At 34.1% G+C, this 121,896-nt stretch overlaps 10 protein-coding genes across 15 annotated transcripts in view; 4 read left to right on the forward strand and 6 right to left on the reverse strand.

Annotated features, from left to right (window-relative positions):
- Positions 1-3,092, forward strand: part of LOC108206597 (uncharacterized) — a 7,332-nt gene extending 4,240 nt beyond the window's left edge. Inside the window, exons 4-5 of the mRNA XM_017376950.2 lie at positions 2,494-2,607; positions 2,685-3,092. Coding sequence (XP_017232439.1) covers positions 2,494-2,607; positions 2,685-2,812 — 242 coding nt within the window. The 3' untranslated portion in view covers positions 2,813-3,092. The remainder of the gene's footprint in view (positions 1-2,493; positions 2,608-2,684) is intronic.
- Positions 3,093-3,893: 801 nt separating this feature from the next.
- LOC108210068 (uncharacterized) lies at positions 3,894-14,417 on the reverse strand. The gene is made up of 10 exons (XM_017381320.2): positions 14,168-14,417; positions 13,435-13,582; positions 13,128-13,311; positions 12,380-12,450; positions 11,916-12,053; positions 11,732-11,823; positions 8,732-9,003; positions 6,624-6,709; positions 4,573-4,674; positions 3,894-4,349 (listed from the first exon to the last, which is right to left on the reverse strand). Exons 1-10 carry the CDS (start codon positions 14,278-14,280, stop codon positions 4,188-4,190), a joined length of 1,368 nt encoding a protein of 455 aa, XP_017236809.1. The 5' UTR covers positions 14,281-14,417; the 3' UTR covers positions 3,894-4,187.
- Positions 14,418-20,897: 6,480 nt separating this feature from the next.
- Positions 20,898-25,323, forward strand: LOC108209651 (uncharacterized). Of its 3 annotated transcripts, none has more exons than XM_017380671.2 (8): positions 20,898-21,041; positions 21,921-22,009; positions 23,059-23,102; positions 23,195-23,274; positions 23,401-23,509; positions 23,839-23,852; positions 24,655-24,756; positions 25,050-25,323. In XM_017380671.2, the coding sequence occupies exons 1-8, from the start codon at positions 20,985-20,987 to the stop codon at positions 25,176-25,178; spliced, it is 624 nt and encodes a 207-aa protein (XP_017236160.1). In that variant the 5' UTR covers positions 20,898-20,984; the 3' UTR covers positions 25,179-25,323. The 3 variants fall into 3 exon arrangements, with proteins under 3 accessions (XP_017236160.1, XP_017236159.1, XP_017236161.1); XM_017380670.2 differs by having other exon boundaries at positions 20,901-21,041; positions 21,903-22,009; XM_017380672.2 differs by having other exon boundaries at positions 20,901-21,041; positions 21,903-22,009; positions 23,243-23,274.
- A 1,223-nt stretch (positions 25,324-26,546) lies between these two features.
- Positions 26,547-29,278, reverse strand: LOC108209650 (acyl-coenzyme A thioesterase 2, chloroplastic). Its single transcript, XM_017380668.2, has 5 exons — positions 28,653-29,278; positions 28,105-28,282; positions 27,484-27,950; positions 27,130-27,258; positions 26,547-26,799 (listed from the first exon to the last, which is right to left on the reverse strand). Exons 1-5 carry the CDS (start codon positions 29,187-29,189, stop codon positions 26,665-26,667), a joined length of 1,446 nt encoding a protein of 481 aa, XP_017236157.1. The 5' UTR covers positions 29,190-29,278; the 3' UTR covers positions 26,547-26,664.
- Positions 29,279-39,565: 10,287 nt separating this feature from the next.
- On the forward strand, positions 39,566-49,507 carry LOC108206298 (telomerase reverse transcriptase). Of its 4 annotated transcripts, none has more exons than XM_064087093.1 (13): positions 39,568-39,902; positions 39,985-40,068; positions 40,347-40,412; positions 40,513-40,654; positions 40,757-41,271; positions 41,751-41,865; positions 42,219-42,363; positions 43,210-43,348; positions 45,548-46,765; positions 47,106-47,226; positions 47,335-47,662; positions 48,477-48,749; positions 48,988-49,507. In XM_064087093.1, the coding sequence occupies exons 1-13, from the start codon at positions 39,666-39,668 to the stop codon at positions 49,256-49,258; spliced, it is 3,654 nt and encodes a 1,217-aa protein (XP_063943163.1). In that variant the 5' UTR covers positions 39,568-39,665; the 3' UTR covers positions 49,259-49,507. The 4 variants fall into 4 exon arrangements, with proteins under 4 accessions (XP_063943165.1, XP_063943163.1, XP_063943164.1 ...); XM_064087094.1 differs by having other exon boundaries at positions 47,338-47,662; XM_017376545.2 differs by having other exon boundaries at positions 39,569-39,902; positions 47,106-47,662.
- A 2,783-nt stretch (positions 49,508-52,290) lies between these two features.
- LOC108209151 (uncharacterized) lies at positions 52,291-58,791 on the forward strand. Its single transcript, XM_017379914.2, has 5 exons — positions 52,291-52,526; positions 56,111-56,212; positions 57,557-57,698; positions 57,800-57,843; positions 58,398-58,791. Exons 1-5 carry the CDS (start codon positions 52,440-52,442, stop codon positions 58,617-58,619), a joined length of 597 nt encoding a protein of 198 aa, XP_017235403.1. The 5' UTR covers positions 52,291-52,439; the 3' UTR covers positions 58,620-58,791.
- Positions 58,792-60,605: 1,814 nt separating this feature from the next.
- On the reverse strand, positions 60,606-76,501 carry LOC108205946 (uncharacterized). Its single transcript, XM_017376080.2, has 8 exons — positions 76,173-76,501; positions 73,935-74,004; positions 73,668-73,827; positions 71,602-71,683; positions 67,968-68,184; positions 63,982-64,046; positions 61,709-61,974; positions 60,606-60,929 (listed from the first exon to the last, which is right to left on the reverse strand). Exons 1-7 carry the CDS (start codon positions 76,269-76,271, stop codon positions 61,720-61,722), a joined length of 948 nt encoding a protein of 315 aa, XP_017231569.1. The 5' UTR covers positions 76,272-76,501; the 3' UTR covers positions 60,606-60,929; positions 61,709-61,719.
- An 8,834-nt stretch (positions 76,502-85,335) lies between these two features.
- LOC108207307 (protein FAR1-RELATED SEQUENCE 5-like) lies at positions 85,336-87,171 on the reverse strand. Its single transcript, XM_017377765.2, has one exon. It carries the CDS (start codon positions 87,169-87,171, stop codon positions 85,336-85,338), a length of 1,836 nt encoding a protein of 611 aa, XP_017233254.2.
- A 2,341-nt stretch (positions 87,172-89,512) lies between these two features.
- On the reverse strand, positions 89,513-90,366 carry LOC108206838 (uncharacterized). The gene is made up of 2 exons (XM_017377253.2): positions 90,067-90,366; positions 89,513-89,868 (listed from the first exon to the last, which is right to left on the reverse strand). Exons 1-2 carry the CDS (start codon positions 90,231-90,233, stop codon positions 89,628-89,630), a joined length of 408 nt encoding a protein of 135 aa, XP_017232742.1. The 5' UTR covers positions 90,234-90,366; the 3' UTR covers positions 89,513-89,627.
- An 823-nt stretch (positions 90,367-91,189) lies between these two features.
- Positions 91,190-119,648, reverse strand: LOC108209020 (probable phosphoinositide phosphatase SAC9). Its single transcript, XM_017379700.2, has 14 exons — positions 119,492-119,648; positions 119,177-119,239; positions 118,288-118,886; positions 116,745-116,877; positions 113,230-114,443; positions 112,278-112,385; positions 111,962-112,132; positions 106,558-106,797; positions 104,486-104,914; positions 99,355-100,164; positions 95,752-95,949; positions 94,664-95,113; positions 93,224-93,451; positions 91,190-91,649 (listed from the first exon to the last, which is right to left on the reverse strand). Exons 2-14 carry the CDS (start codon positions 119,187-119,189, stop codon positions 91,368-91,370), a joined length of 4,875 nt encoding a protein of 1,624 aa, XP_017235189.1. The 5' UTR covers positions 119,190-119,239; positions 119,492-119,648; the 3' UTR covers positions 91,190-91,367.
- Positions 119,649-121,896: the final 2,248 nt, after the last annotated feature.

Genomic DNA, 121,896 nt, shown 5'->3' on the forward strand with positions numbered 1-121,896 from the left:
TGAGAATGACTTTGTTGATGTGCATGCACTTTGAACATCCTGTTTGCACTCATCTGGGCTTCTATAATAAGTCCTCTATCGGGATGATAAATACCATTTAACACAAGCCTCACATTACCTCGAGCTGTGACATTCATTTTGCAATTATTCCCCAGCTTTACAGTATGTTGGAATCCTTCGAACATAGTGAAGAAAGTTTTATCTCCGCACATATGATTTGAACAACCAGAATCCAAGTACCATGCATCTTCTCGTTCTCTCTCGGTCTTGTCAACATAGGCCATTAACAATATATCATCTTCTTCCTCAACCGTTGCATAGTTGGTTTCGTTGTTCCAAGCTGGACACTCATACTGATAATGGCCTAGTTTATGACACTTGAAACATTCTATAGTCGCCTTTGAAATAACATGTCTTCCTCTGCCCCTGCCTCGTCCTCTTGTGACACTTCCCCGTGCAAACACTCTCCCGCGTCCCCTTACATTATGTCCAGTATCATAAGACACTTTTAAAACTTGTTCCTCTTCAATGTCCTTCTCTTTGCTAAACTTTTGCTCATGTACCAGAAGTGAGCTTTGAAGAGCATCAACAGAAAGGGTATCAATATCCTTTGACTCCTCAATAGAACATGTAATTCCATTTTTTAGTAAGAGTCCTTAAGATCTTCTCTACTATTTTCTGATCTGCCATGTCCTCCCCATAGTTTCGCATATCATTTGCCGTGACCATCACTCGACCAAAATATTCAGTAATTGATTCTCCATTCTTCATAGCCAAAATTTCAAAACTCCTGCGAAGTCGGTTCAATTGAGCTCGTTGAACACGGGCGTTGCCTTGATATTTTAACTTCATTGAATCCCAGAGTTGTTTCGCAGTCTCTTTCTTAGTGATTGTTTTCAAAATCGACTTGTCAATGGAAGAAAACAAGTAGTTTTTGGCCTTCAGATCCTTTAGTCTTGCCTCATCTAGGATCTTTTTCTCTGCAGCCGGCAATGCTTCTTCTTTTTCAGGTACTGTATAACCTGATTCCACGACACTCCAGAACTCCTTTGAGCGCAGAAGATTTTCCATGACCAGACTCCAATGGTCATAGTCCCCGTCAAACCTCGGAATGCTAGGTTGAACGTATCCGCTATTTGTTTCTGCACTCATCTTCCTTTTTTTTTCTCTAACCTGGCTCTGATACCAAATATTAAGTATAAGATCACAATCAAAACTCTAATATATCTGGAATAAACTGAGCTAATTTTATTGGCAGAACTTGTGGCTATATATAGCCTTACAAAGCTGAAACGATAAATCCTAATAACTGGAGTTTATCTTCAGTGAAGATAAAGACTCATCAAACTACTTTATTCCTAATGACTTATCTGAAACAAAATAGAGTCCTGGAGCTACAACTAGAGTCCTGTAATACTAAAATGAGAACAAAACAATTCTTTCACAACGTGCCAGTATACCAGTGAATGTTCATTCCTTTGGGTAAAACATCTCCAAGAATAAGATGCTTAGCTTGCTTTTCCGTTATCCATTCTATTTTATTACAATCAACTAAAGGGAGCATTTGACAAAAGACTATTCCTAAGGGCAAGTCCAATGGAGGTGCTAAGAGGGATGCTATATCTATAATATAGCACACATTAAAAAATACACACTCCAATGGGATGCTAAATTTCCAATTAGCAAAATGCTATACCTAGTCCTAAAATATAGAACCAAGTGTGGATGTTTCAATAATTGTCACATAGACATGCAAGTGGGGAAATGGAAGGAAATAACAAGTTTGTTAATTTTTTGTCATTTCATTTAACAGGTGGTTGAGAAGTTAGCTACATATAGGTTATTTGGTGTTATTTTAAATCTACCCATTGGAGTAGAAGTTTTATTTTAACATCACAAGTCACTTTTGATGCTAAAATATAACAATAGCTATATGTATTTTAGTACCACCATTGGCCATGCTCTTAGATTTTTTGATGTGGACAATAGAAGTTTGTTTTGAAAATGGAGTTACGGGTTGCTATATGCTTGTTGCTGTATTTCGATATGATAGTACGACAAGTTTTGTCAAAACGGTAGCAACCTACTATCCAGTATGTACTGTAATCTATCAAAGCTTATTCTAATTCTGTAATTTGACTATCCACTAAACAGAAATTGGCAAAAACTTTCTGTGCTGTTCCAGGAGGTTTATAACTAACAAAAGGTTTGGTTTACAAATTTAAGATACTCGGTTACTCGGCCCTAGTTGGCGCTACAAAACTTTATTGTGCACACCCAAAACAAAGGATAATATTATAAAACATGATATTAAAACTGAACACTTTCTGGCCGCTTTCATAAAGTTTGATAGACATAATAAATGCTATTGTAAATATAATTTCATAGAATGTTCATTTGCTTCTGGCATGGCTGTGAGTCTGGTTTATAATCTTTCTGTTGCATTTTGCAAGGCCCTAATTACATATTTATGTTCTGTCAAAAAATATGCAGTGCTCGGTTCAGATGTGATTTATAGTGAGGAAGCAGTGATAGATTTGATTGAAACATTAGTAGAACTTTGTGGACCCCAAACAACGATCATACTGGCTGGAGAACTTCGAAATGGTAGGAATGTCAGATTTAGTACTCAATATCGTAGGGATATATCTATGCCAGGTAGTAAAAGACTTGTATGTTTGCAGATGCCAACCTAGAATACTTCTTAGAAGCAGCGATGAAGGTGTTTGTCGTAGGTCGGATTGGTCAATCACAGTGGCATCCAGACTATTGCAGCTCCCGTGTAGTCATGTATGTTCTGGTAAAAAAGTAACTGTAGGGGCAGGATTAAGATTAGCAATGACAGACATAAATCTTAGCTAAGCCATGCAAGATCGTTATTCTTGATAAAGTTTTTGACAATCTGCCTGGTCTATTCTCGAACTGTCTAAGAGTTAATCATCCCAGCAAGATTCACATGGTTGAGAGAAATTATCAATTTTTTCTTTTACATGCCAATTTGTTGCTGGATATGTAGTTGCCATTTTTATTTTTATTTTTAACATTTATGTATTTTTTGCACAAGACTTTACTTGAATTTAGCCACCCCTGCAGTTCCAGGATTGCTTCTCCATACAAGCACATAGTTACCAGTTGGTTCTCTACTTCTCTCATTGCTGCTACTTCTATAATCTCGATCTAGAGATTGCCTGATGTGATTGTTTTAATCTGACAATTAGCTGTATGTCTCTTACTCATGTTAACCAAAAAAAAAAAAACCTAGCATGTGAATTCAAATTTGTGGTTTGTAGTTTGTGCACAAGTCCCGGTCGCCTGAAAGGAACATAGAAAGGGTTCAGCATACTATAATGTTGTAGACTTGACAATTTGGTTCATGATAACATAATACCTACACGAAATTAGATGATGAATTTCATGTCAAATATGATTTTTTGTATGTCGATATATAAAAATGATAGATATAGATAATATTTAGAAAATAATATTAAATATTATCATATAAATATTATCTATAACTTGATTCAATTGGATTAATTGATATGATTTTTACAATCAAGTTTCAGCAAACAATATTTATAGTCATGATTACGTATTTATAAAGTGTCTTATATATATATACATTTTACACCTCTTTGTAATACCCATTTGTTAGTGGATTATGCAGCACTCCGTTCACTGTTAGTCATCCCACCTTTACAAACAATAGCACCCAGAAATTATCATTCTCCATAAAATTAAAACAAAAAGTTGCTTATTGTCAAAAAAAAAAAAAGTTGTTTTGACAATAATTCCCTTTTTATCTTATTTAATTATTATTATAGGAGATTCAAGTTGTCTTGAAAAGCTTATGAGCTGCCACATAATTTCTAAAAAAAGGGAAGTTTAAAACTTGATTCGATTAAAAAATAATATAAATTAGACTCCAGTCAAAAACAACGAGAGGTTTGTTTCCAACACAGGTTACATTTTCTTTCTCCTGAGGTGTAATAATACAAAACTAAATTATATTACAAAGATACAAGCACTTTTACAAATTCAAATCATAGCTTGGTTTTGTTAAAGAAACCAAGGTAAGAAAACCAAGGAGACAAAGAGAAACCTACATAGAAAGGGTATCCGCTAAATAGTGAGAAAAACAATAGAAACCTAACAATCAGGGGGGTTTTTGATGATAAGCAAGAAATGATTTAGCTAGCCAAGTGGTTGGGACAGCTCTCGAACATGGAGTGCCACATATATGCTCTCGAAAGTACCACCTCAAGCTCCATATAAGTCCAGTTTTGGGTTGGGAGGTGTTGAAGGAACATTACCATCTCTTGGAAATCAAGCTGGAGGAGCTTATCCGACCACTGGAAGTTGAGAGACAAAAACATAAATATAAACATAAGACCCAAAACTGTTCACAAAATTGTGATGGGCTATATCTTAATAGTACAGAATTGTTGCTAACTCTTATTAAACAGAAGTCACAGTTCTATTCACGCGTCCACAACATCACTAGAGATGTCTATAAAACACTTCCATATAAGTTATTTAATCTTAGACTAGTCGAGCAATTAATAATTTACTTACCGTTAACAAAAAACTGGCGAATATATATACTAGGAAATCTGGCAATGCATCTCCTTCAGCAAGATATGTGTCCCACAAGCGGTTAATAAGATGGAAAGGAATCTAGGAAAAGAAAGTAACATGTTTGTTAGTCATTTCATTATACTACAAATCCACAGAGCATTAAAAGATGTATTCATCTAGTCTTTAAACTATCATATTTGTATTCAACATACTATGCTTAACATGTTACTTCTCTTTTCTGCTAAATCCTTAACATATCACTTCGTTGCACCTATCACTTCAAAGCCATAACTTTGTAATCTAATGACTTTCCTGAGATTACCCCAGGAATTTAGGATACTCATCTGAGGGAAGTAGGCAACGGATTTGAACGAAAACGTACATGTTCTTATTATACGGTATTATGTTGTCTAATTTGTTTCCATCTTTGCTACCTTTTAAACATCACAATATACATGCATTTTACTACACAGTCGTTTCATTTGATTACCCCCCAGGAACATTATTTTATATACATATACGTACACACACTAGCTTATAGCCCATGCGACGCACAAGTGACTTGTAGTATTTGTTTTTTAATGTATATGTTTTAATATTTAATTTGGTTTCGAAGACATATTTATGTTAGAGAAATATACGTATTTTAATCAAAATAGGTTTTCAAATAGATGATTTGAGTTTATATATTTTTATTTGACATGCTAAATGAGTTTTTAATAACTAAGCTCGCCAAAAAATATACAAATAAAAAGGCCCAAGAGATATCTTTTAACGTGATGTTCTGGTGTGTTTTAGTTGTAATAAAAAAGACCAATTAAAACATGTCATAAAATAGAAAGGCCCATAAACCAACTGACCGACCAAAACTTTCAATATTTCGGTTTTAACAGAACAGTATAGTATAGTGTGTGTGTGTGTGTGTTTATATGTATATATATTCTGCATTTGTTACCTGATCTTTTAGTTAATAAGAAGGCTTATTTTAAAAATATACGAATTAAAAGGTTTTATGTACAACAAAATAGTATTTCATGGTTTTACACACAACAAAGTAATATGCCGAGAATATATCATCAGACATACAAAATTTTAAATTTAAAACATAATTAGAAGAAATAATCTCTTAAGCCAAAAAAATATTGAATCCATTCAGGCTGTTAGATTATACTTGTGCCATCCGATCCGAAGCACAACAAGTAGTAATGCAAACTCTAAGAAAAACTGCATAGTGAAGACTGACTACCATATTAGTACTCTTCAAGTTCAGAATTTTTCCTAAATTTTTTCTATACAAAATTATCATAAATTGGTAACCATCATCTTTAATTTCAATTGGTCGGCACAAAGACTATTATGTATCGAATCATTTGGCCGAGAAGTGGACACTTGCCAATTAGAAGACCATATATGAGTTTAACTTAAGATGACAAACTAAAAAAGAAGAAAAAAAGTCACCTCATTTGCAAAGTAATTTACAAAATCATTAAGAGTATAGTATAATTGTTAAATATTGCTACGAATTTTCATCCTATATACTTTTTTGAATACGGTGCGTAAATATCAGATATCACAAGTCACGCACTCAGACATGTCTCAGTGTTTAACACTGTACACCCAAGTTGGTGACATAGTTGATGGTGCTATGTTCAGAATATGTAAAACTTTAATACCTTATGATGCTTACAAGGATCTATCCAACGACAATCCACTATATGCTTTGATCTCGTCCTACATTTTTGCCAATAAAATAATCCCATGAACTAGAATTGATTTAATGTATCTCCTGGAGGATTATCATTATACTACAGAGAGGGTGTGGTTAAAACAATACCCTAAATTGAGATAAAAAGTGATAATGAAAAAAATGGCTTGCATGATTAATTTACAGGATCAAGTATGGGAAAATGAGAAGCATATAGAAGTCCTCAATTTCTAATCCTTATAAGCCAACTTAGCCTGTGTTATATTTATCATAAGGAAGGAGTAACAAAAAAAATATCAAGAAGTAATACATAATTTGGGAAATTGGGAAAAAGGAGACGAACCTCACGTATCAGAAGACAATTGAACCAGCGGAAAGCAAATTGAAGAAATTCAAGACCTTGCTCCTCCATGTGTCTTGAAACAGGCTCTGTCAAAAAATTATAAGCAATTCATTCATCATCAATAAGCTAGTTCTAAATATGATGGGAGATCGTGAATTAAAAGAAATCTATATATATGAATTCTAAGAACATAAAAACTATCAACATGCAGAATCAAGAACAGATCAAAGGAAAAAGACTTGAAAAAATATAATATATAATATCAATTTTCTATACCATGTAAACTGGCAAAAGTAAGCAGACTACGCATAATCATTCGGCACATGCAAATTAGAGTCTGCAATGTATGGATCCTCTTACCACTTCAGTTACGTACTAAAGGGGCTTGCTACAACAGAGAGATTCCTCACTAGCATACAGAAACTATCCTTTAATGTAAACACACCATGCCAAATTGATCAGAAATTCACCAAAAAGAACCCCCCCCCCCCCCCCCCCCAAGGTCAATCCAATACCAATTTAAACAGTTCAGTGATGGATCCATTAATTTAATGGTGTCTAATTTCGGATAGGGCTTATTTTGGTTAATTACTAGAAAATTTCTCACTTTCCCCTCTAGAATCCCATTGTTCCTTCTTCATCTACAATTAGTAGCTTAACTTATTCCTTTAATCTTTGCAACTTTAAATACTCTTTCATGTAATTTTATTTATAAATGCATACACATTTTCATATACATGGCAATAATGCTGAGCTATAATATAGACACATACACGTTTTATATACATGGCATAAATGTAGAGCTATTATATAGACACTTCGAAATCTCAAACATCTACCAAAAACCTTGATATACATGTTGATGTATATTTCAAGAATTTCACCAAGAACATCAGATTCTGCAGAAAACTCTTTGACAGTAGACGTCCAAATACAAAATCTGTTTGACTGGCATGTGTAACAACAGAATAGGCGCAAAAGCCTAATGCTTTCATATTTGTCTTAGGTTAAAAAGTTCAGTGTCCAATAGTTACATACTTACAAATAATTTGGCTGAGAACATCATATCCGATTCGGGTCAAGTTTCTACTTGCAGGCTTTAGAGTTGGTTAGAACTACATATTTTGAAATCTCTTCTGTTTTCACTAGAGCCCTTCTTTTTATTAGGTTCATTTTGTGCTTACACACTTGGCTACCCTCTTCCGAAAGCTCAGCTCAAGCTACCACTAGTCTTTGGCCCGCACCACCCAGGATACGAGCCACCCGAGAAGAAAGCTATTACAGCGAGCGGCTGCAGCAGTACCAGACCCAAATCAAAGTGATAACAGATTATTGGAATTTCATTCCAACCAAATTCTTGAGGGCTTCCGAATTAATTTTTTTCCCAATTTTAGTATCCTGTCATTTTCTTTCGTTGAATGCAAACATCATGAATTAGGATTGGGGGGGGTCACTTTGTATGCAGAGTGTTCTTTCTTTTCTGTCTCTCCTCTTTTACAACTCTGTAACTACTTCTAAGTCCAAGATATTGCACCTTAAATTTCCATCTTCTAAATTGCCAATCCTTTTTTCTGTTTTGTTAATGGATGAGCCTTACAAAATCACCTCTCTCTTGATAAAAGTGAGCCTGTCCATTACTCCCTCCGTCCCAGCCATTTGTATACAAATGGTTGGGACACGGAGACCAAGAATTGTGTATAAAATGAGTAAAGTTAGATGAAAAGTGGGTATAGTGGTGGGACCCATTTATATTTAATAATAGATTTGAGATAGTGGAGGAAAGTAGTGGGTGTAATAGTGTTTATATTATTATAGAATGGAGATAGTGGAAGAAAGTAGTTGGTGTAATGATATTTTATATTATAAAAGTTTACTACTTTTGGAATGTATACAATTGGTGGGACGTCCCAAAAGGGAAACTGTATACAATTCATTGGGACGGAGGGAGTATTATAATAAATAACCTCTTTAAAAAACCAAAAATGTGAAAATACTGTTTTGCAACAACAATTTAATAATGTATATAGTTAATATATGTTAAGGTACTGAATCAGGCAAGTTATAGTTAAAATAATTACAAAGGGGAGGGGCAAGAAAAAAACACATACCATCAATGCGTCTAACCAACTCCTTTAGCTTAAAAACTAGTCTCTGAATTCCCGGTTGAGCAAAAGTGTAATGATCTTGCATGCCCTCAAGCAACTTTGATAGGCACCAATAGCAATCAGCTTCAATATTAGATATATCTTCTACAGATAGATTGAGCATTGACCACTTATCCAAACTCTCTTCTAAGTGCTCCGACAAGAAAACAACTAGAAAAGGGGTAAGAAGATCATTTATTCCCTGAACATATCCGCTTGCAGGATGCCGAATTGCCCTGTGTAGGAAAGAAACCACATAAACAATTAATTTAAGAAACAGAAAAAGGATGTTTCGGACATGACAACATTGTTCTGAGAGTACATATTACACATCTTTCTTTCAAGAGAGTAAGAATCATGTTTGTAGTGTATGTATAATACACTATTTATGACTATCGTGTCCTTGTTAAGCATCACACTATGCAGGACAACAATGGAAAAGAATGGAAAAACAAAAGTAAGAAAGATTTGGTGGATTTACAGTAGAAAACCCACAAATCCTAAGGTAATCCGTGATTCAACCTCATAAGAACTATTACACCTAGGGTCTCTAAGCGCAATACTAGGATATCTAAACCGTAGAAGGGATGAATTGGAATCCGTAACAAGAGAGCAATCGCAGTTCAATATCTTCCAAAATAAAAGATCACATCTGTTATATAGAAGTGAAACCCCCAAACTTAACCCCACAAAAAAAATGTAAAAATAATTATAGTAAAGCAAACGAATCTTTTACTGACAGGGTATATATTTATATACATGTACATACATATATATATATATATATAGGCTCATGATCAAATAGAAACCACTTTTAAAATAAAAACTAGAAACCAATACAAGTTAGTGATATTCTCAGTACAATTTAGTGATATTCTCTTTACGATTTAGTGATATGTGTTGCACGAATTAGTGAAAACTTGCAGAAACTGCCCAGAATTTCTGAATCTGTTCTAGTTGCCGATTCAGGTGGTGGTTGCGGTGGTGGAGATAATGGAGGTGAAGGTGGAGATGGAGGTGGTGGACATGGAAGGAGCCTTTAGCTTTGTCCGGCAGATTTTTGGCAAAGATCTGGAATTTAAATCGGCATTAAGCTAGATATACGGTACTGTAGGTGAGGAAGACCGAGGTGGAGGTGATGACGAAGGTGCAGGTGCTGGTGGAGGTGGGGGTGGAATGGAAGGGGCGGTGGAGGCCGGAGGGGGGTTGGATTTGGTGGTGATATAAATAATGGAGGCCGACATGGAGGTGGTGGCTATGGAGGGTCGGGCAGCATGGAGGTGGAGAGAGTAGCAAAGACTTGGCGGGGGTGGTAGGGTGAAGCTGCCGGAAGTGGGGTGGAGGGTTGGTGGGTTGGAGAAGAAGAAGGAGAAAGTGGGGTTGTTTAAGAATTTAGTGATATTCTCTTAAAAATTTAGTGATAGTTTCTAGTTTCTAGAATAAGGAGGTTTCTATTGGAGTAAAACTCTATATATATATATATATATATATATAATTTTATTCTCATATTTATAATACTTTGTATTAATCAGATTATTTAATTAGAGTTTAATGTTTATAGCCACTGATATGCAAATCTGAAGTTTGGAAGAAATTGAGCAATTGGGGCTTAATTTCGACTTTTTTTGACAAACAAATGATTTTATTAAGACGAAACGCTTAACAAGACAGATATTGAAACCCTGCTGGGACAAATCCCCGAACTGTCAACTACAATCTGATTGTGAAACAAAGAACGAACTGAACAAATAATCGTTCTGTTTTCAGATCACTTAACACCTAGAATATTCATATTCTCTGATCTAAAAAGTATTACAATGATATCTCGAGCAATCCAACCTACATCAGTTATGAAACTAGTAGCTTCGCAATTGACCTTCACATAAGCATCATCTATAGCTCAATGTTCAGAACTATCAGTCAAATCAACTGATCCTGGAGCACCAAATGTCCCCAAAACATGAACAATTTTTTGTTGTGAAAGGTAAGCTCTTGCGGTATCCACCATCGTCTCAAAATCGATGCGAGTCTTACAGATTTCCCAAAATACCGTATAGATCCTTTTCAGAATGATAACCGAAAGACATACCAAGACACATAAGAATAACAAAATAGAACAGATTGACATCACAAGAAGATGGGCACACACCGACATCCCAAAAATATGGGCACAACTAACAACCTTGATAACAAGGTACTCAACAAGATCTAATCCAAACAGATTAGATCTGGGTTTTATTGAAAAACTGGTAAAATAATAGAGGGGATAAGAGAGCGAAGAGGTTAATTGGTGAGGGAGATGAAGATCTCGAAGGCGGAGAAGTGACGGCCGAAACCATGATAAGGGAGTCGACTCTCAAAACAAGGGAGGATAGAATTGTGCAAATTTAAAAGATAAGATGACTTAATTTCGACTTAATTAAGAGGAACTTCGGATTTACTGGACAGCTCATGATCTAGCATCATTGTTTGGGCCATAGTTGGAGCTCTAAATCTATCATAATTAAGCAATTTTACAGCCCACTCTAAGATAATGGAATTATCTTCAATTCTAAGGTGGTCCAACATAAAAAATCCAACCGGAGCAGCCCTAGGTTTTTTAAATGTAATAATACTTGTTGACTAGTAGCCAACTAAAGCGCCGTGATAACCATGCCATAAAGTTTCATCAAATTTTTGACTAGCTTCAACATACCGACTATTGCCATTTTATTAAAGTACATCGGTCCATCTTGGGTCCATAGTTCCACAATTACAGTATTGGGTATATGAGATTCAAAACAATCAACCTATATAGTTAAAGTTCAATATAGTTGTTTTGTTGAACCTTATTTATTCTCAATAGAGTCCCAAACATGTATATTCACGAGTTCTACACAATAAAATAAGTTATTAATTTGGATGTACGCAACAACGAACTCAACTAAAAATATAGCAAAATATATAGAAAGATTATTTTCTAACCATGTGTAAAGTATCCTCTCCAACGATTTTTGAACTTCTGCTTGTTGAAAAAAAGCAACATCGGGTACAGTTCTAGGGCAATCAACAGAAATCTAAGAAAGAAGTTAAAAGATGATAATTTTTAAATGAGGCTCAGAAAGATATAGGCAGAAAATGTAAGTATACCAGTCCACATCTATATTACCTGACGGAGCATGTTAATTTCTTCATCGGTACGTTCATTATCTGAAACATCATAATATCGTGCAACACAATCAAGATATTCGAGCCGCTTTCTTCTCAAAACACCCTCCCTTCTATCTGAATTAGGGGGTGCATATCCCTGTTGTCAGTTCTTATTTAATTAAAAAGTCGCATCAGGATTATGCTTATAAGTGTACATCTACAAAAAATAAGCTGCCTATTGAAGAAGAATTTATTTTTCAGCTCACACTACTTCAAATTTTAATTTCAAACTTTCAAGTATACCATTCTTCTAAGTAGTTGTCATCTTTCACATTTTCATGGCAAACCAAGACTACAGGGGTTGAAGTCCCCTGACATGCAAAAGAATCAGAAAGATCGACAAAACAAGATGTGAAAGCAACACATTGCTACTGTTTGGAATATATTTGATAATTAAGATTAGAGGTGAAATAGGAAATTTACCAAAAGAAGCCTCCATACAGAGGGACGTAGATATGGTGGGACACCACTCCACGCCAACTCCCGCAACTTATCTGTACAAGAAACATGAGCAGGAAGGAGAAATATAATTAATCCCCATTAAGAAATGGCAAAATGACACTTTATTAAGCAGCTGGCCCAAAGCATAAACTCAATACAAGAGAGACATGGACATGCCGAGGACATAGGGAACTGTCTCTGCAGTTTAGGTGCTACTCTACAGTCTGTAATCTATCACTGTGCAACCCACAAATGGATAACGTATGGCATTCAATCCAAGTAACAAACTGTCTGCAAATAAAAACTCATAAAGATTTTGAGCTCTTCCATGGGTTAAAGGTTAAAACTTACAATAGACAATTATTTCATTCAGACTAGCAAAATAACTCATAAACTATCACCAAACACAACTCTGCAAAGCTTTACGACATCATCACATCACATAAGTCACTTGTACATATATAATTTTTACATGTATGCTATGTTACCCCGACTCTTCATTTTGTCTGAAGTACCCGTGTCGAACACTTGACACTCGGACATGGGTATGAACACTCCGACACTTATTTTAGGCCAAAAACATGTAAAATTTTCAGAATATTGCCGAGTCCGACACTCGGACACGTATCCATGTTGGACACTTTTAGCCGAGTCCAGGTAACATAGCATGTATACATAACTTACTATACAAACTCATAGAGCTTATTACGATAGTGTGAGCAATAAATACCCAAGATGACTGCTGGTGCAGATAACTCTTTATTAAACTTCATTATCCTGGCTGAATCAGTAGCTCTGGCACCCATTGTGGACTTCTGCACCTCTTTGGTTGTACCCTCATTAGTTGAAGTTGAAGTTTTTAATTTGCTATTATCTGAATCGGTGTTTGTCTTGCTTCCAGAACGAGCTTCTCTCTACATTTTACAGTTATGGAGAAGTAAAACAAAAATGATAAGACATAGATCTTAAAAACACAAACAATCATATATAAATCTGTATCAGCTTCTATATAACAGAAGAATCATTATCAACATTACCTCGACGAAATCATCCATGTTATAACTTGGTCCACTATTAGTATCTGAAGGACTCCTAATGCCTGGGGACGGCAAAGTTGGGTAATCAATTGGATCTGTTCTCCTTGTTATTAAAACTTTTCCGGGAAAGCTGCGGCCTTTAAGCAACCTATACCAACATTAAAATGTAAAGAAATACAAAATTTATATAAGGTCAGCGGACGGACATGATTGATTCAACCTGATTATAAGGCATTCGTGACAATCTAAGTTCCACTTAACTAATGTGTAATGGAAAACTAAACAACCACAAGTTGAATAGTCCTATGCTTTATAGTACTTGATAAGTAGGTAGGTTCAAGTTTTACAATCACTGGTATACGATTGCAATGTGATACTCCCTTCCCCCTCAATTTTCAATGAAGTAATTAACAGATAACTGCGAAGCAAATGTAGTATGTAATCCGCAAGTCCAACAAAAGTGAAAAAAGACTCTAACGATCATTTTCAGAGATCATAATAGCACACCAATTAAGAACATATAATTGCATAGCATAATTTAAAAAAAGGCATAAACACATACATAGTAGCAGAAAAACATAATCAAGTAGACAATTAATCAAACAGTCAGTGTGCAAGCAGCTGAAAGATCCACAATCAGATCAAAAAATAAAACCCTAGAAATCAAAGATCAGCAAGTTTTACCCAAATGGGTAGTCAAATCTAATCTAATAAAGCTTATCAAACAAATTACCCTTGAACATTTCGAAGAGTTTGGTTGAATCTTGAATCGATACTCGAAAGTGGAGAAGTTGGAATTGCGGAATGATTAAGATTAAGATCTTCTTCTTCTGCTTTTTTGTTCATGATGCCGCTGTGATTTTCATGGTGTTATGTTCGTTTCTCCTTCATTTGTACACGCCGTGTCTACTATCACCCCCACTACAATTCTTACTTTCGGAGAATTTTACAATTTTTTCCCCTTCATGATCTTTTTAACTTTTTGTAAGAATAAGTTTATTCTAAAAAAAATTATAAACATACAGTATTATGGGTCGTTCGGTCATGCTTAAAATAAGTGAATTTTTGCTTAAAATAAAAAAGTTGCTTAGAAATGAGAAGTTGGTTTTTTAAATGTTTGGATAACTTATACGTTGGTATAGTTTCGTAAAATATGATAATTTGTTTCCTATAATAAATAGATTATGATAATATAAGACCTTTTATTATTAATACATGAAATATTTTACAAATACAAATTTTTAAACTCTGCATTAAAAGAAAAAATTGATAACTGTAGATAATACAAGTAAAAAGGTACATCATTTATTTAATACTAGCTGCAATTTCATCACGTTTTGCATCCAAATTTCATCGTTATTGCCTTCTCTGTCGGATTCTCCACAGTAAATATTGGTGCTTGAAGTTGAATTTTTCGCCATACAAGCTTCTTTTTCAACAGTTTGAAAAGCGTTATCTCCAACTAGGGCTGTCAAAAAAATCCGAATCTGTCCGAAAAATCCGCCACCGTATCCGAGAAAAAGCGAATATTTTTCGTATCCGAGAAAAAACGGATATTATTTGTATCCGAATCCGTGATATTCGAATCCGAAACTAAATACATATTTGATATTTAAATTATATAATATATAATTATACGTAATTAAAATTTTATGCTATTAGCTTGTAGTGTGTGTATATGCATTAAATAATACATTTATACAAACTTTATATAATTATACAAATACTAAAATACTTTATACATATATAAAATAATCATTTGAGCTTAGTTATAAAAAAAATTGTTCGAAAATCATCGTCGATACGGTATGACCATCAAAAATATCCGACACCCGTCCGAAATATCCGCACCCGTATCCGGGAAAAAGCGGATATTATCCGTATCCGAATTATCCGTTTGACAGCCCTATCTCCAACATTTGATTTCTTAATATAACTATGAACCGTCGTTGTAGCCAAAACGATATTTGTTTGCGTAGTTATTGTATACATTGCCATATTTGCTAAAATAGCAATTAATCTAGCTTTCCACACTCTAAATGTCCGCTCGATAACCATTCTACACGATTAATGTAAATGATTATATCTTTTGTTTGCATTTTGCGGTTCACGTGTGGTACCCTTAGCTCAACGAAAATCTTGTAAATGATATCTTATTTTTTGAACCCTTTTATAGAGTCATATATCCTTCTTTACGTGCATAACCTGCATCAACAAGATAATATTCATTTCCGATTGGATGTGGAAAATTAAGTTCAGGATTAATTCTAGCCTCGTTCAAAATACGACTATCATGTGCTCTGTCTTCCCAACGCGCTCATGCAGTAAAACACAAGTTAAATTCGCATACGGCAAGAATATTTTGAGTGACATATCTTTTGCGACTAAAATATAATGTGCGTTCTGATTCCGGTACGCAAGACATTTAATATGTGTTCCATCAATAGCTCTGATGGCATCTTGTACTTAGTACAAATATATTAAAAATAACATAAATTAATGGGTTCATTTTCAACTAAATTAAAATATCACTATAATTATTACTATGAAATGTGGATAATATTTACTTTGTTGAGGTTTATGAAACTTCGATCTATCGTTATAGTTTGAAGTCGGTGTTATGTAATCCCTTGCCATTCGACGCAGTGCTTCCAAAACAATATGAAAATGGCGGCTAATTGTCCCTCCAGAATGGTTGAACGTCTCTTGCATTACAGCATTACACGATTACTTGTCCCGTGAGTAATGGTCATTAGGAACATATTGACTGCCTCGTATTGTGACATCCCACGAAACAAATAAAACACTATTCATTCGAAAATCTCAATAACACCGGTTATCATTTCCCTCCATAATTTCCTAAATTAATATTGATCTGGTGCGAATTGAAGTATGACATGGCTCTTTCTTTAAGAACGTGTCATAGTAATACACCAAAGTATAGACAGCGGTTGTACTTACAGTTTTCCATTCACGTAGATTTTGTTCACTTTCTTCATCTTCTTCGTCTTCTTCTTCATCTTCTTCTTCATCAGCCATGTGTTGGTTGTTTGTGTTGGGGTACTGGCCTTCAAAAAGATTAGAAGACTGACAAAATTGGTTGTTTGCGTTGGGGTACTGACCTTCAAAAGGATTGGAAGACTGACCAAATTGGTTGTTTGTGTTGGGGTACTTACCTTATAAAGGATTGGAAGACTGACCAAAAGGATTGAAGCTACCAGAAGAATGATTTGCTTCATTAGAATACCGATCAAATTGATAATTTGGGTGCATTGAAAGGATTATGGCAACTAGAGAATTACCCAAACTGATTATTTGGATTGAAATGATCCATTTGTTTGAAATAAAAGCACAGATGCATTTGTAATATGTATACACGGATGCAATGTTAATGTTGTTAACATGTGAAGGAATCTAACTGTTGACATGTGAATAAAAGAAAATAATTCATAACAAGTTAGAAATCCACAGTACAAAGGAAACAGTACAAAGGCAAATAATTCCTCACTAGAAGTTCAATGACAAATCTTATCCTGACAATTCTTGTCTAGGCAAATCTCTAAATTACAAATTTAAAGATACACCGGAACACAAGCACCTATCCATGGACCACTAAATTTTTTAAACGCAAACAGAATCTATTCATACCGGACTTGGTTGTTCGGTGCTTTCAAGAGAAAAACCTCGATTGTTCTTGTTAGCCAGAAATTTTTGCCCTGCAAAATTATATAACTCACTGCCAGGAACAACTTGTTCCATACTATTCAGTATGTCAAATACTGCATTCGAGGCGGTATCTTCATTAGCTGCCTTCATTTGTGCAACAATTGTTTGTGTGCTCCTCGATGACATAGTAGAAAAGATTCAAAATTGAATAAGACCAATCTGAATCACATCTCAATCCAATATTCCAATCACAAAACACTAACCATATCAGGAACACAAATAAAAAGAAATGAAATATAATTGAATTCTAATCAGCAAATTCACATAAATTAAAAGGTACAAAACTTGACTTGTCACAATTAAATGGCAATCTGCATGTCACAAACACATTTGTAGAAGGAACCTAGGAGTAAATGCAAATATAGACCATCATACAGGCACTTACAACAGATTGCTAGTATATAGAGATCGAATCAATAAACATATCTAGAATTGAAGTTATTTACATATATATGTCAGAAATTCATTACCCTTGACGGATGAGAAGGAGAGATGCAGGTTTAAAATCGATTACCACAAGTGATTTGTTAATTAAAGAGTAGCTACGAGAAGTAGAGAGGTGGGAGAATAGCGCCGCTGAAAGAGAGATCCGCGAGTTCGTTTTCTGTTAGAAAGAAGCTGAAGCTGAGTCCCAAAAAAAAGCTAGGTTTCGTAGCTTTTTTTTCTGGGCTTCTTTTGGTTTAATTAAGCGCTTCAGAACATTTGCCAAACGGACGTATAAAAAAAAGAGGAAGTGGGCTTCTACACAGTTAAGCCCAGAAGTTATATTCCCAAACACCCACTATTATTTGATAACTTTTTTCCAAATTTACAATGCCGCAATCAAAATCAAAAACTAACATAATCGATAACAAATTCAATTTTTTTTCGAAAAAATTACGCTTGACTGTATTTGGTTGCAAATCGTATAAACAATTGTGTTCAGTTATTTTTAAATACATGCAACATTTTATCAAATATTTTTAAAATATAGTATGATAAGAAAAAAAATTAAAAAATAAAACTATCAAATTTTTTGTAAATTCCATCATTATTTAATATATTTACTCAACGTGTTGGATCTATTAGAATGTTTGATGGTTCTTTCTATGAAAGATGAAATCATGTGCAATGAATTTGTATTGGCTACCTTTAATGATAGTCGACAATTCATAGAATATATATTGGATTCATCGGATGAGTCTATTGAGCATGGGATTTACGAAACTCCATTGCACAATCGGTGACCTATTTAGGTGCCAAGATGATTTCACTTGCAAGTACATTAACTCAAGGAGGCTCATTGAGTGTGAGGGAAACACCAACGGAATTTGTTACTTATAACCCTACATCTAAACCAAGAAATTCGAGTGAATTGAGTGCACACCTACAGAATCCACCTTATAACCAAAACCCCTACACCTGAATTAGTTTCAATTATATCACTTGCTAAATTTGATGCTATGCAATTCAAAGTATCACATCTTCAACAGAAAATGTAGCACTGAAAGTAGAGGTTTCTGAACTCATGGAGAATGGAAGATCTTTGGAGTTAAGGTTGATCATCCTAGAAGCTAAATATATTGCTCAAATGTCTTCTCAATCAACTTCTCAACATTGTCAGTAAGGTTACTCAACTAAGGAAGAGAAAGAGAGATAAGAAAAGGCTCTAGTGATTGATAAAAGGAAGGGTAAGCTGGTAGAAGAAGATACGTTCACAACTGGTGGAGCTGAATATGATTATGCTACTCATGAAGAGTATATACAATCTTTTGTCGAACCTGGTGAGGTGATCAAGAGTGATCAGGACAAATGCCACATGTTAATAAGATCTGTGGGGATGAATTTGTCTTTCACGATGACTGTCTGTCAATGGATGAAAGAGTGATTGATGATCTAGTGGAAGCAATTGATTTTAAAGCTAAATTTGCTGAAACTATAAAATTAAAGAAGTATTTGACGAGAAAGGGGAGAAGATGCGACGAATAAACTGGGAGACGAACGAGACAAAGCAAGGGACTTGTTCAAATTATCGGAAATGGAGGATGTAAACAATGATGCAAGGGTGAACGATATCTTTGAAATATTTAGGATGACTCACGAGAATATAGATCACCATGAAGTGTTAAATGATATCGTAACATTTGTTAGCATTGGAGTGCTTAAAAGACACAATTGGTTGGTAAATATGACATTTGAAATAAAAGGTCAAAGCCACAGATTTAGACATGACACATGCAAGCTACTTAAAATTTGTTTCCCACTGAACTCTTTGTATTAAAGAACAAGATAAATTCTGCTAGAAAGAAATTCAATGAAGTATTCAGATATATGGTAGAGAAATGGGTCGACGATATCGGTATTAAAGTACATAACAGTCCTCACGTGATCAAATACTTCAAGGATGGGATAATTCAGAACATTAGCATGAAAGATGAAAGTCTATCTAGCTGTAGTCCAAACATGACATTTAGAAGGACAACATAGAATGAAATGCTCAAACTCAAAGTAAGGAAGAAATGCAATTAATTTTTATTATGCATGTAAGTCAAACTAAGCGAGAAATCAAAATCTCAACAATATCAATCGACAACAACCTTATCCATCGCCTCCGTTTGATCCATCCAAACCACAAGTAACTGAAGCTCCTGTTGTTTCATTTAAATTCAATAAAAGTCACTTCAAGAAAGAAGAGAAGTTTGTACTCTAACCTTTAACCTTTCATCTAAAGATATACTCAAAAGATGAAAAGAATCACAAGAGTAAAACTCTCGCACATAAAAGAAGACAAACATATACTTCGATTTTTACCGGCACTTCTCAAGTTAAAAGAAGACTATTAAAATTATCCATAATACTTCAAAAATTCATAGTCATTTATCTAGGGTATTCAGAACAATTGAAGATATGACTTAAAGTTGTCTTTCGAGAAATTGCGAAAAATGAGGCATATTCCCTCGCTGGTGAAGTTAAAGCAAAGTTTGAAAAACATACTTCCGAAAATATCTTAAATGAAATACCCAAGAATTGAAACATATTTTCTTGGACTAATTTTTAATTAACATTCTTACGTTTTAAACTATTAAACACTTAGAAAGCATCTTAAATAAAATGTCCCATAAAATATATTACTTTAAAACATATTTATTAAATATTTAAAATTTAATTTAGTTCAAAAGTATATATATTATACATTTAATAAAATTTTATCTTCATAATAAATATATTATAAATCGCGAATATCATAACTCATCCGTTATGTTAAACAATATAAACTAGGGTATATTATATGATAAGGTAATGTTTGGTGTTATGTTGCAGATACCAACAACTGTTTTTTTTTGCTGAAAATAAGTTGAAAAACTGTTTGGTAAATTTAAAAACAGTGTTTTAGAACAATATTTTTTAGCTAAACTATCTTTAGAAAAAGCAGGTCATCCCATGCTTTTGAGCTTTTGCGGGAGCTGTTTACAGATTTCACTATCAAATCTCATTAAAAATATTATTTTTATATATCATAACTCAAATAAATAAATATAAAAAAATACCAAACAATTATTTGATTTATACAACAATACTTATTTTTGAGAAATTTACTTTATTTACATTTTTTTCATAAAACAATAATTTTTAACATCACTCTGAAACAGAGCGATGTAAATCCCAGGTAATATATTAATGCATTGATGATTTATAGCAGCTAATATTTGGTATTTCAATCACAATTTTATAGTAGTATATTTAGAAATTAGTTTATTAATTTAAAGGCAGCGAGGCTAAAAATGACTTAGTACACGAGCAGGATAAACCCTTCAAGCCTTCTCCCTCCAAGTGGGTGTACGAAGATGATGGGAACAGCTGCAGTTGCTACTGCACTCTTTTCGCCGTTGATATCTGATAAGGTACACCACCATTAATGAATTAATCAGATTTTAGTTTTGTTTTCTTGCTAATTTTCTGTACCACCCATTTTTTTAATTTAATTTTGAATTTGCCCCTCTATTATGTTCAAGTAATTTTTGAGCTTCAAGTTGTTCCAGATATATAACATTAGGCCCTTCTCCCACTGTTGGGTGTAATATATAATGCAATAGTATCCTTTTCAGGAATTGTTTTTGCTTGGGTGGAAGAGAACAAACAATGGGTTGTGTATTTTCAATGATAAAAACAATAATCCCACCAAAAAATTGTAATATCACCTTTTTTGATGAAAAATACTATAATCAGCTTTTACCCAGCTTGTATAAGAATTGTGAAGCAAATCGTATTGGATGGTATATATTATTGGATGAATGAAATTGGAATAAACATATGAAAACATTCGAATGGTTTGGTGAGGGAATAGATTGGAGGCATGATCTCGAGTAAAAGTGTTAATAGTATGATCATCTTGGTAAAAAAAAGTATTTCTCGCGAGTTTGACTGTCTACCACCCCCAACAATTCTCAGAATTTATTATGGGTATGAAAGTCTACCCATATTCTGTGTTGCCGTATCCGAGTCCGTGCTTCCTAGTTCTTAAACCTCCACGTAAATCAAGTGAACTTGCATGGATTTTAAGAAGTCTGTTTGTTGTTCTTGTTGAGGTTGAAAGCTAATTCGGGCACTACACTTATTATTATACAACTTTTGCTCAGAGTATCTTTAGTTCTTTACCATATTATTTTTTCCCTACCAATTACACATTAAGGTTCTATAATTTTTTGATTGTATTATAAAGCTCTTTCTGATGAGTTTATACAACTTAATTGTTTTTCTAACAGATTTTTATCCTCAAGCAGAGTAAGAATATCGTAATTCCTCGTATGTATCGTAGGAGATCATGCATTCCTCTTCAGATGATTGATAGAGCCCCAACATTTCAAGAAAGGTACTACTATTATGAACAAAGCATGTTGGTGAGCTTTGCATTTCTATTAGGAAAAAAAACTTACAAAACAGTGTTTCCTTCCTACTTTACAGTAGCAGTATTTAATGCAGTTGCACCTACGGAAGTAAACAGTAAACAAAATAGATAACTATGATTTTACCTTTACCTTTAAATTATTATTTGAACAAACTTTTGTGGTATTTGGGAACGTAAAGAAGCACTTTATTGGAGAAGTTGCTTTATCTGCGAGAAAAAGCATTTGCATCTGATCAGCAGTTCTTGACTTTTGGTAAGATAGGAATTAGTTCCTTTTTAGAAATCTTCTACATATGAGTAAATTACATAGGTATGTGTAAGCTTCAGTATCTAACATACTGTCAAAGTGTTTTCCCTTCAGGCCTTCACCTACATTACAACAGTAGCACACTTACTAAATTTACTTCCCACTATATTACGAGCTCAGTTTGCAAGTCAGGTCTTAAAGGTATAATAAAATACTTTTGTCTTCAATATTGCAAATGCTCGTGATATCTAAAAGTGGTCTTGAGAATTGAGACCCAAATGAGATACAAAGTCATATTGTTGACTTTTTTTAGCCTAATGTTGGATTAGTGTGTAAGAAATATGATCATCGGAAGAATTCTATGTTCAGTGTAGATCTAGTTTACTAATTACTATATTCTCTATTCTTTCAGTAACTCTTTGTAGAAATTAAATTGAGAAGTAAGGAATCGCTCCAAAACAAGCTGGGGAACTAATTTTTTATTGAAGCAACATTATACATAGTAATGAGAGTGCCTAATTTAGGCAACCAAGTTAAGATATGTTCCTGTCACAAACTTAATTTTTTTCTGCGGGTTTTGATATTCCTACTGTCTGCTGCCTTTTTCCCTAGTAGCCAGTTGCCTTTAAAAAATTTAAATTCTGTTTATGTATTCTTATAAAGATGACGAACATACAGTGATATATTACAAGTTTGGGATTAGATTGGGTGTTGAATTGTTGATAGATTTATAGTTTTGGACATGGGATTTCTCTTCCGTATGCAGGATGAGTGCTAAACAAATAATCTCTGTCCAAGCTGTCTCATCAGGTACAAGTTTCTTTTGCTGTATTTGGTAGTTACTGCCTTAAAACTTTTCAGCTTCTGTTATTTGATAAGTGTATTCTGCGTTCTCTTTTAAGTGAACTTAAATATTGAAGTTCCTTCTTCTGAATATGAGGAGTTCTCAGTTAGAAGTGAAAAGGAGGGTAACAAACTAAAGGTAATAACTCTAGTCATAAAGTGTGACTTGTGTATAATAGTGAATGAATGCTTCAGACTTTGGAGATTTATTTGGTAATCGCCTTTGTTGGCCGTGAAATAAAATTCATTGCCACTTTTTGAACAGCTCAGTGTAGAGGTATGTGGTGCTAAAACGCAAGAAATATTTAATGAGGTGTTCACTAAAATGGTTGCTGCAGCTCAGCCAATTCCAGGATTTAGAAGAGTTAAGGGAGGTAATATATCCCATGACAAGCTTTTTTCCATCCGCCTTGCAGTTGTTTATTAGTCACATAAATTAAATTGGAACTTAACAAGGGAGGTAATTTATCCCCTGACTTTATATTTCATTTTTTAATTACTTCCCTTTGAAAACTGAGACCCAAACTAGACATAAAGTCAGCCACATTACTTCATTTGTGATGCAAAATCCGTTTTGATAGTTGTTGATCAGGACTGTAAATTGTTGCCCTTCATTAATTTGATTATGTTACCCCCATAGTAATTAATATATTCTGCCTTTTCTGTATTTGTTATGCTGCTTCTTCAATGACTTGGAACTCAGGCAAAACACCCGATGTAAGTTTCGTATCCCCATTGTTTAACTGTCATCATTATATTGTCCAAAGCAGCACTTTTAGTTATGAAGTAAAGGGGAATTCAATAAGCATTATGCATTCTGATTCTCTAGGGGGCGTTTGGTTCATGGTTAATGTGACCGGTAAACAAGAATCGGAACCTCATACCTATATGTATTTGTGTTTGGATCAGCAATTTTATTGTGTGGAATGGGAACTTTATTCCCTCTTGGCGGGTAAATCATTACTTCCACACCCCTTGGGATACCCATTCCCATACCCCCAATTCCTATACTCCTCATTCCCATTCCCGATTACCATTCCCACACACTATCCAAACGCCCCCTGTTAACAGAACTAGCATTTTAACACCAGCATAATGCATTCTGTGAGTTAAGAGAACTAGCATTATGACACCAGCAACATGGTTACATCTTTGTTTGTAGTTTACAGTAGTTACATACTATTCAAGTTTACTTTTTTCATTTCTTTATTGAGTCGTCTTTGAAATCTTTACTGTCATTGCTCATACAATAATTCCTGTCCAGCATCAAACTGCCTCATGTTTAATCTTGCAAAAAAAAGGAAAAAAGTTACTGTGAGGAATCATTGTTTTACCTTGTCATCATGACATACAAACATGAAACACCTACGTTTTAGCTTTTCTGATATATCTTGATTATAAGTTTATAACACTGACACGCATGCTAACATGTGCATACTTAATATTAAATCTGGTTTTTTCCTCTCTCTTTTTATATGCAAGTAGTGTTTTAGCTTTTTGCTCATTCATTTTCTGGCAGATACCAAGGGACATCCTCTTAGAAGTTCTTGGACCTTCCAAGGTGTACAAAGAAGTAATTAAGAAAGTTATCAACTCGGCAATATCTGAATATGTTAAAAAGGTCGGTGTAGATTAAAAACTATATTTTGTATGAACCCCCTTGTTCCTTGTCCAACTCATTTTGACAAAATTTGGCTAATGCCACGAGCATTCCACACAAGTGCAGTTAACTTAATGGCACAATTTATTTGAAATCACTGCCAGGTCTTCATCAATATTATATAATGCAGTTAATACCATTTCTTGTTTTCTCTGAGTATTAAAAGTATATAACTATTTGGTTTCGAAGTTTTAAAGATCTTGAAGCCACCTTTCTATGATCCTCATATAATCTTACTTTATCTATATGTGCAGGAGAGATTGATAGTTGGTAAGAATGTGCGTGTTGAACAAAGTTTTGATGATCTTGAAGCCATATTTGAACCTGGTGACAGCTTCCAATTTGACGCGGTGGTTCAGTGTCAACAATCAAATGAAAGTTGATTCCTTTTTTTATTTCTTCTTTCTTCTTTCCAATTAAATATAAACAGAAATAGAATAATTATCTGATATTTTTTGTAAACTTGTAGTTCGTAGCTACACATTACGTCTAACATGAGAAAAATATGAGAAAATGTGATATACTGAATTCTAATGTGTATAAACTACAGACCTACAAATTAGTAATCTATAATAGATATTCATAAGAAAATTGGAGAGTGTTTGAGATTCCAACGAGCTCTATTATTGGGAATAAGTCTTGTATTACATTCTTCCCTTTCAAGCTCACATTAGTCTTTGCTCCTCTTCATCATCGCTAGCATCCTCCACTATTCCCTGTACATATTGATCATCTTCCTTCCGAAGATGCTTCTACAACAAAGACTTGGGGCTCATCAATCTACAGAGGGAGGTCCCTCGATAAGAATCATACAACTTGGGGTAACCACCTTTCTCCAGGTGATGCCCACTCCAATTATGACGCTCTCATTTAAAAATTCAAGCAGGTCTTCATCTGGGTCAATATTTACCTTCAATTTTGAGCTGACTTCATATTTCTATTAGAGCAGTCCCTTAAATCATATTGGCATCCCTTGATATATTATGCGTTCCTGGGGCTTGGTAATTTCATAGATAGATGATAAAGTGAAGTAACAACCCTTATCTCCTTCAAGATAGGCGTCCCAATCATAGAACTATAGTATATTGGTGCATCAATGATCATAAACTCAGTTATCTGTGTGGATGACACCGAGTCTTTAATTTTATCATACCCTTCACCTTTACCGAGTCGCCTGTGAAGCCATGCGAATCATCTCCTTATCTAGAAATCTAATCTTCTAAAAGTCTTGTAGCAAGGAATTTCACAGACCTCCCATATCCTTGATCAATATTCACATTCGAAACCAGCACATTGTTGTGACGGTGATGCACCCACACCAGCAAGATTATCTGTGTATCCTCCCCGCGAACAACTTAGGAGGCCTCTCAGACTTCTGATTAACTGATTGGTGACTGCCTAGCCTCCCTTGCATATTTCTCAGACTTGAACATAATCCTTCTTTGCCTCTGCCTCCAGAATAATGAACTCAGACTTGCGAAGAACAAAAGATACGTTTAGCTCTTTTATAGAGCTCAAGTCATCTCAATTTGTTTGCAACTAAACAGAAGTCAGTACTTGAAATTTTGCCTATTGTCATACCAAACCTATGCACCAAATCTAGCCTATTTAGCTTGACTGATGAAATTTAGGATATTAGCTGACAAATTCTTCAATTCATTTCCTGAACATATTAATATGAATCTGAAGTCATTCTTCATGTTGTTTCAGATACATATCATGAACCACCTCAGTAATTAGGACACGTGAAATACGAAAGATAAATATAGTTAACAGAAAAATGAATCAAAAATATAATATATAGGATAAGTGAATAACCACACTTGAAATACTGTTCTATTTAAGCAAAAAGAAAACAGATTCCTCAAGTCATCTTTCAGTCTCTGCATCCATGCGCTCAATCACTCTACGTGCTTCCTCCTCAGTAGCTGGTACCACATTGCGTATTTGTTGACCAAGGGACTCTGTACTTACAGTGAATGTGAAGTAGAACTTGTTGGATACCTGTGAGGCAGAAAGCAAAAACAGATTCACAATTTTATCAGAAACTTGGCTGCAACCCATATTATGGTTAAATAAAAACAACGAAAACTGCAATATTTAGTAATTTTAATTTTACACAGAAGTCTTTGGTTGAGCTGAGTTAAAACTACAACTATTACATTTGTAGTTCAGCTGTAAGAAAACTAGATGGCAATTAACTTCTGCGATTTCATGCCTTTTGCAAGTATCGAGTACAACAGGCCAATAGATGGTTCAGTTGAAAATCTAAACAACCGACTGATTACTGTGATGCACAATAGGCATGTTTAACAGGGACGTAAACAAGCTCACCTCACTGACCCTCTTTTCAGGCCGTGTTACATGGGCCACAACTTCGACGTTTATAAGAGGTTTCTCAGGGTTTTCAAGTTCCGTATACAAAACACAAGACTTGAATCGAAGAAAATTTCCAACATCCACCTGCATTAGTAGATCATATATCAAAACGAATAAGAAAGCATTTTTCAAAACGCTTCCGCTAACAGCTTAGAGTTCTTCTAGACACCAACGTGAAAAGAATATAGAAATAAACTCTATTACTACTACTCAACCTTTTATCAAGATAATTTTAACATGAGAATGCTAGAAGGGTAAAGCATAGAAAAACTGCAACTGATTAAAAGTGAATTATCTGCGACTACTCACAGGCTTTAAAAAATCAACATGGTCAACTTCAACAAAGCGTGGTGCACTGCCTGCAAATGAATAAGCTGTTGCAAAACCCAGTTCGAAAGCCCTTCGCATCAAAAAACCTCCAAAAATCCGGCCATGAATGTTCCTTTGCTGTGGTTGGCAAATCAAAGAATTGTGATGGCAAGTATCCGAAATGAGAATGCTGTTTCTATCAGCCAAAGCTGGCATGTCACTAAATATTCGCCCTTCAGACAACAATGCATTGAGCCTGTCTACCTCTCCAGCGCCTATCTTCTCCTGTTCTCTTCTCTTCTCCTTCCTCCTTTTGTTCCTTTCTTCTGCTTCTTCCCAGAGCAATCTTTCATTTTCAGTTTCGGGCTTCACCTGATTAATTTGTGCTGACTTTCCCGTAACAGGATGACGAGCAACAAAAGTAAAATTTGCCGTAAGAACTACTGAGTCCGTCTCATCCGATCCTTCTGCAAACCAATGAATCTTATCAAAGAAAACAAATAATCTAGTAATTAGTTATAATCTGGTACATATATCCAGATGCGAATCCAACCGAAGAATTTCTAAGCAGATGAATATTTCAAAAGTAAAGAAAAAGGCATAACATGGTAGTAATACTACCTTTTGCGACCTGAGTGACGAGCAATTGAATTTCCATAGACGAACGTCCAACCCAAGTGACAGAACCAACAATTGTGACATCCCTTTCAACTAGAATTGGTTTCTTAAGAGCAATCCTGTCGACAGATGCCGTGACTAATATTAGGGGGCTTGTTAAGGTGTCATCACTGGAACAATGCTGGTAATGAGAAAAAAAAACATTAATACACGATTAATGTTTAAAAGAAATCGGATACCAAACAGTCCAATGAATGAATAATTAATCCACATTGAAGCTGAGAAAATGATTAATTATGAAAATGTTGTTAATTGACGACAAAGCAATGAAATGTAATTAGATGGTAAAAATTAAAATGAAGGAGAATGAAAGTAGTGTAGTTACTACTTCCTCCGTCCAAGCAGGAAGTATACATCGGGGACGAGGACTCGACACGCATTTTAACACTCCATTAAACTATAAATACGGAAGTAGACTTTATATTCATCATAAAATACGTGTCAAACATCGAAGAAAAACGATATACAATTGGATGGGACAGAGGGTATACCTTAAAAGAAATGGTTCCGGCAAGGGCGTCGAGATCTTCAACCAATTTGCCCATCCTCATCCTATTCCAAGGATTCCGATATTGTTCTCTAAGCATGTAATCCGTGGAGAATTTATAAACAACGCTGGTCCTGCTTTTCGAGGGGGATTTCGCAAGTACTTGTGTATTATTATTAGTATTGTTATTACCATGAGCTGGAATTTTGGGTTCATAAATATTTGATCTAGCTTCCCACAAAGCATTGGTTACAGGAGAATGGTACATTCCGGGCCACAAGCTAATCGGCTTTCGTATCGAAGAACCCGCATCAATGGGCTCATCGGAATCACCGTTTGGTTTAGCAGAATCTGGGTGTGGTGGGGTGGTGGTTGTGGATGATGAATACAGCTTGTTGTTGCTGTTTTTCCAGAATATGGGGTGTGAATATTGAACATGCTTGTGGGTGATTGGGGGTTGTTTTGGTTTTGGGATGGAGGAGGAGGATTTGTAGGAATTTGCAGCAAAAAGAATGTTGAAAAATGGTTTCTTTGTTTTCATTTTTCCAACCTCCTGCTCACACCATCTGTTTCTTGTTTTTATTCCACTGTCAATTCCTTCTAATTTTCCCTAATTTGGTGGCGCCCCTCTTTCTTCCATTGTCGTACAACATAATATTATAAGAGGCCGTTTGGTTAGGGGTAACTGACAAAGGGAAAGGAAAACAACCCGTCTCATTCCCTTTGTTGTTGTTTGTTTTATGAAATCTGCCATTCCCTTTGCTTTGTTTTGGTTTTAGGTTTACCCCAGATCCCTCCTGATCCATTCCCCACCCCCGACCAGGTATTTCTTTTCCCTTTCCTCATTCTTATTTTATTTTCACTTATAATTTATTTCAAAAATCATTAACACTATAAAATAATATGTAAAAATATTTTTGAAGATCAAAAATAAATTTTAATTTAGTTTTTACATATTAAAAATAATTTTAATATAATTTATAAGTCAAGATATTTTTAAAGTTAATGAAATTTTTAAATGATAAAATATATCAAATTATAAACGTGAATATATTTGACTCTTTTGATATTATTTAATATTTAAAAATTAAATATAGGAATAATCATATAAATTTTCATTCCGTTTCCAGATCAAAACCAAACAGGTAATACAATTCAGCATCATTCCTTTCCTTTCTCTTCGTTTCCCTTTCTGAATTTCATTCCGTTTCCTTAACTCGAACCAAACGGCCCCTTAGGGTATTAGAAACACGATCATTTTCTCGAGTTGGGCTCTATAAGGACAATTATATTTAGAGTCATTAGAGACCTATGTCTCTACCGTTGGATGGAAGACTAAGACTAATCTAAAGGCCAGGATTAAAGATTTATAAATTAATTAAAATCTTTACAAACAAAACAGCAAGCGGAAAAAAAATATCGTATACGAGATTGGCGGGCTTATCTACAGCAATTACGTTTTTCAATTTATCCTCTACAAGATGATCGTGATTCTTGCTGATTTTCATATTCACATATCTTCCTGATTCTGAGAGACAATGCAGGACAATAGCGGAGTTAGGCAGAGAGCAAGTGCAAGCATGAGTCAAGGTACGGATCTCTCACTTTTCTTTAATCAGTTGAATGCTGATATTTGTTGTGTGTTTGGTATTTGTCATGTGCAAGACAACTTTATACGATAAGGCATACATAGGTTGATGTTATGATATGATTTGTCTAGCTTTATGTAGGATCACCCACCATTTGTTTGACAAAATTCCGCTAAGAAACATTTTATCTTGTTCTAGTTCTTCTAGTTTGATTTTGTACTACTGACCGATTACATGTTGATTATCCTTGACATCCTCTGTAAAGGATGTCTTGTTCAACGGAACTTGGTATAGCTATAGCATGATAAATAAAAAATCGGCAGATTTCGAGTTCACTCCTAGGGATTTTATAGCCTTGAATAATAAGGAATGCAATTTGTATTTTCCGGTCTATGTTTTAAAGTGCCAGACCCGTATATTGAGGAAAAAAACAAATGTTAGTCACTACATTTTGTCAAAACTATGATGTCTAGTTTAGTTTGAGATCAGTTTTTCATGACTCATTGGACATAGTTTGAGATATTATGACTTCTAAAGTTTAACGGTTACGTTGCAAAAATTAGTATATATGGTCCTCAAAAGACCTCCCAATTTACAAACTGCTTTTTTGTCAAAATTATAACAAATAGCCTTGGTATTCTGAGGCCCGTGTATATGTTACTCTGTTGCCAAAAGTGTCATAGTTTTTTTCTAGTATGTTAACAATGTAGAGATTGATTTCTAATTGTGGATTATAATGTGACACGAACGTCCTAACACAGCTATACTGATATCCGAGATAATTTTAGAATATACATGACAATTTTTATCCATCAAAATAATAAATGGTGATTGTATTTAAGAAAATAATTTGTATATACAAGTAAACTGTCAGAAAGTTTTTGATACTAAAAAGCTACTGTATCTACAATTTAGAAGTATATTTTTTATATATATTTTGATGTATGCGTAAACTATTTGCAACGAAAAGACGAAGAAGCAGTAGGCTCAATTGTTCACCGTGGTTGAACAAAGGGACTAAGAGGCCTCCTGTATACGTGGACTTAGATACGGAAGAGAGGCGTTCTGTTGTGAATAAAAAAGCAAGGCATCTAAAAGATTCTAGTGTAGAAGAACTCGAAATTACTTTTAGAAGGAACATAAACTGGGGTAGTGGCTTAGGGAGTTCGAGGAAGCCGGAGAGTAAGGATTCTAAATCCAGACATTCTATAGTAATCAGTCAGGATGTTCGTCAAGCAGTGTCCAAAGTGAATGTTGGAGATGGTAGTGATGACGATGACTTTGTTACAACTCTGGAGAAATTTGGGAGCAGCAGTTTGGTTAACGAAAGAGGAACGACTAATTCAAGGAGGAAGACAAGGGGAAACTCGAATAAGAAAGCAATTTTTGCCCTTGTCAGTGGCTTGCCGGAAGGGAACACAACATCACAACAGAGGATAACAAGGAGTATGAAAAAGAATGCAAAAAGGAATGATCGGAAAAATACAAAGAATGCCTTTGGGACTAAGAATCAATATGCAGCAAAGGTATTTCAACTTTATGTTGTTTGAATTTTGTGGACACTAATGGTCACACAAAAGTAGTCTAAAAGTGCAAGACAAGCTGAATTAATCTAAAACTGCATAGCTTTTATCTTGTATTTTGCAAACTAGTTTATTAAAGTGCAAGACAAGATGAATTAATCTTTTGTCCTGCATTTAATATTATTTTACAATGCAATTTATAGACTTTGTCGTCTTATCTTCTTATCTTTTTTATCTTTAAAAAGTTGTTGAAAACAAACTTATTAGGTCGTGTCTTTCTAATAGGGTGCCATAATTGTTCCTCTTGTGCATGTTTTAGTAATATGTGAAGTAGACTTGCTCCAATACTGAAGAATTTTCCATATCTCTACTTGAAAAGCAAATTATCATACATTGTCCTACAAATAGTAGTCGTTTGTCCTGCATATAATTTGTAAGGGTTTCTTCGGTTATCAAAGTGCATTGCAGAACCATGTTATTTTTTTTTGCTAAATCGTAATCATGTATCATGTGATGCTTTCCTTATTCTTTATAATGCAAGACAATTGAGACAGGCTGTGTACTTGTATCTTGTGGTCATACCGTGGTGGTTATATGCAGGAAAAACTTTCGTAAGGATTGTCTAGCAATTTAATATTCTTCGGGATATATGCATAACTTTGTTTTTTAAATACAGGGTGAGGCTGTTGGCTACAAAGAAGTTGTAATTAATGAAAAACCACCAAAAAAAAAGTACGCAGCTATGACAACTACATTCAAAAGAAGTTCTCGCCAGCTATAATGCGAGACATTCTAATCAGTCTATCAGAGGAACAAGTTGGCTGGGTAAAACGCACTGGGTTTGGCGGAATCTTGGATATGAGGATGGAAAAATACCCACATAGACTGGGATATAATGTGGTATCTGCATTTAACGTGGAAGAATGCATGTTGAGCTTGAAGGCAGGCAATATAAAGATAACTAAAGACATTGTTCACAATATAATTGGGCTGCCAAGAGGTAAGGAGAGAGTAATAATTTCCAAAGATAAAGTAGCATATGATTTTTAAGGCCTTCAATTTCCTGGAACGCTAACATGTAAGGTGTAACATAACATGGTGAAGAAAAAGATTCTAGATTCACGGGTGGCAGCAAAACATTCAAGTTAAATTTTTTGGTGTTGATGCACAACTTCTTTATAGAAGGACATCAGAATCGACATTTGATGAGGGATATAGTGTCTTTTTCCGATGATATTGATAACTGTGCAAATTACAACTGGTGTGGCTTACTTATCGAGAAGCTGAAACGTAAACATGCTTTCTGGAATGAGGAAAGGAGTAGAGACTTCACCGGCTCACTCCCTTTTTTGATTGTAAGTGAACCTACTATGTAAAGCATTAAAATTAAGTTTGTCCTCTACTATATGCTAATTGTATCTTTAAATTTGTAGTATTTGTACGTAAATCAAGTCAACAATGGGAAGACTAGCACAGTTTCTTTGCAGACACCGGCATATAAGGTCCGGTCAAATATGTTACTGTTGGAGAGGCAGAAATTTGAGTGCAAAAACGACTCTTTCGGGGTGGGACACATAGGCGGAAAGGAGACAACGACTGTGGTAATGCATGATGCATTTTGTTTTGTTTTTTCAAAGGCAATAACATAATTTAGTTTAGTGGAAGACAAATTTATTTTGTGCAGAATGAGATGAACCAGAGAGTGGCACAACAAGACAAGGAATTGCAAGAGCCTCAACAGGTCGGGGATAAAGAGGTAGCTATTTTATCCCGCTGTTTAACCATATCCTGCATCACATAGTACATGTATCAAAAATAAAGTCTAGTAATTTGAGATTGCTGAGTCCTTGGTCTGAGAATAATTACTCAACAATGTTACAAAATACATAATACAAACTACTTCATCTGAATGATAGTTGTTATTTTGGTGTGGAACTAGATTTTCATCAAGTAGTTTGTGACTTTCCAATATTAAAACAGATGTTTTATACTACCTAGGTTGTATTTATATATCAAGATCAACTAGTAATTATTGCTCCTGGTTTTGTGGCAGGATGACATTGTGGCCAATAGTGTGAGTGGAAGTCTTGTCCAGCAGGATGACATCAACACGGTCATAGATGATGTCTGCAGGACAAACAATGTGAGTAGCCACATTCGTGGTACACTAAATAATATGTCTAGAAAGGTATTTGATAGTTTTTTGTTAATGAATTACACAGGTTCAAGAAACCGTAGATGAAGGTGATCGATTCACTAAGTCAGCAACTGAATACATGGTATTTTCCATTTACAAAGAAACATGATCAATAACTTGTTGAATAGCACTTATGTCCTCTTTTTATCACCTTTATTAAGAAAAATTAAATCCGGAGGGTATGAGAAGCACATTGCATGACGAAGTTCTAGTGACACGGAACCTTGATAAAGAAACTAGATAATGTATACTATCAAACTTATTTCCAATCATTCGTTCCACAAACCATTTCAGTAAAACTGACCATTTAAATTTGCATTTTAACTTTTTTCAGGGAGAGATTCTGGTAGAAAGCGGGACGCAGGCTAGATTTGGAGCAGAGATTGAAAAACACTTTGAGGAAAAGGTTTGTTTTTTTTGTTAAAATGTAATACACACTCTCTTTGTATGTAATAATTTTAAGCTACTCCTGTTACAAGCATGTATTGAGAGATTTGTCAACAGCCTTACTGAGCTGCACAAGGCGTACAAGAAATGCATTGCATATTGTGTCTCTACATTTGCCTTATTTCCTGAAAGTGAGAGTCTTGCAAAACTAAAGGCTGAGTACCCCATGTTCTTTAACCTGTTTGCCGAAACAAGCCCAATGACGAAGAATATGTGTTTGCGTAGCATTGGTGTGGGAAGAAACGTGGAAGTTATGGATGACGATGATAGTTTTGTGCCAAACTACTCACTTGGAATATCTCAAATCAGCCCAAAAAATCTAGAAAAAAATATTGAAGGTTTGTCATGTATCAAAGAAAAGGCAAATGCAAGTGCTGTTGAAAAAGCAACTCTTTTTCCGAACAACTCAATTGGACAATCTGATATCAGCTCAAAGGATCTTAAAACAAGTGCGAATGCAGGATGCTCTGACAAAGAATATATCGAAAAGAATAGAGAACATTTGCGACGAATGGGAAAGGTGGTTTTTGATAAAGATGGTTATGTAAGGCAAATGAGGGGATTAGCTCCATCACGGATTTGCAGATCTCCATTCGGTACTAGAGTAACAGATGTTAATGCACATAGGATAACTATCGAGGAGCGAGACCTTTGGGACTAGCTCATGCAAGACGAACGAGACAGTGGGTAAGTTGGCTTTCTTTTGTCTTTTAATTAAAGTTATATTGTGTTTTAGATTATGCCCAGTCTGATACAGCTATAACATGCAGCGATATACTATTCCAGTGGAATGATCCCAAGTGTACTAAGGCTCACTTTCAATCACTGGGGGAAAATAAGATGGTGGAGACGACTGTGATAGATACTTGGAGTTACATACTTAACATCAATGAGAACTTGCGTTCTGACAGTTCACCGTTAAGATTCTCCCTCACAACTGAAACAACGGTTCTAAATTACCAACAGTGTGGCACACAAAGGAGAACCAACAGTGTTTCAGTTGTGAGGAACAATCTTAACGGTGAACTATCAGAACACAAGTTCTCATTGATGTTAAGTATGTAACTCCAAGTATCTATCACTGTCGTCTCCACCATCTTATTTTCCCTCAGTGATTGGAAGTGAGCCTTAGTACACTTGCGATCATTCCACTAGAATAGTATATCGCTGCATGTTATAGCTGTATCAGACTGGGCATAATCTAAAACACAAATAACTTTAATTAAAAGACAAGAGAAAGCCAACTTACCCACTGTCTTGTTCGTCCTGCATGAGCCAGTCGCAAAAGTCTCGCTCCTCGACAGTTATTCTATGTGCATTAACATCCGTTACTCTAGTAACGAATGGAGACCTGCAAATTCGTGATGGAGCTAATCCCCTCCTTTGCCTTACATAACCATCTTTATCAAAAACCACCTTTCCCATTCGTCGCGAATGTTCTCTATTCTTTTCGATATATTTTTTGTCAGAGCATCCTGCATTCGCACCTGTTTGAAGATCCTTTAAGCTGATATCAGATTGTCCAATTGAGTTGTTCAGAAAAAGAGTTGCTTTTTCAACAGCACTTGCATTTGCCCTTTTCTTTGATACATGACAAACCTTCAATATTTTTTTCTAGATTTTTTGGGCTGATTTGAGATATTCCAAGTGAGTAGTTTGGCACAAAACTATCATCGTCATCCATAACTTCCACGTTTCTTCCCACACAAATGCTACGCAAACACATATTCTTCGCCATTGGGCTTGTTTCGGCAAACAGGTTAAAGAACATGGGGTACTCAGCCTTTAGTTTTGCGAGACTCTCACTTTCAGGAAATAAGACAAATATAGAGACACAATCTGCAATGCATTTCTTGTACGCCTTGTGCAGCTCAGTAAGGCTGTTGACAAATCTCTCAATACATGCCTGTAACAGGAGTAGCTTAAAATTATTACATGCAAAGAGAGTGTGTATTACATTTTAACAAAAAAAAAAAACAAACCTTTTCCTCGAAGTGTTTGTCAATCTCTGCTCCAAATCTAGCATGCGTCCCGCTTTCTACCAGAATCTCTCCCTGAAAAAAGTTAGAATGCAAATTTAAATGGTCAGTTTTACTGAAATGGTTTGTGGAACGAATGATTGGAAATAAGTTTGATATCATACATTATCTAGTTTCTTTATCAAGGTTCCGTGTCATTAGATCTTCGTCATGCAATGTGCTTCTCATACCCTCCGGATTTGATTTTCCTAATAAAAGTGATAAAAAGAGGACATAAGTGTTATTCAACAAGTTATTGATGTTTCTTTGTAAATGGCAAATAATATGTATTCAGTTGCCGACTTAGTGACTCGATCACCCTCATCTACGGTTTCTTGAACCTGTGTTTCATTAACAAAAAACTATTAAATACCTTTCTAAAAAACTGATCTCAAACTAAACTAGACATCATAGTTTTGACAAAATGTAGTGACTAACATTTGTTTTTTTCCTCAATATATGGGTCTGGCACTTTAAAACTTGGATCGGAAAATACAAATTGCATTCCTTATTATTCAAGGCTATAAAATCCCTAGGAGTGAACTCGAAATCTGGAGATTTTTTATTTATCATGTTATAGCTATACCAAGTTCCGTTGAACAAGACATCCTTTACAGAGGATGTGAAGGATAATCAACATGTAATCGGTCAGTAGTACAAAATCAAACTAGAAGAACAACAAGATAAAATGTTTATTTGTGGAATTTTGTCAAACAAATGGTGGGTAATCCTACATAAAGCTAGACAAATCATATCATAACATCAACCTATGTACGCCTTATCGTATAAAGTTGTCTTGCACATGGCAAATACCAAACACACAACAAATATCAGCATTCAACTAATTAAAGAAAAGTGAAAGATCCGTACCTTGACCCATGCTTGCACTTGCTCTCTGCCTAGCCCCGCTATTGTCCTGCATTGTCTCTCAGAATCGGGAAGATATGTGAATATAAAAATCAGCAAGAATCACGATTATCTTGCAGAGGATAATTTGAAAAACGTAACTGCTGTAGATAGGCCCGCCAATCTCGTATACGATATTTTTCTCCGCCTGCTGTTTTGTTTGTAAAGATTTTAATTAATTTATAAATTTTCGATCCTGGCCTTTAGATTAGTCTTTCATCCAACGGTAGAGACATTGGTCTTTAATGCCTCTAAATATAATTGTCCCCACAGAGCTCAACTCTACTTTTATAAGTCACAGTATACTATGTTCTGTAATATACTCCCTCTGTCCCATTGAATTGTATACAGTTTCCTTTTTAGGACGTCCCATCAATTGTATACATACCAAAAATAGTAAGTTTTTATGATATAAAATATAACTAGAGTGTGTTTTCATGGGTACATGCTAAGCACGGAAACTCATAAATTTGGTGTGTTTTCATTGGTGTGGTTGGTGTGAATACAGGGGGGCCATCATTATTAAAGGAGTGTAAGTCAATCAAAATACAGAAAAACTATCAAATTTTGTGCTTATTGTGTGCCCATGGGCACACACTAGAAAATCCGATATAACTACACCCACTACTTGCTTCTACTACACCTACTTTATACCTTAAATATTAGTAGGTCCCACCACTTTACTCACACTACACTCATTTTACACATTAAATATTAATCGGTCCCACCACTTCACCCACTTTTCTTACTTTTCATCACTAAATGACACTTTTTTCAACCTCCGTGCCACTCCCCATATGTATACTACTCACCGGGATGGAGGGAGTAACTAATAAGTAAACAGTAATCTTAATATTGACCAATAAAATCAAGAGATGTTAATGATTTATTGATATTGGTGTTTAGAACTTGGAAATGACAAACTATACATGTATTTTGATAATCAATAATAATATTTATGATCAAATTTAAAATTATCCTGTACAACCTTACTTAATTAATTAACTGAAGAGGTAATTTTATATTGTTCCCCATTACTTTCATTCAAAAGTGATTTTATATATTTTGAATAATTCAAATTGCACCCCATTACTTCAGGGAATTTTTATAAAAATACCAACCTTTTACAAATTATTTATAAAATATTGTCAAGTTGATTTTTTTTTAAAACTATTTTCTTTACAAATTATTTACAAAAATGCGATTTGCAACTTCTGCGAACTGATTTTCAACAGCAGTTTGTAACTATTGCAAATGGGGTTGCAGAAGTTGCAAGTCATATTTTTGTAAATAATTTATTAAAAATGGTATTTCAAAAATTTGAAACTTGGCAACAATATTTTTGTAAATAATTTTAGAAGTTAGGCAATTACGAAAAAAGCCCCTAATTCAGCCAATTAAATCAGTTTGCACCCCTTCCGTCAATTTTGCTTTAATTCGTGCCATTAACGTTAAAAATCGAGGACCCGCATAACAGTAAAGCAAAACTAATGGCCGCTTAGGGTTTCACTTTCACACATACAAAGGCCCCAAAAATTTAAACCGCTTTTTTTTTTGTCAGGGTCTACATATACGTAGATGAATTGTATCGAATACAATAGTTGCATCAAGGGAATTTTTTTATTCAAGAAAGTTTATTTTCTAACTGAAGGTCATGCAAGATGTCCCCAGAAATTTAGAAAATAAGACTTTAATGATCGATGAGATGAACCCCACCTTCTAGAAACATCCTTTCCTTTGCTCCGATCAGAAACAAAAATAACAAGAAATAAATCAATACAAGAAAATCATATATGTATATAAGTATTTAGAAATTATTTAAAAAATGTTGAAAATTTACATTCTAAAATTTTCAAAAAGATGATAAATTATTTAATTATTCTCATAAATGATACCTCAATTTTCTTACATTAATTAAATATATTAAACAAGTTGAAATTGTGTAAAAAGAATTAAAATTAATGTAACTTCAAAGTTTAAACTATAAACTTGAAGATTTCGGAAACAAAACATATAGTATATCAATTATCTTGATAAGCACATTTCGTGATTAATGTCATTTATTTTTTTAAAAATAAATCTAGTTTATAATATATATAATAATAAAAAATATCGCTTATTTTGTTTTATCATTGTGTTGATCCTCGATTTCTAAGGTTAATGAAACGGATTTATACAAAAAAATTTTAATGAACCGAAACAACGGAATAAGATTGAAATTATTCAAAATTATGAGATAAAATCGTTTTTGCACTTCCCTCTTTAAAAAGGACTCCAAACGGATCCTGGCCTGGCGTGGTTTGAAATTTGGAAAGCGGAGAGAAGAAAGGGAGTAGAATGGGGAAGAAGAAAAGGGTCCCTGAGGTGTTGTGGAGGAAATACGGCAGCAAAGCTTCCACTCTCCGCCGTACTATCTCAAGACTCGTAAGCCCCAACCACCACCCTCTGCCTCTGCTCGCCGCTGATGATCCCCCTGACTATCGCTACCTTCTGAACCACTGCTTCGTCGTCATCTCCGACAATGCCTCTCCTTCTCCTCCTCCTCCCTACATCTCTCGCTGGTCTCAATCTCAGGCAACATTCTTCAATTAGCTATTCTTTTATTTCTCTCTCAGTTTAGTGCTAGTATTGTTATTCAACTTGATTCTTGTTTCAGATTGTGCGGATGAGTGTTGAAACCATGTTATCTCAACATCGACTTGATCGTCAGCAAAATGTTTTATGCTATGACTACGACAAGGCACGCCACGCCACATTGTCTATCTTATTATTCTTCGTCAAATAGTTTAATTTAAGGATTTTCTAGTGTGTATTAACTACTTTTTAGTTAGGTGGGAGATTTTGATTGGTGGAGTTTTTTGTGCGTGTAGGAGGCATCATTATTAATGGGATGAGAGCCAATAAGAATCTACCACCTAATTAAAAAGTGGTTGTTTATTGGGCACATACTAGAAAATCCGTTAATTTAACCTCTTTTCTCACATTGTCTGTCTGTCTCTCACCAAAATTCACTCACAGTATACACATTCAAGTCCAGTCATAAGCTTATTAACATCTCCCACTTGGACTCTTCTTTCCCAAAGGGTTAGTTAGCAACTTACTTACTTATGACTGCTCTTCTTTCTTTAATTTTAAAACACTGTCGTCATCATCATCATATGATATATAATAATATATGCTGCAGCTTGGAGATGCTATCATGTTTTATTTACTCAAATCGACTTGTATCTTTCTGCCTCTTGGACGTAATAAATACCATCAAGTTACTGGCTTTCCCATGACTCAGTCAGTCTTTAAGTGTCCCAAGCGTACCCATGACCCGCCAGGTATGGCTATCCTGCTTCTATTTTACTCATTTTTTCAGTAATAGTTAACTATGCTTTTTTATACACCTTATGAAATAACAATTACTCTGAGCTTTTCCTCAGTTTCCTCAAAAAAGAGGAAAAGGATTGATGTTGATTCAACATTGATGACATCCAATGCTGATTCTTTGGATGCTCATGCTTTCTCAAGTTGTTTTGGATGTGCTCGTCCAACTTATTCTACTCCCTCCAGCCCTCCTCACGCTGAATGTCGCAGTGAGACAAGTGTACATGGAACTCAAACTACAGCCGGTGCAGCTTACACATATAATGGAGGGTTGTCGATTGGTGAATGTCCAGCAACAGCAACCACCAGCATGCCAAATAAGAAGAAGCATTCAAAGGCATCTAAGTGGCAGCGGGAAAAAAGACGTAAGTTGTTGGCTTCGGATGAGGCCTGTGATGTATGCCCAGAAGTCAAGTCCTTTAGCAACAAAGATAATAATGGGAAGCGATCAAGGCAATACAGGTGGCAGCGCCACCAAAAACGTAGATTAGAGTCCTCTCAAGAGGCATCGAATCTGTCTCAATGCCCCAAACAGAACACAAACGGTGATCTGCTCACAGATCCTAGAAAGGTATTTCTATTAAAGAATCTACAAGGATGTAGTGCATTTGTCTCATCTTTATGTTTAGGTGTCACACTTATTTTAAGTATTTTATATGCCAAGCCGAAATCATATTACATTATTTTAGTGCTTTGAATTCATAAGATATTTTTTATTTCTTGATAAAGAGAGAGTTTTACCTTGTGTATATTAAATTTGGAAATCCAACCGCATGGATCCGGTGCAAGTTAGAGAGAAAATGAATATATAAAATTTGGAATTTACTGTCACTAGTAACACACGTTTTCATCACTGCAAATGCTTGATCTCGACCTCCATGATTATGTTGTTAGTTTAGCATATAGAATAGCGACGTTCTTAGAGTGATCTTTACCCAAGGTTGGTTATGAATACTCCATGTCACTGTTTCCTATCGATATTGGGATTTGGGGAAGGGGAGTTGGGAACACACCTGCATATATTCACATGGTTTATATCACCAAATGCAGGTTACGTGCTCTTGTTGTTCCGTCTTCCAATGCATGCATAAAGTCCGTAGATCTCAGATTGACAGGCAATCAATTTTCTATAAGTTGGAAAATGCATCAGGTTTTCCGAGCAAATGTATCCTTCTTTACTGATTTTTTTTTTTGTTTCGTCAGTTCATATCAGATGTAGCTTTTGACGTTACGTAGTAAACATAAAATTTGATCGATTGTATCATTCCTATTAGTTTCTGATTATAATTTTGCAAAATGATACGAAAATCCTGATCTGATATTAATAAAGTACAATGCAAAATGTGTCCACCCATGTTGTGATTTGGAGGTAAGTAGACCTTTAAAACATGTATTTTATCCCCCATCCCCACACACAAAAAAAGTGCTAACTTTAGATGTCATGATTCATTTTATACGGGCTTCTTTCTACACAAAAAACAGAAGTATATCTACCCTTAAGTCCTTAACTATCTGTAGACATGTTGAATTCTTTGAAACCCAATCTATATGATGCAAATATTCTATTCAAGAATATATTTGGGGTATCCGATGCCAATATCAATTCTCAAGCAACGTGCTGCTTCCACAGCAATCATAGTTGTATCACTGGATCCAAATGTTTGTAAGTGCAACAACTTACTAGCATACACTTCACTATAAAAGCCTGTACTTGTTTCTGTCAAACCTATAGATTCTGTAAACTTTTTCTAATAAAAGCTTTCTTTTGGAGTGATGTATCATGGTTTGACATCTGATGACATCTTGATTGATATGGATCATTTATTATTCAAAGTCCCCCCGCATTATTGACCAAATTAATGAAATGGGGGTGGTAAGAATCGAACTCGAGACCGAGCTCTAATACCATGTTAAGTAACCAACTCATCTAAAACCTTGAGGTGTGTTAGAGGGCGTCCTTAAATGCATCATATAATATTGATCAACTCCCTAAAATATCCATAATTGGTGCATATTAATTAACTAATGCTATTGTATATATTCCTTTAAGAGGTCTTCTAGTAAAGAATTTAATTTACCTATGATATTAGACATAGAAGCAGGGCTTTCACTATTCGTATCATCTATATTTATTATTCTCCTTGTCGATACGTTTTACAAAACATTCAAATATTCTCTTTAATTTTATAAGTGTTTGATCTGAAAATTAGGAACATTATTTGCAAAGGTTGAAAGAAAAGAAGACTACAATAATATTATATGATATCATAAAAGTGTGTGTTCTATGTTAATAGCTTAATATATAGTAACTAAGTGTAATAACATGCATTTGCCTTTGCTCTTTATCAATACTTTAGTACCTGACTACGATCTAAAAGGTCAATTTTACTCATCTTTTGTGATATAAATGCTTATAGAAGGAATAGTATATATGAGGCAGAATGCACTGGATCTGTATCAATCTTTTTATTATTAACACTTTTGTTTGATTGAATGTTTGGTCAACCAGGTATCACTCACTTCTTAAGCATCTTAAAGAACTTATACGCAAGGCTCACTTGTGCCAACATGGAAGCTTTTTGGAAAAGCATTGCACCATACCATCTTTTGATCAATATCCTTGCGAATACACCAGCTCCAAAGTTGTGGTCAGTATTCTTTAAATAATCAACTTTAACATAATGTTTTGGAGGCATAACAGATCTCTATAGTTGTAACATTTAAGAGAGTCCTGTCACTGTTCTAGGTTTTCTGTCCACTTGTAGATTAATATTTCTGTTAAGTTATGCGATCCTTGTTACATGAGATCAAATGAAATATAGTTTACCAGTATACATTATGATTATTGTCCACAAATTTTTGGCCATTAAACAGTATACTGTCATAAATGTTACAGTGCCCAGTTTCTTACAATTTTCACTAATCGCTTGAATGCCTTGGAGATGAGTTGCCCTGATTTTTTGAGTTTACACTCTTACTACTACTTTTATAGGGAGCAATTCAATTATTTCCTTTACTTACTACTAATACATATTAAAAAAAACACTTTATATAAATAACCTAAGATTGTGTTTGGGAATATAGAATTTCACCAAATGACATGAATTGATTTGTCATTTTAAATTCTCAAATTTATGCTTGAATTTAAAAAAATGAATGTAAAATTTGATCAAATCAAAATCCAAAGTTCTCTTGATTATCCAATCATGTCATTTGTCCAAATTCAGAATTCAAAATGAACTCCAAGTTCCCAAACAAATCATATGTTACAAAAATGTATAATTAGTTCAAATACAAAGTAGCACATAATTTGCATGATATCTTAAAAAACATGAGGAGGGTGATCAACATTTCCTAACAAAACATAAAACTACTGGACATTGGCTTTTCAAAGATTCTCTACACATAGGACTGTCATTCAGACTAAGCGACGAATACAGATAAGATAAGTTACATAAAAGATGTATCATTACTTCTAATTCACAAAGTAACACATAATCTGCATGGTACCTGAAATAACATGTAAGTGTGATCAAGATTTTCAAAAAAAAAACAAACAACGTCCTGGAATCTACAGTTCCATCATAAGCAGCTATAGATACCACTGGAAGTTGGCATTTTGAAGATGCTCTACATGTAGGACTGTCATTCAGACTAAGCGACTAAATGAGGCACCAAAACCAGCATAACCCATAGTTTTGCATCATATATGTTCGTGATTTCTAGGTGGCAGAGCTTTACCATGGCTTTATTTTCTCTTGGACAGGAGCATCCCCACCCCCCAAAAAAATAAAAATAAATTAAGGGCCTTTAATCTTAATATTAAGAATTTTCTTGTTTATAGTTATACATAATAATGTTGATGATTAACAAAAAAAATTCGATTCTTATCAATCCTTAACTTCTACAAACTTTAAATGTAATTTTCTCTCTTCTATTTTATTTTTAATTCATTCTTATTGATTCTCCCACAATTTGATTGCAACTACAATTTTTGCGTAGGTATGTTTGTTTTAGTTAATCTGTAGAGTTGCCTTACCCTTAAACCAATAAGAAAATTTAACACATGCAATTTTTTTTGCCAAGGAATCGATTAAAACCCATATATGCCAACAAGATGAGACCTCAGACTTTATATGAATTCAAATCATATACTCCCTCCGTCACATCCAATTGTTTACGTTTGGAACGGAGGGTTGGCACGCATTTTAAGGCTCATATAAGGTAAAATTCCTTAACTTATTTTTTAAATTTTCTTTTTCTGAATAAAAGTTTAATGTTTAAATTTTATTCAGAATTTTTTTTTTAAAATTAAATTATGGAACTATACTTTATATGAGCCTTAAAATGCGTGTCATGCCCTCCATCCCAAACATAAACAATTGGATGGGACAGAGGGAGTAGCAGAAATTGGCGGCACAGATGATGTTTTGCGCCACCAACAATTAAAAATCTAGAAACATATTTCTAGTATCTCTAGCTGTGAAGGATATGGTGCCTGGCATGACCTGCAAATCTTGCACAGCAACTTCCACTTAAATTTGAAATGAGAATGGAAAAAGAGCCAAGGACAGTGAATCAAAAGAAGAAAAAAGGCCCTGTACATTGTTGTTGCTCTTCTTCTCTTCTCTTCCATCATAGTCAGTGCTATGTTTCTTTATATAGAGGAAACAACTTGATTAGATCATTATTGTCTTCTCTTATATATAGTATAAATTTTACTTTTTCACTGAATCGTTACAAACTAAGATAAATTTTGTAAAGGGCCGGCTGTTCATGAATTTTCTTTAGGCATCTACTTTTAGATTTAAGGTTTAAGATCTAATGTATGCTGCCTTGGTTTTCAGGGTCATCTATCTATGAAAAATGATTATGCCGAGGTAAAAGCTGGTGTGAAGTTTGTCAAGGATTGGTCGGCTAGAGAATCTGGTTGTGTTGATGCTAATTCAGCTGAGAAAGATTTTGGAGGGACTGCTGTTCATTTTTCTTCAAGCAAGTCGTATTGCACGAAAGAGCAGGTGACTTCGTTTATATGGGCTGTTTGCCGAAGTATTGTTCCTATAAATTTGCTTGGAACTCCCAAGGCCCAGAGAAGTATATGTAGGAATATTTCCAAGCTTATTAAGCTACGAAGATTCGAGAAATTTTCTCTTAAACAAGGTATGCTGAAGTTAAAAGTATCGAATTTTCCAGTACTGTCAAATCCACATGCCTTGTGCTACTTCAGTGGACACGTGGAAGAGCAGAAGGTAAAGACCAAGGGATGCAATACCGCCGATGATGCTGCTTATATTATGAAGCAAAGAATATTGCAGAGCTGGGTCCTTTGGTTCTTTTCTAGTTTAGTATTACCATTAGTGCAAGCCAACTTCTATGTCACTGAAAGCCAGCATGGGAAACAAGATATATTTTACTATAAGCATTCAGTTTGGAAAAAGATAGTGAACGTAAACATAGCATGTCTGGAAGGCCAGAGATATGAACTATTAAATAATGCTTCAGTTCTCAAAATTATATGGAATCGATCATTTGGATTTTCAAAAGTCAGATTTCTTCCGAAATCTACTGGCGTAAGGCCATTGGCAAATCTAAAAGCTTCATCAAAATTTAGTAGATCTTTACCTCTGAAGAAATCTGCGTGTAAGATTTTTTCTTCTGTAAATAGTGTTCTTCATGATGTGCATGCCGTCTTGAAAGCTATACATCTGAAGAGACCAGAAAGGTTAGGATACTCGGTTTTTGATTATAATGATGTCCACAGAAAGCTAATCTCCTTCTTGTCAGTTCTGAAGCGTGGCTCAGGCATCATGCCTAGGTTATTTATAGTTGTCGCTGATGTATCGAAAGCTTATGAATCAGTAAATCAAGATAAGTTGCTTAGTGTGATGGAAGATTTCTTCTCAAGTGATAAATATCTTTTGGAAAAGTTTCATCGAGTAGTGTGTACAAAAAAATCTTTGCGGGTTAGTGAGCACATTATTTCTGGCCTTCAAGATACGAGTGCTGGACTTAGAAAATCCATGTCTGATGTTGCTGGTCCTTCAAACTGTGTCATTGTTGATAAGGTACATGTGTAGTAAATTATTTAGAGTTGCCTTTATCAGTATAGGTTGTTCTTTTTGTAATAATGTTGTTGCCATTTACTTCTCTTATTATTAACATAAGCATTGAATAAATTATATGCAATCAAAACTCTCTAAATTTCTACATTTCACATTTATTGTTCTGCCCTGTGTTGTTAATATTATCTGTTTTTGAAATTGTAAATGATCCTTGATAATAAACAATATGCTGTGAAATACTATTTTGTTTCTTCAAGCTGGCCAGTTGATAATTGCAGGATATAAATCTAATGCATAAAAGAAATTTTGAAGTGTTATTACTAAATTAATTTTTATATTCCAGGAGTGGAGAAAATATATAAAAAAGGAGGAGCTTTTTTCAACTTTATATGAGCATGTAAAGCAGAATGTACTGCAAATAGACAAAAGGTTCTACTTGCAATCTGTTGGGATTCCTCAAGGAAGTATGTTGTCCCCTCTGCTCTGCTCAATATATTATGGAGACATGGAAAACAATAAACTCCATCCATATATTAGGAAGATTTGTGAATCTGAAAGAGAGTTTTTTTCAGCAGAGCATGATTCTTCTAATGTTGTAATCTGGGAGGATGCCTCATCAGGATGCCCTAGATATATGGTACTCAGATACATTGATGACTTTTTCTTTGTATCAACTTCAAAAAAGCTGGCTTTAGGATTTTTCTCGAGGTTACAACGAGGATTTCCTGCATACAATTGTACTATGAACGAGGGAAAATTTGGATTGAGCTTTGATGTTGGAAATATGTTGAAAATTCAACAAAGCAGGTTTCATGTACTTGACGATGGCGCTTCATATGTCTGTTGGAGTGGTTTGTTAATTAATTGCTGCACTTTAGAAGTTCAAGCAGACTACACAAGGTAGATGTGCAGTTATATAATTAATTGCTGGTGGTTTATATTAGTAATATGGTTATTATATAATTTTTCAACTAAATGTGAGACCGTGATTTTGATAGTGGACAGCTTAGGTTCCAAGTTTTCTTGGTTCCTACATATGTTACAGTGATCTCCGAATACAAAACTTTAAATAGTCTATATCACGAAAGTGAACTAGGATCAGTATGTTACTCGGCCTCGGCTAAAAGTGTCAAACATAGATACGTTTTTAGTGTTAGACTTGGCAATAATTTGAAATTTTACATGTTTTGGCCTAAAATGTCAGAGTGTCCATACCCATGTCCAAGTGTTGAGTGTCCGACATGGGTACTTGAGGCAAAATGAAGAGTCCGGGGAACATAGATCACATCTTTAATTCTTTATCATAATTCTAAGGGACAAGCAGTATGATTTTTGGGCTACATTTTACTAACTTCATTCCTATGACACTCCTGAGTCATTTTTGTAACTTATAAGTCACTCACTTTGCAAACCAACCTTGTTCATTATTTCTCCTTGGCCACTAATGTCTTCCAGATATATTCAGACTCATTATGGTCAACATTCATTCGTCAACAGTACCTTATACACAAACAAGAAAAGGTCAATAATTTGCCCAAAGCATAATTGTCTCTTTTTTGGTTCTACTTTAAGCAATTATGTGGTGTGTTAGAGAAATTAAATTCTTATTATGAAATATCAACATTTTGCTACTTCTAGAAAATCCTATGCACTTTACCTGATTGTCTCTATTTGTTATTTCTTCCTACATGTTACTCATGCTATCAGTGAATAGGTATCTAAACTCCCATTTGAGTTCAACGCTTACTGTACGCTGGGACGATAAGCCAGGTCATAGTTTGGAAACAAAGCTGTTTGATTATCTGCGACCAAAATTGCATCCCATATTTTACGACTCCAATATCAATTCAGCAGCTATTGTCAGATTGAACATATATCAAGCTTTTGTAATTTGTGCAATGAAGTTCCACTGCTATGTGGCCAACATATCTGTCATCTGTAGTTTGGAACCAAGATCATCCATAAAGACCATATACAGTGCTTTAAGGTATGCTATAGGTCCTTGCCATTTGATTAATGTGTGTGCTGTTATTTACTACATAGGTCAAATGTTCATGATTCATAGAACATTTTAATGAAATTTTCATTGTTTCTTCTCTCTGAACGACACAACTCCAGTGCTCCATTTAGTTTCTGCAATTGCATATGTTTTACTTGGGAAGTTCCGGAAAATCCTCTTTCTTTTGGATTACTCATCTGATACCCTATTATTTGATGATTCATAGATATATGACCAATCTCATCAAAAAAAGAATGAATGCTGTGCATCTTGATTCCAACTTGCATCCAGTTCTGGAACTCAAGAACAGTGAAGTTGAATGGCTTGGATTGACTGCATTTATCAAAGTTCTTAAGCGGAAGGAACAGCGGCATAAAGTGTTATTATCTTTGTTGAAAAAACAACTGCAGAGATCTGACCGGCCAGAAGTATCGTCTGCAATGAAGTACGCAGTTGATGATTCACATTCTTCACTAATTTGGAAAATCAGGTATTAGGTGTTTACAGTTAATCCAGCCTGTAGCAATTTCTTCGAAAAGGATTTACAATGCATCAGCAGTCAGTTTAAGTCTAAAGTAATTTTTCATTATTAAATTGCCTGTGCAAACAACTTATTTTCTAGAGTACATTTATGTAACTACATATTTTCTGTATTCTGCTGATTGCAGTTTCTTTGGTAGTTCATGCTTATAATCTGGAAAAAATCTTTTTATTAGTAATATCTGGTTTGATCTTTTGTTATTATTTATTTTCGACTCGATATCGTAGAGTTGAGATGCGCGTGGCTTATCTCTGCTGAACTTGGTCACTGGCGAGGCCCAAAAAACTCATTTGAACAAGGCTCCAGAATCAGCACACTCTCTGTCTATGCAATTTTTTTTTTGCACTGCATTTTTAAATATATTGCTCCTGGTAATTTAAACTCACATTTATAATCACTCTATTTGATAGTAGCTTGAATCTTTACTCATGTATGGAAGAGTTCGGTCACAAAATTAAAAACTAAGTGATTTATTTGAGCGACATCCAGCGTGTCACAATCTAAAATCATGCTTTCCACTGAGACATTATTGACCTGGTTGGAGTGCTAAACCATACCCTCTTTTTTATTTTTTGCCAAGTTAAAACCATACTTTTTATTTTAAAAAAGATTACAACTTTCAAAATACACATTTATTTTTTGAATACAAACTTACAAACTTTTTTTTATTTTTAATTTGAGTTCAACAGTTTTTAACATATTTTGTTGAACATCGGTTAAAATTGTGTTGGAAAAATACATAAACTAATTTTCAATATAAGAACTAAATTAAATATATTATATGACTAATATTTATGTTTCTAGACCAGTGTTATGAAAAGCGCAAATCGGTTCTAAGCGGCAGGAGGACCTTCTAGCGGTAAAGCGGACGTTTAAGCGGAATTTTAAGCGGGTCAATAAGCGGATTAATTAAATATATTTAAATATTTAATTATAATATTAATATATTTAAAAATAATATTATGTTGTGGTAAGAATATGCATTTTTAATATTTTTAATAAAATATATTTTTTTAATTTTATAATATAATTATAGTTATATTATTAAAAATTTAATATTTTAAAATTATTTTTTTTAAAAAAAATTAGCAAGTCAACACCATTTTGACCGCTTAATTATCGCTTAATCCGCTTAACAACCGCTTAATTGTCCGCTTAGTTTTCAAAAACGATTAATCTCCCGCTTAGTACAAAATCAAAGCGCTTTAGGGCCGATTCCGCTTAGAGCAACTCCAGCAGCTTCCTTATTTGGAGTCTTAAACCAAAATATGAGGAATATGAGAAAATAATCCACTCCAATAGTATCTTAGTGATTCCCTAAATCACTAAGATCTACTAGCCATGCCTTATCTTTAGGTAACCTCTCTCCTCTCCTAAATCTTATATTATAATAAACTAGTTGAGAATCCGCGCGTTGCGGCGGCCTATAAAAATTATATTAATGATCCAATATTAATATTTATAGAATAAAATAATTTTATGACTGTATAAAAAGTATATTAATGTTTCAAGTTAATATTTGTACGATTAAATAAATTTATATTATAAAAATCTTGATGTAATACAAATACTAATATATAAAATTGTAAAATTGGACTATAATTTATGGTGAAAAAATGACAATAAATTTATACACGTAAATAACAATTTAAAGCGTGACGAATCTTAAAATTTTATTTTTTTTGGGAAAGTAATCATGTTCTTACATTGTCACCTTCCTCTAATTTTTTTAGATTGATTGTGCACAAAAACATTTAACTTAAATATAACTACCCTCTTAAAAGTTGCTTGAACGGAGCAAACATATAATGCATGAATAATTTTTTCATGTATACAAAGTAAATAATATAAAAATTAACAACAACAAACGTCCGATGAACAAAACAAATATTATAAAAGAATAACCAACAAACATACATCATTAATAGTTAATTTATTGACATCAACCATCGATATCCTGTCAAGACTATATTCTTTTCCCGTGTTTGGATTTGTCGACTCCAATATAACGGTCTATAACTACATTTGCTTGCAACAACTGTAACAACCTTCACTTATCGTTGGAGAATAACGACACCTCCGAGTTAAAAATCGAGCAAGAGAAAGGTATTTCTAATTTTTGATATTTTTCATCCAAAAATTTCAGAAAATTAAAAAATAAAACAGAGCGATGTGAGAGGCACCACCTACACGCCCCTCGCTTCTCCTTTAAAAATCGAGCAAGAGAACTATCGGATAGATTTGTGGTATTGAGAGAGGAGGTTGTGTTTTGATGATCCAAAATACTACGATCTATACGGGTATTTATAGGTGGAGAGAGACTTGTTTGCTACTCTTTCCCATAATTAAATAATCTGAACAAAATCAGATTAAAATTTTCAAGCTACTATATTCCATAAATAATCTGTCTTTCCCATAATTGAATAATCTGAAACAAAATCAGATTAAAACTTTCAAGATACTATATTCCATAAATAATCTGAAACAAAATTGAAACAAAATCAGATTCTGAAACTTGCTTCTAATATACCCGAAACTAAAAAAGGTAGTTCTAATTTTTAATATTTTTCATCCAAAAATTCCAGAAAATTAGAAAAATAAAACGGAGCGATGTGAGAGGCGCCACCTACACGCCCCTCGTTTCTGTTTTACCGTCGATGTTAAACTTTAGTTACAAATGTTGAATACACGATTTATTTATGCGTTATTTTAAAAATTATGATATTTTTTTTTAATAATTTTCAACTTGGATACTTTCTTATAACTAAGGAGTAACCGTTGGGATAATAAAAAAATTCAAAGAAAAGTTTGGAAGTTTGTAATTTATGAACTTCTTATTTGATCCTATTATTTCTGAATAATAATAATAATAATAATAATAATAATAATAATAATAATAATAATAATAATAATAATAATAATAATAATAATAATAATAATAATAATAATAATGATAGTAATAGGAAGAAAGAAAGATAAGCGGAGTAGAATAGTAGCAGAGGCAGCATTGTGCAAGAGAAGGAGCAATCTATCTGTGTCTGTGGTCTCCTACTTTATTTGGGCGCAGAACATAATAAAATCAAACTCCTCATCCATCGCTATTCTTATACACAAATCATTAATCAATCGGAGAGGCGATGGGGAAGAATCAAGCGTACAAGGCTATGCAGCGATCAAGGCTGGGTTCCAGTTCTGCCGGCCCGGATGAAGTCGAGGACGGCATGGTTTGTACCTTTTCATACCCTTTCCACTTATAAGTTCCTTTTGATTTAAGTCAATTGCTCCTTTTCATGATAATCAATGGTGTTATTTATGTGTTTGCAGATCCTATATGTCTATTATTTTATTAGGACCTAGTTTTCTACATTCACTTAGGTATAACAAGCTGTTCTTGTCAAGGCTTAACCTTTTTCTTGTATTTGTGAATTTCTCCTAATTTATTATTATATCTATATTTTTTATAATTATTTGGAATTATATTGTTCATATGAGTTGAAGATTTGCTAGAATATGTCTTTCTAGTAATTTGGTTTCCCAAACAAAAAATCTTACACCGTACTATGGGAAATGAATATAATTTCTTTTATTTTCATTGATTTGATATATTTACTTGCACAATATTTTGCGTTGACTAATAACCTAGCATACAGTCAGTGAAAAATTAGAGGAAGATTTTATGCCAAACAAATGGGGGCTAAGAGCATGCAACTTCTCTTTCTATGTTTATTATTTAGGTATCTTGAGTTGGACTTGATTTTAAATATGTGATTTGTCTGGGGTTATTGCTGGTCTACTGTTCCGTGATGAGTTTTGATTGACCTTTAGGAATTAGTTAATATTTTAGACCATTAAACCAGAACTACTGATCCGGTTCATTTGGAGGAATAGACAAAGTTGATAAGAAATGCTCCATTCAGCTAGGAGGAGTGATTGAGATTAAAATGGAATGCACTTTATGAAGAAGGAAGGAGATGGAAAAGCTAATTGAAATGAAACTGTGCAAACTCCAAACTATATGTGACAAAGTTTGTTGAGAGAATTACAAACCACTCTCTAAACTGCAGTAGACACACTACTGCTGCCCAAGATCAGACTTAAGGAACTAGGCAGAAAAAATCAGAACAAACTCACCGAACACTGCTGTTTTTTATTAGAGAGTAATGCTGATTTTTATCCTGAAATCTGTCTTAATACAAATCGGCACAATACATTTTATAGTAGTAATAGAATGTTCTAGATAATTCTAGATGCATGAGGCTAGTCAAATTTTACATTAAATGCAGAACCTACAAGAACTTTCTAATACATGAACTTCTGAATTTGTAGTTGACTTATTAACAATTCTGGAACCTTCATGAAGTTTGCACAAAATTTTAACACTCCCCCTTTGTGCGAACTTCAGAAACCAAGCCGAGTTGTTCTCTAATAAACTCAAATTTCTCCTTAGGCAGTGCCTTCGTAAATATATCAGCAAGTTGTTCATTTGTATCAGCTTTTATAAGATCAATCTCCTCTTGCAACACCTTCTCCCGTATGAAATGATAGTGCACTTCTGGAACCTTCATGAAGTTTGCACAAAATTTCAACAAGGTTTGCGTAGAATTTGTGTAGGAAGGAGAACAGAGCATTTATTCTGAAATTGGTAGGTTTGATTTTGAATCTTGGTTGAAATTGGCAGGAATGGAGGGAGGGAATGAAAATAATGAATGTCATTCCACAAGACAGTACAAATTTATTCCATGCCCAATTTGGTTATGCCCAACTAACTGGAACCTATTACATTGAATGAAAACTAACCCTGAGATTATAGTTCACTAAACTAACATAATTAGAAACCTGACATGCTTCCCTGGAGAATCCTTCTGATAATGCTTGCTTGGTTTTGATTTGATTTGTCTATAGTGTGTATAAGCATAGGTGACCTGGAATCTATTGCAAGTGCCACTTTAGGCAGCAAATTGCAATCACTAGTATTGCATTCTTGTATTAATAGGATACAAAAATTTATGTTCCTTATAATGACTGTAAATATAATATTTAGATGTTCACTCCAATACTATTTGTCACAACTCACCTTGCAGTTTAAAGTCACTGTTTCTAAAATTCTGATTGCTTAGATTGGTAATTAAATCACGGTTCTTACAGCTAATGTGTAAAATAATAATACCGTAGACACACACAAACTAGCCAAACTAACCAAGCCAGGTATCTCAGCTTCCGACTCAGACACAGCATCACAGCATCGAAACTAAACTCAATAGGTAATATTTTTGTTTGTGCTTTCATTATGTACGTGGCGGTTTATGAAAACATGATGAGCAACATATCAGAATCTCTGAATTGACAAACCAATGAATTATAAACTATATGCCATTTTAGTGAAACATAAAAGCAAGATAGTTGATCAAAATTCAAAACTATGAACTATGCCTTTAATATTTAAATCTAAGAGATAAGAAAAGTATTAACTTAACTTGCTTGCAAAACCTGTTAGGTTCATGGAATGGGAATGAATTGCAAAGCAGCCGTGACACTGTGTTAAGACCTGTTGTTATAGTATATAATATGTGTATGTGTATAATTATACTTTGATAAACTGGAGGAGGTGCAATATGGAAGACTGGAAGTTATCCAAGAAGCTTTTGTTTGTTAGGCGAATACTATTATTGTAGGTGATATACAATTGATCAATGATCACCAGATCTCCTCAAACCCTTTCAATTCTAATTCATTATTGCCTCAAGCATGCAGAAAAACTGTAACTATTAAGTCCAGGAAAATCCTCCTAAATCTCTCCTATCCTAATATATAGCAGATTTGTAACTGAAAGGCCAACTAATCAGCTCCCACCCATCTTTCCCACTATAATTACTCCAACAATTCTTCAATTCCAGATTTCAAAAATAACTATTGTGTCTTACGCCTAATTTAAGTAAAGCGAGTAGGAAGCCTAACATTACCTGCCACCCAAACTCAAATATTTTCCTCAAGGTTGGATTGAGGATATCAGTCCAGAATGACTTCAAGTTGTTCACAGGATGACAATCCCTTCCATCGAATAAGAACCTCTGTACCTATCTGCAATGTTGTCAAAGGCACGCCACGGCACATGAGGCGCCACAGTAGCGTATGGTTCCTGCCCTGGAGCATCGACTTCAATGATGCGCACGCCTAGACCCCTGAATCGCGAGGCACGGGTAAGGCAAAATGAGGGCGAGGCGCTAAAAAAAACAGCCCACAAGCCCAAATAAAGCTCAAAACCCATGTTATAAATAAGCACAGCCTTACCCTAAATAAACCCATGTTATTCTTTTTGTAAGTAATTCTAAAAGGTTCTCTCAAGCATCTTGCTATAGATAAGTTGAATGCACTAGTTATTATGGGTTTTAGATTCCCTTAATAGCTGTTATAAGATTTTATACGAACTAATAGCCCGAACCAATAGCACAATATGATAATGTCGGATATGCTTTCTTAAAAGTATTAAAAAGAAGTTGTGAGTCTAATAAACTCTGAGTTCTATTTTATCAATAAGCTTTCGGAGTTATAACTTCCTATTGGATTTGCAACAAGATCTATATTCAATATTTGGTTCTAGTTGTTTTATAATGATTTGTTACAAATTGTCCATCATAATTTTGATAAATTATTCTGTGTTTTGTATTCATGTAATTAATAGCTATTGTGGTATTGCCATGAGAATTTAAGTCTAAAATTACTTGTGTGATATTGTCAACCTAGTCTAGCCACTATTTTGTCCCCCACCCCGTCTTTTTGTGTGTATCGTTTTTGATGAAAGCAGTCGCAGGTGGATGGTTCATTTCATTCACCAGAGTGGCATGCCGCCCGTTTGGCAAGCCTAAAAACTTCTCACACTGTTACATGGGAAGATTACAAGAAGAAACAAAAGGTAATTTGTTGGATGCTTACTTGCAGGCATAAACTGATCATATGCAGATATAATATTTTAATTGTGCAGAGACGTTCATAAATGATGTTTACTATAAGTAATTCTGTCTCTTAAGAGTAAATTTATTGTTTGATGGCATGTGTAATTATTTGCAGTTAGGAGGTCGTCATGTTTTACAATTGAACATATTATTGGCTAAAAATATCTTTCTTAAACACTTAAATAACTTTTGTCATTCCACTAATTTCGTTTTGCACCGAGTAAATATATGCTAAAATTCCAAGGTGCTAGCGTTTTTTTTACATACGTTTGTACACGCACAGTTATATGCTATTATTATTACTTTAATTTGGTTCAGTATTATGTATAATATCCTATGAACTCTTACTTTAAGCACAAATTGTCTCTATCATTAATAGAGTTACTCTTTATTTTTATACATCTACTTATAATTGTTGGTATGAATTTGGTTTGGTTAATTTCCAGTGAATTGCTTGTGTGCAGATTTTTGAGACAAGATGTTAATGAAGGATTTTTTATTTTAATCTATTAGGTGTGTGTTCTTGGATCTAGCAACACTGGATTGTAAAATTTTGAGAGAGCATAAGAAATTTAAAAATTGAGATGCAGTACACCCATTAAAAAATAATGTATGCTAGTGAAGGAAACAGAAGGCGAAAATGAAATCAAAATCCAAGGGGGAAGAGGAGTGGGAGTGAAGGTGAGGAGAAAGAAGTAAAATATGTGGAGGGAGATCTGGTATGGAAGTGAATTATAGGAAATAAATCACTAAAGTATGTTGGTTTCGATTCTCGCTCACCCTGAGATTTGTTGAAATAGATGCTCATTTGTAAGGAACATAAGCCTAAATAATTTTCTTTTTTAAAAGATGGTAAAATCTCAGTTTATGACTAAATTTCTCCTATTTAAATAGTGCTTGCATGTATTCGACGGAAGTTAAGTGTTTATAAAAAAATGTTCACTTTTAAACATGGCCATTATAGTGCAAAAAAAATTATTATAAAAACCATTAAACTGTAGTCAACTCAAATTTTATAGCTTTTGAGTTGCTACTCCTTGGTCCTTGCCCTGAATGTTGTGAATTTACTGTTCTGCAAGTGTTTGCTGCAAGTTAGTGCTCTGTCTAGTCAATAATATTACTTGAATAATAGTTCTTATAATCTGGGTACCTTTGGCCTCTACCTGCCAGTAAATGTACTCTAAATTACTTTTCACGCATTTTAAATTGTTGTCTTTGTTTTCTTGTAATCAATATCTGCTATGGTTAATGCTAAAATCTAAGAGTGGACAGTTACCAGATGGTTTAACGGCTTAATTTGCTAGGAAGAAGAAATTAGAAAGGGGGAGTTAGAAGCTGATAAAGATAAAATGATGAGAGAGTACAGGGCCCAGTTAGATGCTGAAAGGGCCAGTAAGCTTGCACATGGAAGAAATCACTCGCACAGTAAATCTAGTCACAAAAAGGGTATGTACTGAATTAATATGGGCGTAATTGGGTTTAGGGGTTATATTAGAAGGCTGTTGTTCGTTCTCATTCAATAATATATCAATATATTGTTCATGCAGACAAGGAAAAGGATTCGAAGAAACGCAGTAGTAAAAAGAAAAAGGTATGATGTATATTTTGATGTTTGATTTACTCTTTTCTAGTTGAGTAAAATTTGTGATAGTCATCCAATTTTTTTCCCATCCCCTATATTAAAGTTTTAACAAGCTCATGCTGTGAAAACTACTAATTATAATCTCTTGACTACTACAAATAGTAAAATCTATAGTGTATCATAAGTATGTTAATATACATCAGAGATCAATACTTGTTGAGAACTTTGCAGTTTGCTGTATCTGTACAAGGTACTCGAGTTCATATGTATGAAGTAATTAAGAAACTCCCAACCAAGTTAATTTTTCAGTAGACCTAATTATGTATCTGGTCAATTATACCTTGAGCTACCCTGTCATGCTACAGATCTGACCTGGCAAAAGAAGAAAAATATAACTTGTTATTCAAAAGTGTTGTCTTCATAGCATGCCAGTATGCAATGTGATTTGTTCAAATTTCCAGTATCAAATTTCACAATCGAAGAACCTTTGGATGTTTAATAAACAAGGAAATTGTTATATGTGGAAACACAACTAAGTTATATATGGTTAATTTCTTCTCCAGCATTCTAGAAAATCTTCAGAATCAGGATCTTCAAGTTCGTCATCAGAATATTCTAGTAGTGATGATGATGGTGATAGGAAAGAATCAAGAAGATCAAAATCAAGATCTAAGAGAAGGAAGAGAGAGAAACGGCACAGGTCAAGATCCAAGCATTCGTGCAGGGATGAAGAAGCTGATGGTCCTTTGCCTCTTTCAAGATTCTTTGGGAACTCAAAAAATTAATGGTTGATGCCAAGCTTCTAGATATTCAACCTAGCATTTAGATTGTTTCTGATGTGCCATGATATACTTGCTTTTGCTTTTACAATTCAGCTTTGCTAGATTGATAAATTCTGACAATATTACGTTACTATGTAAGGGTATTAATTATTTTTGGACTCCGTTCAGATTATCATTCTTGTTGCATAATGCGCCTCATTATACTTGTGCAGTAGATATACTTTTAAGTATTATTTTGAATTTTGATGTTAAACTTTCAGCGGCAGGATGTACATGTTTTACGTCAGTTTCTAGCCCATTCTTCACTACCAATTTTTGCCTAGAATATATGAAATGGCAGATATTTTATGATGTGCATATGGGTCATTAGTCCTAGGCTCATCGGTTCTTGTCAGTAATGTTTGTCAAAGTACATGAATCTACGGGAGAAAGAGAACAAGAGATGTGAAAAAGCCAGTAAGATATTTTTTTTGAAAATCAAATTCTCAGCAAACTTGCTCAGGCTCTGTTTGTTGCAGACAAGAACTCAGGCTCTGTTTGTTGCTGACAAGAACAGCGGTTTTTTGCTAAAAATAAGGGCAGTTTGACCTTGACGACGTTGCATGTTGGAACTTAAAACTGGTTGTGCATGGAGCATTACAAGGATCTTGACATCCTAGTATTTTTGAGCCATTTGATATAAGTTTGGAATTATAATAAGCGTGAGGGAAAATGAAATTTTTTTTATCATTCAACTATCTATCTGTTTAGAAACTTATCAACAAATTATAATTTTTTTTCTTGTCACTAACGTTATCTTAAGAAACGAATTTAAACTAAACATTCCATTAATCATCTATTTAACTTTTAGAAAAAAATGGATTTTATTATCACTGTATTATTAACTCTTTTAGAAATTTACCGTCAAATAATAAACTTAACTAATACAACCACTAACATTGCATAATTTCTCATTTTAGCTATGTTATTACATTTTATAAAAAAACATCATCGTAAACTATTTTGCTTTGTTGATGTGTATTGATGACATGATAGATATATATATTACTTATAACGGACATATATTTAAATTACTGTGATTTGTGGAAGAAAATAAGTTAAGATTTCAAATAACACTAATATGATATCTTGTGATATCTCCTTCAATCAATTGCGAAGCTGAGCATACTGAACTTGAGGAGTAGTGTGAATTTTTTAGGGTGTGATTTAAAATGTTTATGTCGAATCACTAAACTGATTCAATAGTTAAAGATCGAGAAAATTTCATTCAAAAAGGTTAAGCCAGGATATTCAAGTACTAAAATTAATGTTCAAAGATACATCATCTATCATCTATGTATTCCACACCGGTAGCCGACTTTGACGGCAATAATTAAAACTTGACAAAATATTTATAATTAAATATAAATGGAACAGTAGTGACCTGAAAAAAATATATTATATAATTTAGTGGTGAGTTGCTAAAAGTATAAATATTCCGGTTACAAAAAAAATATTTTTCATATAAATGAGAGTGAAAAGTAAAATGAGAAAAATGTTGAAGCTAAAGCCGGAAGGAAACAAATATTATATTCATAAATTAAAGTTAAGAGCTACTATATGCTCTTTACAAGAGAAGAGAGATGTTGAGCTCTTAAATCTTTAAAGAGTTTCCATATTGGAGCTCTAATTTTTGCATTGACTCTTTAAATTTGAAGTTAAGTGCTTGTTTAGAGAGCACCTCGAGGATGCTCTAATATCACAAACATCCATAACATTAGTATTAATATTGAGTAAAATAATTATTTAGTGGTAAGTTTCTAAGAACGGTAATTGACAAAAAAAATAATCTATTTTCCCGATTTAATACTTGTTATTTATGTGCAAATATGGATTCTCGTTACTTTTGATATGAATATTGCCTGTCATTCCAATTTTCTACAAAGCAAAGATGGTTTTTACACTACATCCACCTCGAAAATTTTGGAAAACGGACACAGTGCAGACTAATTTGCTAAAAAATTGCTATCAGAGCTTTCCAATGTAATTGTTAAACTGAATTGCACATAGTTCAAAGTACTGTGTGAGCTTTTATATTTCTACATAATACTAAAATCATATGATTAGCACAGTATTTTTGAATTCTCATTTGCTGGCCCAACTTGCATGATGATTATGAGCATTTTATTGCACATAAGATACGCACCCTTGTTTGTCATAACAATGCTGTGCCTGGTTTCTTGTAATCCTTTTGCCACTGAACAATCTTTGCACTTTCTCCAGCCAACATTTCCCAATAATAATATGGAACTGTTGCGAGATTCTGACAGCACTCTGTTGACACAAATGGGACTAATTAAAAGATTGTGTTAAATAAAAAGCTCAAGAGCTCATGGTTGTTGCTTTAGAAATTTTCGAGACTTTTCCACATTGCTATTCCAAGAATTAGCTAACAAGCAAAGTACATAAGTAACTAAATTTTTCTGTGACACAATAAATATCTCTATAAAAACTTTTGCATTTGTTCCATTTCAGACCCTCTGTTTTTCAGCATAATGTGATGCTTTACTTTTACTCTTTAAAACAAATAATATAAAATTTAAAGCAAGTGGGATTAAATTTTAGATGGTTTTACACATTTTTCGGATGCGGTTTAATTACTATAAGAACCAAGACTAGATGGTCACGGTTTCAGTTAAAAGACAGCAAATAATTCAAACCATGCTCACCCCTATATTGGAAAAGGTCACCGTGTTGCCATTTCTCAGAGATTCTTATTCATACTTGGATGTGTGTCTTGTCAAACCTAAGTCGAGCCCAAGCAGCATAGGTTCTATCAACCACATTGTTTCAATCAATGAAATCGCATATCATTTTTGAAACTAGCCAGGATTATTTCTCTATTTTATTGAAGTGGATTACTATGAAGGTAAAACATACTTCCTACAGTCCTTGCACTCTTTTAGACAATACAACTCAATGTTCTCACTAATAAATTAAGTATAACAAAGCATGCTCACAGGTCCCAACTGATAATGATAATGTATCAAGTATTCAAGTCATGGGACCAAGGTCCCTTGTTCTGGAAAAGGAAATAAGAGGTGCTTGCTTACCAGTAGATGGACTACCAGGAAAATGAAGGCAGTACATATGATGGATAAGCATCATATTTAAGTGTAAGAGACTCTATAGAGGACTGGTCCGCAACTTCTCCAAATTCAACAAGTCCTAGTTCAGTAGCATGAATTCCACCAGTGATGAATGCCGACTTGATCCCAGCAATATTTGCACCCTTTATGTCATGGTGAAGAGAGTCCCCCACGGCAACACAGTCACTAGCACCCACACCAGCCATCGTCATGGCTGCTTTGTAGATAACCTGGTGATTATAAATGATTATGCAAGGATCTTCATTCACAAGTGTCATCTTACAGAGTTGTAATATACATATCGCCAAAGACAAAAAGGAAGAGCCCATAAATTTTGGATATTAATGATAGAAAAACAGAATTTCTACTTATCCTAATAACTAAAAAACTAAATTATTGTAAAACATAAAAATAAATCAGAACAACTGTGCATTATAATTCTCATATTAATTTGCAAACTTTCATGTCATGATGGTAGCCCAAAATGCATTAAACAAGAAATTTCTTATATGTACATGTCAGCAAAGCATAAGCATAAAAAATAAAAACAATTATAGAAAAGAACCCAAACAAACTAGGCTTCTAAGCATGTAGTTTCCATGTGTAGTGTTTGTTAACAATTGGAATATCCGACATCAAAAAGTAGATACGGCAAGCTTACAGAAGAACATGCTATGGTTAGCAATAAATGCACATCCATGGAAATGTATACAACATATGGAAAGGGCCAACACTAGAGATATTGTTGTGGCAAATGGTGAACTTCAAAAGCCGAAGCCTCTATAATAAATTATTAGACAAATATAAGAGAAACCACCCCTAACCGACATCACCCGCCCTCTATATTGTCATCACCAATCCCCTATACCCACCTAGTACCACCCCCGCCCCCACTCAATCCACCCCGGGCCCATTAGAGCCTCGCCAAGATTCCGTACAGGCATTGGACAGGCTCTAGACAGCCCTAAGAGCCAAAACTGGCCCACCATGATCCCACTAGGCCCACCCAACCCTATTAGGCCCCATCCAGGCTCCATCTAGGCCCACCTCGGGGTCCATCCCTGGTCCCAAAATCCTTCACATTCTACTAAATTGCATTGGTTTGTATTTAGTTTGTATTTTAGTGGTTTGAATTGGAGTAGGACCACATGTATATGCATTCTGATGCAAATTTAAGCATTTATATAAAATCATTCAAGTAATTTTTACATTTGTTTTGGATTTGGATTTAATTTTCTATTCATACATAACATATCTAAAATTAGTTACTATTTGACTATTTGTTAAATTTTGTATAAATATATCAAGTAGGAGTAAATATATAAACAACATTTAACAAAAAATTTAAAAAATATGACTTGCCCTAGTTTCTCAAAAGTAATCATATATTCAAAAAGAAGTGTCAAACACATATGCAAAGAAGTGTTAAATATGGTTATTCATCAACCAAAAAGAAGAGAAAGAACATGTGCAATTTTAAACAACAAATATATATTAACCACAAGAATAGAAAACCTTTATTTTCTAAGTTCTGCAGCAGAACTCAGGCAGAACTACTTTGTTATGTAGTAGGAATACAACTTATACAGTAGTGTTCTACAACATTAAAACTACAAAAGACATATCATATCTAAGGAGTCATTCTAGAAATCCTAATGAAAAACTTACAATAAAAAACATATTGTTTACTGCCGTTTATGAATATGTATCATATCTTAGAATATCTTTAACTGTGCCGAATTGTGCAAGTATGATTCTATGGACAGAAGTGTATATTCTTATATGCATTAATGTATAAACATAGTGTTCCTGCTGAGAACATTTTTATATGTATTAATGTATAAATATAGTGTTCCTGCTGAGAACACTGCTCTCTGTCAGCTAAGGACTACGAACCTGAGGGAATGAGCCTGCGATAAATACCAGATTTCTTTTCAATAAAACACAAACAAACACAATGGAAAAATCTGAAACATTTTTTAGTTTTTAAGCAAAAAAATTTTTGCACCTTTTTTGAAACTTTTCTGAATTATGATCAGTATGCAATATGCATAAATGATGAGAATTTTACAAATAATAGATTAGAATTTCTTTACTATTTAATATATTTATAAAAAGTAATATATGAATGATATATACGGATAGAGTACAATTTTTAAGACTTCACCTCATCGGTGATCCATCCCCTGAGCATGTGCAAAATAAAACTAGGAGGGACTATCATATCAATAAATTACCTCCCCAGGCTTACCCATCCACTTCACCTCGCCACCAAGTTTTTCATATTTGTCTGCCAATGTACCTACAAATATGCAGGTTTTCAATTAAACTCTTTACATACATCTGCATTGTTATTAATAAATATAGAAAAGGGGCGTGGTTTAAAAGCTAAGATACACAATATTATTTTTGGCTAGTGGTCACTTGTGAATTTGAAAAGTCGATCGACTTAGGCGACTTTCCGGTACAATCAACTTGTCTAGTCGGTTGACTGGTGCTGAACTCGGTCAAGATCCGGTCCAGATTTAATAAAATGAAAAAAAAAATGTATTTACTAAAATCCTACTAATCATGTGCATACTACCATCAATTTTTGATCTTCTCGCTTTTGTTTTAAACTGATATGTCTGTTTGTTGGTGTGTGTAAACATTGACTAAAATGATATGTCTTGACTAATATATTTATTTTAATTAATATATGGGAATGTCGGATCATTGTTGTTAGAAGCCACATATCTAAACATATATAATCATATAAAATTTTTAATTTATTACTGATTTCGCGGCTAGTCAAATACTAGAGTACAATTGGACCTACATTGACCCAACTTACTAACATGACAGCCATGCAAGTGTCAACTTACTCACGTCAAGGGTCGTAAAACGAGCCAAGGAGTTCGCGAACAAGCTCGACTCGGTTCGTTATCCCGCTCGAGTTCGAACAACCAATGTTTTCGTTAAGAAACTCGAGTCGAGTATTTTTAGTATTTGAATCGAGTTCGACTGTTAATGTTAAAAAATAACGTTAAGAAAATACAATATTCATATGTCAATTTCTAGTTTTCTACTTACTTCCATCAGCCACACAGAAACCAGATAATAAAATTAAGGGAAAATAAATTGATACGTCCCTAAACTATTACACTCTTATTCGATAAGTCCCTGGACAAAAGATTCCCCAAACCGGTCCTTTAACTTTTCATATTTTTTGTATCAAGTCCTTCCATTAGATTCCAACGGATGTTAGAATCTTGCTGACGTGGCGACACATAATCAGCTGATCCATCAGAAGCTTGCTGACATGGCGACACATTACCAGCGGAGTAGTTGGTGATATTTTATTTTAAACTTTCTCCGAAAATATCTCCCTGCACCCACCGCCGCCCGGGAACCACCACTGCTGCCACTGGATTCCGGCCAGTCGCCTCTGTCGGAACACCAGCAGCCCCACTCTCTCCCCACTGGAACTGCAGCTGTCGCAGTCGTCGTCGCGGCTGTGCCGCTCGTCGCCGTCGCACGCAGCCACCGCCCTGCACCAGTCGCCACCCCTGCCTGCTTTTGAACCACAGCTCCTCCTTATCCTTCCATCTCTTCCCATCCTTTCCTCTGCCTGATCTACACACCCCAGTCCTCCCACTTACACGCGGCATCGCCGCTTCCAGCGGCGTTTCAATCCTCCAACAGCCACCCATCAATCCCCAACTCAACAACACAGTTCACACATACACATACATATAGCAGTACATGATATATAATCAAGTATGCACTTTAAAGAAGTGATGGTTTCCTCACTTGATTGAACTGGATTGGAAAACTCTAGGCCCCCTGTTTCTGTTCTGAAATCACCGACTACTCTGTTGGTGATGTGTCGCCATGTCAGCAAGCTTCTGATGGATCAGCTGGTTATGTGTCGCCACGTCAGCAAGATTCTAACGTCCGTTAGAATTTACTTAACGGAAGGACTTGTTACAAACAATTAAAGAAGTTAGAGGACCCGGTTTGGGGAATCTTTTGTTCAGGGACCTATCGAATAAGTGAAATAGTTTAGGAACGTATCAATTTATTTTCCCTAAAATTAATGACGTACTATTTAATAATTAAAATTTAAAAGTCCGCACAAAAAGGCATTTCTCTATAAGACCAACATATTGCACAAGCCACAATCCCGACATACTGACATACTTTAATTGCTCTTACATCTGCATGGTTGGGTCGTCGCCGAGAAATGAAAAAAACATTAATATAGGACCGACCGAAATTAGAAATTTAATATCTGACTCGGTTACAACAATCTCTCTTTAAACTTGGTGTGAGGCGCTCACCTCATCAAAGAGAGCGTAAGAGTTACAACAAATCAATATATATTTTATGGGTCCTGGTCCATAGTCATCGTTGGCTGTGTGGACTGGTTAACTGGCCCATGGCTTTCTGGCCGCAGGATAAATCCAACGGCCACGATTATAACACCTCTTTAATACATCTAGCGCTTTTGAACGGCTGGACGGGGAAAATGACCCCGTCCAGTGCTTAAAAAGCGTTGTACGAGCCTCCATCCAGCACTTAAAAAGCGTTGGACGTTTAAAAAAAAAAATTATAATCCTGGCCGCTGGATATTCATCCAACGGCCAGAAAACTATAAGCCGGTTAACCAGTCCACAACCATCGATGGCTGTGGACCACGACCCATATTTTATAGATACACATCGATATAGAAAATTAAGTATGTACACAATACAAAATATTTAAACTTTAGTTTGACCAAATTGACTAACAAGGAAAAAGACACGTTAAAAACATGAATGACCTTACAAACTTAAGAAATTAATGACCTTTTAACATAGTAACAATTCCACCAACAAAAATAATATTCAAAACGGAAAAGAAACATACACAAAATTAGAACATACAAACTGAACAAAATATCAACCATTTTCATCTCAAAGTAATAAAAAAAATTGGAATATGTAAGATTTCGTAGTCCTAAGTGTCTTCTATCACAGAACTATCAACAAACTATGAAAGTTACTGTAACACACACACACACATAATGTATGCTGGCAATATATTATACCATCACATATTCTTATTATTAGTACTTATCATCTGCAGAACACACATAGAAAAGAAAAGGTGACCCATGGAAAGAATATGAACTTTAGCGTAACAGGGGAACAAAGGAAAGAGGCCAAATTAGGGTCACCTGAATGTGGTCCCCATTCCAATCACTTTGTGCCTCGGCAAGTGAGGCACGCAAGTCTTTAAAGCCGCCTGCTCACCGCCCCCCCCCCCCCCCCACCCCCCACCCCCCACCCCGGCAAACAATTTTAACACCACTCCACTAGATATACATAAAGGCTATATAGGCGGTAAGACGCGGTAATTGCCCTTATAATATTCAGTTACTGCTGAAAAATTAACCTAGATAATTTCTATAGTACACCTGGCAAGACAACAAAATAGATCAACAGATAAAATAGTATATTTAGATCCCTTGCGAGAACCATATGACTGGATGGGATCATGCTAAAAGGTGTACATATGATATAGCACATGGTACTTGTCTCCATTCCTCCTACGTTGAAGATGTGAAAAACTATTTTATTACAGAGTATTAGGATATTCTGATATTAAGAAAATCAAAGCTACTCCCTTTGCAAACTAAAAACATTGGAGGGAAGTGAGATTCACCCCCACCGCAGAAGTGAAAGTGTTGCCACTAACAAAACACGATTTGTTCCATATTAACAAACAACTCTGAATAGAGAATGGACAGAAGGGTAAATCCGTTTCAAGTGGGAAATAAAGTTACAGAAACAAATAATCGAAGTTCTGGAAATAGATTTGTGATGAATACACTGCAAACTAGCAAGTATATTATAATGACATAGTTTACTAAAATATTAATGTGTCATTGTGAATAGACTGCAGATTTTAAAACTACTGTCCACATACCATTAAAGCCAGGCATTGGACACGGTTTACTAAAATATTAATGTGTCATAGTGAATAGACTGCAGATTTTAACACTACTGTTCGCATACCATTAAAGCCAGGCATTGGACAATATCAACTTTCTTTAATTTAAGAGAAGATGACTAGTGTGTCTGACATGATTCTTTTCCATACATTTATTGATATTTTTTCTTGTAGAGGTGCACCTCTCCATTGACCAAGACATTATTTTTGTACAATTACTAAATTTCACACACACACATAAAAATACCTGGCATAATGCGTAAAGCTCTGGCCTCAACCGTAACAAAATCAGGATTTGCCACTACCATTGGTATTTGTTTACGAGCAGAGTCCTCCAATATTTTTTCAAGATCCTCAAGCTTTACTGGCAGCACTTCTCCAGAGGAAAGCCCCAAAGCTTCAGTTCCATGTGCCAATATGAAATCAGCATCTTTAACTTTCTCCACGACCTCTAATCCTAAGCCCTATATATACAGTTCCAACATTTATTATCAACCTAAGTTATAGATATAGTAAGGATTACTGGAGGAACAAATAAGAAAATAGTTCATCAATAGGCTATTCTAGAAACTGGAACTAAACAGATGGCTTAACGACGCCATTTAAAACCAGTGTGCCACCAAACTCGTAAAGCATTCCTAGGTTCTAGAAAATGTACTACTTTCTAATTAGACTCCTATCTATAACTGAACCTGATGATAAAATAAAGTTGCATTTCATTCGTTAATATCTTTTGGGAAGTGTTTTTTACATTATAAGCTCAAACCCCAATATCCCTAAATTCACTGGTCTAGAACAAATTCCCACTGCAGCTTCTCAAATAATTACGTACACAAGTATAACAACAACTATACTATCTTATTAAAGCCGAAACATTAAAAATTTTGGTTGGCCAGTATTTGGGTAGGCGTTTCTTTATTTAAAACATATTTTAACGGGTTAACTCTATTTTAACTATAACACCTTTACATATTATAATTTAAACGGGTTAATAGGCTAAATCATAATCAAACTGACCTCTAAGTTGCAATTTCATAACTGAACTCAAAAAGTTTGCAATCGACTAACTAAACTAATATTTAGTTGCATTTTGATAATTAAACGGAAAAAAACTTGCACAGCCGTTAACTTATACTCAATTGTAACGGAGAGACGTTAAATTTTTTAAATGGGCTGCCACGTTTCTTAATTGCCTTCCACGTAGACTTTATAACCCGAAAGCCCAACAATTAAACCCAATTAATCAAAATTAATACTGATTCATTTATACTAACCAGAGCTATTTGAGTTAACCAGCCTCGAATGAATTACGAAGAAAGAGAAACGAGGAAGAAAGGCTACTCACTTGAAGAAGCTCGATCGAAGATGACTGAATGTCGGAAGGAGTTAAGAAATAGAGATTCAGAAGGGGATTCAAACGAAGTGGACACAACCTTTAGCGAATCGATGAGGTAATTTCTAGGGTTCATATACCCAATTTCAAGTTGGGGGTTTTTGCATTTACAGGTTATCTAATTAAATGATTTCAATTGTATAGGTATGACGTAAAGCTTTATTATGGAGGTCATTTTGTACAAGTGCCTACCTACTCCTACACATCATCTCAGTTCAAGCTCTACAAAAATATTGACTTGGAGAATATAACTGTAAACGACTTGAAGGTATTTTTCGGCGAAATTGTTGGTGAGTTTGATAGCTTATATTTTGGAATCGATAATGGAAGGCTAGAGTTGCTTAATAATGCTTCAAAATTTGAAGTAATTGAATATAGTAGAACATGTAATAATCTGGCTAGTTTATATGTGTACCATGTGCCCCTCCCTGAGTGTGATAATGATGATGACTATTTCAATGACCAAGACTGTAGTGACGAGGAATTTGTTCAGATTAAGAAAAAGGGTAAGGAAGATGAGCAGAGATTAGATGAGCTTGAAAAAGAAAAATGCAATAATGAAGAGGGGAGTGACTCAGAAGATTCGTACTATAGTGAAGATGAAAATGACCTTTTAAATGAGTATACAAGTGAGGAATCAGATGATGAAATTTGCTATGCCACTCCCCCAGAGTCAAAGAGAGGGAAAAGAGTTGATTAAATATTTAATGAAAATGCATTAGGTTCTCATATAAAATGGAAGGTTGGTTTGATTTTTCATGATAAAAAACAGTTAAAAAATGCTATTAGATTAAGCTCAATGGAATGTGGCAGACCCTACCATTACATGGTTGATTACCCACGAAGACTTCCAGTAGGCTGTGCAAAGGGTTGTCCATTTAGGATGTGGGCCACTGATATTAAAAGTACCCAGTCTTGGCAGGTGAAGACTTTAAAAGATGAGCATAATTGTGTATGGAATTACCAAAACAGGCTTGTAACAGTTAAATGGCTTGCTGATAAGTATGGGGATAGAATAAGGAAAAATCCAAATTGGAAGTTAGTAGAGATGCAGGAGGAGTTCAAAAAGGAGCTAAAGGTGGATGTGGGTAAGTGGAAGTGTTGTAGGGTGAGGCAAGCAGCTTTGAAGGGTGTTAAAGAAAAGATGGTTCAACATTATGTAAATCTGAGAAAATTTGCTAGTGAGATTCTAAGGAGCAACTCTGAAAATACTGTTAAGATAATGACCTCTAGGTTGCAGGAAGGGGATCCACCTAAATTCCAGAGAATATACATATGTTATGCAGGTTTAAAGAAGGCATGGAAGGAGTGTAGGCCAGTATTGGGACTTGATGGGTGTTTTCTATTTGGGCCATGGGTTCCAAAGCATTGTTTTTTTTCGCGGCTTTCTTTGTTGTTGTTACCTTCGTACAATGTCAGGATCTAAATATAATTGGAGAGACTCCGACATTAGTTTGTGACCAGAGGAAAGGATTTAAAACTACAAACTCCCTGTTGACAATGCAATTTCATTCGGGCACTCATACGGATGCTCCTTCACATGCTTACAAACTGCCTTATATGTTTGCTGCTTCTGTATGAACATATAAATATAAATTGTAATTGGGTCGGGGTTCTTCATTTAACTACTGATGGGTTATGATAAATCAGCAAGCCTAGTGGATGTTTTTCTTACATGTCATCCAGCCACATCAGCGCTCCGTTAGCTCTGTAAAATGTGTTAACGGCGATCATGTAAATGCAACTAAATATTAGTTTAGTTAGTCGATTACAAACTTTTTTAGTTCAGTTATGAAATTGCAACTTAGAGGTCAGTTTGATTATGATTTAGCCTATTAACCCTAATTTAAACACATCTCTTGGGCCTATTTATTTTTAAATATAATTTGACAGGCCTAGTACTAAAAACTTATATTAAGCCTATTAATAAATCTGAAACATACAATTTTAACACATACATATCTATGATAAAGTTAAAGACAAACAGAAAATCAAATATTAACATATAATTAATAAGAGAACAAATATTAAAAATCACTCGTGCATAGCATGGGATATAAGCTAGTACAGTATGTGAAATCATTCTACAGATTAAGGAAAAAAATGTACAAAAAAACATACAATCCCCGAGAAGGGTCGCACTCAAGAGAGAACCAATGCTTTAAATAGAACCATAGAACCACTAAGGTTCTGCTGCAGAACCCTATATTTTTTATAGATTTTCAGGATCTAAATCTAAATACATGTTTTTTTGCATCGTTGTGTGTGTTCGAAAGTAATTTCAAAATATAATACGTAAATAAGACATTTTTTCATGTGCAATTCTGCTGCAGAACCCTAACTAATACTTAGAATTTAGAAATAAGGTAATGGTTCTAAGGGTTCTCTCCCTGATTGTTCTCTCTGGAACAAGACCCTCCCCGAGAAACCGGAGATTATATATATTAACGAGAAATAGGTAGACTGTAGATGGGAAAAGATGAAATACCTTAAGGGATATAGCACCGCGGTCATTCCATGTCATGTGAATGCAGGATCTTCCCAGTGCCGCAAACCAAACATCATCTCTCCTATAAGAATCAATTCACTGAAAGAGTTTTAGATTTTCAAATTCATATATGGTAGATGCAAGTCGATTATGCCCTATTTGTTTAAGAAAAATGTGCTTGAGGATACTTTCATCATATCAATCTCGTAAAGACATGACACGCAATTGAAACACTAAGCAGTATATTATATTGAAGCCTGTAATATTTGAGAACTTATGATATGAGTATATGTTTGTACAAATTACATGTACAATGTTAAAAAAAAAATTGCCACAAAATTTTGAACAAAAGGTTGTTTCGTGAATGACAATGGATAAGCAAGACAAGAATTTTTTATAACCGATTAAAGAATAAATAAAACGTTAAAAGTTGGCAACAACCGCAAAGGTCCAAGCAAGTCCTTACTGTCCAGTGACAGGGATTATTGAGGAGAGTACAAAGAGCGGTTTTCTTGTTTCCTCTATCCATAGTAAAGATGCCATGATGGAAAGATAGATTTACAGAGGATTAAATGAATTATACTAATGGAGAGTGTTCCCAAAATATAAGCTAAAGTCTCTTTTATTTTTAGATAAATAATCACAGCCGAGATTGTACGATACAGATAGTTTTCTGTTTGATGCGAAGTTAATGTTAATCTCACGCTTTATGGCGGCACGGGAAGTTACTTGTAGCAAATATTTTAGATAGCAGAGGCCATCAACAGATTCATAGAATATTTGGTTGAAGCACCGAAATTAGATAAACTTTTAGTCATGTTGGACTGCAGCAAGCATATGTTCACCGTGGTTCTTAAAGAATGTACCTCGTAATTGAGAAACAAAATAAAACCCCAAGAGTGGTTCTGGTAAGAAAAATTGCAGCAAACGACAAGAAAAATTCAGGCTCATTTTGGTACAATGAAATTGAATCCTGAAGATGAATAATAAAACTGTTAAAACGAAAGCTATGTAAGCTTGAACATTAAAAAAAATGGTGATATGCAATTAGATGAGCTAAAAAGAATGATCTGATAGCAGATAGTCCAAAGAGAGTTTATGTGTTGGACCACAGGTATTAGGAACCTATGTTATAAGCACGATCTAAGTAACTAACAATTAACTTTTGGAACAAGTTTTCTCTTAAGAAATCTTTTGCACAAATGAAACTGCTGCAACCTTTGTGAGTTGGATGGAATCTTAGGAGTCACCAAAGTGTAAAATGTTGAACTATTAGAGCAGATTTCGTATAACATGGTTTGAATGTAAAGTATACAAATAGCGCTAAACATATTAGCACTGATCACCCAGTTCGATTCTTTCCACCTTCGATAATCAGTCATCAAAATAGTTGTTACATAGAAAACCAGGCTGCTGTTATCCATGCACTACTTCAGACTTCTTACTTGCAAGGTATTTGCATCCTTGATACCCCCTTCGATAGAGCCCTTACAGATCTTACTTCAAGACATCTATTGCGTGACTATTAATAGGGTAGTGGTGATTCTACGGCCTAGATCTGTTAGGCATCATAGTTTAGAGTACCCACTTCACTCGAATGATAAACAAAAAAAAAAAGAGAGAAAAATAAAGTGTATAATTAAACAAATACTCTAGCTCATAGAACAGTTAAGGCACATGCTCCACATAATATAATATTTTGATATTCATTCTCCTATGCTATCAGAGAGTCAACAGCAAGATCGTAAAATCACACGATACTTTTGTTCCACCTAATTGCCTAAACTTATAAGGTCTTTTAGTGAAGCTGTAATAATTTGTTAATATAGTTGCCACCTATATCACGAACATTCAGTATCACATAAATATATTAAACTTTTTCTAGCAGAAAGACTGATAAAACTTTGTCGGTTGAGGTAGAATTCTAAAATCTTTTCTATCTACCTTGCAGAGAATTCCATCGTGTTCTTTGAATCGTGATATGCAGACCACCAAGTACCAAGTTATATCAAAATTACAATTAAATGAAAAAACTATATCCAAATTTCCAATATTCAGTACTAAACCTTTGAAGGTGTTGATAGGTTAGTTCTCCGCTCGTGATTGCTCCAACAAACAGAGATGGATCAAAACCCAGGTTCCTCATTTTTTCCATAGTTGTTGATGCACGTCTAGATGAATTGCTGATAATCACCATCTTTGCACCAGAGCTAGCCAATTTTGTTACTATTACAAGAATAAACATATAGAAATACTCATAAATTCAATCAAAAATAAGGCAACAGGAACAAGTAAACAAGCTCACAAAGATAATAATATAAGTGAAAACATACATGTTGAAACTGCGCCAGGATAAGCTTGTTTCCCATCATGAAGCACTCCAAACTGATCCAAGAACCAAGCCTGCATTGTGGTAAGCACAATCGAAACAAAATTATTAGCAAGTGAAACAAACAAATCACTCACATGTATATCAAGATACATTAATTCAAAGAGCTGAATAATTTGATACACCAAAGACAGAGGAAATGGCAGCATAATGATTAAGCCATGACTGTAATTATAACATGATTAAAAGCTTGGATATTCAGAATGACATATAGCTTGCACCAAAATCACAGAAAACATGGAAAGCAAGCTATAATCAGTACCGTCATGAATTAACTTAAGTACATGATCTAACCATAATTAACATTCTGATTCAGTAATACATCACTTACATTAAGAGATTTAGTAAGTTGTTGTGAACAAGAAATGACAAAGTTGAAAACAGAGGCAGTTCCTGGTGCCACCATACAAGAAAGTCAAAAGCGCAGCAACAGGTACTAACCAGAGGTCCTTGCTGATAAGCTCTAACTATTATTAGGAAAAAAAAATACTCAAGATACTGGCTGCTTATCCAACTTAGGTTGTCTTCCTACTTTAAGACTTTGGTGCTAGGTAAATATAACTCATATATAGTAAGATGAAAGAAAAGTCTACTTATGTGAACTTGTAGTACAAATGGGTGATAACTGAAATGAAGTTGCATTGCTTATATGAAGACTTAAACGAGAAAGATTTCTATAAATTACATGTTACTAGTTGGACGTATAGTAGCACATTGCCCTCGACAACAAATGTTACCTCTTGTAAATGCAACATATCTTTTGAGAATTAATCTCCAAAGTGTATTTGTTATGTCAAAAGAGAGTATGACTAATGAATAAAAATGGTCGAGTGACAGCCATGTTGTGCACATTCTGGGAAATCCAGGGACTACGCTTGAGGAGTTGAGGTTTAATTTAAACTAAGTTTATCTGAAATCTGAAATTGACCATAAGTCTCAAATGATAATGATTTTCTAGTGCACTGGGTAGCCATAGATAAAGTTATTTATATTCTGTACTAATTTCCCGATATGGTTCTATGCACAGGATTGACGTGCTACAAACTAGCCTTTTGTTTAAAACATGGTTTCTAAATTATCAAAAATAATAATATTCACTGAATAATGTACGGCATAGTCTTGATATTTATGTTAATAAAATCATATTTTACAAGCATATAAACAATACATAAACACTGTAAATATTATGTTTTAGTACATAGTTTAATTACTCTGAAAGCACATTTTAAACAAACAGAAGACACAGCTCCTAAGATTCATGAGTATAATAAGAATTTCTAAGAAAGATAACCAATGGGGGCATTTGGTTCATGGTTAATGAGCCCGATTAACGGGAATCGGAACCTCAAACCCATGTGTTAGTGTTTGGATTAGTCATTTTGTGTTATGGAATAGGAACTCCTTTTCCACTCGATGGGTATATCATTTCTTCTACACCCCATGGGATACTCATTCCCATACCCTTCATTCCCATACCCTCATTCTCATTCTCATCTACCATCCAAACGCCCCCAATGTTTCCTTTCTAAGTGTTGCGGTTGGGTGATGGCCCTGACTATCACAATTTGTTAGAGGATGGCCCCAAATCTCAGTCTTGTAGAAGATGGCCTCGACCTATCATTTTCCAATTCAAAACGCTAGATCGTCTAGCGTCTATCCTCTTTCATTTTAACGCTACACGATCTAGTGTTTTGCATTTTGTACCCCTAAACGCTATCATGTAGCGTCTTACCCTAAAACGCTAGATCATGTTGCGTTTTCTAGGGGTTTTTCAGCCTAAAACGCAACATGATCCAACGTTTTCTTCTTAAAATCAAAACGCCGGATTATCCGGCGTTACCAAGTAATATTTGGGGTCATTTCTTCCAAATCTGTTATTTTGGGCATTTCAGCTTAGTTTCTGTGATGTTTGGGGCCATTTCTGTTATTTTTACTAGTTGGGTTACCCAATTGAAAATGGAGTATTCCATACTCACCTCACGAAGAAGTATCACAGAAAATAGTTGTATATAACACTCCACTTATAAGTGCATATAAAGAAAAAGAATTTGGGATGCTCCATTTTGAAATGGGTATCATATACAAAATGTGATATTCCACCATGAAATTTAACCAAAAGTTTGCCGAGGAAAGCTCAAAAATTGTTAACCGAAATAGATAATGAAGAAAATCGAGAAGATACCTTAAATTGACGAGATTCTGCAAGTTGCTGAATTCCTTTAAAGGAGATTGTATGTGCCAAATTCAGTTGTGGATTCGCTGTCGAACACTTTGTCATCATCTACTCACTCTTTCTTTTTGCAGATTTTGTTGTGATACTTACAATTACAATAGAAAAATCCTTTGGCTCCGATTAACTAAACAAGCATCACCTGCTAAAACATACCGTTGGTGTTTAATGCAAGGTTCCGGGTCGCCGGTAAGTGACCGGTCTTTTACGAATGATATTAATTCCGAATTTTTATTATACAGTCATCATCACCCTATCCTCCAATCAGAAAATTTAGGCACCGGAAAAGAAATCATTATGCACGGGGCCTTTTAATAATTTTATATATTTTTATTTTTAATATATATTTAAAATGTTTAAAAAAGTTATTTATAATAATAAATCATAATTTATATTTAAATAAAAATAAAATAAGAAATTATACTTTCTTTTAACAAGCTAAACCAACCCTTGCGGGCTGATTTATTTGTATGGGAGGGTTTTATATATAATATCAACTTTTATCATGATATCTTCACGTCTTTCTCATAATTTATTTTTTTTATATGTATTCGTATGACACGCTTAATATACGTGGCGCAAACTTCAATTATATTATATTTATTAATGTGTTTTATATTAGAAATATGATATCTTATGTAACTTATTTGTGAATTAAAATTGATAGTCATAATTTGTATTGGATTAAGAAAATTAATCATAACGATGCAGGTAGAAGGCTGAAACATCTGGTGATACACTTATCATGAAACATCTGGTGATACACTTATCATGTCTGGATTTCCATATATAATCACACTTATGAACACATTCTTCCGTTATGGAGCTTTTTTAAGATCAATCTTTTTATTTTTTCCGCTTAGCCAAGTTAAGCTTTTTCCCGTATGTGCTAGTCAAATAATAATTTTTATAAAACATATCCTTCTTTATTTATTATTTGGGGATAAAATTCCTCTTTTTGATTTTAATAGTATGAATAAATATTATTTTTGTTTAATATGTTGTTTAAGAAAATATGTTAGATAAAATTAATTTTTAATGATGTGATTTATATGCTTCCAAAATTAAAATTGGTTGGTAATATTTGATTTGGATTTGAAAAAGAAATTATAAACATATAATAGACAAAATTTGTTTTCGATTAGAAAAGAAATCATAAATATGCAAGTAGATATCACTTGACTTATACATATTTTTAAATCTAGCGGTGCTTATTCGTCGTATATGATCTAACAGATGATAAGTTTGTAATAATATGACCACACAAACATACGACCAAATTATCTATTTTACGCTTATTATATATAAGTATATAATGAGACGAGTGATAACTAACTTTTATTTTACGTGTTTGAATAAATTTTTTGATATTTATAATTTGTTGAATATACAAATTATCTAATAAAATAATAAATTATTATAAAATATTATTTAAAATGGTCCTTTACATATTTCTAAAAAAATAAAACAAGTCAATAAAAATTTTAAGATTTTCAACTTCTCATATTTTGATGTATAAGTTTGAAATTGATTTATAAATTTGTTACACAACAGTATGAATAAGTTGTTTCTCATCTAGAAAGCTGGATTTATAAGTCTATCTAAACACTCGCTTGGAGTCTTAATTATAACATAAAATATATAACTCCGGCAAAATTAGTGTATTTTTAAGAGTGTCATTTCAACAATACACTTTATATTATTCTTTATTTTATTTATTATCAATATAGAAACTAAAAGAGATGGAAAAGTGGTGGATGAGTAGTTGAAAAAGAATATTTCATTTATAAAAATAAGTTCGAGTCACGAGGCTCCTAAGAGAGGGGAGGGAGAAGAGGCTATTAAGTTTATAAAGAGTTTATAAGAATTTCTCTGAGTTTTATTTTAACCGGTGCTCATTATTTTTTCATTTAAGAACTCATATAAAGAGTCTCTTAAAGATTTACTTAAGCACTTATTAGGCTTTTCTTTTTTCGTGATAAAGAAAATGCTTATAAATTTTTTAAAACAATCACTTATGATGAATCATCTATCTTGATTAATGTGGGTGTTTGGATAAACAATATTCGAGTTTTTTTACTAATATAAGTGGGCTTCTGCTTATAAAAGCGTCTTTGGATAAAAAATTTTTACTTCAAATTAACTTTTTGGAGCCCGAAACGAAAGCAAAAACAAATTAGTTTTTCTTATTTCACGCCTATATAATTCCTTGTAACAAGAAAACCTAACTTAGTTCTTCTTTCTCTCATGAATGACGTCTTTTCCCCACTTTTCTTCCATCACCATTTCTTTTCTTTTTTTAGAAGAAATCGATTGGTGGTGGAAATCGTCCTAACTATAATCTGGTACTTCTCCTCTACTTGTGGAATCTTCATCAGTAGTTTTTTTACCCATTTTGATATGAGAGTTATATAGTTTCTCGATTTAGACTTGAAACTTGTTATTATTGTTGAAAAGTTGGTTTTTAATTTATAAATTATACATAGTATAATTCATTTTCTCTATGTGTGTATATATGCACAAGCATAGATACATTATAAATGAATAAAAAAAATTACTTCCTTGATGATTTTCAAAGATCGCATCTGAAATGTATGAACTTGTGGGTCTAATTAGAGCAAAATAGAGAAAATGCAGCTATATTTTGTAAAGAAAGAAAGGAAAGGGATGGCCATTGAAAAGGTAAAATACGCTAAATTTTGTTGAAATTGACAGCTATTTTTGATCAAAAATGATCTAAAATATACATTTTATCGTAAACGGTCAAAATACAATTTTGACTAAACTAAGTCGAAATCATAGCAACTGGGCCGATCAAAAATAGTACCTGTGATCACATAAATTCGAATTATATATTTGAAATAATGTTTATGCATCACATTTTCACATGTAGAGGCAAACTTTACCGCATTCAATTTACATTTGACCTCAGTCTTTTTTTACTAGGAACACATTTGGAAAAACCCCGCTCATACCTTAGAGGGAGCAAAAATGATTTGGTTAGAGATGGTTGAAACTAGTTGTAAATTTTGACCGTTTTTGGACGAGGCTCTAATATAGTCGCTGCTCTTAATTTTCATATTTTATTTTCGACAGTTATTAATTTCGATCGAAGATGATTGAAAATAAGTGCGAGCTAATTTAGCCGCATTTCTTATACTACAAACAAAGTTCTTCAATATAAAAAAAAATTACTCATGTGGAGAAAAAAAAACTCACCCAAAATTTTTAAAGGACTTTGTCTATTTGGAATTTTAATTTTACTACTTATATTTATTTACTCTCTATTGATTACATTTGATAAGTGACAATATAATTTTAAAAATTATATGCAAACCCAATCTACGATTTTTTTTATATAGATGAATTGTTATATGCCATCCCATTAATTAAACTAGCCCTCGACTATATCCATTTATCACAATTGGATAAATAACACACCTAGTTATATTATATATCTGAAATTGATTTTTTATTTTTCATTCTAAAATTTTAAAATTTAAACATGAAATTAAATTATCTATCTTTAACATTTTCTTCTAATTTTTGTATTTCTTATACTTGACCTTACATTTTTTCAATTTTATTTTTTCCGAATTTTTTCCATCAAATTGACTTTGGAACAACTTTTCAAATATGATTTTTAAATTGATAATCACTTAATCAATTATATTTAATCAACTATCAATTATTTTTACAGAAGCAATCACGAATAATTATAAAAAGATAATACAAGATAAAATAACTTAATAAATATAGTGTAGCGAAAAAGAAACTTAAATTAAAATAGAATTTAAATGTATTTTATGTTGTAAAGTTGCTTTTGAGAATAAACCTTTTGAATTTTTTGTAAAAAAATAAAAATATCCTATAATTAAATTTTTTTGTTTATCTTCTAGAACTCTAAATCATATGCTTATTTTTCAACCCCTAAATTATACACTCTTTTTTTTGAGATAACTATTATTATACTTGACTTGTAAAATCTTATGTAGATTAAGAAATACTAAAATTAATAATAAAATAATAGTTTTGATGAAAAATTGATGGCTCACTGTAAAAAAATCAATATCCGTCTGAAAAATTCGCATTTATCTCCGATAAAAAGCTAATATTATCCGTAACTGAAATAAAACGGATTATCCATATCGGAATCTGTGATATTTGAATCCGAAATTAGATACATATATGATATTTATATATAATTATATATAAAAATTTATTCTATAAGGTTGTAGTGTGTCTGTGTGTATATGCATTAAATAATATATTTATTCAAATTTGATATTATTGTACAAATACTATATATATATATATATATATATATATATATATATATATATAGGGGGCTGTTATACAACCACAGTTGGATAATTATTTAAATATATCCAAGTTAATTACAATCGTTGATTTGTCAGTGTACGGACAAGATTAAAAAGAATTACGTTCTATAACAAAACGTATACGCTACATGATATAGCGTAAGACCAGAGCAAAATCCGTAACAGAGCATTTTCTCTGGTCTTACGCTGTACAATATAGCGGAGCGGTTTTTTTTTGCAGAACCGGCTTCGTTATTTTGTGTAGCGTATTGTGGATAAACAAAAGATACATACGAAAAAACATATCCACAGCAGCGATTTGAAGCCGATTGAAGCGATTTAACCTGATTTCAACGCAAATCAAACGATTTCTGGTGCGTATGCTCTTGTATATGTGTGTGTATATCTGTGTGTGCGTATATACGTGTGTGTATATGGTTTTTTGTATGTAGATTTTGATTCTTCTTTATGAATGTGTGTATAGATTCATAGATGTATATATGTGCGTAGAATTTGGTAAAGTTATCATATTTAGTTCGATTTTTAGTTAATTTTTGATTTGGGCATTTGTGGATCTCTTTAGTCATAATTCGAATTTGTAATTTGATTTTGAGTTTGATAGTTAGATTGTTGGTATAGTTTGAAATTGTTTGGATTTTATTGATTTTTTTAGTTCGAATTTTAGTTTAATTTGGAGTTAGGGTTTTATAGTTTATATTTTGGTAAAGTTAAATTTTTCTTTGGAATTGTTGATTCTTTTTGGTTTGATTTCGAATTTGTACTTAGATTGTTGGTAAAGTTTTAATTTTTTATGGATTTTATTGATTTGTTTAGTTCGAATTTTGTAGTTTAATTATGAATTGGGGTTTGATAGTGTAGATTTTGGTAAAATTTAGCTTTTTGTTTGAATTTGTCTATCTTTTTGTTTGATATTGAATTATATTTAGATTTTTGAGTTGGATAGTTTAGATTGTTGGCGAAGTTTGAATTTTGATAGTTGATGTTGAATGTGTTAAGATTATTGATTTGTTGGTTGTTAAGATTGTTGTTGGTGGGAATTGATGGTTTGATTTTGACCTTGATGTTGTTTGTTGGTTTTGATAATATAATTGTAGAAATGGCGAATGATTTTTGTGGACCGGTTGATGATTCGGTACTTCGCCATCAAGCAAAGCATATAAGCACATCAATTTGGCATGGCATTCAAAGGGATAAATTGCAAATCCGTCAAAATACGTCTCAACTCAATCAGTGGGTACTGACTGATTATCAAGTGCATCTATTGCAACAATGGGGGTTCAGGATGTTTGCAAACCCACGGACGGTTATGCAAAATGATGTATGCTTGATCACTGCATTGGTGGAGCGTTGGAGGCCCGAAACTAATACATTTCACTTCACATTCGGGGAGATGACAGTTACCCTAGAAGATGTCTATATGTTGATGGGTCTACCAGTTATTGGGGAGGCGGTCAGACTTGACTTTGATGTGGCGGTATCACATGCATGGCTACATGTATGGCGTGATCCAAATCTTTCAGTTGAACAAAGAAAAACGGCTTGGGATCGTGGTGGTGTTAAATTACGTTTTCTAAGAGAAAGGTATCATGTATGTCCTTCGGATGCGGATCGGGACGTTCAGGAGATATACACCCGGGGGTATGTTTTCTATTTGTGTGGGGCGATATTGTTTCCTACAAAGTCCAACAATGTAGCTCATCCCCGTCTGATCGCGTTTCTACTTAATACCAAAAAAATTTATGGATATGCTTGGGGGGCCGCGGTACTTGGTTATTTATATAGAAATCTTGGTGAGGCAAGCGATAAAAACTGCAAGCAAATAACCGGTTGCATTACGCTTTTGATGCTATGGGCTCGTGAGAGATTACGCCCGGGACAACCAAAGATAGCAGAAAATACTCGTCACATGTGGCCTAGGGCCTTTGCATGGGCGATTGCTCCGGTTCCTGCTGGAAAGTCAAAATATTTCAATATTCATCACCATATTGATGCATATAGAGCGATGTTTGATAATTTTGATACGAGATGGGTTCATTGGACTCCCTATACACGTTTCTATCGGAGGTATGATGAGCATTTTTACCGAGCTCGACTTGCCGGTATTGCTCGTGTTCCGCTCATTTTTTTCGAGGACATAGAGTATCAACTGCCGGAGAGGGTTACAAGGCAGTTCGGAATGCCATTGTGGTTACCGCAAGCTCCCCCTGAAGACATGGATCAAATGAGGTTTCAAAATGAAAACACATTCATGAAAGTGGATTTTCGATGCTACAACAATTATGTGCAAATGTGGAATGCCTTCGTCGAGGATGGAGTTGGTATAATACAGCCACCGGAGAATGAGATTACCCTTGAAACATATATGGATTGGTACTACAACATCACAAAACTGAAGATTGTGCCACCATTAAGGGCTACAAAAGACCCGGTAATGTTCCAACAACCACGAGACAAGTGCGATGTCTCTAAGGCCCTAGATTTGGTATGTTTTTTAATAACAATATCACCTTTTGATCGTCATTTTAAGTTTGTTGCATTTTGAGTTTGTTGCATTGTGAATTTGTTGGATAATTATTGTCTACTGTTTTTTATATAGATCATCACAACTGCTCGAGGTATGAGCGAACTTTGTATGCATGACATGCCCCCGATTTTTCATGATTCTGTATTACCAACATTTGTGAGGGGGTATGATGAGCTCATGCTTGAGACATTCGGACCGACATATGAAAGGCCCGACTTCAAAAATGTTTTGCCTAAAAGAAAGGCAAGAAGGACTGCGGAAGCTAGTAGTGAACCGTCTGAGAGTAATTATTTTAGAGACTACGAAGATTATGAACAACAACAAACTCCATTCGATTTTGCTGCTAGTGGTCCGTTCGATTCTGAACCATTTAATGTCGGGCCTAGTGCCCCTCAGGATGATGTCGGAGTATCTCAATCCCAGTTTGAGCAGCCATTTGGTGAAGAATCCTATAGGGCGATGTTATATGTTGATCCTACTATTCAAGTGGATCAACCCATTTCTCGTGAAGATCCTAATGTTCCATTTTTGGATTTACCCCCGGAGGTAATGATCTGTTATTTAAATTATCTCAATTGTCTAATTTTATCTCAATTGTCTCATTTTGGGTTGTTATAATTTTTAGGGTATGTTATCTATGCAAACCCAATATGTGAAGGGACATCCTCTCAAGCCCCTCAACCAAACCAAGGTGGACTGGTTAAAAACACATTGGTGGAGTGGAGGGCCGATTGAGAAGGATGATTTGCCTTAATTCTGTAGCGAAGCTTCGGTAAGATCCTTGGAACCGGGTAATCTTGTTGAGGACTCGATTATAGACGAGTATTGTAAATTGCTCGAAACGAGGGAATTGATGCTTTATATTGATTCCGATACGGCGGCCTCATATTATTTTATGAATCCATGGTTTTTCCAAGTGATGGCCACATATCATTCCAAAAAGAATAATCCTTTAAGGAGAAAAGCATCGGAATGGAAGAAATTTGACATTGATTGTAAAGCATATGGCACACTCGATAAAGGAGCACGAAAGATTACCGATTACAGTTACATTCTCATGCCGGTTGCCACGGATGGACACTGGATACTTTTTTTGTGGTCAGTAAAAGATTACCGAGTGACATTGTTCGATTCTCTCCGAGAGGATGCCCCGCTTATGTCTCTGCGAGAAGTATATGCTAAGGAGTACTATGCTGTGGTAAATCTCTAATTCTCTCTACAATCTTTTCATGGAATCTATTTTTAAGTAAGACCAGACAAAATGCTCTGTTTTTGCATTTTGCTCTGGGCTTACGCTCTATTATCTAACTTCAACAACAAAATCTAAATCAGCAAAAACTGAACTACATCTAACCTCAACAACAAAAAGACAAAATCTAAATTCACTCTACAAAAAAACAAAATCTAAAAACAACAAGAAAACAACCAGACCAAATCTAAATCTAACAACAAGACCAAATCTAAATCTAACAACAAAATCTAAATCTAACAAGAAGACAAAATGTAATAAATTATGGAAATTTTATTAATAAATTTCATTAAAATATTTTACATAAAATGTTCTACTCCTCATCTTCTTCATCATCATCATCATCATCATCATCATCATCTTCCTCCTCCTCCAATTCTTTCAATTCCTTCATGAAGTTTTGAAAAATCGAATGAAGTTCTTCTCGAGTATGCCCTTCTTCCTCGAGCATTCGATCATACTCTTCCTCGGCTTTTTTTACTTCCTCCTCCTCCACCTCCTTCAAGGACTGATCCATCTCCTCGAATAGACTCTTCACCTCCTCTTCATGCTCGTCAGCACCCTCCTCGTTACGATCCACGCCGAACCAAAACTTTGTTGACGGGTTTGCCATTTTTTGAGAAAATGCAAGATGGAGAAATGTAGATGGAGATGAGAATGGAGATGGAGATGGAGATTTATATAGCAAATGGAGATGGAGATGGTCAGCAAAATCAGTTCCAGGAAGCTAAACAGTTATTCCCGATGGTTGACAACGCTATATTATACAGCGTAAGGTTGACCACGCTCTATTATATAGCGTATGTGTAAGAAAACAAAAAAACAGAGCGCTGCTAAAAGACAGAGCAATCTTGACAATGTTTTTTAGAGAAAAAACAAATCAAAACAATAAACCAGATGCAATCAAAATAAACAAGCATCAATATCAACTAAAATCAAAATACAAAATTCTACAAGTTTTTTCATAAGAAATTAAGATACATCGGCATACAAATAAAATTAGCTTTTTGTCGCCAATTTAGTTGGACAATTCCTTGAATCATGTTGAGCATCTATTGCACCACAAAAATTACATTTTTGACCTTTTTTTGCTTTGCCGCGCTCTATTCCGCTTTTCACTCTTTCTTTTTGACGACCTTTGGTTTGAGATAATATAGGATTTTTCAAATCATTGAAATTTTCGTCATCATCATATGGTTGATCCCCATCCTCATGTGCATCATCATCTTCATCACGCGCACGTTTTTTCAGACCCTCATTCGGAAAATTTTCAATAAAATCCGATTCTTTTTCAATCACACCCATGAGATAATTGTATCTCGCCATTGAATAACTTCCACGAGCTGCTAAATCTTGGAATGCTTTGCATAGAGTACTGTATCGGGCATGTTGTGATTCAAGAAAAGTGCCAATATTAGGACGTTTGTGTTGTACGGCTCCCATTCTTTTGTTGCCTTCAACTGTCCATCTCAAAGTGATGTACTGCTTAGGAATCTCTGTCCATTGCATCTTATACAAGTATCGAATAATATGACGACAAAGCATTCCCGAACTTTCAAATTTTCGACAAACACAAGTTATGGTGCCATTCTCGGTGACAAACAAAGCATAATATTTTCTATACTCCTCTTGGACCGTTGTTTTATATGCTTCGTAATGCTTGTAAATTGCATTGCTCTCTTTCTCAATCACAACATAAGCTCCACTTTCTTTGAGTTCGTGTTGAAAACGTCTGAACATTTCTTTCGTGTAAGTAGATGCCGCATGATTCTCCAATGATGATGATGTTATTTTGGACCTTTCCTTATTCTTTGTTTGATAATCAGCCTCTCTTTCACGTAAATATTGTTTCTCCAATGCTTTTGGTGAATTCTCTATGAACTCTTTCAAACCGGTACTAGCATTGACAAATTCATCGAAGAAAGAATTCATCGACTCACTTCTAGAGGTAGTGGTTATCCCAGTTGTGAAGTGAAGTTTAGTGTAAACACGGACCCACTTGTGTCGAACGGAGTACATATCTTTTAACCAATAATGGTTCATCAAATCATATTTTTCAACTAATGCCTCCCACCTATCTTCGAATTGTGCAACCGTTAGTGACTTGTAGATGCAAGAGTTAAAATCTTCTTTGAAGTGATCATGATTTGCATATAAATGCGATAATTTTTCAGCAAATTTTGTACTTATATGCCACGTACAAAATAAATGATTTGTGTTCGGCAAAACTTCGGCAATTGCGTTTCCAATAGCAATGTCTTGATCGGTGATGATCGTTTGTGGAGCTTTGTTCCCGATAGCCTCCAACCAATTCTTAAACACCCATAAGTAAGATTTTTCGGTCTCATCCCTTATCAGGGCAAATCCAAACAAAATCGACTGATAATGGTAATTTACCCCCGTAAATGGCACAAACGGCATGCAATACCTATTAGTACGATAGGTGGAGTCAAAAACAACAACATCTCCGAAATTTTGGTAGGCATTGAGTGATCTCGGATCAACCCACAACATGGCCCGCACATGATTTTCCTCATCCACGTCAACTTTATAGAAAAATTCACCTTGACTATTACATTTCAATTCTCGAAGTAATGCCAAACCCTCTGAAGCATCAGTCGAATCGAACACATAATGTCGAATATCACGCAATACATTCCGAACATCTTGACTACCAAATCCAATATTATCCAATCCACCCGTTAACTCCCCTAACACATTTAATGTTTTTGAAGGCCCAATACCCGATCTATTCAATGTCACAATTAATTGCCGAATAACGGGAGTTATATTCCTTGGCCTTTGCATAAAATGCACTTCATCCTTTGAAATCATCGTGTGATTGTGTTTCAAATCGACCAATGTCACTTCTCATTTCTTCAATTTTTCCCTATTAACAACGTACATCCGCGCCGTACAATCCGTTCTACCAATAGAATCCCTATTTCTCCTCTTTTTTTGAACATCCGTATCTTCACCCAAAGACTTGGGTACTAATCGACCACCCTTTCGGCATATATATAAACGCGAACAAATTTCTCTAGTTTTCACACGCCTATGTGTTGTTCTAATTATCACTTCAAAACCAACACGTCTACCATAATCTCTATAGAACATCTCCGCTTCATCTAAACTATCAAACAATCGACCAACACAAGGACAAACTTCATTCAAATCATTTTTCGGATTATCACAAAAATCATCGACAAATTCATCACCAACTTCCACAACAACATCATCACCAACCTCCTCAAAAACATCATCACCAACCTCCTCAAAAACATCATCATCATTATCACTATCGTCAACATCTACTATTATTGGGGTTTTTTTAACATCATCTTCTTCTTCAATTTCTATTCTAGGTTTATTAGGGGTAACGAGTTTATTAGGGGATGGTAATTTTGAAAATATATAAGATGCCATGAGAATAATAGAAATCTAACCTCGATAAAGAAGTCCAAGCTCCAAGCTTCAAATTTCAAGCTCTAAACTCCATTAAAGACCTAATTAAGCTCCAAAGTATAAGCTTCAGACTCCAATAAAGATCTAATTAAGCTTCAAAGTATAAGCTTTTAAAGTACAATAAAGATCTAAGCTTCAAACTATAAGTATAAGTTTTGTGTATTTTGTGTGTACTGGGTTTGTATGCTCTAAAACTGGTGAATAGGAGGAACAAGGCGTGTTTTAGAGGCTGCGAAGGAGGACAAAATATAAAATAGCGTCTTACGCTGTATAATATAGCGTAACCGGGTCTTACGCTATATTATATTGCGTAAACGCTTGCGTAAGCACAGTGTTTTTATTGATTTCTGTGCGTTGATTGCCTTTTTTTGGACGGTGGGAGATGAGTTGGATGGATAATCTACTTATCCAACCGTGGTTGTGGAACATTTCCCATATATATATATATATATATATATATATATATATATATATATATATATATAGAGAGAGAGAGAGAGAGAGAGAGAAGAAAGTTCTATGGAGACTGGATTATTTGGAGACTGCAGAGACCTAATCCTGGCCATCCAATCATTAAACATCCAACGGCTGCATATATTTTGTCCTGCACGTTTGTTTTCTCTCCCTATCCTGTCATGCACTTCTAAATCGATGAACAACAAGCAGTACTTCTAAATCTTGCATAACATAAAATAATAATCCCATAATATTGGTGTTCAATCACCGAAATCCTAACAAATAAAAATAATAATTGCATACAAAACAAAGATGTAGTTGGACACTGCTATGATTGGCACTGAACTCATTGTCATTGTCCTGCAATGAATTGAATTTGTTGCAAGACAAAATAACACTTAGATATATCACAAATATGCGGGACAAATTATTAATATTACATTACTAGAAATGCAGGACAAGAATAGTGTAAATTACAAACATAGTTTTGAATTAAAACTAAAAACAAGAAATGCAGGACAAGAATATTAATAATACATTGCTAGAAATTCAGGACAAGAATAGTGTAAATTATTAATATTACAAAACTGGAAATGCAGGACAAGAAATGCAGGACAAAGAATATTTAATCATGTCCATTAATTGCCATATTATTTAACGGTAGACAATGACAATGAGTTCAGTGCCAATCATAGCAGTGTCCAACTACATCTTTGTTTTGTATGCAATTATTATTTTTATTTGTTAGGATTTCGGTGATTGAACACCAATATAATGGAATTATTATTTTATGTTATGCAAGATTTAGAAGTACTGCTTGTTGTTCATCGATTTAGAAGTGCAGGACAGGATAGGGAGAGAAAACAAACGTGCAGGACAGGATAGGGAGAAAAAACAAACGTGCAGGACAAAATATATGCAGCCGTTGGATGTTTAATGATTGGATGGCCAGGATTAGGTCTCTACAGTCTCCAAATAATCCAGTCTCCATAGAACTTTCTTCATATATATATATATATATATATAAATACCACTTGAGTATAGTCGTAAAAAATTCGTTCTAAAATTATCGTCAATTACAGTAAGACCATAAAAAAAATCTAGATATTCGTCCAAAATATCCGCATTTATGTACGAGAAAAAGCGGATATCAGGATATGTAAAGCGGATATTATCCGTATCTGAATACAACAATATACCGATATATACGTATCTGAATTATCAGTCTGATCAATCTCAACCATTGAGGTAAGAGTTGAAGTAAAAATGGTGAATTTGAAATAGAACATGTATCTCTCACATGGCAAGTCTACATTCCATACTTAGATAAGAAAGAATGTTGATATGATAACAACTAAAGAAAAAGGAGACTATTTAGATGGCTGATCAATGAGTTTGCCCTTTTCTTTTAGCTTGGCTATAGATTCTTTCATGGCTTCCTTTCTTTTCTTACTAGCAAGAACTTTGGCCGTTACAGCATTAATACTTGGATCCTTTTTCTCCTCCGGCGGTGGTGGTGGAGCCCGTTTACCCGCCGCATTCGCACGTCTGTCAGAACCTACTTGTATGAACCCCAGCACCAAACCAGCCAACCCTAATGTAGCAGCCCTCCTGCATTTAAGGACACACACGGTTAATATAATATAATCCTGATAAGCCCTCATCCTAACACCAACATTTTATGAGAGTTGGTCACTTAACATGATATCAGAGCTCGGGCTCGCAAACCACACTTAATCAAGAATTTTCCCTATTTGCATGTAATTTTGCAGTAGTAGTATATATATAGTACATATCTGTAATGGATACCTTTGAACAGGCCTGCAATGTTGAGGCCCATCAGAGTGAGAGGCAACAATTTTGTGATAACTCAAAGTTGGAAGGGGAGGAGGAGGAGGAGCAGCATTAATCTTGTGTGAGATGGGCACCGCAGCTGCAACTGCAACAGTTGTTGAAGAAATGAGTGACTGAATCATGATTGTGTGGATAGGTTTTGGCCCAACTTGATGTTTACGATTTCAAGCACTAATAGAAATACACAAACACCAATAAACTGTCTCTGTGGCTAGAATTAGACGTCCTCTGTTCTGGATAGAACTGGAAGTTGGATGTGCAAATGTTATTGGTGGGATTTTCTGTATGATATAATAGTTGGGGACCCAGTTGCCTGATCTTGCTTCACAGATCACAACTGATTGAAATTTTCTTAGTACCAATTTTTTTCATTTATACTACTCATATAAACCACTACTATCGACAGGTGTTTTAATAAACAAAAATCGGATTCAATCAGCAAAATTACGAAATAAAAATTAATTAAATAATCAGATATTTAATCATTTTAGTGAACTATGAAAAATTAATTACTCGTGATTAATGACCGATTTTAACATTGAGTTCTCTTGAACTTATTAATAAACTTTTTCAGTGGTTTTGTAATATCTTTAATTTACTTATTAATCGTCTGATTCTATATGTACAAGTTCTTATTTATTATTTCCAGGTTCTTATTTATTATTTCCTTCTTCAATAGTGTTGAGTTATCACTACGTTACATTATGTCTTACACATAAACATTGTCACATTTTTGACAACTTCTATAGCAGATAATAACAAACTTCATGATTTCACGAGTAATAAGTTTTCAAAGATGTGCTAAAACTTCATCAGTTTGTATCACACTATCATGAAATTCAGACTTGTTTAGGAGACCCAACACTAATAATTACTAGCATATATAATTTATAGTTTTTCAAAAGTCTATATAAAAATTTTTAATTACCAGATTTAAAAGGAAAAAAAATAGAGAACTAAGTATATACAGATTTTCAAAAAAAGGGTCGCAACCAGAAGACTGGTGGTTTGGCTCTTTTCATGTCTAGCCTATAGAACTAGAAACTAATTAACATTTCTTGGGAAGTCAACAATCCAATTTCAACTAGGGGCCGAGCAATTGCAAGGCTTGATGATTTTCCACCAAAAGGAATAACAATACATTAATGAATTGAAGATACAATTACATACATATCTTATAATCACAATAAAGAATGTAACACCTAATCTACTTTACTGAAGTTACCCCATACGGGGATCGTGTGTGTCTCTATCAATCAAATAGCCGAAAGGGCACCCCATTTCCCCATCTCATAAGGATCAGCATAATGATACAGTTTGATTCTATTTGTTAATGACAACCCTGTAGCTACCGGTCGAACAGTGAATTCTGCCTGATCCTGTTCGGTTGGCTCATCGACAAATGCAGCCACGTCTCCAAGAAGTTTGAAACACACTCGGTTGGAACTTATCTGTCTAGGAAAATCGAAGTACATGGCTGTTCCAGCCTTCACTTCTGGTAATCGATACTCGTGAATAGTGACCATGTTGTGAGAGTCCTGCGGAGAATTAGTGTTGCATATCAGTTTGAGGTTCACAAGCTCTAGAATGAAAATGTAAAAGCCAAATCTTTACTACCCTGGTATGAACATCAATCCATATTAAAATAGGTTTAAATCTTCCGAAAAGAGTAAGTCCATTCAATTTAGCCTACCACATCCTAACAAAAAGGTTACGGAACCCTTTTAAGCATTGTTCTAGCAATCAGCATGCCTGAGTTTCCCTTCAGTAAATATATATTGCTACCTTAAAGCCTTTGTGAAGATTTTATACACAAAATTCAGCTTCTACGAAATACAACGCCATGCAAAGCACAAAGTAGTCACCAAGATATTTATTTGTTTTTTGCTAAGGTTCCCAGGTAAATTTAATAAATTGCTTTTCTTTGCTTTTAATTAAGATGAGAACAATTCATTAAGAAGTAACTTAAACCAACTTGTTTCCACGCCTCATCATATACAATTTCAACCTACTGTGCAAACTCGTTATTACCCAGCTTGCAACTCACAACCAGAAAATTGCATTGACCATTGAGTGGGACAAGATCTGAATTTTGTTTAGTTAAATATTTTAGGGATGTGCTGAGTTTGGCATTACCCTTTATAAACAAGGAGTCGACTTACATAATGGAAAAAACTCACTGAGAGATAATATATCACAGACTTCCATATATAATATATATGTACACTACTGGGTAATATCATTAATGTTGAAAACTAGATTCCATCTAATTACTCCATATATTCTAGTAATTAAAAACTGTAGCATGCTTTATAATTATTACTACAATAACACTTTCATTAGCAACTACAAAAGAGTTTTACTTGATACAACACAAAAAATTCGGGCCCAAGACCCACAGGAGAAACCCTTAACGCCACCTTGAAAGCTTATGCAATTGTAAGAACTAAAAATTAAGATTGTAAGTAACCACATATATTATGATGTTCTGCTGCCAATATATGAACAGAACAATTAATGAAAGCTAATTAAACCGTTTTCTTTGTACCTTTTTCATATATGTATATTACTGAGAAATAGTTAGCAGAATTTTCTGCAGCCTCCCTAGATATCTAATGTTCATCCCATCTGCAAAACCTTATCACAATAGGATCTCAAGAAAAGTTGCAATATTCCTCCTTTCTTCATTATTATTTCTCAATGCGAAAAGATACAATATACGAGCAACTATCTTATTATAAGAAAGGGCAGCCTACCATCAACCTTGTATAAAACTACGTAAGTTTGACCTCAAGTGCCACATCATATATATCATATATACTGTAAAACAATGATACAGCTACAAACATTACAAGTTTGTATCCAATTTGCATCAGTATCAAAAAGGAAATTGATGCTAATGAATTGAACTTGTGAAAACCATTGAATTGACAAAACTTAATTTACATGCATAGATAAAAGTTAAAAGAGACACAAAATTTTAGGACTACGCCATATGGCTATTAATAAGAAAACCTTAAATCTATTAATATAAATCAAGATTGTATAATTCATGCAAGGATCTTTATAATATATCCAGATATATTATAAAGCAGTGAAGATGTGATAATACCTGCAAAGCAGAAACTTGAATATACAATATAGCTGGAGATATTAATCTGTCCTCTAAAAAACTTGAAGGCTCCCATAGATTTACATCAGAACAAGGTGAATGTGTTACACGAGGCTTAATTGCACTGAAGCCATCAATACGAAATCCTGCTAGCATTGGTGAAGCAGGAGGCAGATACTGCTCTAACGAAAGATCATTATCCATTAACCTCTCAGCTTCAATTGGAACCTGATAAAAAATTCATTACAATATGACACAAAAATTAATTACAGAGATACCAATATTTTTTTAATTAGGATCTAAAAATGACTAGGCCAGCTTAAGCCAGACTAAACCAAAATTTTGTACACAATTTGGTAACACAACAAAAAAAATCGTGTACTAAAAAAAACGAAACACGATACGTGAAGTACATGAGAAAAAAGTTTATTTTTTTCAGTGTACACAAAAGAATTAGTACTTGCACGTGAAATGAATGTTAGGAGTTGTCCCACATCTGTTGGCCGAAGGGCAGATAACAAGAATACAAGCAGTCTGATAACTCCATTAGTATGAGGCCTTTGGGTAGGTGCCCAAAAACAGACCCGTGCAAGCTAGCCCTAAAGCGGACAATATCATATTATCGTGGAGTTATGGCTCACTTATCCATCTAGATAACTAGAATATAAGTACTTATATAAACATGCATATAATAAATAGTAGTAATGCATTTTTCATTTAAGTAATATTAATATATTTTTTTAGTGTACACAAAAAACACGATACATGAAGGACATGACAAGAAAGTATATTAATGTCTTTTTAATTAACTTTCTCCTTAGTGTACAGTACATACGTAAAGTACACGAATCTAATTTGTTATTTATGGATTTCGGCTTTTGTGTGGATTCATATACAAATATAGATATTTTACGTATATTCATATAAACATGCATAAAACATAATATATTAATGCAGTTTTAAAAAAAGTAATATTACCGTTTTTAGTGTACATGAAATAAAGACATGTAAAGTGCACGACAAGAAAGTAGATGGATCCATTCTGTGTCGTGTATGGCTTTGAGCTTTTAGGTACACGATTCCCAGACCGAAGCACTTCGTCGGTAAAGAACTACTCTACCACCTCAAATTTTGGTCCCTAGCACATCTTAGGTCGAAGTTAGACCATATATCTTTTGGTCAATTGTAAAATTTACGAAAACTGAAATCAGGTAATTTTAATGTAACACTAATATTTTTTATATCTGATGTATTCTTTAAAAAAACTAAAAACAATACCTGGACATGCAAATACAGACAAGCCAACAAAGGGAATATAGAAAAAGAAGCAAAATATTAATCTGCAGCCCAAGTAAGATGTCTATCTGCAGCCTAGTGACTACTGCAATAGTGTATAGCATGTAAATAATAGAAAAGAATGAAGTGAAGCACTGGCTCAACCTTAAATCTTGTCACTGGTGGAGCTTTCGCCAACCAGCTTCTTACATCAGAACCCAGGGAAGATGTCACCCCTGCATCATTTTTTAGGGGTCTACCAACAACAAATATTCTCTTGGCATGAAGACATGGATTACTGTCAATTGGTCCACCTAGAGATGCACGCCTATCCAGTTGTGCGAAAGGATTTTCATCTAAAGATAAGAGATCGATATTTTCGTCGAGACTGACGGAACTGGAACCAGATCTCTGAAGACTTAACATTACCCAAACAATGCGGCACTGAACTGGTTTTCGGAAGGAGAATTTTATATTTCTAGGTGCTTGATTATCCTTGCTATAGTCTTCCGGTCCATAGATTTCTGAGGAAGATGCTGTCATAGATCGTACATCCCATTTTCCAACACATGATCTCTCTTCCTTGTTTACTTTATCGCCCGTCCAAATTTGCACCTGCACAGCAGTAGAAAGGAATGCAAATTCATTAAAATATGAAAATAATGCAAAATGTAATCAGTAGAGATAAGCATTTATCACGATAACATATTAGAAACACAGAGCAATATATTATAGGAACAGCCAGGAATATGCAGCTCATAGTAGTCCAATTATTATGTCAACATATATTGCATTCATATTCCTCCTAGCACAACCCAATATGTCAATGTGCATGAGGGTATGTCCATTTTGTTGCTTCTGCTTAGTCTCAATTCACATAATACAAGTTCGATACATTTTACCTTGAGAGAGTTAGTTTAAAAGCACCCTCCTCATGCACACCTAAGTATCTGACATCAAGATGAACACCAAAAGGTCGTATATATGGGTTCTCATCTTGAGTTCTGTATGATCGTGTTTAAAATAATTTTGCAACAGTGAATTCAGCAGATATAACAGCTTATTAGTTGGTAAACAGACACACACATATATATAGAGAAAGAGAGAGACAGATAGAGAAACATCACGATAAAATCGGGTGTAGTATTAACTAAGGATTCCTGCTGATTACTCGAATTAAAGCCCCTTAACAACAGAAACCACAATGCGAATTATATATGCCATCAACAAGAAGCTGGAGTAGGTGCACTTACAATAGGTGTATCCATCATGGAATAGCCACAAGGACTAACTATAAGGGTGACCCCAGAAACATTCGAAAGATTAGCAAGAGCAATGACGAATTCAACAGAGGAGGTACTCTGGGGAGCTTTCCAGTATAAATGTTGGGGTCCAAAATCCAAAGGTGCAAGCAAAGACAACAGTGGCGCTGATCCAGGTGCTGTATCAACCTATAATAGCAGTTGTCAGTAAAGGAAAAATAATGCTCAATAATACTAGCACAAGAACAGCGAAAATAAATACTAATAGCTACGTTACCCAGCTGCTTCAGTCTTGCCATCACATCTATGACTTTGTGGGTGACGAATCTGAGTCAGATCTTTCATGTAATACTGGACATTTCACCCTCTTTTAGTAAAGTCAACATGTAATCTAGAGCCTCTAGAAAACTTGTTTTTGATTACCCATTGATTTTGATATATAAAAATTCATGTATAGTATTTATCTAATTTATTGGTAATAGACAATGATATTTAGAATGTTCAATCTCCTATACTTTTGATGTATAAAAATTAATGGTATATGAAATTCAATCTCCTATACTTGCATGCTAAGTCTCGCACCCATGTCTAGTTATTATCCATATCCAGAAATTCTAATTTCTTAAAAATAATAGAATTACTCACTTAGGTCCACGCCCATGGAGGACACTTGTCCCTGACATAGTCTAATCGTAGGAGCATAGCAGCATATATAGCCGATAGCCCATACCTTATGATATATTTGGACATGCAATCAGTGTTTAATTTTGCAGCAATATACATCTAAATGTACCCAAGTTCAGTCGGGACTTCACAATTATTAAAAAAAATTAATAATTTAATTTACATTTAAACTCTTAATAATTTAATTTACATATATAGCCCAATAGCACTTTAAGAAGAATTATGACAGGGAGGCATAAAAAGGACTAAAAAAAATCACAAAAAATGGTTGCACTATACATACAGTTTCAATATGAAAACAACACATTCTGAGAATGATGGAAGTATAAATAATGAAAAGACCTAATATCAAACTTTACAGATATTCTTTGGAATTCAAATTGTAGATATAATAAACGTAAAAAGCATCTTACTACGGCAAAAAAAAAGAAAAGCAAGGATGGTTAGATCTACTACTCATAAATAGGAATTGTTAAATATACTAATAGATGACCCAAGTTCTGTTAGAATAGATCTAGAGTAAGAAACATGAAAACAATAACGAATCATATACTTATTTATTAATATATATAAAGTTATATAGTAGGTGTAGTGCAAAAGTAATGTAATATTTCTTAATTAATATCTGAAACTAAATCTTACAAATTTATATGTTCCATTAAATTTCTGTAGTAAATTAAATGTAACAAGCGAAATCTATATATTGAATTAAAAATTTATAAGAGTCCAAAACTCGACAACTACATATATATATGGGTACGTATTATAAAATTTATACATGTAATCACTAAAAAGAGAGAACAAGAGATCGATACTTAACAACTATGATTTTTTTAGTAACTTCTAATAAAATTTCTTAAAATAACACACGTACAAAAGCATGTAACGTGCCCACATTATAAGCCTACATGAAATATAAGCCACAACAATGGTAAAGTATATATGATTGTACTGGTGTTACTTCTGATTTGATACCAAGGACATGAAGATCAGCATACTTTTAACTTGTTTTCTTAATCACTTTGTCTGACGGTATTTTTTTCTTAATCGGTTCTAAATAATGGTACTTGTAAATTTTTACTTGTTTACTACGGCCAGGTGAGGAGGTTCTATCGAACTTGATTTTTTACTTTGTGTTTCAGAGTTCTTATTTTTTTTTTTTGGTTATTCAGATCGAATTATTGGACTACTTAGCAGTCAATTGATAATGGAACATATATTAATAGAATTTAAGAAGAAAATATTTTCGATAGGGAAATAAAATCTTCATAAGCACATTTTTTTTGTTTACTTAAATCATTTAAATTGGAACATCTGTTTGACTTAATTATCAAAAAAACTATTAAACTTATGTGATTTTTTCATTTTAACCATAAAACTGTTTTTGTTGCAGAATAATGCAACTAAGTATACAAAATCAATTTAACATAACCCAATTTTGATGAATCTCTAACCATGGTTATTTCATAGCTGACATGAATGCCGCATACAGCACAACACATCAATTGTTTTTATTTAATTTTAAAATTTTACACAATACATACATAAAAAGTCAGTTATATTTACATTTTCTTTTTGTGTATAAAAATTCAAGTGATAAATTTTTATTTAGAAAAAATAATAAAATAATTTATGAAACTAATTTTTTTTAGAAGTATTACAATGCATGTCAAACTCTCGTTATCAGATCACCAAAATATTGCAAACTACCACAATTTTTTAATAATGCTAAAAAGAATAATATAGTGTTAATAATCAAATCTGAATCTAACATCAATGACAAATAAAATCCGAACCTAACATCAGTGACAAAAAAATCATAGTTTAGTGCTAAGTTTCTAAATACACAATAAGTTCGGTGGCGAAAAAATCTTTTTTTTTCTTAAATAAAATTATCAATTCGATATAAATTAATATAAATCGCATGATAAATAATCGATATACAGTACCTGATAGACGGTGGTTTCAAAAAATCACACTAACATCGTCGGCTTCGAACATAAATTTTAGTACGCTCTGTGTTTGTGTAGATTATGAATTAGGATTTTGACCCTTAATGAGATAGTAAAAGTATTAATAAGACCCATGTACTAAATAATTTAATTAATAACTTGATAATATATATGGCACTCATCTTAATTTTAACTTAACCATGGTTATGAACTAGTGAGATTGGGTTTTTAGAATAAAGTTTTTCAAAGTTACTTGCATTATCCTGCAACAAATATACTATTGTGGTTTAATTGAAAAAAGCATGATAGTTATATAGTTTTTTTGGTAATTAAGTCCATCTGTTTTACAGGGGAAAGTTATTACAAATTAAACTAACATTAGGAACTGAAATCTAGTAAAACTTATTTAGCAATTATGATAAATAACATTATAAATATATCCTCTAACAATAAGAAATTATATACAAAGTATCTGTTATTTTATTAGATTTGAAATTTGATTAAATGTAAACTCCCTCAGTCCCGTGGATTAGTATACGTTTGGGAGAGAGTGTTCGGCACACATTTTGAAGGCTCATATAAAATATAGTTTCATAATTTTTTTTTAAATAATATATAGAACTATTTTATAGAAGCCTTAAAATGCGTGTCAAGCAATGCCAAAAAACTGTATAGAAATGAGTGTGAGGAAGGGAGTAATAAATTACTCTCTCTAGTACAAAAAAAAAAACATGTTCTTTAATAATAAAACAATTGTATATACTTAATTGTTCTAGCTACATGAGAGTTACAATTTAATTAAAAGGAAAATAATTGAAATTACTACCACAATAATGCAGAAGACATACTAATCTATTGTAATATTAACCCATGCTTGGCACGCATTATATGCTTGTATCTCACTAAAATAATGTATTGCATATAGTAATAGTGAATCAAGTAGAAAATCAATACATACCACATTTAGAAAGCTGGCGAAGGGGAACTCAGCAAGGGATTCCTCTCCAGCAAATAACTGATTTAAAGACTTAGTGATGCCTCCGCTATTAGAAGATTGACTTTTCTCCAAAGAATTAGAAAAATTTCCTATGACACGCTTCAGAGCTTTATGTGTAGCTTCATCTGCACGAGCACTTCTTCGGTTGCTAACTAACACCCTGGTGTAGTCCAGGATCAATGCATCAAGTACAATACCATGGCAGCATGATTTACATATAACACCCTCTAGTGTTACTGACCGATTGGTAGAGAGATCGGCTGCAGAGCCTCCCTGACCAGATACACTTGAAACTCCCTTTAAGTTATATGCTTCAAGAAGCAGTGCTCCTTTCCCAGCACAACAAACTTTGCAAACCTTTCTTCTGCAATCGGAACATACAAACACATCTTGTGAAGTATTAGAAGATGGGAATTCAGATGCTGCATGAGCAGGTGACCCGCCCTCTGCGTGAACTTTACACATCCCACCGGAACAGCTCTCCCCAATCCCAGAAATATTCCAGAAATCTATAGAATTGTCACCCGTAATTTCGAGACCAATAGCAGCGGTGCTTTTGTCTTCAAGCGTACTGTGCCCAAGCAAAGCAAGCACATTTGCAACTTTGCACAACCTTCCAATGTAAGAACTGTCAAGTAATACATTGGGATTAATAGTAGCAGGATCAGTACCAATTGATAATAAAGCTCTATCCCTCTCGGCAGCAGATAGATTCAACCGAAAGCGTTGAATTTCGAGCTTCATAGCTTCTCTGAATCCCAATTTCTTTTCCTACAGAATTAACCATTTGGAAATTAATAAATCTGAAAATTTTACATACATATTTCTATATTTTCATTTTGCGTATTTACAATAACCATACAGCAACTAGTTGTTCTCTGGACTCTGGTAACAAGTTACAGATATGCATACCAACTGTGAAAACAGTTATATTAAAACAAGTGATGTTCAATTGTTTACTTATACAAAGTTCAGCACCTAAGATATGTAATTTAATGAACAGTACATCAAAACTGTAATGTGCTTTCTGTTCGACTATTACAAACAATGCCAATGAGAACAATGTTCCTACAAAAGTCAAAACAAATTACTATATAAACAAACATAACCAACAATATACACTCAAATAATGACCTTAATATCTTTATCCTCATAATTGTTCAAAAAGTTTGCCATATGCTCAAACTTTCAGCATAGCAGTGAGATATATGCACAAGAGGTCAAGACTATTTACTCAGACTCAGGTACAAAGTGTCGGGCACAACAAATATCCGAGTGTACGACTTGGAAACTTTGAAAATTGGGAACACAGACACAGTCCTACTTTTGGACGTGGTACGGGGACACATCGTTGAATACTAATAAACAAGTATGGTAACTTGGACATCTTAACGAAAAAGTAACAATAGATCTCAAATTAGACATGATTTTGTAGGGGATTTGCAAATTCTTCTTTCTTTTTTTCTCACGTAGTTCTTTTGGATTGTAAGTTTGACCCATATTTGATTTTACATTGGTCAAAGTGTCTACATTTTAGTCAAAGGATAAGACACAAGATAAATGTCGTGTCCGAGTGTCCGACACAGGTACGGAAACCTAAATAGAAGAGTTGGAGTAACATAAGGTCAGGATCAAAGTATCTATTACCATTACCAATAAAGCACTAAGAGGTCTCTTCCTTGTTGCCCACATCTTAGCACAGCCCACAGCGAATTACACATTTAAGTTTTACTTTTGTGTCTCTACTAATCCATCCATACTATATTATTAAAGGCAACACATTAAAAGTTTAGTGACAGGTCGGAACTTGGGCTAACATGGTAACCGGGTCCAATTGAGGTATAAGTTTCCTAATTAAAACACATTTATGAACAAATCATACAAACCGTATTCTCTATGAATGCGATTACAAGTATTAGAAACTAACAAAATTATCCTTTTTCAAACATAAACACAAATAAATTAAATAAGAAATCATACAAGAATATTTTTCTATACAATATTAAATAAAATTATAATTCTTAATGGAAGAATATGGACTAGATATAAATTATAAAAATATATATATGAAAACTGTACAACCCATGCAGGGCATGATACTGATAAAGCTGAAATATTATAATTTTGGTACTCGATCCATCGATCGGTACTTGGGCCTATTTACAGGCCTTCTTATTTAAAACCTATTTTAATGGGTCTACTCAATTGTAACTTAAGTTAAACACATCTTTTGGGCCTATTTGTTTTAAAATATTATTCTAACGGACCTAAGTGTGAACTACTTATTTTAACTGCTCTAATAGAATAATATTAATCCAAAACATATGTGTTCCCAGTCATTTAGATTTATTTTTAAAAGCTAATTATTTAAAAATTTGAACAAATATTAAAAGTAGCGTCGTACAATATACAAATTAGTATTATATCAAGCTTAATTTTCTAATTACAAACATATTTGGGATGGAGCATTCCATCTCTAGGTATGTGCATGTACATCCTGCATGATCTACACCATAGTTGTCACGTTGGCGAGTCACTTGAGGGAGGCTTTTTAATTTTAAAACTTAAATTAAAGTGTCTACTCTATTCTAATTATAATAAACACATCTTTTGGGCCTGTTTGTTTTAAAAATTCATTTCAATGAACGTAATTATAAACTGCTTATTTTGAAGGATCTAATAAAAATATGATAATCCATACACATAACATATGTATGTCTCCTTATTTAGACATATTCTAATTAAAAGACATTTTATTCTAATACAAAGCCATCTCTAAAACATAATAAATATTATTTATTAAAGTTTTATCTGAACTATATTATTAAGTCTCTGATTATATACACAACTGGGATCCGACTCCATCAGCTTTCTCTCTCTACGTATGTGCATCCTAATTCATCTACACCATGGTTGTTGGTAAGTCAGTCGACGGAGGCCTTTTAATTTTAAAACATATTTCAACTGGTCCAGTCTATTCAGATTAAAATAAACACATCGGGCCTGTTATAAAAATCTATTTTAACGGACCTAATTACTAACTACCTAATTTAATATATCTAACAAAAACATATTAATCCAACCACATGTATGTTTTAAAAACTAATTATTTTAAAACATATTCTGATTGAAATCTGATCAAAAGACATACTATTCTAATACATACACATCTCTATAACAAAATTTAAAATTTTTAATAAAATTTTATATAAACTAAATATTAAAACTGAAACATTAAAATTTTGAAAAAATATTAATAGCAACCATTGCATCACACCGAATAATTGGGATCCGACGTATATGCACAAGAATAATTTATCAGTCGAAGCTAGTTGAACAAGTCTTTAAACAGTTAATGGAAATATATATATATATGCACACACATGTTCTTACATTTCCATGAATCTCAAGATGCATGGTACCGCGCCCCCCCCCCCCCCCCCTCTTTTTCTTCACATAGTATATAGACACATACATACATGTACACCCACAAAAGCAAAGGTATTTGTAATATTCTCGTGATGAATGACCCAGTGCCAAACCAATATAGCTTGGATAGATAACAATGACATTCTCAAATTCACACAGCGCCAGTTTAGAATTTTTTTTATATATTTTGAGAAGTCTACAGTATTATCAGTCTTCTGATGACAGTTATAAGAATGACCCAGTGCCAGACCAATGTAGCAGGGATAGATAACAATGACATTCTCAAATTCACAACCCGCCAGCCGAGAAATTTTTTATATACTTTGAAAAGTCTACAATATTATCACTCTTCTGATGACAGTTACAAGAATTTTATAACTGGTAAAGTGTGTATATCCCTTTGATGGAGAATCTTTAATATATACAAAGAAGACAAGATGATTTCTGTCCCAATAATGCATCTAAGAGCTGGTTCTTCAGCCTTTAAAACAGCGGTATACCAAATATGGAACGGTGAATATCTACAGATATGGAACACTAATATAAAATATGGAATGCTACTTGCAACTATACCCTAATACTGAAACTTATATATCTATAAACATGTATAATATCTGAACTACTGATTTCTTTTGACAGCGGAGTCCCTGCGCTATTTCAGAGCTCTGCTACAAAGATCAAAAGTCAAGGCTATTAACTAATGCCTTCTTAAGTCCTGTGAATTAAAATTCTAAAAGACCTCTAGGGAAGAAGCTGACCACTATAAATAGACTCAATTGCACATAAATGATTGCTAATTCAAAGATTGTGCAATGTACATTCACTAAATGAGACTGGAGCATAATTTGATAGGTGACCAACAAAAATGCATGATGAGCTCATTTGAAGAATCACAAAAAATTACTATGCAGCTCTAAATCCTAAATTCTTCAGATTATCACAAAAAAAAAAAAAAAGTTATTTACGGTAAGTACGTTGGTAACAGATAGTGCAACAAATTTAACTCCCTAAATAGGAGACCATGTGCTTTTTTTCACCAACTTCGCTCCTCAAGAACACTAAAAAGTTAGTAAAATTATCATTGTGGAACCAGAGCCCTGTCACTATGTTAGACATAAGCACAAAAGCATATCTTAAACTCAGGAGGAAAAGAAAGTAGTGAGAGTAACTTTTCTTTGTCTAAGTATATACAATACTTTTATCATGGGTATAATTCACAAAAGTGAATAAATCTTCAGATGACTGATCCATATTCAACCATACATACAATATTATTTTCAAGAAACCGATCAGGATTTGCCATTCCAGCAGTTCTATTATGTTACTCCACTGTCTCATTACATTATCTTGTTGTCACTGAAGCAATGACCAGGCAAAAACAACAGGTAGTCAACCAAAATGGCACTTTTGAGATTTTTAGAAGCATGTAGATAATGAAACTGGATTAAACTGTAAGAAAAAACTAACAAACTTACCAATGACAAACTAAAATAAATAAATAACAAAAAACCTAAAACCCCTCTCCAAAACAAAAACAAAAAAAGGGGCATAAAGATATCTTATAAGTCAAATTAGTACACAGATACCAGAAATTGACATCATTATATATAGCATATACCACTAATAGCAAAAACAAAATGATGAATAAACTATTTTAACATACCAAATGTTGTCCCGCCAAAAGCCTGTAACTATTCAAGTACTGATAAGCACTGTCTTCTGGAATGTTCCCCTTCTGCATATGAATGCTTTTAGAATCGCTTTGAACTGTCTGTTGAACAAAATCGTCCAAGAAGTCAAGTAAGTCGCCTCTTTCATGCACATCGTCTCTTATTACAGGTGGAGAACTGGATTCTAAATATCCATCTCCACCAGATAAAAGGTCCACCGTTGAGTTTACAGAATTATAAGGTTCTAAAGGCGGTGATGTTTTCTCATTGCATAAATCAGCACTAAAAGGATTGGTCTCAGTACTATACACGGAAGAATTAGCATCCCCAGAATTTTTCTGGGTGCCTTCACATAACCTTGCACCACGACCTTCACGATTGAATATGCCCCTCCATGGAAGAGAAACTCCAAGTATCTCAACCTGTACCAGTATATTTCTCGAGGGTCACAAGAATCACTACTAAACAGCAAGAAAAATATAAACTAATACACTAACCTTCTACTAGGAAATAAAAGTGAACAATTAACTAGCAGTGAACAAAGTGTGATAAATTGTAAGTAACTAGATATTATAGGTGTAGGTTTATGTTCAAGAGAGAACCATTAGGGAGAAAACCTTTAGAACCATTACCTTATTTCTAATATTAGTTAGGGTTCTACAGCAGAACTTCAAATGAAAAAAAGTATTAGTGAGGGTCTGCAGCAAAACTTCAAATGAAAAAAATGTCTTATTTATGTATTATATTTTAAAATTACTTTTGGACACACAAAACGATGCAAAAAAACATGTATTTAGATTTAGATCATGGAAATTTATGAAAAATATAGGGTTCTGCGGTAGAACCTTAGTGGTTCTATGGTTCTATTTTAAGCATTGGTTCTCTCTTGAGCGCGACCCTATAGTTATATACTTATATTAAGTAGATTATTTAGCAAATTCTAGATCATAGTAGTAGAGTAGTAAAAGGTCAATATTACTTGTTCTCAAAATTTACTTATTTACCAAGTTTTAGGATTTATTTACCAAGTTTTAGGATTTCTATATAAAATCTTGTTGCTCTATCAAATCATATCATGAATATTTTGATTTGATTATTGGATAAACTTGAGGATTGATTCGTGTTTTCACCAGTTTCCTGCGGAGATAGGTTTTATCCCAATTTTAACCCTTTTCTTATCGCCATCCGACATCTATACTGGTGGAAGAATTGAGAAGCAGAGGCCGCCTGTGACGAATGTGGGACCAGCACTTAAACCTACACTAGACTAGAAGCCTTATATCTTGACCAGGATTTGTATGATATGAGGTTAGATAGGAGAGTGTGGCAACAGAGGATGAAAGTAGTAAACTATCCCAGATCTTCATTAGGGAGCTTTGGGGTTAGTGATTAAGAGGGTTCGATGGGTTAGGACCTTGGACTTGGTTTACTCTTCCTGGTTTTATTTGTATGCCCGCTCGTTTCATTATTTTTCTTTATGCTATAATATTGTGGTATTGATATTTCTAGTTTCGCCTCTATATATTGCTCTTTTTACACCCAATGTCTCCTGTCAGATTTGATAATGCTCTTATTACTGCTTACTGCTACAACCAATGTTTTGACTACACAATCACAAAGTTTTTGTCTCTCTACTCTGTCTAGAGTGATACCAAAGAACCTACATATATACCTCTATAACTATATACATGTACTAGCCTGTAACTCGTGCGATGCTGATGCACCAATGATTTTTGATAGTTAATGATTTTCTTATGTGTGTTTAAATTAATAATCTATTTTATAAGTTGTTGACGGGATTCGAACCTTAGACCTTTAGTAGCATAAATGTTGAAAATTTAATCTAATGGTTCTAATCAAATTGATTTTAGTGATATAAGGGCTATAATCCACCGTACAAGACTAAAAATCAATGACTAAATTTTTGCATGTTTAGCTTTAATGATATAGTATAGATGTGTGTATAAACACACACACACACACATATATATATATAGAGAGAGAGTATTTGACTTGTGAGTTATCCTAGTATATCTAAGCATATGAAAAACAGATATACTTGTACCTGACCAAGAGTGATTGGCCTTCCAGATACAGCAGGATAGAACGTAAGTGCAACAACTCGAGTAAGAAAATCTAGTTCTCCTTCCAGCTCTTCAAAATCATATAACAGAGATAGGACTGGTGCATCTTGTCCATTTAAACGTGCACCAGCTCCAGTAACAGCCATATCCTCAGCTCTAATAGGTCCTGGTAAGGGTATTACTATGTTTGTGCCATTTACACATTGAGGTATGGAAGCTCCCTGCAGAGGAGGTCCAATAGTTATAACAATTCAATACATAACTGAGATGAAAACAACCAAATTTCCTTCTAAATTATATTGCATGCACAGTGATATGAGGACCTTAAAAAAAGAATGCTATTACAAGTACACAAGGAAATGAGGCTATTAGCCAAGCCAAGTAATTTTAAATATATATATACAGGCAAGTAGGTAGGTAGGGAGAGAGGAAGAGAGGAAGAGGGAGTGATAGATAGATAGATGGATGGATATGTATAGGGAGAGGGGGGGAGGGGGAGAGAGAAAGAATTCTATACAAGTAATATTAAATATATATACAGGTAAGTAGTAGGTAGGGATAGAGGAAGAGGGAGTGATAGATAGATGGATAGATATTGAGAGGGAGAGGGAGGGAGGGGGGGGGGGGAGTTCTATCCAAGTAATTTTATATATATATACAGGCAAGTAGGTAGGTAGGGAGAGAGGAAGAGGGACTGATAGATAGATAAATATATAGAAAAGGTTTGTACTTCAGTATAATGTCTCTTTTTTTCTGTTATTCCATGATAGTACAGTAGACCACTTCCCCTAATTACAAGGAATCAAATCCACCTGATCTTCCAGAGGGTGAGGAACTTGTATAACGGTTATCCAAGAGACACTGTGTCTGCAACCAAGAGTTCGACAAGTTTACTATAGAAAGAGGCCAGATAGCTGAAACAAGAAACCTTAAAAGGCTCCATTTGGTTATTAGGAATGGAATATAGAAGCAAATAGATGGAATTTTTTGAAGAAATTAGAGGTGAAGATAATGATTAGAGAGGTGTGGAAAAAAAGAAGGTAAATTATGTGATATGGAATTTAAGGATACGAGTAGAAGATTTATCATTTTATTCATTAATTTCAAAATTGGTGATAATCCACCTTCAATTTGTATGTGAAGGAAATTGGTGCGGCAATGAATGATAATAATGAGCACATGTCAACAAAATAGTACAAAATTACACTTCTCCCAATTAAACAGACTCTCACTGTCTGTAACCTCTTCCTATTGTGAGAAAAATTAAATCTGTACTTCAATTTTAACACTCACATCCGAGAAAATACCGCCAACTAAAAGTGCACGTCACTAATACGTAAGATAGAACGAGAGGACGGAACACTCAGAAAGCTATTATAAAATTTTAAAATAACTAGAACAATGTCCCATCAATGATGGCTTGAAACAACCTCACACCAATTCATATGCCATTTTATGTTCTACAGGGTGGATGTTGTGGAGATTGAAGGATATCAGATGACTGTGATGGGTGTGTATGATGAATTTCACTGTCGATGCCGAGATTACTGGAGATGGAAGCTACTGGGGTAAAATATGAATTAATGTATGCGTATATATTTAGGCGCTATGCAGGGGTGGTAATGTTGTCCACGGAAAAGAGAAGGATGTGGTGGAGGGGACGGTGGAGATGGTAGTGGCAGACTTGGCGGCGGTGAAGCTGCCGAAAGTGGTGTGGAGGCAAAGCTGACTTGGAGAAGGAGAAGGAGAAGTGGGGTTGTTGGAGAATTTAGTGATATTCTCTTGGGAATTTAGTGATAGTTTTCAGTTTGTAGAATAAGGTGGTTTGTATTAGAGTAAGACTTTATATATATGTGTGTGTATGTATATCTGTACATATATGTATATATATATATATATATATATATATATACATATATGTACATATATACATATACTCGACCCCACTCGATCCACCCCAGGCCCCAGGGGCATTGGACTCTTGCCAAAGGGAATGGCTCCAGACAATCCTAAGAGCCAAAACTTAGCCCCGCCACGATCCCACTAGGCCGCGCCTCGACCCTACTAGGCCCTGGGACAAAATTTGATCTCATATCTCCGCAGAGACGTCGACAAATTGCATAAATTCGACAAAAACCAAACAAAATCTAGATACGCAACCGAAGAGATTGACACTCAAGCCACCCTCGGTCAACGACAGTGGAGACCTAGGAATTGAGCAAAGGAATCGCACAAATTCTAGTGAAGCTCGGAACAAAGTGCATCGGGAAGTTAGCTCTGGTAGTCTTACCGGAAAGATTTATTGTGTGAAGCGAACTTAGGAGATGCCAAGCTTTGTGTATATCGATGTTGGTTGTGTCTGTGCTCATTTGAGATTCCAATGTTATCAAGTTAATCAGAATCAGTTATCAAGTTAATCAAAATCAGGAGAGAGAGGGAGGGAGAGACCAGCGACGACCAGGGTGGGGGCGGAGTGGTGAAAGAAGGTGGTGGGTGGAGTAAAAGAAAATTTAAAAGTTTAAATTGTGTGGTTGTGATTTAATTTAGGAATAAAAATGTGTGGCTGAGATTAGATCTCTATTCTCACAATAATGGGGGTTCTCATTTGAGCAAGACCCTATATGTGTGTGTGTGTGTGTAGAGAGAGAGAGAGAGAGATATAAGTTCAATGGAGATCACTTTACTTGGAGACCGTGGATACCACTTATGTTTTGTAAGTAAAATATTGCATAAAAACATTGCAAAACGTATAATATTGCAAACCATATTGTTCAAAGATCATTATTTCATTTAAAATCTTGAATATCATATATGTTTTGCATGTATAACATTATAAAATGGTTTATTCTACGAAATATGTTTAGTTTGCAGAACATTTGTTCAACTTGCAAAACATAGACATTTTACTTATTAAACATAGATGATCTTAGCCAATTTTAATGAATTGGTGATATTTGTAGAACATACTTCACAAAATAATGTATTTTATAGTGTTTTGATCGCAAAACATACATAGTCTCCAAGGTCTCCGATGAAATAGCGGTGTCCATAGAACTTCACTCTCTCTCTCTCTGTGTGTGTGTATATATATACATGGTCGCGCTCAAGAGAGAACCAGTATTTAAAATAAAACCATAGAACACGAAATACATGTTTTTTGCATCGATGTGTGTGTTCAAAACCAATTTTAAAATATAATACATAAACACGTAAATTTTTGAATGTGCAGTTCTGCTGCAGAATCCTTATTAATACTAGAAGGTTTCAAGGGTTCTTAGGCTAATGGTTCTAATAGAAACATGACCATATATACATACATATATATATATATACATACATACATACATACATATATATATATATATATCATCCCCAGCCCCCAAACCCTTCCCATTCTACTTAGTTGCCTTGGTTTATATTTAGTTTGTATTTTAGTGGTTTGCATTGGAGCAGGACCCTATATATATAGAGCGAGAAAGAGAGTCTTATTCTACTACAAACTCCTTTATTTTACCATATAAAAACCCAGTTGGAATAACAAAACATTTAAAGTGAATATCACTAATTTCTCCACCTCCGCCACCACCTTCACCTCCATCTCAGCCACACCACCTTTGACTCTGTGCGCCATCTCAACCCCCACCTCGCCATCCTAACACCCACCTCCGCCGCCCCATCTCCTCCATGCCTGCCTCCTCCATCCCCTTTCCCCCTCCATGCCCCCGCCTCCCATGTCCACCACCTCCACTATCTCTATCACCGCCATCACCACCACAATCAACAACAAAGACAGATATGGAGGTTTTCAACAATTTCCGGAAAACAAATCACTAATTTCTAAAGTGAAATCACTATATTGTACTAGTTTATAGTTTTTATTTAAGCGTTGGTTTGTATGTGATCACGAGCCTATATATATATATATATATATATATATATATATATATATATATATATATATATATATATATATATATATATATATGAGTGTGTGTGTGTGTGTGTGTAATTTTAATTTGATGGGTAAGAACATAACTATAAATATATAAATGATATTACAAATATATTGTAGTTTTTTATACAGATCTCTAGAACAAATAGTAAATACGTATGAAAATAAATTAATATCAAAGCGAGATAAATAAATAAATTAATGGATTAAATAGGTTTAATAAGCTTATACATTGAGATGTATTATACAAGTACACTACTAAAATAATATTAAATATTACAATCTATACATTGGTAGTAAAATTTAAATTTTAAAATTTGAAGCAAATATTAAAAGCCATTTGAGCATTGCACTAGATCTAAGCTTGTATATTTTGTTGAATAGATATATTTAAAATATTAATTGATTACATACATTTGACTGCATATATATTACTGTAATATTATTCTTACTATCAATCGAACTGGCTACATATATAGGAATGCAAGTGACAAATTAATATGACTAATAATGTAGTAACAATTTTACACAAGATAACAAATATAATTGAAAATATTGTTGAAAGAATACAAATAAAAAAAATATTAAACATCAAATAATAACATTTTAAGAAAAAAACTATGCATCGCACATAATATAAGCTGGTAAATATAACAACTAAATCAATGATAAACATCCTAAATATCCTCTTCTATTAATAATACAAAAATAAATTATATATTAATACACGTGACATTGTCATTAATTTTATCCGCATTCATTCACTATAAGAGATCTACAAAGCAATCCAAAGACATGGAAGACAAGAATGGTGACCACAAAATCTTCTGGCACTCAAAGTTTACTAATTCCTCTTCTTCAAAATTTCCTCAACTTCTAAGCGCCAACTGTTCTTTCTATCGATGCTCGCATTTCAAAGACATGTTATATCAATGTTATATTTCACAAATTCTTTCATGTTTCACTAACCACTAATTATCTATGTGGCAATTTTTCATTAAGAAATATTCTATTTACTTAAACAATTCCTAAAGTTGCTAGCCAAGCCATTAATTTATGATGCCTTACCTCAAGTCAGATACAAGAAACTCCACAGTTACACATCAAATTCCTACTAGTGATAGGGCATGTACCCGCTTTCATCTTTGCAGCACCTAGGATCTAAGATATAAAACAATGTCCCAACTTTCAAGCTTCTGTAAGTAAGACCCTATCGATGATAAGATTATCCAGTTTTAGGGGCAAGAATAGAGAATACAAATCATAAGAAATTCCCAACACCTAGGATCTAAGATATAAAAAAAATGTTCCAACTTTCAAGCTTCTATAAGCAAGGCCCTATCCAGTTTTAAGAGAAGAATAGATAATACAAATCATAAGAAATTCCCAACATCAACATGCAAAACAAAAAGAAATTGAAATATAAATCAGACCTCTGCAACAAGTTTGAGTCCATCTAAAGAGGACCCCGTCCTCACATCAACCATAGATGGAGAAGTTGAATCGTCCACACCATGTGAAATTGTTAGGAGAAGCTGACAAACATGACAGGGCTCTCCAAGGTAGATATATATTTCCATCACATCTGCTGCCTGTGGGCAAACCTGAAGGAAATAACCAATGCACATAAGAACACTATTTTAATATATGACACAATCAGTGCCTGTTTATTTTAAATGAATAACAACTCAAGGAAAATCTATTGTAGTTGTAAGCTTTTTTCTACTTCAATGGCCTACTCAAGTGTACCCAGATCAGATCTTTTCTCTTAAAACTTAGAAGGCTGACTCCATCATCAGGATTTGGTACCATGCTAGCAACATCCTTAAGCAAGGAACCAAATGGCCGAGACGGAACCTGTCAGTCAACATAAAGCATCAGAGCAATGCTACACTGCCGAAACAGCTGAAATTGTGCAAGAGATATTGAAGAGGACGTTAAATCTAATATCATAAGATCTCCCATCATGGGACTATAATTTTTTTTGCCACTTTGAACCTTAAAGACCAGGTTACAAATCAAATTTACCTGTATTTGATGTTTAGTCGTTATAATTTAAGCCTTCACAGTAAACTTGCTGCAATTATTTTAATTTTCTGACCATGGCCAGTGGTACAGGCTCACAGCTATATACCCAACAAATAAATAAATAACAGAAGATGAAAAACAAAAAGAAGTTGCTCATTAAATAAAAGGGGCGAGCTGTCATTTACTATTTAATAAAAGTGTAATAGCAGGCTTAAAGAGCAATGAGTGCTGAAAACAAACAAAGCCTCAGTTATACCTAATTTGTCAATTCTTTCGCCATTACGGAAAGCATTAGATAGTTCGAATCATAGAATGGATCCGCCAGAACTTCAACATGTATATCAAAAGTCTTAATGTTAACACATCCTGATACCAAGATTTGGTTTTAGTAACATCATATGTTTCCCCTGCCCTGTTGGATTTTTAGCTCAAAGCAGGAGATTCGCATCTATAGTAAAACACATAATTATCACAAAAAGGTTCCGCCACAAACAAAGTGTTGGTCTGGACAAGCCCCTAAATTGGTATTAAACAAAATTCAACCAAACAGCATTATTGAGGATGACAAAGAAAAATGATTACACTATTAAATGGGTCAAGTACTCATAAAGAATTCCAGAAAAAAAAATCCAAGTATAGTCTGATTGATTTGATAAACTGCTAGAAAACATACATGTAAAGGATGGATGGGAATCGATGGAAGATGCTTAAAAAGACGTAGTCCTAGAAACATCTCTAACTGCTTTTGGCGAGAGCTATCTACAACAGCATTTTTGTATCTTCTCTGCAGAGTAATCTTCATATTCTGTGCTGCAGAAAATTTGCTAAATTTGCCTGCTTCCTCGTTAAATATGCTAAGAATTTGGCTGTGCATAGCTTTAGAACCAGTATATAAAGTTGCATGAATATCACCAGCAAGCAAAAAGAGGTCGGCTAGTTGATGGATTGGAGATAAAATTGTCGATCTCTTAAACTCCTCAAATGTCATATCAAATCTCTTCCATGGTTTATCTGGACAAGGATGATTCCAAGTTGTAGTCCTGGTGTTGTGATCTATATAATATGCTTTACCAGTTACTGCATCAGATCGTTTCTCCCAGCCTGGTGGAAGTGGTGCAACATATCCACCGTAATTATTAGCCGAATGGTAACCAAAAGCCAAATCACTATCAAGTGATATTCCAAGACGTCTGCATTGCTCTACAAAAACTTGTAGGGCACCAAAATAACTCGCAGCATTTGTCCTGTCCAAAGAATCTGCACAATTAAAGCGTATAACTCCATTTTGATGTGCTCGTAAGCAGAACGCACCAGCTAGGTCATCATTGCATATTATTTCACCTCTGCAATCCTTAATCCGCTGACGGGAGGGCAGGTAATCCCCCTCAAAAATTCCTATAGAACCAGTGGGCGCTTTCAGAAGGTACCAGAGTCCTTCAATAGTTTGTTGTTCACCTTTCAGCTTGATACTGGCATGCCAGTCATAATTTATTAAATGAACCCGGGCGGAAGGCAATTTTTTTGTTGCGCGGATATGATTTAGAGATTCTGCAAAATGCTGAACTAAAATGGTTTCTGACTTTCCTTCACCATTTCTAAGCAAGTTGACACATACAATTGGTACCAAACCACTCTTTTTCTCAGTCCCACCAACAATTTCTATATCCCGTGTATCATATCTTTTACTTAACCTCTGATAGTACTGGGCACTTCCTTTGTAAGGATCACGCTCTGAAACATAAATTTCTGCTTCTGCAGCTGTCATCTTTAGCTCTGCGCCCCACCACATAGGAATAGTACCACGCCGCCAAATGTATGTGTTAAAAGGTACACTCTGACTAGACTTCTTGGGAATCCATACAAGTTGTTCACACTCAACTTCATTTCCTATCCAGCAGAAGATAGTAAGCTTAGAGTAACTTCATTTGCATCAATGGCTAAAAAAAAGCACAGCATAAAATCTAACTTAATGGCAGCCGCATAGTACAAAAAACTTGATATAATCACGAAACGAAGTGACTACAGTGTCACAGGAACAAACATATAAGGGTAACAAGGTCATCAGCCAAATTTCCAGACTAAACACATATCTTGGACAATATTATACCAATTATGGCACCCCAAGTACATATTGAATTTAAAGCTAAACCCAAATTAGTGACAACATTGACAAAAATTTTGCTGACTATCTATGACAAATGGCCAACATCTGGAAAATAATATTTCAGGGAATATAATGATTATCCTCAATATCAGGACTCACTACTCGCATGGAAGATAGTCTAAGGGTAAAGCTGGTTGTAACAAGGATGATTATGTCTTTATGCGACAAATAAACAGAAGATTTATATACTCAGTCTGCTAATTTTGGACCTTATTCAACAGATCAGAGCATACATGTACATACATGCATATTAAATATATATATATTCAAATCTTACACCTATTTTCGATACTTACTACAATGATTTAAAGGCTCAAAATCCCGGTTCCTGTAGGCATCTTTATTAAATGTACCACAAGAAAGGGCAAACGTATATACCCTCTGGAATATGAAAAAAAGCAGTACCAGAAACTAAAAGGGACAAAATTAAATTGCATATATATATATGTGTGTGTGTGTGTGTGTGTGTGTGTGTGTGTGTAATTGCTCAAATAAAAACTAAAATTAAAATGAAAACTACAAACTAATCTAAGCTCTTAGATTAATCTAATCTAATGTGCCCCCATAAGTCACCACACATAAAAATACACCATCACACATTATTCCACATAATCCCTCCGTTTCTAATTTGATTTTTTCCCGTCAATTGCTGAGCCTTTTTTGACATCTGACTTCACTATATTTTTCTTCATCTCCCAATGACCATTTGCATACCATATGTGCTGAAACTGTATATTTATCTCCCAACGATCAATTTGCATACCATGTGCGCTATATTTCGACACTGTATTTTTCTTCTCATCATCTCCCAACGATCAATCGGCATATCATATGTGTTATACACACATAAATATATATATATATATATATATATATATATATATATATATGTAGGCTTATAACCCTTGTCATGCAAGAGTGTTTCTTTATTGTTAATTTTATATATATATATATATATATATATATATATATATATATATTAATTATTTTATGTTATTTTAATAAATCTAATTTCAATAATAAATTATAAATCATATTTAAATTAAAATAATATAAAAGTAATATACTTATTTATATATTCAGAATTTAATAATATATGTATATGTAAGTATGTATGTATGTATGTATGTATATAGTTTCTTTTTTATGTGATCGAACCTTATTTATTAATATTTTAGATAGATATTACAATATAAATATTTTAATATGTTATTAACGGGATCCGAACATTAGACTTTGATAGCATCTTAGAAAATTCAATTTAACGGTTATAATGCACTATACTAAACTATAAACTAACAACCAAACTTTTGTGTGTTTAGCTTTAACTATATGGTATATAAATACATATATATATATAGGTTCCTACTCCAATTCAAACCTCCTTAAAATAAAATTACAAACCAAATAAAAAAAAAATTCTAAATCACATCGAAATATAACACACGCGGTATGCAACTTGATTGTTGGGAGATGAAAATATTAAAGTGAAGTCAAATTTCCAAAAACGCTCCCCGATTGACGGGGAAAAATCAAATTAGAAACAGGGGGGCTATGTGAGATCATGTGTGAGCACATGTATTTTAATTGTATATGGTGACTTCCAGGGGGCATTATATTAAATTCATCTAAGGACTTGGATTGAGTTTGTAGTTTGTACTCCAACTTGGTTTGTATTTGAGCAATTGCCTCTATATAAATATATATATACACACACACACACACATAAGGAAAGGGTTGGGTAAAAAACAAGCCACGTTGAAATTGGACATTTTCTAATATAACACTATAAAGTTTGACTAGCTTACATTTCCAGCATGGCATTATTGCCTACATTTACATGAATAGTTGGTTCGGAGATCACAATGTCTTTGACAAATACCAATTACTGACGAGGCATAAAATTTTCCTTTTAACAAATATATGTTAACATATTTATTTAGTCGTACATACATTTCAGATCATATAAGAAGCTTATTGTAGAGAACCAATGTAATTTAGTGGAGGCCATTTAGTGGTGCTACCTGTACTATAGCATGAATTTATGCCCCTAGCCAAATAACGAGTGCCAGGATGCAGCCTACTACGACGCGCAGTGAGAGCAACAATTCCTTCGTGCTGACCTAAGCTTCCAAAACTCCGACATTCAGCAAATCCCTAAAAATCCAGATCAAATATATGAGGATGTCCTTACATCACGACAATACAAAAGTATTCATCATGTAACCTAAATTCAGTTATTACAAGTAAAACCACACAAAAGATACTTAGAGTATACCACTCGTAGAGTAGGCCATGCAGCCATGGGGAGGCTAAGATTTATGCAGACCTTACCTCTACGGCTCTACCCCTACGAGTAGAGAGTAATAAAGACTTGGCTTTAATATTGAGTATTTATAATGAGATCACACAAGAGCAACATTATTTTTGAAGATTACAAAGATAACACCTAGCCAACAGCTTAGTGACTCCAACACTAAACTTAGAGTTAAAAAATAATCTAGCGGACATGGATAACTTCTCAAAGGAACTGCATCACTCTTGACCTAGAAGTCCGCCCTGCTAGTTCCTGATATATGGATTCTGTTTCCAGAATATAGAACTTCCCACATGGTACCAAAAAAAAAGGGAAAAAAAAAATCCTTAAGCCCACTCTGGGCTTAGAAACTTGCCCACTCAATTGATCCCATAACAAAGCTATAGATGGAGCTATTATTTTTTCCTAATGATGTAACTTGTAATTTGATATTCAAATTTTGTAGAGTTGTAGCTTTAAAGCAGTGTTCTTGAAGTAGTAAATATATTCAGTTTTCGGTAGGGGAACAAAAAAACTATTCAATAAGTTTAATATTAATATAATCAAACGGTGTCCAATGCATTGGTTTGGTCTTCAAACAACAGGATGCTCAACTGGTACTGCATTCCAGATAACTACAGGGACTAGGATTACAGAGCAGATAATTCTCTCCCTTTTCAATCCTTAATAGCTTTTCTCATTGAAGCACTTACTAGTATCGCGGAGAGAAGGTATACAGCTAAAATATTGTCCATCCAGTACAGGAAAATATGGAACAAAATTAACTTGCATAAGACTATAAATCTAGCATTAGAAGGTCATCAAAAATAATTAGCATACAGACCACATCTTTGCATGGCCGGAGATAAGTCTCCGGTAAATCCTAACAGTTGTGATCCACTGTACTGCCCGGCAAAACTTCTACGAGTTGTCTTATTTCTAGTACAGTCATCAAGCTAGTTTATTCAACTATATTAGACTTTTATTATCACAGGGCACAAAAACACACTACTCATGCATGTCTTTTATCATTTATACCATAGACGTCGCCTAGTAAAACTATCATTCAGTTACAAGACAAACATCAATAAGCCACAGCTAACTGCCAAGAATTATGATCATGGACAACATTACGTGACGATATATTTTTTTCGCACACATTATTCTGCAAGCTAAATACTAAATATACTATTTATGTAGTAACAATGAAAAAAGATTTAGAATCAAAATTAAGCTGGGGGTTTTGTTGGTATAAATTCATATGTGCAAACCTGCAATAGAACAACGCAGTGTTGTGGCAGCCCAATATTTCTAAATGAAATTGAGAACCACCCATTCCATACAAATTCATCATCTGGATTTTGCAAAGGCATTCGACTTGGGAAAGGCCGAGTAATATCCCTACTCTCGCAAAAGTAGTGCTTCCCATCAATGTCAAGCTCAGTCAATTCTTGAACATTCTTTAGCTCTCCTTTACCCTGTGGTTGAGGAATTTGTAGCGGAATCTTAATCCACTGGCTCTCGGTCACTGTAAATACACAACCTCCACCCGGCAAATTGGGAATACTGGCACTCAACCTTGTTGCAATTAGCAACAATCCGTAACTCCCTACGGCTGCGTAACCTAATATAGCTTTGGCATAAGCTACACTCCTACACAGATATTTCGAACCATTCGTAACGTAATCTATTGCCTGTTTTTGGGTGTTAAAGATATCATAACCAGGTTTTCCGTGATATACAAGAGCTCCAGTTGTTGGATCAACATAAATGACTTGAGTATCGGCTCTAGAAGACAAGCTGGTGATAATATAGACTTCACTGGTTTCAAGTGCAACAACAACTACCGACGTTTCTCTTGAAAAACTAGCTGCAATGAGTAACACAAAACCATTAAGACAAGCTACAGTAATCACACACACAAAACTTGGAACCAAATGCTATAAAGAACGTCATACAAGATATACCAGTCCAACACAGGAACACCATCATCATATTGAACACTAAGAGACTTACAACTACCAATTTTAGAAAATTCTTCTAAAAATCAATACTTAATTTATAACATAATTGCCGGGAAAGTATCATCGGGGTTCAAGCACGTGAAGTTGTTATCAAACAGTATCATTGTAATTCATAATGAATTTTAATAACACATACCAGGTGATGCCATCTCCACAATATAAAGCAACTACTTCGTTGGAGCTCCGAGGCTTATAGATCCTACAGAGAGAGAGAGAGAGAGAGAGAGAGAGAGAGAGAGAGAGAGATGTGAGACAAGTCGCCATATAAGAAATCAATGGTACAGATTCATGATCAAATAACAAATAAATGATACACACGCTATGTATATATGTAAATCAAGTTAGATGATCTTTGTAAGTTGAGAAGTAACATTTTACATACATGTATAGCAAAATGTCTACATTTACAGATTAGTAAGAAGAATTAAGTAATTGCAGAATATGAATATACCTGATGTATGAAATTTGTTAAAATCGAGAGGAGATATATGAATTAGACGCCTTGGGCAATGAATCTCATGTATCGCAGATTTTGTGTCAAGATGTCTTGTTTTGCTGGTTCATCAAAAGAGAGAAACAAAGCTGAGGGATCTGGAAAAGGGTGGACTATATGGAAAATTTCTAAATGTTTACGATGAAAAGGAAAATAGCTTGTAAAGTTAGCTGGCCTTAATTTTTTATTTTTATTTTTTTTTTGACAATATGGCTTATAACCTTAGTATCTGTTCTATGAAACTCTCGGGGTGAGCCAGGGTCGAACCCAGGACCTCAGAGGATAAGCTCTTAACCACTGAGCTATCCAACCGTACTCAACTGACCTTAATTTTTACTTACCCATAAAGTATAAGAACACATATTTGAGTAAAATGGATTTTTTTTTTATCTCAAATTCGGTGGCACCATTTTTAGATAATAGAGTTGAAAAACAATTAATTGAAGTTGTAAAATATGCAATTATGTATGTTCTACTTAATTTGTTAGATTTTTTTAGTATTTTCGTATTTTCGTTTTTTTTAAAGCTTTCTGTCTATTTAACAGAACAAAAAATCCAAAAACATTATTACAATCTTCATAATTTTTTGTTGTTAACACCCACACTAAATAATGACTTGAGATTTAACAGAAGACACCCGCACTAAATAATGAATTGGGATTTAACATCATATCTTGGGGTTGTCTGTTTTATTAAATAGATCAGGTTTTATTAAATAGATCAGAGACGGTAAGAAAAATGAAAATACACAAATACAGTACCCCTTAACAATCTAATGAACTTAACTAGTAAAGTTTTCATATTTCAAGTAATTATTTTTAAACTCTATACAAAGTGCATTTTACTTTTTATATTAATCTCTGCAAAAATAGTCATACATATTGTTAAGCCCAAAATCATCATAACATTGAGGCCCAAATTTAAATAAGGACCCGCAAGATGGGCCTATCGTGTCCATTTGATAGAAGTTACAAACCATAAGATCTCATGATTATAACAGGCCACGTTCAAGACCTTATGATTATTCTACGCCAAATCTCATGATCTCATGATCATATTAGACCACTCTGCACAATTGAGGCCACTAACCCCAAAAAGATGATACAACCCTCTCTAAGTGATGGGTCGTTGCTAGCAAAGGTAGAGTCATGTGTTATCATGTGTTTATACGCTAAGTTATTTGTGGGATTTCTCCCTCTATCTTGGGTCCTCCCACTCCTTAAGAGGATGAACAAGACATGAAGGCTCATAGTCAGTCCCGACTCAGGCCGCATGAGTGCATCTTTCTAGGTCTCTACCTCCTGTTATTGGATTACTATCCGCTATCCGACCCGCTCCATATTAGTCTTCTTAGTCATCTGGGCTTGGGTCATGAGAGTTACGAGTTTCTTGATGGTGACTTATCCGGTCCAATGGACCGGAGAAAACCTTACTCGTCTAGATTATTTGTTTTCAAAAAATTACACGGTAGCTTGAACCCCTATGAATAGTGTATATAGGCCTCTTGTATAATTTACACGATTCTTGCTTGGAAAACTCGAGAACACTTTTTACTATTTTCTCAAGGATCAATTACAAAATCAGTTATACTTTTCATGACTTTATGTCCCGTGTTTTTCATGATATCGTTCTACATTAAAACAAGTTCCCATATTTTTTATTAACCACTTTCTCCTGTTTACACATATAAATCCTTCGGTGCTGAATATGTACCTCATGTCCTTGTTGGAGTTTAGGCAGGTCCTTTATTACAATACATGAGTATATCATGCTATTTAATTAACTAATTAATCATTTTTAATTTAGGGGGAGTATTCAATTGAATTTTTTTTTCATTCAATTGAAAAAAAAAATCATTCATGAAATTCGAGGGTATTCAACTCGGATTTTTAAAAATGCAACAGAATCTTGGGATATTCAATTGGGTTTATAAATTATGTTACAAAATCCGATGGTATTCAATGAGGATTTCAAATCATGTTTTAAAATCTGATGATATTCAATTGAGATTGTCTTAAATTCTGATGATATTCAAATACCGATGAACTTTTTCGGACTTCATAAAATGATTGATTTTGTGGGATTGTTTAGTGTATTTTAAGTTTTTTGAAGTGCCACCAAAATTCATGAGATTTTGAAGTATTGTGTTTAAATCCTAAAGAATCTATATCAACTCTGTGAAATTTTATCAAGAATTCGCACAAAATCGAAATCGGATATAATCAATTAAAATTCATACACTAAAAACAATCCATTAAAATCCCATTTAAATCTTAAACAATGAAAGACCATAACCAAATTTTAGACTAAACATATGTTATATTTGAGTACTATGGGTCGTTTTGTTCCGAAAATTTAGTATA

The sequence above is a fragment of the Daucus carota genome, chromosome 2, assembly GCF_001625215.2.
Source record: "Daucus carota subsp. sativus chromosome 2, DH1 v3.0, whole genome shotgun sequence".
NCBI lineage: Eukaryota > Viridiplantae > Streptophyta > Magnoliopsida > Apiales > Apiaceae > Daucus > Daucus carota.

Bases quoted from the DNA above. Each gene is read 5' to 3' on its own strand.
- LOC108209020 (XM_017379700.2), bottom strand. The intron at 100,165-104,485 runs GTATGTTAAAAT...TTAATTCTGTAG, and splicing joins TTTTGGCGGGACAACATTTG to GAAAAGAAATTGGGATTCAG. The intron at 95,950-99,354 runs GTATGTATTGAT...CTGCTATTATAG, and splicing joins TCGCCAGCTTTCTAAATGTG to GTTGATACAGCACCTGGATC.
- LOC108210068 (XM_017381320.2), bottom strand. From the start codon at position 14,280: ATGAACAAAAAAGCAGAAGAAGAAGATCTTAATCTTAATCATTCCGCA. The intron at 13,312-13,434 runs GTAATGTTGATA...TGTAAAATGTAG, and splicing joins ACATGGATGATTTCGTCGAG to AGAGAAGCTCGTTCTGGAAG. The intron at 11,824-11,915 runs GTAATATAGATG...CTTCTTTCTTAG, and splicing joins AAATTAACATGCTCCGTCAG to ATTTCTGTTGATTGCCCTAG.
- LOC108206298 (XM_017376545.2), top strand. From the start codon at position 39,666: ATGGGGAAGAAGAAAAGGGTCCCTGAGGTGTTGTGGAGGAAATACGGC. The intron at 39,903-39,984 runs GCAACATTCTTC...TTCTTGTTTCAG, and splicing joins CTCGCTGGTCTCAATCTCAG to ATTGTGCGGATGAGTGTTGA. The intron at 48,750-48,987 runs GTATGCTATAGG...GATGATTCATAG, and splicing joins ACCATATACAGTGCTTTAAG to ATATATGACCAATCTCATCA.
- LOC108209651 (XM_017380670.2), top strand. From the start codon at position 20,985: ATGATGGGAACAGCTGCAGTTGCTACTGCACTCTTTTCGCCGTTGATA. The intron at 23,275-23,400 runs GTAATAACTCTA...CTTTTTGAACAG, and splicing joins AGGAGGGTAACAAACTAAAG to CTCAGTGTAGAGGTATGTGG. The intron at 24,757-25,049 runs GTCGGTGTAGAT...CTATATGTGCAG, and splicing joins TATCTGAATATGTTAAAAAG to GAGAGATTGATAGTTGGTAA.
- LOC108209151 (XM_017379914.2), top strand. From the start codon at position 52,440: ATGGGGAAGAATCAAGCGTACAAGGCTATGCAGCGATCAAGGCTGGGT. The intron at 52,527-56,110 runs GTTTGTACCTTT...AAGCAGTCGCAG, and splicing joins ATGAAGTCGAGGACGGCATG to GTGGATGGTTCATTTCATTC. The intron at 56,213-57,556 runs GTAATTTGTTGG...TTAATTTGCTAG, and splicing joins ATTACAAGAAGAAACAAAAG to GAAGAAGAAATTAGAAAGGG.
- LOC108205946 (XM_017376080.2), bottom strand. From the start codon at position 76,271: ATGATGACAAAGTGTTCGACAGCGAATCCACAACTGAATTTGGCACAT. The intron at 71,684-73,667 runs GTTTAGTACTGA...TGATTCTTATAG, and splicing joins ACCTATCAACACCTTCAAAG to GAGAGATGATGTTTGGTTTG. The intron at 64,047-67,967 runs GTATTTTTATGT...GCATATTTGTAG, and splicing joins AGCTTTACGCATTATGCCAG to GTACATTGGCAGACAAATAT.
- LOC108207307 (XM_017377765.2), bottom strand. From the start codon at position 87,171: ATGATTTCAAAGGATGAAGTGCATTTTATGCAAAGGCCAAGGAATATA.
- LOC108209650 (XM_017380668.2), bottom strand. From the start codon at position 29,189: ATGAAAACAAAGAAACCATTTTTCAACATTCTTTTTGCTGCAAATTCC. The intron at 27,951-28,104 runs GTAGTATTACTA...ATTGGTTTGCAG, and splicing joins CGTCACTCAGGTCGCAAAAG to AAGGATCGGATGAGACGGAC. The intron at 27,259-27,483 runs GTGAGTAGTCGC...CTACTAATGCAG, and splicing joins ATGTTGATTTTTTAAAGCCT to GTGGATGTTGGAAATTTTCT.
- LOC108206838 (XM_017377253.2), bottom strand. From the start codon at position 90,233: ATGATTCAGTCACTCATTTCTTCAACAACTGTTGCAGTTGCAGCTGCG. The intron at 89,869-90,066 runs GTATCCATTACA...CCTTAAATGCAG, and splicing joins CATTGCAGGCCTGTTCAAAG to GAGGGCTGCTACATTAGGGT.